At 39.4% G+C, this 144,179-nt stretch overlaps 2 long non-coding RNA genes across 2 annotated transcripts; both read right to left on the bottom strand.

Moving 5' to 3' along the window:
* Window positions 1–18,805: 18,805 nt before the first annotated feature.
* Window positions 18,806–23,197, bottom strand: LOC144583236 (uncharacterized). Its single transcript, XR_013536930.1, has 2 exons — window positions 21,347–23,197; window positions 18,806–19,656 (listed from the first exon to the last, which is right to left on the bottom strand). It is a non-coding gene; the product is annotated as an uncharacterized LOC144583236 (long non-coding RNA).
* A 27,565-nt stretch (window positions 23,198–50,762) lies between these two features.
* LOC144583235 (uncharacterized) lies at window positions 50,763–108,930 on the bottom strand. The gene is made up of 2 exons (XR_013536929.1): window positions 82,689–108,930; window positions 50,763–73,403 (listed from the first exon to the last, which is right to left on the bottom strand). It is a non-coding gene; the product is annotated as an uncharacterized LOC144583235 (long non-coding RNA).
* Window positions 108,931–144,179: the final 35,249 nt, after the last annotated feature.

Genomic DNA, 144,179 nt, shown 5'->3' with positions numbered 1-144,179 from the left:
AATTATGGCTAGAAGAGAGCATCCTTTTTGCGTGGAGCCCTGTCCCTTCTCAGGTTTTTGAGCCTCCCAACGGCATCTGGCCACCGCTGGAGACAGAATTCTGAACCCAATGACTTCTGGTCTGATAAAACAAGGGAATTCTTATATTCTTATCACTTTATTTACTCTATTCTTTGTACTATCATAAGTTGATCCTTTGGGAATTGTTTGTAAGTGTACGTCCCATATCACAGCAGCAATTTAACCATAAGTGCCAGCTCTTTTTTTAAACCTGAAATGTCTTTTTGATGAATAGCACATGTGCATTGTAACCATCATGATCCAGTCCGGAGTTTTTTGGATTAGCTTTTGGATGGCCACCGAATTGAAAAATGTATTTGCTGTCTCCTTGTTTTTGTGTCACCCACTGATGATGGGGATTGGGTCAGATTAGCTGCAAAGCATTTTCTTTTTCATTCTGTTTTTTTTTTCAATCTACACAATAAAACATATGTTCAAAATAATATAAATCCTCAAGGCCATTAAAAATCAGTCCACACAAGGAGGTACCATAAGTGTTCTGCAGGAAGTTCAAGTTTTGATTTGCATGTGTTTCTAAAGGGAGAACCTTTTATACTAACTACTTGAGACTGCTTGTGGACTTTGCACATATACTATCTCTGAACTTGTCTCTCTGTGTTGCTACACTCTGTTTGGTGATTGATGGCCCTTGTAACATGGATGGTGCAATCAAGACATGAATCTTTTTTAAAAGTCCTAAGTGCAACTACTAAGCCTATCTCGAGCTAACTCAACAGCTGATTCAACATTCATGTAAATCTCAAGGACTGGAATTGTTGAAATTACTAACTGGAAATTAGTTGAAATTACTAACGGATTTACATCTTAGTTGCTAGGTTTTTCTCTACTTCAGTGAAAATGTGGGTCTTGGTTGGGTTTGATAAAATTATTTCTTTCCCCAGTCCCATTCCCCCCACCCATCCAAAAACATGGTGAAGAATTTAGATAGGTCATCTGTGTATGGCTAGAATATAAAGATTGGCCATTTGTTTCTAGTGGCTTGTGTTTTGCATACAGAAAGTTCTAGGTTCTATCCTCTAGACTGGAAAATCTCTTGCTTGAAGCCCTGGAGAGGTGCTGCCAGCTCGTACTGGCAACGTTGGGCTAGATGGAAAACATTTTAATCAAGTATAAAGTAGTTTCCTATGTACAAATAGCTCGGTTGATGTGAAACTTCTTTGCTTCTCTACTATTCATTGACATCACTAGACTCAGAAAAGGATTTTTTTTTTGCTAGTAGGGGGAAAACTCTTTAAATATAGAACCTTGTACTATAAAAGCAAATTACATGATACTTAATATTAAATAGCATAATGAATTAAAGGTAGTTTTCAGTCATCAAGAACCTTTGAGGCCAAGGCTTTAAAAATAACTTCTCCAGCCACCATCTGGATTAAACAGTTTCTTTTCCATTCTTTTTCTCTGTAGGTATTAATCATTTATTTTTTTTAAAAAAACAATCTGTTTCAAACATATCTAGTTTATTCTTATGTAAATGGAAAACTCAATTGCCTTCGGCCAACACTGGTTCATATTTTTCTTTCACTGAGTCTTGACTGTTAAAAAAACACTAGTTAATAAATTAGATTTTTTATTAAGCAGTTTAACAGAGTATTAAGATTTCATAATTTTAAAAACTGCTGTGAAGATAGCAAAGCATTATAGAAAAAGGAGTTTGGCCTTGGAGAGGTTACCAGCTCCCTATGTTAGTCAAAATGCGAAATGAAAGAAAAATATGAGCCAGTGTTGGAGAATTAGATGCAGTACATTCATCTTTTCCCCTTCAACCCATTGTGAATATATAATGGTTTATAAAGGCACTGTGTTATTACAATTAATTAGCAAATACATTGTCTGATTCATGCGTTTGTCATTTGCCAGTGGCTACTATGTTAAGAAGGGACATGGTGGCTCTGTGGGTTAAACCACAGAAGCCTCTGTGCTGCAGGGTCAGAAGACCAGCAGTCGTAAGATCGAATCCACATGACGGAGAGAGCTCCTGTCACTTTGTCCCAGCTCCTGCCAACCTAGCAGTTCAAAAGCATGTAAATGTGAGTAGATAAATAGGTACCACCTTGGTGGGAAGGTAACAGTGTTCTGTGTCTAGTTGCACTGGCCACGTGACCGTGGGAACTGTCTTCGGACAAACACTGGCTCTATGGCTTGGAAACAGACACGACTAAACTAACTGTCAGGGGGAACATTTACTTTACTATGTTAAGAGGTAGTCATGGATAGAATGACTGGCCATTTAGCCTAGGCAAAGTTCCAAAACTGAGGCATTTCAAACAGCTTCTGTTTGCTGGATCAAGACCTTGACATTCAAATTATGCTCGACAACTTTGCATGTAAATCAGGCAGTATACTGTACCAGTCTTGTTTGTCTGTAGCTTTGTGACTCAGGAAAGGGAACACGAGCAGTCCTCTGTCCTGAAAAAAAATCTATGAACTTCTGGCAGTGGAAGTCCTAGGAAGGAGGTAGTTCCCCAGCTTGGATCCATGACCAGAATGCTGTCATATCACCCCACTGGTTAAGCAGAGACAGCTGTGAGGGTTACCTGATCTCAATGACTGATTTGTTCCCCATGCTGAAGGACCCACAATGAAGGACCAGAAATGAACTCTGTTTATGGAGGAGGTGGCTGTACACCATTAAAAATCACCAACAAGGCACTGTGGGCAGATATTTCTTTCTCCAAGTGTTTAAGAGGTGTGAGCCTAGCTGGAGTTGGCACACATCTGTCTCCCAGGGCCATTCCCCCTCTCAGCAGTGAAGGGATAAAATATCTAACTTGTACAGCAAGTGTTGGAATGTTGCCTCAAACAAAGCATGATAGACCAGTCTCAGCACGACACAATAGACGAGTACACACAGGACAGCAGATAGCATGCAGTCGTACTGAAGCATGAAATGATTTAGTACAATTTAATCTGTGAATACAGTAAGAAATCTGGGCTTCTTTCCATCTCAGATTTATCTGACTCAAAACCTTGACTGTGAGTGGTTTTATTTTTATTTTAAAAATAAGGATAGTTTCCCCCCCCCCAAGCCATTTTCTTCCAGATTGGTCATTTGTTCCCCTTTAAGCACCAGGTTCTGCACTTATGTTATCAGTTCGGCATCTTTCCTTCCATCCACATGCTTCTCCTCTTATTAGCTTCACAGAATGCTTTTATCTGTGACTTCCCACTTCTTTTCAAATGCTTAAAAGCAAATTTTGTTTGCTGTCCTTCTTTGTTCACTGAAGAAAGAGCTTAGTGCTTTGAAATTTGTAGGGTTAACTAGAATCAAGTATGTCAGAAAGCTGTGACTGTTAGGGGCTTGGGCCCTGTTTTTTTTGGGGGGGCGGCGAACCATGTTCTTCTGATCCTTGTTCACTCTGAACTCTGCTTGTCATGTGAACAAGGTTAGTGCAAAGGATTGAGTAACAGGTAAGCAAACCATGATGCTCTGAGTGGAGACTGCAACTACTGCAACATTCCTCTGAAAGGAGGGCATCGTTACTGTAATTCCTTTCAAGGAGACATCACTATAAATCTGGCGAGGATGTAGGTTTTTGGAAATCCTGTTACCTTCTTGGACCAAACAACAACATATGGGACAGAACAAGGTGGCGTTCATGCTCCATGTAGTAGGCCCCTATGTTGCATATTAATTTACAAGACTTCATTAGGTTTTCAGAATTAAAGCCCAACAGGAGGAGCAACAGCATCTCCAGCAGTAACTTAGTTCTGAGAATGGAAGTTTCTGCCAAACAGCTGCAAAGCAGCAGAGGAAGTGATCTGAAAAAGAGAACCACCATGTGTGTGTCTGTGTAGGTGCTTAACCCTTCTTTTGCCAAATACTTTGCTGTGCTACTTGCAAAAGTGGGTGTTGTGGGGGAAAGTTATATTTTATACGTAAGATGATGTCTCAAGGTTGCAATTCCATGTAAATCTATTCAAGCTAAACCTTAACTCTATGCAGGCAGTCATTTTCCATATCATAAACACCCAGGCAGGCACTAACTCTGCCCTCCTTCTTGCACATTTCTATCACTTTTCTCATGTACAAAGAGTGGCTTTCTGAAGAGGATAACTTCCTTTATGTACTTGGGCCAGAATCCTATTTATGTTTCTGTAAGGATTGCATAACATTTTGTGTCTAGTTGGGGCTAACCGAGAAGGTGCTCTGTGAGTCTCAGGTGTACAGTCTTGGAGATGTGCCCCAGTATCTACTCAGACAAAATGAAGGCTGGAAGAGATTATAAGGTCATCAAGTTCAGCCCCCTAACAAAGGGGGAAATCCCTGTCTAAGGCATTCAGTGGGTGGTCATCTAACTTCTATTTAAGCAACTTCATGTTGGAGAACCCACCACTTTTATGAGGCAGTCCATTCCATTGACAAATAGAGTTCATTTTTAGGAGGTTCTTCCTATGTTAAAATTGAAACAGCTTTAAATACTGTGGTTTAAATCAGTTACTTTGGGTCTTATCCTCTAGAGCTGGAGAGAACAAGCTTCCCTACCTTCCATGTGACAGTCTTTCAAATATTTGAAATATGTGAAAGACAATGTTTATAAAAGATGGCGATGTGAATTTTTTGTGATTCTTTTGTGCTCCCTCTTTTATGTAACCTTTCTTTCACCCTTTGTTGTCCGTCTAACTGCATTTGAATTTTTTCATCCAGTTCCATCATGAGGGTTGCCAGCAGCCAATCAGAACGTCTGGGGTAGGAGAGAGTGAAAATTCCGAATCTGTAAAATTCCTGGAAACCAATGAGAAGTGCTCTTTGCTTCAGTCATTCCCTGTTGGTGAGATTAATCTATGCTGTATGTTTTGGGTCTTTCATTTTAATATGGAAGGACTATCCCTACAGGAAACAGTAACATGATCTGATTAGGATACTGGCCATAATGTGCAGCTAAATATCATATTTCAGTATCCTGTAAAGTAAATATGTATAGCCCTGAATCAACTTGTAGTGGAGATAGTTAAAAACATTTCCCATTAATTTTTTTATCTAAAAATCCCCTCCAGAACGGGAATTTTAAAAATTAACCCACCCTCTATTAGCATCAGCTGAGTTTCTTACTTTCTTAAACATCTGCATAAGGTAGACAATAAAACTGTAGATTAAACTTGGCCTGGTTCTAGTTTTTGACATTTTGAACCCATTCTTAATCAATACTATCTGGACTCTCATTAGAATAAACATTGAAATGATCTTTAGCTACAAGCTGTGTGTTTAACATGTCATGTAGTTTGACTTGGAGTTTTCCCAGGTTGCCAGGTTTTACTGAAGGAACAATTTTTAATGTTGTCAAAGTTAAACAAAATTCTAAATTACATTATTGAGAAAATGCTTAGACTTAAATAAGTCTAGTGTATAAAGGGACACATCTGAACATTAGGATTCATGAATTTCTTTCAGAGTCAAAGTACATGTAACAGGTAACATATTGTTAGAACCTGCAGTCATTCCAGTGTTCCAGAGATCTTAGAGCCTAAGCATCGCTACATGAAACAAAGTCTATGTTTACCTTCTGATGGCCAAAGGGGGGGGGGAAACAAAGCAAGCTAACTTGCAAATTAATGAGATGTGTACTCCTGCTATGACAATCAGATGTTTTCCAGCTCTTAAGGAGTTATCTCTTCTAATTATGTGCTGTATGTAAAGTATAGTTTGACTCTCACGTTAGTTTCCTTAAAAGATCAGTGTGTAGCTCCATTAATTCTTACCATGCAATTCAGTTCTTTTTTTTTTTAGCATGTCAGCAAGTAGACAGGTCTTTTTATAATGGAATGATCTAGGAATTTTGTTTTGTACAATTGTTCCTTCAAAAAATATGTTTTACTTATGCTGTACTGACCATTTTCCATCCTTGCTGCCAAGTGTTATACTATTACCACATGTGGTTTAACATTTAGCGACCCTTCATAGTCTCCCTTTGAAAATGGGCACCTGTGGCCAGCAGTAGATTCTGAGCAAAATTCCACACCCATTGGTTGCATGCTGGAAGCATTCTGTGTGGCTATGGGAAAGCCATATCCCTTTCTTTTGTCTGTTCTTCTTTCAGCATAATTATTTTAAAAAAATACACTGCTTCAGCTCAAGTTTGCACAAGTGGCAGAAACACGTAGATGTGACTTTCCCCTTACTCTGACTTTTCTTTTGTGGAAGGCGCCTCAGTCTTAATAAATCCTGACCTTTAAACACTGGAAAATAGACTAAGCATGTTGTATCAGTTACAACTGTTGGACTTGGTCATTTCCAGTCATAAGTGACACTCTTTAACTCCTTATGTTCATTCAGACTTTGCATTTAGATCCCTAGAGCTGCCTATTCTACTGCTGCATTAGCCCTTGAAAATGGAGGCTTAAACCCAATTGCCAGTGCCAACTAGAGTAGGCACACAATCAAACATTCATGAAGATTGACTTACCAAGTTAATAGGTCTATGCCAGATGGGCCTAAGATTCAGATTCAGTGCCTTGTTTTCCTCATCTAGTTAAAAGAGAAATTGCTTTGTCGATAGCATAGGCTGGCATGAAGATGCCACAGATGTTGTCTCTCATGAAGCTAATCTAAACACAGAAATCATTCCTTTCAGTTTAGAGATTATTGGAACAATACTTAGGGAAAAGCTTAATATTAGGCTAGAACATATGGAATACTCTGACTGGCAAAGTATTTTGAGGATGTCAAGCAAAGGTCTTTCTCTTCAGAACTACTGCATGATCTCAAGGATTGGATCCTTCTTCATGTGAAGTGCGTCTTTCTCCACAGAGCTATAGAAGAAAGTCAAGCAATATTCGTCATCCCATGTTCTTTAGCTGTAATTTACTACCTCATGATCACATCACATTTCTTGCTTCTAGATGGCATGGGCATTACAACTGTAGCCATGCATAGAATATATCTTTCTCCAGTTGTTGTTGAGATTTCAGGCTATTGAATTCGCAGAATGCTACTTTTCAAGCTTTTTCTGTAATTGAGAAGAACTGCTGAATGGAATTATTGGGGCTGACTAGAACCTGAAATCAAATATGTGGTGGTATAAAATGATTTTGTAGAGAAAAAAATGATTTCATTCAGATTTCTTTTGTGGCCCTGGAGATAGCCACAGATCTAAATTGTCTGTTTAAACATGCACTACACAGGACAAGAAAAAGAAGAAGATAATTTTAGGGTAATTAAAAACCATAGATGACTTTCCCATCATTTTGCTCTTTTATGCCAGCTTCTTCTGGAAAGCAATGGGGCAGTTTAGACACTTCTGAAACAATCGTCTTCAAAAGCCACAATTGAAATTATCTCTGTTCTGAAAAAATAAGAGAAAAAGAAAATGTCTTAAGCAACTTTGCTGATTCACATTCTTAATGGAAACAATATTTGTCTGGAACACCACATGTCACCAAAGAACCATACCATGGGTGACAGTTCCTCCCAAAATGTGATGCATCATGAAGTGAGCAAGGGTGACACAATCATTCCTACTAAAAGCAATTTACCACGAAGTAGGTGGACGAGCCAAGAAGAGGACTGAAATTCTTTTTTGAGTGTGAAAACAGTGGGAATGTTTCTGGGCCACAGTAAATGTGGCCACAATAAAGTGAGGGTTCACCAATGTCCCATTGAAGAAATCAGTTTTCTATATATTAAAAAAAAATCTATCTGTGCTCTCTATTTATCCCACCCCATTTTCTCCTTTGTCCCCTTAATTATATTTGTGCTTGTACATTACTTTGGTTTTGTACCTATAGGCCAGTGAAAAGTGCAAAGGAGATCAACCATAATAAGTCATCTCAACATTCTTGTGTTATCATGCTGCTGTCAAAGATGGCCTCTTTGTGTCCTGCTGTGCTTAGTGGCACATCCTGGAGTCTTAGCTGGCAATTTGATAGCAAATAAGAGCGATGCTACAGTGGAAGTGACAGCCAAGATTGTGTCTCCACACCAAAGAATATGTACATTTTGCATCCAAGAATCCCTGCATTACGTTTCCTTTATATGCTAATATGTGTTGCTTCCCTGGCCTAATTTTTTAATTGTGCCAACTGGGGATATGACTCAGAATGTGAAACATTTTTGTTCCCAGGGCGACATCAGAAATGCAAAGTAAGGGCAGGAGCTGATACTAGGCAAGTGTGAAACTTGTATTGTAGTAGAATGCGATTCCCACTTAATTTTAGGGCCCCACGCAGATGATTTATCTGGAAACCTACAATCTGCTTTGAATTTTGACAAGGTCTGTGTTTTGCTTCCATTGCTTTATACATTCATGCATGTCAGTTTAACTGTAGGTCACACTGCATTACAAATTTTGTAGGTTTTTTTAAGTCTTGTAAATCTTCTATCGTTGCCTTGCATACTATTTTCTTATATATGGTTCCTGACTTTACAGGAGTTGGTTAAGTTACAAGAAGAGGTTTTGTACAAAAATGTTAAAGTATGGTGAGAATGTTAAAATATTAAGTAAAAAGTGCAATACCTCATGGTGATGTAAATGCAACTATAAAATCATAGAATGATAGAGTTGGAAGGGGCCTATAAAGACATTGAGTCCAAATCCCTGCTCAATGTAGGAATCCAAATTAAAGTATATCAAATTTCCCCCTAAACATCTCTAGCATCAGAGTGCTCACTACCTTCTGAGGAGTGGGTTCCACTGCTGTACTGCTCTAACAGTTAAGACATTTTTCCTGTTATTCAGCTGATATCTGGCTTCCTGTAACTTGAGCCCATTATTATGTGGTCTGCACCCTGTGATGATCAAGAACAAGATCCTGCCCCTCCTCTGTATGACAATCATTCAAATATTTGAAAAGTGCTATCGTATTTATTTATTTATTTAACTTATATGCCGCCCAAAGGTCTCTGGGCAGCTTACAACAATTAAAATACATCTCCTCTCATTCTTCTTTCCCCAGGGTTAAATATGCCAAGTTCTTTTAATTTTTTTCTCATAGGGCTTAGTTTTCAGGTCCCTGATCATCCTTGTTGCCCTGATCTGAAAGCATTCCAGTTTGTCAGCATCTTTCTTAAAGTGTGGTGTCCAGAAATTGACACGGTATTCAAGATGAGGCCTAAGCAATGCTTGGCCATGGTAACTGGGTTGCAACAGCAGTGGCAAAACCACTCCTTAAATAACTCACATAGTTTGAAAACTCTTTTAGAGTTGTGACTAGAGATGGGGGTATTTGTATTCATATATGAATATCCCCCCACAGGTGCAGATGAGGGTCCGCCCCCCCCTGGGGCCAGATCAACCACGCACAATTTCACTGATAACGCAAGCTCCACTGAGCCGTCCTATCTTCCTGTTGCTTGCGATGGATTATCCACTCTGTGACCTGGCAGAGAGGCTCATCATCCCACCTTCTGCCAGGACTGGCTAATCTATCCTGAGCAATGGAGCAATAGGAAGGCTCTGTGGAGCTCGTGGCAGTGGGAAAATCATGAGAGGTTGGTCTGGCCCCCAGCCTCTCATGAACACAATTTTTTATAAATATTCCCAAGTTGCAATATCAGAATTGTCCAATAGATGGAAACAGAGAGAATTCCTCTGTATTTTCCATCCTTTTGATAAGGCAGTGCAATGCCTTACATGCAACAGAACAAATTACTTGTGTAATCAGAGCCATAATAATGAGAATAGCAACCTAGTTGCTAAGATGTAGTGAATAAGATAAGTAGTTCCTTTTAAAATGTAACATTTGAAACTGTGTGTTTAGGACAAATTTGCTCCCTGCTGCTCTAGCTGTTACTACCACTCCTACTTGTGTCTAGAAGATCCTACCATCTCTATTTTTCTTAGATAGCTTTAACACAATACATGACTATATTTACAAAGCACGGCTGGTTCAACAAAGGCAGGATGCTGATGAAAAGTGCTGACTGTTTCTTGGTAATGATGACTGTTTCCCCTGCCCCCATTTTAGAAACAATTATATTTTGGAACATGGGGCCAGTTTGGCTGGGCTCAATGCAGTAGTAGAAACAAATTCTTTTTTAAAAAATGGAAGCTGTGATTTTGTGGATTAGACAAGCTTCCATTGAATTCATACAAGTGTTTCAGGCCTGCCTTTGGCTCATGGTTTGTATACATTGCCTCCTTCTGCTTGGAAAGGTGATGAAAGATGTATATATTAATAAGAGACACTATATGCACTGTGGCGGAAACACGGATGAGAACTGAGGAAAAGATGTGGAACATCAGGAAGTTCTATTTACATAACTAAATGTGGTGCTCAGTCTCTGTTCCAGGAGATCATTCCCTATTGAACGATAGTAGTACTTTGATAGGATTTGAGCTGTGGTTTCAGTCATCTAACACTCTCTTCCACTCTGCATATAACTAACATCTGAGTCATGGGGGTAGCAACTCCTTTATGATGATATCTCCTGAGACAGTTTCCCACTTTCATGTTTTTTCGATTCATGCTGGATTTTCTTGTGATAAATGTCCATGGAAGCTCTGCAGATGTCATATGTAGCTGTGATTATTATGTGCATGTTTGTTTGTTCTTTTTTTAAAAAACACTTGTCCCTTCAACGAAGAGGTTAAATGGTACATATGAATTGTAATGAAAAAGGAAGTTATTCTAATTAGGTGAGATCCATATGGAAGCTTAATGGAAAGAAACTTTCCTCATGTTCAGCAGCTAATAATCATAACAATTTGACATTGCAACCAGACTGAGCCAAAAATATGGAAGCAATTATTTAGTAAAAAAGAAAACACACACAATTTTTTGCATTTTGGATTTCAAGATAAATTCAGGTTTTCAGAGTTCCTAACATCGGTTCCAATGGATGGAAATATTTTTTTGAAGAGCTCTTAAAACAGTGAAAATTGAAAACAAGCTGGAAAGGCACATGAATATATTTTGAAAGCAAGCGGAAAGTTGTTGGAGCCTTTGCTTATCACTTATTGGATTTCATCTGACATTCGAAATAAACCACTGAAATGGAAGTGGAGGAGAAGAGAGAGGACATTGAGGTGAGAGTGGGATTTATAGATTTCTAATCCAAGTGAAACTGTATGTCAGCAATTGTTAGGAGTTGAAGAAAACAGGTTGGTATGTTGACTGAGCTTTTTTCTTCATTGAGAAGATTTGCTAATGGACTGGTCAAAGCACTTTTTCTCCTTCTTGAGGTGAAGGCAAGATGGTGCTCCACATTTCACTTGCAGAAGACTACCAGATTATTTGAATAGTGAGAATAGGACTGTATCTTCCATCATACGTAAATCTACTAATTCTACACATCTGAAGAGTTTTTGAACAGGATCATTTCAATCAAATGTTCTTTAATTAAGAATAAAACAATGTGGTGCTGCATTAACCAATAATTTAGGCCCTATATTTCTGAGAGGGAATAGTGTGGTACAAGGATGTGTGTATTAGGTGTTATGAAAATATTCTTTAGGTTTTGTTTATACTGATAGTCTAGTAATGTAAAATAATTGATTTTTATGATGGAATGGAGGACTATGAAGAGGAAGATGCGGAGAAGAAGAGAGGGAAAATGCTTTTTCAGAAATGTCTCATAGTAAGTCCTTGCACACATTTTCAGCAGCTTATGTTGATCGACTGACACATTACATCCATATTCATATTCTATTTTTCACTCCAACACATGGGATGGTGGTGTGGAGACTGTGTTGTTACCCTGGCATTACATCATATCACATTCAATAGAGTTTACTTTCAAGCAACCATACTTGGAAGGCAAACCCATTTTTATAATTCTCTGTGTTGGTAATTTTGAAGATGCCATACTTGGCGAAGAAAACTATTAGACAAAAATCAAACACAGGAAGCTTCTGTCTTCAAAGAGAGTTGCCAAAATGTGACTGACAGGATAGATTTGTTTTTTTATTTTTTAAAAACCTTTTCTCCCATGGAGAAAGGATGCTTCCATTTGGACAACTGATTGTTAATATTAATTACATTCCATCAAATCATTTATAACTATAATTTTCTTTTCTGCAAATTGGCAGAAATCCTGTTGCTTAGCATAGTAATTTTTAGAAGAGGTAGCCATTTTAGACTGAGCAAAACCAGAATAAAAATAAAAAATAAAGACCAAAACATTGTAGGCAGCACCTGACAGTTTAACTGCTATATTTAGCCAATATTAGAGATAGGCATGAACCGCCAGTTTGGTGGTTTGTGCCAGTTTGTTTGATGGGTGAACAGGCATTCGGCAGTTTGCAGCCCCACCTCTTCTGGCAGGCACCCACCCAGAAGGGGCAGGGCAGGAAATCCAGGGTACTGCTTTAGAGTGAGTGCTGGAGGAGGTGGGGTTGCAAAGAGCACATCAAACAAACCAGCATGAACTGCCAACTTAAACTAGCTACTGTTTAAGCAGAAAGCTATACTAGAATGTCAAGGTCAAAAGTATGACACTTTAAAAACTTTGGTCAGAGCACAACAAAACTTAATAACACTCCTTGATACTTTGAGTCTGACATTTATCCCTGAAAGGATTAATTCCAGTGTGAACCAGATAACCATGTCAGTATTATCTGTGTTCATCTAGATATCAAGGTATAAGTAGTTTTATTGGTGAATTAATTCCAGGCAACATTGGCTTGTCTATTTCTACAAGATTTATTAATCTACATTGCTTCTATGCACTAAAATCAAAAAGTTATTAAAAAACATGAAACTTTTTGAGAAGTCACAGGTATGTATTTGCGAAGGCTTTCACAGCCGGGATCTAATGGTTGTTGTTCTCTGAAGATGCCGGCCACAGAGACTGGTGAAACATTAGGAAGAACAACCTTCAGAACACGGCCAGAGCCTGAAAAACCCACAACAACCATCAGTCACAGGTATGTTACTTCAAAAACCATTCTCACAGCTATGGAAAAAAAGCTGTAAGTACAAATGAAAAGTATGAAGATTATTGGGAATTGGTTGTAGTAGGTTTTTCGGGCTGTTTGGCTATGTTCTGAGGGTTTTTCTTGCTAACATTTCACCAGTCTCTTCCCTCCAAAAAGCAGGAACTTGTAGCCTTTAAGGGCATACTCAGAGAGTACATCTCTAAAACACATATTAAAAAGTAATTTTTATAGCTTTGAGCAATCTGTAGCCTTTAGCATATATAGACACACCTGAAAAATATTAGGTTTTCTCACCCAAGCTGCTGCCATTTGCCAGTTTGCATTTACGTGGGGAAATCCATGTTCTCTGTGTGTTGCTTCTGTGCTGCTGTATCTCCTGCCTGCTTCTTGGTATCTTATGCCTAGTATCCATGTTGTTGTGTGTATGACGTGTCTCTTGCTTCCCATTTTTACATCGTTCTCATTTTTTAATTTCCCCCTTCAACTATAAACAATTGAATTTTGCCAATATAGCAACCTGCAGTCCTTGATAGTACATTTTGTAAAATTTCTATGAAAATTTACATTGGTTTGGCAAGCTAGTAACCCACTAGAGCAGTGGTTCTTAACCTTTTTGAAAGAAACGCCCCCTTGAGCCATTGAGGAAGTTATCATCGCCCCCCTCCCTGCGGTGATTGATTGATTATTTATTTATTTATTTATTTATTTATTTATTTATTTATGACAGTTAAATCCAATGACCCCTGAAAGCAAAATTAAATTCCAAGAAAATGAAATGTCCCCCCAAAGTAACATTTAATGATTTAGTTGCAAGTGAATTTTAAAGCGCAAAAAGAAATATAAAAAGGGCATAAAAACAAATGCAGGAACTAAAAATTTCAAGACAAAAAGTCTGAAACTAAATTAAATTTGGAGGAAAATATATATTCATGCACACTGTAAAAAGGCTGCAGCCATCTTCACAGGTTTGGCTTGCTCCAAACCCCTACCGTCCCTTCTGCTCCAGTGCCCCCATGCCGCCCCTTTTTGTTCTACCGCCCCCCTGAAAAATGAAATCGCCCACTGGGGGGCATTATCGCCCACGTTAAGAACCACTGCACTAGAGCATATTCTTTATATTTTGACTTATTCCACAGAACAACTGCTGTAGTAGTAGACCGGTTCCATCGAATTTGCTTGAGTACAGTTTTGTTATGTAAACAAAATACCAGGAGATCCAATTGCTGATACAGCAACTCTGTAAGCTACCAACTTACTATACCCACATTTCAGTACTCTAGGGTTTTCCCCCCTTCATTGTTATGTTTTTATTTTCCTTATCTTTTATTATCAGTTTACATTTCCATGCTCTGGTGTTAGCTTACTAGGAAAGAGGTTCTTTGTGAGGCATTTGTTTTTTTTAAAAAAACACTTTACATTTCCCTGTGGCAGCTTGGAGTTAGCTGATTTGTCTCCAGTGATACATTCTTACTCTTAAGGATCTTTTCTAGTTCCTTGGCCATCGAAGTGTCCATCTCCTTTAGATTTCTGGATTGCTGTCTCCATTTTGAATAATTGTTAAAACAAGGTACAGAAAATCTTCAACAGTTTCTGTTTTGTCATTTTCAGTACTACAGTTACATAATGTTGTAGTCATTCTTTTTATCTTCTTTTCTTCATTATTTTCTCTTGTTCCGAGGATGCTATTTAGGTTTATTCCATGTCTTGATATTTTAAAAAATCTATACTTTTTCAGAACCTTGACATCTGAAACACTTCTTAAACTGTTACCTTCAGGGTAAGCCTAAATGCAATGTTAACCTCATTCATGAATGCCATACTTTTGAGTCTCTACTTGTTAATAATTCACAGCAGCTGCCTGATACTCCAGTCATGACTAAGACTTCAGTATGTGGGGAAGGAGTTTAAACACCACAAATCCCCCTACAGCCCTATGATCTGGACAAGGGGACCCCACAGCTAGTGTGATTCTTTTTAAGAAGTACAAAACATCTAATTATGGGATTCAAAGCTGTGGCTAAAATTATATAACCCCACAAAAGCTAATGCATTGGGTCTTTCTGTTTCTGTTGAACTCTTTTTGCATTTAGCTGGACGATCTGTAGACCCATTACACATGATTGCTTGAAGAAGCACAGATAACCACCAGAAAAGAACTTAGCTTTACATCCACTTCTGAACCTGAGAGCAATGCCCACTCACCCTTCCATAATCACACACTCGATTCTAATAATCTATAATATTTCAGGGAAGTTTAGCAAGCTAAGTGGAGAGAGAGAAGAAAAAGCCAAACAAAAAGGGGCTATTTTAGAATGCAAAAAATTATCTAAACAGTGACACCACCTATCAGAGCCCGCCCCCCTGCACCTCAGTGGCTGGTGTGTCCAGAGGAGACCTTGGGACTTTACAGGGGGGATTCAGCTGTCCCTTCCTCTTTGTTGCCAGCTGCTCATTCTGCTTTTACTGTATTACTTTCAATTCTTCCTTTTCTTAGTTCAAATAGCTGACTACCTTTTTAACTCTATGAATGCTCAATGGATTATGATTGATCTGCTGTAGTGTTGCTGCAATGCACGGGGGGAGGGAAACAGCAGTGTTTTGCTGTTGTTGCTCCCCTGATTTGTTCTGCTTATGGACAATTGTCAGACAAAAGTGTACATAACTAGCTTGAAGTGTCCTCTAGCTGAAGGAATATTAAATCTAAAACCATTTTAAAGATACAGAACGATAAGAAAAGAGAAGTGGGCTATTATCAGTTAGTGCCTGAACAGCGGACCTAGCAGACGTATCAGCCACTTGGTCAGTGGTGTAATGTGGCTTGACAGCACCCGGGGCAAGTATTGCACCCCTTAACCCGTGGTCCTGAGTATCACATTCCTAGGGGTTTCAGAAGGCAAAAGTCCAACAAGACAATCCAATATCAGAAGTCCAGAAGATACAAAGAGATGCCAAATTGCCAAAGCCAAAAACACAAACCATAGTCAGAAGCCAGAGTCCAAAGCCAAGGGTCAAGAAAGCAAGATCCAAGATAAGCAGGAGTGTGTATGCAAGCCAGAGTACACTATTGACCTGTTGCTTCCACAAGCTTCCAAGCCTTCTGGGTGAAGATTATATAGCAGCAGCAGTCATCAAACCCCTAGAAGCCTTCCATCCTGTTGAAACTCAGGACTCGTTGACCTGATGTTCCTGTGGGAAGCATTCATGCGAGCCTCACACCTTCATGTCATGAGTCTTTGCCGAAGCTTATCCCTCACTCTGGCTACTGGGGGAGGAGAATCTGGTGGTGATTCAGCTGTCTGCAATTCTGATTGTCCAGCATTTTCCTCAGCTGTAATTAACCCCTCAGATTCCAGATCTTCTTCGGCTGAACTCATGACACTGAGCCCCCTCCATTCCTAATAGGAATGCAGCTGCACTCCCTCCACCAGCCCTGGTCAGACAGAGGTTACTGAAACACTCTCCTCAACAGGGCAGTTTAATCCTCTTTGCTGCTTGGCGTTGTGCTTGTGCTGGGCCGGTGGTGACTGGCTCAGCCTGCTCACCAGAGCCTCGGCAGGCAGGGAGGTGGGGCTGGGAGGGAGGGGGTGGGGGTGGGAGGGAGAGAGGGAGGGAGGGAGCCACCCAGCCAGCCTAATGATGAGATGGAGTACAGTGGGCACAAAATGGGGTGATTGTACCCCTGACAAGATTGTGCCTTGGGGCAATGGCCATATTGCCCCCTCACACTAAGCCACTGCACTTGATCACAGTCCTCTGCAGTATGATGCAGTGATTTATTGCATTTCTAATTAAATTATGGTAATTATGTCTAAATGTATATTGAAACATAATTTAGGAAGTGCAAGTATTACATAAATCTGTGTCATATTTTCCTGACCATACACAAGTGCTGCCCAAGAAATGAGGTCTACTTAGTTTCCTCATTAGCATTTTCCTCATTGAAGTAGCCCGTAAACAACATTCTCCTTATAGCACAAGCTGCATTTGAATAAGCAGAAGAAAAGATTGCAGAAGATTAATTCCAACATTAAATCCAAGTAATGGGTACTTGGTAAGCCAACACTTATATAAGTTCTATTGATTCTATACATTAAGAGAGCCGTGTGGCCCTGTGGTTAAACTACATTACTGCAGCCAAACATCTGCTTACAACCTGCATTTGATCTCGACAGGCTCAAGTAGCTGGCTCAAGGTTGACTCAGCCTTCCATCTTTCTGAGGTTGATAAAATGAGTATCCAGCTTGCTGAGGGGCAAAGTGTTCCTTGTGTAATTTTGTAGTAAGCTGCCCAGAGAGTGCTCTAGCACTGTGGGATGACATATAGGTCAAAACAATAAACAGATAATAAATAAATACTCTAGTTGGAATCAACAATCAGATTTAAAATTCCTTGTAACTAACAAGTTCCTTTCTTTTTAGTGCATCTGCTATAGTTACAACTACGGTTAACTTTAGCTTAGTAGGTAAGTAAGTAGGAAAGTGGAAGATAAAAGAAGCCATAATTTACAGCAGATGACCTAAGTGAAAGGAGATGGTTTATTCACAGGAATGTGAATAACGTGAAGGAAGTAAGGAATCTCGTATGTTTGTATGCTGGGTGATGGGGTCACCAAGTCAGTTTATTTCATGTCTCCTTCTTTTATTTTGCGATAACTCTTGAGTGCTGGCTCTTGGTTGGTCCAAGCCTGTTTCTTATGGCTCTCTGTTTCATCTAATTAACTTTCAGTTGGCAGTGTTACTCTGAACTCTTGCTGGGGTCCAGCTAACTCAACAAATTATGGGCTATGCCTCCAAGGAGAACCTCAAAGAGTGGTGCACACAGCTTGAGTCTTCCAAGAAGAGCCCCGAAAGGCTACACAAGTGGTTACATTTCCAAAGCAGCCAAAGGAAATAACCATCTTTCCAGCTGAACTGAAATGATTACAAGGTACTTGGTGGATAGGTTTCAAAATAGCACTGCCAACTGGCTGTTCTTCCACAGAGGGCAATGTATTTATTTGGGAAAAGCTGCAGAGCAGCATGAAAAGGACAGAAAAGGAATGAGAGCCTGCAGCAATTCTTGTTCCCCCTATTGTTTATAGAAAACAGTCAGCAATCCTTCCCACTGGCTCAATGCTATACTTTTCTTGATACTAAGAATGTGCTGCCATCCCTTAATATAGAATAAAACTGAAAAATCTCTGAGACAACCAATGCTTTGTGTTAACTTATATTTCCATCCTGTACAAGTCACAAGGAGCTGTAATTGTTTCCATGCTGATTTTGCCCTTTTACTCTCTTTCTGACTATCAGTTGGGTGTACAGTGATTTCACCCCTCGTAAAGGTTTTGCAATTGTTATTTTGTCAAAGTTCCACATGGAAACTAATTATGGATACCGTGCTTATTGCTGGTTATCAAGATGTGGAATCCCTTTATTCCAGGAAATGATTTAATACTCGAGGAACAAGTGTAACAAAAGGAAATGGCTTAGCAATTGGCAAAGGTTCTGTTGAGATATTTTAAAACATGCTTGCAATTAGTGACACTTCAGGTTTGTCTGCACTCTGACTCAGTTTGACCATAACTTATGTGCAGTGCTAGTTTACAGCATTCGATTCAGTATTGCAAACAACCATCTGCTTGTTTGATCTCAAAGAATTCTCCTCTTTTCTATTTCTTTCTATCGCTGCACACCTAGGGACTACCTGACCATTAGGAAAAGGATTTCTTTGGGTTTCTTAGACTACACACCCCATAATGATGTGGTCTGACACAACCAACAGCTCACAAGATAATATGTAGATAAATAGATAATATCTGTTCTTATGATTTCTCAGTGCTTCAAATACAGTATGTTGTTCTCTGCTGAAAAACACACAAAAGGTTTTACAAAGTTTATTTTAGGATAAATAGTTTAGAAGTATGTGCATTTATTTATATTTATTTATTTACTTACTTACTTGCTTACTTGCTTACTTGCTTACTTGCTTACTTGCCACCTTTCTCCCTATAGGAGGCCATAGCAGCAGACACAATTTCTTTAGCCTGTGGCAATTAAGAAATTTTTGCCAGAATCTTGTTGGTCATTTACTCTTGCATTAAGTGAAATTACGTGAATCACATCTACACTTATGCAAACAAAATATATGTATACATGCACATCTTGTGAGAAGATGTATTAATGTATGTATTTGAATACACACAGCACTGTCAGCTGTGGCAATGTAATGTAAGGAGGCAGGATGCCAGATCTCCCCAGATCTTTGTTTTATTTTGCCTGCAGGGGTGGGACTTGGAACCAATCTGCTTTAAATATGGGGGTCCTACTGTATTTTACAAAGAACAGAAAACAAGTAGTTTTGGAACAGAGTAAATGGGGGAGAAGCTCTCCAACATTTTGAGAACTATAATTAATCTTGAACTACAGTTATTCACATTTCAGTATACTGTAGTCAGATTAGACATTGTTTAGAAATTAAACACCAAAAATAAACACGCTATGCCGCATAATTTTATGCTCCTTCAAAGAAAAAATCAAATGGTGCCTGTGTAGGTCTTAATTTTGTGTCATGAATACACTTTGAAAATGAGAAAATATTCTTTACAGATTTCCAACTTCTGATATGATTTTCATTTGTTGTTACTTTTTGCCCAGAGAAGAAATTCAGATTGGCAGTGGTACCATAGGATTTCCTGTACTCAAAGGGTTCCTCTCCATGCTTGTCAAAAATATTCTTTCATACATTTCCCCATGTTTCTTTTTCTCCTTTATGTTGTGATCTGAAAGCAAAGTGATTAAAATAGCATAGAATGAAGAAATAACTAATTATTTCTAATTTTCATTTGTAACTACTAGAGATGGGAACAAATTTAAAAAATGTTGATTCATTTTGAACCGTTATTTGTCAGGGTTAACAGATCAACAAATACAAATATACAAATATTCTTCAACAAATTAATGGATCAATCTATTGTTTCATCTGCATTTTAAACTACGTACTATAAAACTGGCACCTAAGCACCTAGAGACACCAAATTTGCAGAGAAACGTCCTCACATGCTGTTCTATAAGTCCTGAAAGTTAGGAAAGATCCAGAATCACAATGGAGTTTCCTATGTCTTTCCCCAGCATGCCTGCCAACTTTAGTGAAGATTGGATATCGGACATCCAAGTTATTTACAACACAAATTGGGTCCCCCCAGGTGAGTTTACTGCACAGCACAGAAGCCCATTCTGCCTACCGGCTGCCGATCAGCTAATCAGAAGCCGATAGGCAGCCACCCCCACACCCCTTCCTTTCCCTATCTTAGCCCTCACCCCACTCCCACTAACACCCCCTTACCTTAATAGCTGCTGCCGAGGTTGCCATCAGGCCTTCGCAGCCACAGTGTGTAAAAAGGGAGACTGGCTGCCCTTTGCAAAGATAGCTGCTGTGGCTTCAGTTAGGGTAGGGAAGCTGCAGCTGCCATCTTTGCAAACGGCAGCCTAAGGGAATCCAGGCTGACCTTTGCAAATATGGCAGCTGCAGCTTCCCTACCCTAAATGAAGCTGCAACTGCCATCTTTGCAAAGGGCAGCCAGTCTCCATTTTTACATGCATGGCTCTGAGGCCAGAAGACCTCGGCAGCAGCGATTATGGTAAGAGGGTGTCGGTGGGGATGAGGTGGTGTGGGGCCTAAGGTAGGGAAAGGAAGGGGGTGGGGTTAGGCTGTGGTATTGGGTGGCTGTGTAGGGTGATGGCTGCCTTTCTGTCACCAATTACCTGATCGGTGGCTAGTAGGCAGACTGGTGTGTGTTTGTTTTTTTTTTTAAATATGAAAGACGAATAAAAATGGGTAAATATTCATCCCTTCATATTCATGGGGGTCTCTGGAACCCACAAATATGGAACGATGAATATTTAACAAATACACTATATTCGTCGGAAAAAGCGATCCATTTTATATTCGTCCCCATCTCTAGTAACTACCCTCAAATGTTTTCGAATCAACCCCAAAGGCAGCAAAATAACTTGGGTAGTTCTTTTATACTATAGCAATGAGTTTAATAGTGAAAGGTGTAATGGAAATGACATTAGAATAAGCTATAAAACTGAATTTCTGATTCAAAGCAACTCTTGGAAGATGGAAACTCTACATTTTACTGTGCTGTTCCACAGCAACACAAGCACTTGAATAGAAAAACTGCATCACATCAAATTCACTCTCCTTTCTTGTTCATATTGACAAGTCCAGTCAGTGCAAAGAAAGCTTTGAGCAAGTTTTCAAGGAAAAGTTTCTACACAGATACAGAATTCCTTCACGTTAGATGTGATTTTGTTTTTGAAGACTCGGTGCCTTTTCTTTTCAGTCCTATAGGAATCTAGTGCACTTAGAAAAAAAGATGTCAGCTTAACAAGAAAGAGAGCCTGTTTGACCTAGGAAAATGCTACTTTCAGATTTTATTGGCCCACCATCAGTCTAGCTCTTACCTCAGCAAGAGAACTTTGGGAAGGGAGAGTCTGATGACTTCTCACGTTGTGCTGGTTAAAGGCATCATTCAAAATGATTCATTCTTTTCTTATTGATGTAGGGCCTGACCACAGCTTTGAAATTAGTGCCATATGCTTTTGAAATCTGAACCTGAAGGCCGTCAGACAGCCCATGCAGGCTGTATACTGCATTGTTCACCTTTGGCACACAGGGCCAAGAGCTGTGGTAAAATGTGTTGAAATCTTACTCTGCATTGAGAGGAGCCATTGTTGCAATATTCTAAGTTACGAGACTTGACAAAAAGTACGTCTCTGTTTGAAGGGATGTAGGTGGTTTTTGCATTTACATCAGCACTGCCTATAAAAGAATTTAGAATCTTATGGGATAAACAAGGTGTGGGAAACTGTGGTGAGCACAGGATACACAATAGTTGTATTCCACCAAAATTAGATGTAAATTTACTGTTGTTTAAACAGGGGGCTGCCGGGACATTTTAAAAAAAAAAGCTGCTGTATGTGAATAATAGAAATTCCAAGGCATGCAAATGTCAGTCTTTTGAATTGTCTGGTTTTCCTAAACATGTTTTCATCCTGTCTTTATATGAGCATGCTGGCTGGATAAATCTGTGAGTTAGGTATCCAGCTTTGGAACCAGAGGTTGGGAGTTCAGTTTCTCACTGTGCATCCACGCAGAGCTAGCCTGTGTGGCCTTGGGCAAGCTGTGCAGTGCCAGAGTACCCACAGAAGAAGAGAATGCTAAACCACTTCTGTGTATTTGTTACCTAGAAAACCCTGGAAAAGGTTGTCACAGGTTAGAATTGACTTGTCGAGGCCCTGCGTATCTACTCAAAAGTAAACTGTATTCATCTGAATCCCATATTAATACTAGCAAAGTGGAAATCCTTGCTAATAAAGTTGCACTGGATGACACTGCCGTGTGAGTGGTTGCCAAAAAGGTTGTGCAAATAGCTACACAACAACTTGGACAATTAAACTGATATTGGTTACGTCTCCTGATTCTGAAAGTGTTCAACCCAAACCACATATGGGCCTTGGACTAGTGCAATGAAAATGCTGGGTACAGGCTAATGAATTCAGTGGGGCTTAGTTCTAGATAAGTGAGCATAGTGGTGCATACTAAGGTGGTAATTATTAAGTCAAATTGATGTCAATGGGACTTCCATCTAAATGTACATATATGGGGCAGTATTGTAAAAATATCCTTTCTGCCCCTATAGAACATCAAACTGATATTTAAACTAAGTTAAAAGCAACACATTTACAGGGTTTGGCATGAGTGCTGTTTACGAGGAACCCTGTGGTGATAATAAGATGCCTTCACTGGTAGCAGTTTACTTTTCAGCAGTTCTTACAACACTCCACTAAACTATTTCCAGTGTAACTGGGTTTGGACAAGAGTCAAGAATGAAAGCTCATTTAGAAGAAAAATTAGTAACTCTTAATCATACTTTGCCATCTTTATTCTACATTTGTATCATAAAGGCCCTTGGGGTCTCTTACAACATAATATTAGATCCACAGTAGATGAAAATAACCCTTAAACAAAATAAAAAGAAAATAAAAAGTATATTTAGCATATATATATATTTTTAAAAAACAAATAAACACAGTTCACTGGAAGATGGTTGAACCTTGGTCTATTACATCCCCCAGGCTGAATAATTCTGAGATCAATTTGCTGAAGTGTGAAATATGTGCCTAATTATATGAAAATTATCTTCAACTGTAGGACTCCAAGTTGCTTTCCAAAATAAATAAGATTCCAAAGAAACTATACAGCTCTTTTACAGTATAAAATTGCTTTATAATAGCATCACTTTACCCCTCCCACCCCCCACCTTTTCTTTGGATGAAGAACTCTGTTTTCTATTTGTTTTCATGAGATGTTATGGTTATGAGTACTTGTCATGGACCTGTTACTGATGAAGCCAGCTGATAAATAGCCACAATGTTCTCTTCCTACTTTACCTGTTGTAGACATTGCATAGACTTCTACCATTTTTAAAGGAATCATGTTTGGAAGACATGTTGCTAAATAAGAGCTGCCAGTTCTGTGGATTTCTTATGGAACTGGAATATATTTTTCTGTAACAGCTGTGGTACATTTTCAAGAGCCAGGGATGGCAATTTAGAGAAAATAAGTTCTTGGGCCATATATAATTTTTTTTGGCTCTCTGAAGAGGCAGTAACTTCTTTTCCACAGAGACATAGAAATGAAGAGGTGAGATACAAGTTCTTGGATTAAGCAAGAGCTGCTGCTTTTATAAATTATGAAAATATCTACCATAAAGAAGGATTTTATTTTAATCCACACTAGTTTCTTGTCATTTTTACTTGTGTCCAGTCATTATAGAATGAGGCAAAAGTGAATTTCTATGTTCCATCATTTGGCTAAATCCATCCTTACATGATCCTGTCTACTATTATCCTACACATTTTCAAGAAGCCTGTGGGAGGCCTGGCTGCCTGTCCAAATGCATAAGACTTGAGGCAAGATGGTTAACCCACCTATGTTTTGGTTCCAGTTCCATCAAGCTGATTATTTTTGATAGGCTGGTTCAGAAGTAGCCATTTATTGCTTCGGAGTAGGCAAGAATGGCACCAACAGTGCTTTGAAAAATAAGAAAATAATGTGTGAAGCAGAGCAGTTCTGTCCCATTGTCAATTCCATCACTGAGCAGTTGACATATCCTGTGCCTTGCCATTTCACTGCAGCCAGCATGGAGGTGGTGGGCCCCCTTCCCTCACATTGACTGCAGTTTCTTTGCCAGCTCCTAGACCAAGAGTGTGCCAGGCTCTTTTTAAGGCATTAACAAAAAAGGCTTTGGCACTGATAGACTAATGGCTCTCTTGAGATTCCAAGATTCCCTCTACCCTTTTGGGCACAATTCCATCAGCACAGCGTCTAGTAGAGACTACGAGTAGCATGTTGCCTTGCCACCAGAACTGGAGGAACAGCAGATTTGCGCCATCCAAGGGCCTTTCACCTGGCCTCTGACAGCAAAAGGATTGAACTTTATGTTGCTTTATGGAAATATAAGACATAAGTATATATTTGATAACAAAGTAAGAGTAATTTTGTTGTAACTGATTCTGCTAGATCATGCAGAAGTTAATTTCCTTCACTGAAGCAGTGAATGGATTGTCTGAGCATATTTTGCCTGGTTAAGAAGTTGTAATCCTTGTTCAGAATGGTTACCTAAAATGGTGGTATCTTACAGAAAATTAAAATTATTAATAGATTACTACATCAAATTTAAATTACGTTACTGTTTAAAATTAAGCTACTGTTTAAATTAAATAAAAGTAAAATCAAAATGTAATTCTACCAGACGGTGTGAACAATTCTCCTCTTGTTTAGCAGTGAGAGGTTCAAAATCATGTTTGCAAGAAAAATGTTGCTAGTTGTAAGGAATGAGAGCAAAACAATCCAATTATAGATAAATTGCTTTAGAAGAGGGAGGAGGGGTGATTTAGGGATAGCCTGCAGGGTGAACTGAAACAAAGAAGGACTTTCAATAGGTTTTGGTGAAAAGATCAGTGATGGGGAGCATACCAATGATGATGGTGATGGAAGAAAATTATAGACCAGTAATTGATGGTGTCTTGGGGTGAAGCATTACTTAATCCTGAGTTGAAGGGTGGATTCCTAGACCCAGTGTGACCCAACTCTTATACAGGGCTATAAAAAGTATACGAACCACTTATATATTGTAGGTAGAACTACTTTCACCTAATGTAATATTTTATTTCATCAGAAAAGGAGAGTAAATGCTAACAGTACAAAATGACCACCTGACAAAATGGAAGGAAATGTGTATCATTGTGCTGGGAGAGGAACCCACTTGAGATAATTTAGGCAATTTTCAGTTATTTTCAGGTATTGTTAGTTATTAATTTTAATTTCCTTTGGCAATCATGCGTGGTTCCTTCACTGAGAGCTCCCGAAAAAAGACCAGTGTTTTGATGTTTTAGCGAGGATTCAGCCATTCCTTTGCCTCTTTTTTAAAAAAATGTTTCACAATGATCCTTCCGAGACTTCTAATGATGTTATACATATTCTAGAGTCACAGAGCCTATGTATTCATCTGAAAGAGCTGAATATAGTCCTGACATTTTTAAAAATAGTGTTAGTTTTTAAAACTAATACATGTGTGTGATCTTTTCCTTGCAATGCCATCCTTGGCCTGGAGTTCAGGAGAAATCATTACATGAACAGAGCTGGCCCAAGTAATCTTGCTGCATGAGGTAAGGATAGCAAATGATGCTTCCTCAAATCAAAACGTAAAAAATGCAAAGCTGGTCAAGGTATTGAATCAACTAAGTAAGGTCATCAGACCACACTCTGTCTCACTTCCTGACAGTAAAAATGCAATACAATAATAGGAATATATTAAATAATAACAATTTTGCTGCTTTTTCCATGACACCCACAACTGGTTATCTGAGGTTGTTGCCAGATGTTATAAGGCTGGTGCAACATCATTTACTTCTACCTCATCCATTTTCTTTAGGTTAGGATTAGAGATAGGGATATTTATATTTGTATATGAATATCCCTGCACAGGTGGAAATAATGACTGTCCACTCATGATTTTGCCACTGCCGCCAGTTCCACAGAGTCTTCCTGTTGTGCCATTCTCCACAATGGATTAGCCACTCTCTGACCTAGGATTGGGTAATTGATTATGGACAATGGCATGATAGGAAGGCTCTGTGTTTTTTCCACCTGTGCAGGGATATTCATATTTGTATATGAATACAAATACCCTCATCTCTAGTTAGGATTCCATTTATACTCAAATGCAATAGAAACTGAACCTTGCTTCCCAGTTTCTTCCCTTTTGATCCTCAGGTGGAATTCTTCGCCTGCTCTAACCCTCAGCTGATTTCCTGAAACAACACAGTGTATTGTTTTAAAATTACCAATCCCCAGAGCACTTACTCCTTTCAGTAGTCTCAAATTGGGCATCAAACCACCACACTCTGCTAATATGAATGTCAACATTCCAACAATTAAAAGAACTCTACCTGGTAAAGTCACAGAAAACTGGCAAGAAAAGTGTATGCTGACCCTCTCTCTTTGTATTCCATGCCCATAGTGCTATCAGAAGTAAATATTATTTTTGGAAGTTGTTAGATGATGTCATCGATTAGACTAAAAAGTCATTAAAGTCACTGAAAGAGAGCAGAAGGTGACTCTTTTTAAAATTAATTTTCAAGGCTATCCTGTGTAGCTAAAGGTGTGCCTATAGTTGGAGGTTTAGTTCACTGGCTCCCAAACTTGAGTACCCAGGTGTTCTTGGACTAAAACTCCCAGAAGCCTTCACCACTAGCTGTGCTGGCCATGATTTCTGGGAATAATAGTCCAAGAACATCTTGGGACCCAAGTTTGGGAACCACTGGTTTAGAGGATGCATACCTATTCTTTTTGTCTGGAACTCAATATTTACAGTGGTAGTTAATATAGCAAAAATACAGTATGCTCCCAAGAGATAGTGAAGGTGTTTGATTTGAGCAGATGATTCCTGTATAGCAGCTTTACCTAATGATATCCCCAGGTGTATAAACCTCCTGCCATCTGTAGCCAGCATGGGCACTGAGCATTATGACAGTTGTAGCCCATATTGGCTGGGGCACAATGGGAGCTGCAATCAAACAAATGTGGAGGACACCAGCTTGGTGAAGTTTTTTTTTTTTTTTTGGTGGGTTCTTGGCCAGTCACATGCTGCATATAACAAAGCGGGATGAGTAATAGAGATGGGGACGAATTGCCATTTTGGTAATTCATCCTGCTTTGTGATCCATAGAAGCTGATGAATCATGAAGCATGAAGCTCCCCCATGAACTGACAAAGCACAAATTTATTTGTCCGTTTGTGGGAGGGGGGTTAGACAGCCAGAGGCTGTCTAAAAAAAACCCTTGACCTCCCATCCCCACTCCTGCCCTGCCAATGGATGATGGTGCTGCCGGATGGTGGCAGTGTCTAAGGTAGGGACAGGAAGGGGGTGGGGACAGGCTGTGGAGGTGGATAGCTGTGGGGCTGGCTGGCTGCTGATTGGCGGGCCCTTAGGCAGAATGGGAAGGCCATAGGAAGAGAGGAAAGGCTAGTCTATGGGGACGAATAAAAATGGGGCAGTATTAATCCCTTCATATTTGTTGGGGTCTCTGGAATGGATGAATATGAAGGGATGAATATTTAACGAATAAGCAATTTTTGTGAATATCGCGATGCATTTTTTAATTAATCCCCATGTCTAATGAGTAATAAATGCTGACAGATACAATAATGTGCTGGGAAGACCATTAGAGACAGACATGGGGACAGATATAAAAATGAATTGCAATATGCATTGAATATTGCTGATTCGTCTGATATTTATTTCTTCAGATCTTTCAGTTCCAGTGACCCCGACAAATACGAGGGGATGAATATAACTGTTTTATATTGGTCCATTCACAGGGGATTCCCTCTCTGCCTATGCCCCCACAGATCAGCTATTCATTGGTGGCATAGGCAGAGAGGGAAGGCTAGGTTGCCAGAAAGCGATGCTAACAGAAGGGCGGTTCGCCCCCATCTCTAATTAGAGGTAACGATTATCCCATCAAAACTGGGAAGGTATTTCCAGATGAATGAATAAAAGGAAGCTGGGTGGACCTAACATCAGGCAAAGTTACCTGTGTTTAGAAACATGACTGTGTACAGAAAAATGATGCTCAGGACCATCCAGAAACATCAACATTGAAGAAAACTAGTGGGTTAAAAGAAAATGGTATTACACAATATGTGGAATTACCTTCTTTGGTCTAAGTACCAATGCAAATCTAGAATAATACTAATGTTTAGGATCCATTTTGACACAACTGTTGTGTGTAAAAGACTAGCTCTTTGGATATTAGAAGAACATGTTCACACTACATTTACTTGAACTAAGTATTTTACCACTACTTTTTCCACAATATTAAAAAGGTACATGAGAATTAAGCCAAAGTAATTGCACTTCAGCTGTATAAATTATTTTGTCTTTGCTGGAGGGAAGATGGAGTACCACAGGACATGAAGGATGCAAACATCGTCCCATTGTATAAAAACAAAGGCGACAGGGGCGACTGCAATAACTACCGTGGCATCTCTCTTCTCAGCGTTGTAGGGAACCTGCTTGCCCATGTCGTGCTGAAGAAGCTCCTGGTGCTTGCAGACAGAGTCTATCCCGAATCACAGTGTGGATTTCGAGCTAATAGATCCACCATCGACATGGTATTTTCCGTCAGACCGTTGCAGGAGAAATGTAGGGAACAACGACAGCTACTCTTTGTGGCCCTCATAGATTTTACAAAGGCCTTTGATTTGATTAGCAGGGACATGCTTTTTAAAATACTTCCCAAGATTGGATGTCTGCCTTGGCTCCTTACCATCATCAGGTCCTTTCATGGGAAAAGAAGGGGAATGTAGTTTTTGATGTCTCAACATCAGAACCCTTTGACATTTGAAGTGGAGTGAAACGGCTGTGTCCTTGCACTGACTCTGTTTGGGATCTTTTTTGCTGTCATGCTGAAGCACGCTTTTGGAACTGCAACAGAAGGCATCTATCTCCAGATTAGATCAGATGGAAAGCTCTTTAATCTCCCTAGACTGAGAGAGAAGACTCCACCTGAAATGCATGCGGGACTTCCTCTTCGCCAATGATGCAGCTGTTGTTGCCGATTCTGCTGAAGACCTCCAACAATTTATGAATTGTTTTAGTAAGACCTGCCAAGATTTTGGATTAGCAATCAGTCTGAAGAAAACACAAGTCATGGGCCAGGGTGTGGACTCACCTCCCTCTATTACCATCTCCACACAAGAATTGGAAGTTGTTCATTACTTTGGGTACCTTGGCTCAACGATCTCTGACACTCTCTCCCTATATGTCGAGCTGGATAACCACATTGGCAAAGCAGCTACCATGTTCTTGAGACTTAGAAAGGGAGTATGGCTTAACAAAAAGCTAGATCCAGGTCTATAGAGCCTGTGTCCTGACCACACTCCTGTGCTGCAGTGAGTACTGGACCCTTTGTGCACAGCAGTAGAGGAAGTTGAACACGTTCCGTATGCATTCTCCAATACATTTTTGGCATTACCTGGCAGGACAAAGTTCCAAATAGTGTAGTCTTAGAACGAGCTGGAATTGTTAGCATGTATACATTACTAAAACAGCGATGTCTACATTGGCTTGGGCATGTCGTGAGAATGGCTGACGGTTGGATTCCAAAAGATCTCCTGTATGGAGAATTAGTACAGGGAAATCACCCCAGGGGGAGACCACAGCTGCGATACAAGGATATCTGCAAGCAGGATCTGAAGACCTTGGGAATGGACCTCAACAAATGAAGGTTTAACCTTCTACAAAGGTTAGTCCTCCATATTCTATAGTTTGAGTGTGGTTCATTGGGATTTTAATTTTTTTTTTAATTAGGAGTAAACCATACAGATTAATACTAAATTTTAGCCCCTTCTCTTTTGCATTAATTAATATGAATTTACATCAAGGTGGCTATTGGTAGATGTAAGTACCACAGAAATTAATGAGACACATCTCCAGCAACAAACTTTTGGGGGCGTATTTTCATTCTTGCAGGTAAAGGAAAAATTTCAATATTTTTCTCCCTGCTGTGTAACAGTTTTTCTTTTTAGTTTTTCCATTTTGAATTTTTTTGGGGGATAAGAATTAGTGAAAGTTCTCCTTACAAAAACAGTTTTGAATAAAACCTGTATTTTGCACAAACTCTTCTGTTTTGTACAATATAATATGGGGTGCAAAATATATGTTTTTGTGTGCAAAACACAATTCCACTCCACCCTTGTTGCTTCTGGCAGAAAACTTGTCTTTTCATTCTCACGCAGAATGAAAATTCTTGCAGTGGTTGAGAATGTTTCAGCAGGATGTCCTAACATTCTCAGATGTCATTTTTCATTGAGGATAAACACATTAGTGAATATTTGTTCCAATGCTACTCAGACTAACATGTCTAAGCTGATGCTACATATAATTGTCAAAAATTGGGACAAGAATACTTAAGAAGGCAGCTAATTAGTTTTACAGATTCAATGTCTTAGTGATGTCTACAGGATGTGGATTTAAACTTTTCCAGCACTTTTTAAAACAAATGGGCCATGGGGTGAGGCTAAGCCAAAGCTCAGAAAAATAAATATTTGATCTATCACCCCCAGAATGCCTCAGTAAGTGACTTGTAGTCCTGGAAAGCAACTTTCCAAAGTTCTGGACTAATCATAGGAGAGAATTACTGTAGCCCTTTGATGTTATGGCGGCATTTCAAGGGCAGATTAGCAAAGCATTTAGTAATGTGAGCAACCAGGGAAGAATAAAAGCAAAGGGAACTTGGTTGGGGTTGCTATTGCAGGCCATGATGAAGCAGTCTCCAGGTCTATGTCAATTCTCTCGGAAAGAGCCTGTACATGTACAATGTATATGTAGTAGAGCTGATGACCATACGGAGATTGGTGACCGGGGAGCCTCTCTCCCTGTATTAACTCTGTGCAGTAGAGCTGTCAAACACATGGACATTGGTGGCTGGGGATCTGTCTCTGTGCATTCCCTCTACTGTTTGATGGTCACATGATCAGGGCTGATACTTTTCCTGTGGACGCACCCATCCAAGTGAAGTAACAGATATTATTTTTCTTCTGAATCTAGTAACTGCCAAATCCCATTCCCACTTAACTTTCTGTCCCCCATGGCTGTATTTTGAGTCTATCTGTTAGCAATTAGGAACTGGCCATTTAGTACCCAAAGAGGGCTGAGTTGGTTATAGTCCATATTAAATATATAAATTCATTTAAGACAGACAGTATGTTCTGAGAATGAATCGAAGTGAGTCATCCTCTAAAGAAATGGAAGACAGATTGCAGGAATCTTTTTACATAATTGTTTAAACATATGTGCACTTGGGAGGGAAAATAACAATAATAATGCTACGCTTAGATGCTATGCAAGATATTTCCATTTAACCAGTAAAACATTTGTAAAACTGAGTACATTATCTATGTATTCAAGAGTCTACCTTGAAATTGTCATTAATTGTGTGACAGGGTGTTAAAAAGATTAGTGAGCACCTTTGAGTGGAACTGTCCCCCCCCCCAAACAAAATGCTTTTTGGGTGTTTGATTTAGTTTGTTTCTGCCATATAAGGTTGTGCTTGTGTACTCACTTACCTGAGAGCAGGTCCCATTGATCTCAGGGGAACTTTCTTCTAAATGGACTTGCATAGAATGCACAGTTACTACCTGATCTCTGTACACCTGATGGAAGGAAATCAATGGGAAAAACACAATGCATTGCCTTAGGAACCACTGATTTAATTACATGGAAGTAGGGTTACTGCCTTTCTATGTGAAGGCTGGTCATCTTGCTAGAACCTGAGAGCCTGGCAAATTTGTATCAGTGGAATAATTTCCCCTTTCTTTTAATTGGATTCTTGCTAAATCTTGCTTCTTTTAATCCGGTGAATCTCAATATTTTCTACATGTGCATTCTAAAATTAAATGTACAGCTAGAAAAAGTTATTATTTTGGATATCAGCTGTTAGATACTAGCACTGTAACTTTTTAAATCTCTGTTTTATTTTCAAAGAAGGGGGAAAGTGTAAGATGTGAACTGCTGGATAATACAGTGGATTGGGAGATTGAATCCACACTGTGCCTTTTTTATAGAGGGGTTGGACTTGATGATCCATAAGGTGCCTTCCAGCTTTGCAGTTCTAAAATGATGATGAAGAATATGAAGTCACTGTTAACATATCCTGACGTTTTGTTCTTCTCCAGGCAAGAGAAGAACAGACCACTTTATACCTCCTATTTTCCCATCTCTTCCACGTTGAACAAAACCAAAGATGTACATTTGGAACTTTTGCATGTGCCTTTTTCTTTATTGCAGTAAAAAGTGACATTCTGTGCATGCATAAGAAGATGTAGGAAAGCAGCTTCATTCCAGGAAAATGGAGAAAACTTTTAAGCTGAAGAGTTTCATACACACTTTGGGAGCATAATAACCTGCCTTTGGAAAAGTCTGACAGCTAGCTCTGTAATGTCTACACTAGGAGCAAAGGCAGAGTCTCTGGAGGCCAATTTTGATCCTTCTGGGACCCACTACAGGCCACACTTGCATAGAAATGTGTTTTTTTAATGCTTAACTCTAAAACCACATGTGACTGAAAATTCAGTTCTAGGATCTTGTGAGTCACAAAGATAAGGCAGGGAAACCTTGGGAGCAGGGCTGAGAGTGCTTCTAGGCCAGCTGATTCTGGAATTGGGCACATTTCGTGAGCTGCAATAGCACAATGGGCTCAAGTATATTCATATCCCGTCTCTCTTTCTCTCCCCCAGTCCCCTCCTCTTGCTCTTAGTTTTCCAGTGTGGTTACATTGTGCAAGCACAATACACTAGTAAACATTTTCCTGCTAAACCAGTGAGCTGTGGGGCCAGATGGGAACGGGTGGCTGGCAACCATTCCAGACTGGCACCTGGAAACCTGGCAAATCTGTTCATTACTGATTCTGAAAATTTCCTGGACCTATCATCACTGTTAAAGCAAGAGCACATATCACTCTTTAGAAGGGAAAGACTGCTCTTGGAGCGTTCCAGAAGTGGCAATAGATCACAGACAATATGTTGCTCACCTTAGGATTATAAGGCAGTTTGTTTTTTTTGTTTTTTTACTAACCCTATCTGGAGATGGCAATGGTTGGATCTGAAACCAGGTATAGTGCATATAATACATTCCAACTTTGAGCTATAAAGGCAGTCTCTACCCTCAGGTAGGTATATAATCAGTTATTGCAAATTTCCTTACCTATGACATAAGACTGGAAGTACAAGAGTGTGGATGATCTTGATTTCGAATGAAACATCTTTATATTGTACTTGAGTGATAGCTGAAATGTCCTGTCCTCAACAGCCTTGCTCAGCTCTTGCAATCGCAAACCTGTGGCTTCATTTAGGTTGTCAATCCACTGCATTTGGTTTTCCTGTTTTCCTGCTGCCTTCAACCTTTCCCAGAATTACTGACTTTTCCAGAGAATCCTGCCTTCTTATGATGTGCCTAGAGTAGGACAGCCTCACATTCAACATTTTTTTTTCTACCCGTGATAGTTCAGGCTTTATTTGCTCTAGAACCCATTTGTTTGTCTTTCTGGGTATATACAGCATGACGGCACATAACAAGAAGAATTGACATAAGAGGATGACCTATTCTGTAAAAAAGCAGTCATATGCTTTTTTTCCAGCCTTAATGCCATCAGGAAAAAAAGTGAAAAGAAAAGTAAAGGCAAAGGCTTAGAAGAATATAACAGTTAGCATTTAAATGTATTTTCATCAAAATTATTATGCAAAACATTTAGTTTTGTTTTTACAAAAATACTTCAAAAATTATCACACACAAAAAGTGAAATGTAAAAAATACAGAAAACAATAGAGACAACTTTTTAAATTTTTCATTCTCACATGTAAAAATGAAATTGTCAAAGGTATATACTACCTTTCATATGTCTGATCTTAAATTCTCTTTTTTTGAAATGGCATTTCATATTAAAAAGCCCAGCGCATTTATTTGCCTTCCTCTTTACTTGCTCCTCAATTGTGTTGCTTCACTTTGTAATGCAAATGAATTGGGAAATTAAATTTCTGCAAATATGTGCAATATTCACAGCTTTAATAAAAATATGGTGATGGTGGCAATAGTTTGCCTGTCTCATTATTTTGTATTGCATAAATGTGGGTGCCTCACTGTAATTCACAATTTTTACCTCAGCAGGTTCTGAGGGAGAATTTGTAGCTCGCTCAGTGTGAGTTCTTGAAGCAATATATCTGGACTGTGCACTCTGTGAGGTGGTTCAGATATGCCTGAAACACTTATTGTAACTGATGAATAATTTTCCTCAGTGCCAGGACTGTTCCAGGGAAGGTGATGAGGCCGAACAAAGGAGGTGTGAGAATGAGAAATCTTGCTTGGGCTGCAAATTCTGCAGAAGGCTAATGGCACAGGGAGTGTCTCACTCCATTCACACCTGACAGCAGCTATTTGACTTTATATTTGCCACTTAACTACACCACAGCTAACTCTTTTTAAAGAAGAGGACCACCCATAGATTCGGTAAAGAAAGAAAAGCTCTTACGATCAACAGAGCTTTGTCAGCATTAGTTTCCCCATATATTTCCACTCAATCCTCACTTTTTGGCTTCATTTCACAGATATTTCATAAGGTTTCTCTGCTCTTGTTGGCTCTTAGGGGAATACCAAATATTATGAATGAAAAACAAATGAATATGTTTTGAATTGTCTGAGGAGAATGTGAAAGTTAGAACATGCATAACCAGATGGTTCAAATATATTTGCATTATTATTTCTAGACTCAAATGTTTGGGTTTTGAGCTGGTGTACATGTGATTCTTGCCATAGGCTACGGTTAATTTTCCTCCTCCCTCCTATGAAATTAATAAGCTCTTACCACATGGATAGTAAACAATATGGAATTAATATCACTATCCTAAATCCATATCTCTGGCTCCTAGTTAGGACATTCACCATGCCCTAAATCCAGTATCATTTAGAGGGATAAAAATCCCTGCTATGTAGATGTGCTGGATTACATTGTCATACAGTGATATTATTGTACAACAGAGCAAATCAACATCTTACAAGGCAGCTCTAAAAATGGGGGCAGCAAAAACAAAAGTTATAACTTGGAAAGTGGATTTTGGATCAACAACAAATTTGGCATCAATGTAGCAGAAAGTCTGCTCTTGCTCTGTGCCAAATTTGGGTAAGTTTGGGCAAAGCAGTTTCAAGTTACGATTTTTAAAAAAGTAAAACAGTTCCCCTGTGCAGAAACAATCACCTTTAAATGGCCCCATATTTTAAATAGATCAAATAAATTTAAAAGACCAGTCTTGCTTATCCTGAAAGAAAATGGTTGGCCAGACCCGCTTTTTTACGTTTAGAAAGAATCCAGGCTGAGGGGATGAAATATTGATCCTCAAAAAGGCCTTTCAAAAGGGTAAAACAGTGACTTTATTATAACATGTGTGGAACAGACATACCAGTAAGAGTGTTCCAGAGTATATACAGTGTAGCAACTTCATGGTCCAGGAAGAGTGATATTTGAAGGGCCATGAAAGGTCACAGAAACAATCAAAAGACAGGTGTTCTTTGAAGAGTCACAACACAAACAAACAAAAAACTCAATAGTAACAACCAGGCTGCTTTAAAAAAAATGGAATGACAGTGCTCCAGAAGGAGACATTTTGTCATGTCTCCAGGCAATTAGCTGTACAGTTCTGCAAGGCATATTCACATTATTTCTGCATTACAAAAGCACACAGCTGTTGTGTTTACCCCAGCCCTGAGTGTTTTCAGTAAACATTCTCTCAGGCTTCTGATTGTAGTCTTCATAGGGGAAATCCTCTCCAAGTCTGGAACAATCTGAACATTTGACATTGTCAGTTAGGACCCAATTAGCTGACTCTCTCAGGCAGAGAATTTTTTAAATCCTTCCTGGCCAAAGAGGCATCGGTGCTGGGAAAGGGATTCTGTGCCTGGTTGTAAAAACATTAAAAAGTTATTAACAAAACAACCGAGCAAAAATATTCAGAAGCATACTCATTTAAACTGAAATTACTGATTAAAAAATGAGTCAACTTCAGAGGTTTTCCCTTGTTTGGTGCCACTTTGTGTGGTAGCACTTTTGCTTTGTGGGTGGGGATGGTTTAATGTTACATCACTATGTAAGACTTGGTATTCTTTCCCTTCCCGGCAACATGGGCATGATATTGTGCAGCAATATGTATCAGGCCATTTCATGGCATTTTGAATCATGGACACAGAAGCACAATATCCCACATTCATAAACTGGAGATTTTTTTGAAGACTTGAATAAGTGCTAATATGAGAGTACCTGCAAGCAGGTGACATATTTTCTGCATTGGGTGTCACTCTTGCTCTAAGTCTTCGAATGCATATTTACTATCACAACCAATCTGTTGACTGAATGATTCTTTAGTATAGGCCTTGGTACTATTTTTTCTTACTTTGGTAAGATAGGAGTTTGTTCAGTGCACCATATTGGACATGGATGTTAAGATCTGGAATAAGATAATTTGCTACAGGGGTGCCATGCATGGGCATTCCTTATGGCAAGTACAATAGGTACACTAGTTATATCTGCATGAGGCTAAGCTATATATTGTACAATGCAAAATGCAGTCCAGTTTCAATTTAATTTGTTTGCAAATTCTTCTTGACTTTCATACATTTTCAATATATTTTGAAGTGCAATTAGAGCCAAATAATTCATTTCATTTCATTCATATTGCAAACGGGCACTTCTGAGTCATTCAGGTAGAATGCACATGTGGTACTTGGGGGTTGGAATAGAACACATAAGCCCTCAAAGTACACCAAGGTATCTTGACATCTGTTATTCAGTGTAAATGAGATACACCAGATTGAAATTTTACAGAGGTTTTACAGAGATTTCATGGTGAAGTCTAGCAGCTGTTTGAAATAAATGAGGTGTAGATGATATATTGAAACCTTTTCCTCCATAGTGATGAAGGAGAGGAAACCATGTATGTCATGTTATGCAAGATCATCTAAGTGAATGATCTTAACACTGCAATAAACAAACAAACAAACAGACAGACAGACAGACAGACAAATAAATAGTCAATACTTGCAGTAATTGTGCCAGGTGTATCTGGAACCAACAGAAAACACAATCAGGCAGTGATGTAGGCAAGTCTTTGAGTTTGAATACCAAGTTCCAACCCCCAAGTCTAAGACCCTACTAAAAGCAAGGTTTTTTTTCTGAAGAAAAAAGGGAGGGGTGGGCAGGTTCCGAGTTGCGAGCTGAGTTTGCATCATTGAAAAAAATCCCAAGTCGAGTCAAATCACTGATGTGACCTAAGTCTGACATGACAGAAAGTCCTGTGGCTTGAGAGCCCATCCTTGCAATCAGGAGGTATGAGTTCAAGGATTCATAACATGTATTAACTGCAGCTACTTTCTCAAGTACTAGACTGAACTCAGGCATATTAATTTTGTTATGTAAAATCATGTTTGGTGACATATTATAGAAAATGCTACTACTATCATGAACTTTCAGAGGAAGAAAGCCTCATTGTATCTTGGATGAACCAATTGCTCCTTTTAATTTTGTTATTTACTGAGTAATAGTGGGCCCCAACCTCTGCCTCAAACATAGAAATTATGTGTATCTAATACTTTGCACCAGGAGAACTGGGATAACGACCAGTGTATCAGTGGTATGTAACGTAAGATGGGACTAACGTTTGTATTACTAATAAGATTCAGTCTCAGCTCCTTTATATTTTACTTTGTTTTTACTCTACAACTTAAAAGTCTGCAAAGCTTCAAAGACTAAAAGGTTCTCTTTGAAGAACAAAATTGAATTATAAAATGTAAAGAAAATATAATTGGTCAGATTTCTTTAAAAATGTAACACTAAAGGCATCTATCTACACAAGGGCAGAATGGGGTGGGCTTTGCAGGAAATGCTTTATGTAGGTAATCATGTTACAATTCAGATACTATTCTTTGAATATAATACCTCTGACTAATTTATACTATAAGTATAAGTAACAGATAAATATCTGATGAATACTCAATGCAACAGAGTGGTCATCCGATTAAAATGTGCAAGGATACGAGATCATCACTCTGTCATTCGAACAGTTTTTTCTGTACAGTGCTATAGGTAAACCACGATTCAATGCACGATAGAATATGGAGACTACAAGTTTTAGGTGCTGTTGATGTTCACCATTTGCTAAGATTCCTAGATCTCATCACATCACATGAATCAGTTGGCACTATCATTCATATCGAAGCAGAGCTTATATTGTCTTCAGCTCAGTATATTGTGGTCCTTCAGAAAACCATGTTACTACTAGTAAAAAAACCCTGAAGTTTATACAAAGCTTTAATTCTAAGTTTCATATTCTGGTTTTGAACTTCCATTTGCAACCTCTGTACGTGCTTCACTTTCCACAGATTTCTGTGGAACATTGTTATACCATGTTTGTGGCATACCTTTTGTGGTACAAATAAAAGCGATGGGTTTCTAGAAACAAACATAGTTCTGCTGTTGTGGTTGACTTTTGACCTATAGCTTAACAAATGGAACAAGTGAGGTACTATGTTTTTTCACTGGAGACCAACATGATAACCTTAAATAGACTTGGTTTTTCTCCTCTTTGCTTCCCTGCTTTTAGTTAATTGGCTCGTTCATTAACATGATTCGTTTGCTCTTGTGGTTTGTGCATAGATGAGGTTTAGTATAACAGTTATTCAAAGACTGGTTTTAGAAAAGAAATGTACCTCAAATTACCACTTATGCAAAAGTGCTCCAATTAAAACCAGGCAGCAGTAGCAATGAGAACAACAGGAATTTTTTTTTTAAAAATTAAAAATTTGGAAAAGTATCCCAAAAATATCATTCCTTTGGTACAACTCAGACTCTTTTTCAAGACAACTGATATGGATAAATCCATTGTAACTGTTTAGCCAAAAGGTCCAAGCAACAGCTTGTCTGTAATATATTTCTAATAATGAATGTAATGGACAGAAAGCTATAATATGTCAATAATATGTGACTCCAGTTATTTAATATGTGAATCATATTATTTATTTTTTATCAGCATTTGATCTCCATATGGCTGTTTTACTAGTTCAAGATTTGTTTAAGGATGTTAATGGCAAATGAATAGTATAACTAGGGAATTAGTTCTTTTCCCAGTAATGAAGATATAATACCCTTATTTCATCATGACTGTAACTTAACAAGCGATACTTTCACTTTCTCTGCCACATAACAGTAAATCTTAGTTTGTATTGATGTATTGCTTTTTACATTTATTTATAATATTTTCCCCTGGCTTTCTCCTTAATAAGGATCCAAGACGGCTTATATCATTAAAAGATAGTTTTTATGCTAACAGTTGTGAGTATGCAAATACAAAGGGATCAAGTAAACACATAACAAAAAAAAATACTAAAACCAAAACACATGCAAAGTAGTAAGGTACAACAATCTGTTTAGAATCCCAGCCAGTCACTGAGGGAAAGCTTGTCTGAAGAGAAAGGTCTTTGTTTGTGGAAGGACAGTAAATATGTGGCTAGCTTAGTCTCTTGTGGGAGGGAGTTCCAAAGTCTGAGAGCACCAACAGAGAAGGCTGCTTGTTATAGCCTCACTCAGTGGTGAAGGAATGTCACTTGATGCTTGTGCTATGCCTTATGGACTGTTATGACTATTGATTACAAGGCAGACAGATGAAGGATTCTTTTGTATCATAGGCTAGCAGCTTGTAATAGGCAATATGTAAAGAAAATAACTAGAAGCAAGTATTTTAATTACTGTACTTTTGAGAAAGAAGAAACGAAAGAGTGCTACTCCTGTCCTCTGAAGATGCCGGCCACAGAGACTGGCGAATTATTAGGAAGAACAACCTCCAGAACATGGCCAAAGAGCCCAAAAACCCCACAACAACCAAAGTAAAGAGTTGCTTTTAAAAGTTGTACCAATCATGGCAACTATTTTTATTCAAAACTTGGGACTGTTTCAGTAAGTGAACACAATGCTTTCACAAGTTCTGGTAATATTTCATCTCTCTCTCTTTTTAAATAGCTGTATGTTGGTAGAATATATGAGTCTTCATACTTTTACCTCTTTTTATTCTATTACTCTTGTCTTTTTCTAGATCACATGTAATAGTGGGTATAGCTAAGCTTTCTTGTCATCTAGACATCTTACACCTATTCTGGTAATAGTGAAGATTATAAGCTTTAAAACAAAGCAAGCACATGGAAGACACTTGACCTCTAAAGGGGAGTCATAGGGCATGACATTCGCAAACACAGCAAGAGTGCAGTTTGGAGCCAGTGGTGTCCTTGAACAAATGTGCATTGTTGTTACAATTGAAACCACATGCTGAGTAACATAACAAAGGTGAGACTTTCTTAAGGGTGTGTGGACATTTGGACCCATTAAATTATTTTTAAAAAGTTTTGTTATGTCTCTGTGTCCCAAGGTTCCTTTGTCTTCTCATGATGCTATGCTACATCAGCCATGCTCAGTTGATGGGCTTGGACATGAACTGATCCGTTATGCTCTAGCTGCACACATTCTGGAAGAACTGAATCTGAACCATGCTATGTTTTCTCCAAATGTTCACATGTCGTGATGAGTCACCAAGGAGTGCTATACTGTAACGCAGTCAAATGTCTGTATACCTTAAGGAAGGGGTGGGAGCTTAACAATTATCTGTTGAGCCAAAATGTGTTTGAATACAACCCCATTTTAGAAGTTGTTTATGGCTTTATGGAAAATTCAGTAACATACAATGGCCTTGAGAGGTTCCCCACCAAATGAAACTTTTCATTTTAACTTGATATAACACATGTTGCTTCTAGCAAGTTCCAACTGTTCAAAAACTGGTCATTGAATTCCTGTTTATTGGCAAATGGAATGAGTACAGGATAAATATAAAACAGAATTTTCTTCTCAGGAGAAAGCAGGTTGGAAAGGAGGACTGGATGATTTATTTGATTACCCTCTGTAAACACAAAGGAGCCAGGAGCACTCCCACAGATATTTTTTTACAAAATATACACAGATCCTTACATTACTACAGAGAGAGTCTGTGGTTTATTTTTTATACCTGTTATAGATTATAAACTCTGCAGGACACAGAGTGATTCTTTTCAAATGACTCTGAACTGCTCTACACATTGTGGTGCTGAGTAAATAAACAGAATCAATAATCCTTAAACAGAGGTGAGCATGATTGCAGAAATGCTGCATCTCCTAAGGTGACATTTGGTATTTTGCAGAATCTGTTCGCATATGGTGAGGACACTGGGACATTATGAGAAGTATGCCAAGGCAGGAAGAGAACAGAGAGAAAGATGTGCTATTCTTGTCGACTGTTAATTATACCATTTGGAAGTCTTTCCCCTCCCCCTCCCCAGGCAGACAAAAGCCAAATTAATAGTCCTGTTAGATCTTGTCCCTAGTGGAGACCACCAATGCTCTTGGGTTTCCATCAACTTTGCAAATGCAGTTTGGCATCAGAAAGTGTTTTCTTTGTGAAACGGCTGCAAACAAGGTTATACAATCCAACGACTCAACACTGGCCATTCATGCACAGAGGAAGCATGTAATTTTCCTTTATATTAAATAAAGCTCCTTAAAAACCCAAAGCTTAAGTTAACACCACCTTTTATGCCACTGGCCTTCCATTCCCTTTAACAACTCTGTTATCCCCCGAATAAATCTGCTAGCTGTTTCCTTCCTTGACTTTTTCCTTCATCACATTTGGATGATTCTAGACTGCTTTTTATCATCAGTGGATTTGGGCAAAACAAAGTTGAAAGTACAAGGCCTGAATCTCAAAGTTGCAGAAGAGTTTGCTGTGAGCAAAGATTGTCGTGTTATTCCACCAGAAGCCTTAATGTCTCATTGTTTAAGGGTGTACAGAATAGTAAAAAAAAAAAACACTATACTCTTGAGAATAGTAAAAGATCTAAGAAAAAAATAAGAGTGCTGAAAATTAGTTACGGTTAATTTAACATGAGGAAGGGATGCCATGTTGACTTCTGAAATGGGTGAGAGAGTTCTCAAACTGAATTTGAAAGGAATATGTTTATAATAGAGATTTCACCTCCTACTCTTGAATTTTGGGTATCACGGTTTCCTGTAACTGAGACTATAATGCTAAAACATTGGCATTGGCAAAGTATATTTTGCTTTTCTGGGCCCAAATCAAAATCTGACATCACTCACAGATTTATTTTACATTTTGGGAGGGAATGTTATAATGATATTATTGAGACGACCGTTTGCAAGTCTGCCATAAAACATGAATGGTTATATAAACAGAAGGTGTTACTCACATTTGAGTCTTTGCTTCTGTGATGTTTTATAAAAATGAATTATATTACAAAAATATGATAAATGCATCAGATTTAACACATAAAAATGACATCAACAGCACCAGCATTATTCATTTACTCCTTTGCTTACTTAAAGAATGTAACAAACCTTTTAGATTTCTTTGGAAAGATGAACAGGCTTGTGGATGCTGGCAAGCCAGTGGATATTTTGTATCTGGATTTTCAGAAGGCATTTAATGTGGTCTCTCACCAAAGGCTGCTGAGAAGACTCCACATTCAGGGGATAAGAGGATAGGTCCTCTTATGGACTGAGAATTGGTTGACTACTAGGAAACAGAGAGTAGGTGTCAATGGCAATTTTCCTAATGGAGAGAGGTGAAGAGCGATGTGCCCCAGGGATCTGTCCTGGGACTGGTGCTTTTCAAGCTGTTCGTAAATGACCTGGAGACAGGGATAAGCAGTGAGGTGGCCAAGTTTGCAGATGACATGAAACTTTTCCGGGTAGTGAAGACCAGTAGGGATAGTGAAGAGCTCCAGAAGGATCTCTCCAAACTGGGAGAATGGGTGGCAAAATGGCAAATGCGTTTCAGTATAAGAAAATGCAAAGTAATGCACACTGGGGCAAAAAATAAAAACTTTATCTATCAGCTGAAGGGCTCTGAGCTGTCCATGACAGATCAGGAAAGAGATCTTGGTGTGCTGGTGGACAACTTGATGAAAGTGTCAACCCAGTTTGCCGTGGGAGTGAAGAAAGCCAATTCCATGCTAGGTACCATTAAAAAGGGGATGGAAAATAAAACAGGCAACATTATGATGCCATTCTACAAAACATCGATATGGCTGCACCTGGAGAATTGTGTACAGTTCTGGTCGCTGCACCTCAAAAAAGACATAGTGGAACTGGAAAAGGTTCAGAAGAGAGTGACTAAAATGATGACTGGGCTGGGACACCTCCCTTATGAGGAAAGGCTACAGCGTTTAGGGCTCTTTAGAGAAAAGGCATCTAAGGGGGGACATGATTGAGACATATAAAATTATGCAGGCGATGGATAAAGTGGATAGAGGGAAGCTTTTTTCCCTGTCACGCAATAACAGAACCAGGGGACATCTGCTCAAATTGAGTGTTGGGAGAGTGAGATCAGACAAAAGAAAATCTTTCTTTACCCAGCGTGTTATTAGTCTGTGGAACTCCTTGCCGCAGGATGTGGTGTTGGCATCTGGCCTAGATGACTTTAAAAGGAGATTGGACAGATTTCTGGAGGAAATGCCCATTCCAGGTTACAAGCCATGATGGTAATATATAATCTCCAGGCTTAAAAGGAAGGGTATGCCAGATGCAGGGCAGGTGTATCAGGAGACAGGTATCTAGTTGTTTCGTGTGCTCCCAGAAGCCACTGTGAGATGCAGGAAGATGGACTAGATGTGCCCTTGGCCTGATCCAGCAGGCCTATTCTTATGTTCTAATGCATTTCATCCAAAGCAGGATTTCAGAGTAGCAGACATTTGATACACCTTTCTTCGAACCATTCTTTAGGCATATCATTGCCTCTGACTGCAATAGACAAGTTCATGTATCCTGATAGCATTATCTGCCGCTGAATTCTCACTGACAATGAAGTGACCTTACAAATCTCTAAAGCCAGCAATGCCTTTCAAAGGCATACATTCTTTGTGTTGAATTAATCTTTCTGTTAAGCTGAAGATATATAAAGCTGTTGTTTTATCCTCTCTACTTTATGGAATGGAGACATGGACAATCTGTTAAAGCCATACAAAAAAATTCAGTGATTTTCATCTTACCTGTCTTTGGACACTTCTCATTTTCAAATGGCAGATGGAGTCAACCCATCTCATTTTTGGTTTCCTTCTTTTCCTGCTGCCTTCAACTTTTCTAGCAAATCTTGCCTTCTCATGATGCCAAAAGTATGGCAACTTAAGTTTTGTCATTTTTCCCCTCCAGAGGAAGTTCTGGCTTGATTTGATATAGGATGCACTTGTTTGTCTTTCTGGCAGTCTTACTTTAGTCAGAAGTCATTTCAATTTGTTGCTACTTTCTTCCAGTAAGATGGTGTCATTTGCATATCTTAAATCAGTAATCCCCAACCTTGGGCCTCCAGATGTTCTAAGACTACAACTCCCAGAAGCCTTCATCACCAGCTCTGCTGGCCAGGATTCCAGGGAGGTGAAGTCCAAAAACATCTGGAGGCCCAGTGTTGGGGACCACTGTCATATTATTGATGTTTCTTCCACCAGTTTTTACTCTTCCTTCTTCTGAAACCAGTCCAGCTGTCCATATATATTCTGCAGATATATTGAACAGATAGGGAGATAAACTGCATCTTTGTCTGACACCTTTGCCTGTAGTAAACCATTCTCTCTCTCCACATTCTGTCCTGACAGTAGCTTCTTGTCCACAATACAGGTTATGCCTCAGGACAATCAAGTGCTGAGTCACACCCATGCTTTTCAGAAGAGCCCTTAGTTTCTTGTGATCCACACAGTAGAAGGCTTTGTTAAAGCATAGACTGAACTTCTGAAATTCTTTGCAGCACTCTGATAGTCAGCAGATTTTGGAGCTTCACTTTGCCTGCATGCAAAATTAAAGCAGAGCATAAAGTACAAAAAACAAAAACAAAAAACAAAAAACAAAAAAAACCCCTGTTGCAGCACAGGATAAATGTTAAGAGTAGCTAAAAATCCAAGCTTCCATCCAGCCGCTTTGTTCTGATAATGTCAGCCATACTTTTGTTTTCCATAACTGTTGGCATATTTAAGTAAGGATTCTGACAGATTCACTCTTTGTGGCTTGAAATAGTTTTGTTGTAAACCCATCTACCCCAAGTGATTTATTTCTTCCCAGTGCTTTCAGAGCAGCTTTCATTTCACTTTCTAGAACTTCATGTTCTTAATCATAAAATTCCTCTTCAAAAGAGTCTGTCACCCCTTTATCTCTTCTATATAGGTCTTCATTATACTGTCTCCACCTTCTCTTTATTTTCTCCTGGTCAGATTTTGTGCTTCCCTGTTGGTCTTTCTGAATTCATAATTGAGGCCGTTTTTCATGTGGACTTTAAATTAATCAGAAATGTTGTTCAAATTATGTATAAGTTTGCGCTAGGATGCTTTTAGTGTTCTTCTTCAGCTTTAATGCTTGATATTAACAGTTTATGATTACTACCACAATCTGTTTCTTGTCTTATTTTGGCAGAGAACATATAGCTTCTCTGTATCTTGCTTCCAATTATGTAGTCTGTTTGATTTCTATATTGGCCATGTTGTGATGTCCACCTGTTCAGTTGTCTGTTTGGTTGCTTGAAGTGCACATTTGAAATGAACAGATAGTTGGCTTTACAAAACTCTGCAGGTTGTTGTTGCCTTCCTTCATTTCTGACCCCTAGGCCTAATTCTCCACCACCATTTAGTTTTGCTTCGTTTCTTACTGTTGAATTCTAGGCAGGTATGAATATAAGCATGTCTTCTTTTGGGGTGTGATCAACCTCCTCCTGGATATTTGTGTATAAGCTTTCAATTTCAAATTCAGCATATGTGGTTGAAGTATAGACATGAATGGATATTATGCTGATAGTTTCCCCCAGAGATCTGATGGATGTCATTTGATCAGATCTTATATTACAGCCCCTAATTACCTGTGCTACATTATTAGAGCCACTACATTTCTCCTGAGTTTGTCATTTACTGATAACACACTTTGTAGCTGTCTGACTGAAAATGTCCCAGTCCAGTCCACATTAGTTCACTGGCACCAAGCACTGTAATGTTTCACAGTTCCATTGCTTGCTTTATGGTTTCCAGTTTACTTCGATACATATGTCTCACATTCCATGTTCCAATCGTGTGCATTGTGTAGCATTGGTCTTTCCTTTCATTTCAGTGCATATTAGCCACTAGACATCTATTTTGCTTTTAATCTAGTTGCCTCCCTAGCAAGAGGCTATTTGTCCTTGTCCTTTGACCTTCCCCAGCAACTGCTTGAGTGATTTCTGACCTGGTAGCCTCAGTTTCCAGTACTTTCTTTTGTTTCATTTTGAACTGTTTCATCATATGGTTTTTAAGGTAAGAAAAGTTCAACAGTGTTTACCATTGCCTTTTTTTGTGCAGCATTAACAAAAGTTGGTCAGTGACTCTGCCATTGTCTGTGAAAGATCCTTTGCCAGCATCACCTACTCCTACCACTGCTGCCCAGTAGCAGCCCTCCAGAAGTTTCTCTACTCCATCAGCATTGGAGCTTGCCATTCTTCTCTGCTGATGTGGCTGTTACTCCTGAAGTGGCTGAATGCATCTTTGTCTGTTGCTTTGGGTGGCCCTGGTAGGAATCTAGGCTTGGAATGAAGCTTATCATCCTGACAGCATTGCTCTCAGCTTCTCTGACACTCATACTCCCTCGCCATGTTAAGGTGTGCATCAAAGAAGGAGCTGCTATATGCTACCTTTAGTTAAGGGTAGGTAGAAGAATGGCTGAAGGTCGGATTCCAAAGGATCTCCTGTATGGAGAATTAGTGCAGGGAAATCGCCCCAGAGGGAGACCACAGCTGCGATACAAGGATATCTGCAAGCGGGATCTGAAAGCCTTGGAAATGGACCTCAACATTTAGGAAATCTTGACACCTGAGCGTTCAGCCTGGAGGCAGGCAGTGCATCATGGCCTCTCCCATTTTGAAGAGACCCTTGTCCAGCAGGCTGAGGCAAAGAGGCAGTCCTGAAACCAGCAAATCAGGGAGCTGGACAGGGGACAGACTATATTCATCTTCAGTGTGGAAGGGATTGTCACTCTCGAATTGGCCTTCTCAGCCAAGACCTCTATATTCAGAGCACGTTACCATAGTGTCTCGAGACTAAAGGATGCCTAATCTAAGGTAGAAGATATATCAGATATCTACTGTCCTGCTTGTAACTAGCTTGTAAACAACACTGCTGTTATTTTGGCAGTGTGATTTTTAGCTGCAAGATAAAGATTCAATTTCCCTTTAAAACTAGGCATATGTTAATTATGTAGCGTGTTTAACAGCTGATCAGTGCTTCCCTGAGGCTTTTCAAACTGCTAATTCCCCAATAAAAAGGTGCATCTTCCCAGTGCGACTTGTTTTAATGCATACTATGCCTTCCACTAGTTGTCAGCTGCCAAAATTCAATTCCACAGCAGCTATTCTTTTATCATCCTCCAGTGTAAGCATTATTTGACTGTCCTATAGTGTGAATATAATAGTAATGGAAATAAAAATAACATATCTGAAAACTCTTTCCAGAGTCCCTATGAATACACTCGGACACCATCTGAGTGAACATGTATAGGATTGGTCTATATGAAAGGGATTTTTCATTCTGGTATAGAGCACAATAATAATAATAATAATAATAATAATAATAATAATAATAATAATAATAATAATTCTGACATTATTATTATTATTATTATTATTATTATCATTATCATTATCATTATCATTATTATTATTATTATTATTATTATTATTATTATTATTATTATTATTATTATTATTATTATTATTATTATTATTATTATTACTGCTATTACGTTATTACAGCCAGAGCCACCAATAATTTTAAGCTCAGCAACACATGTATTCAGTGGGGACTGAATCATCTGGATTCTCCCTCCTCCCAATAATTTGGTAAGATAAAGGAACAATTATATTACAATAAGTCTGGTGTACATAGCTATATAGTCAGTCCCCATGATCTTACATACAAAGTACAAAATTAGAACAAGAATAAAACAGATATATCTTTCTCTTCATATCAAGGCTAGGAACTCCTAACTATTCCTTAATACAGTGAGAAATGAATGTTAGTTTTAGCGAGGGGCAGAAAGGCTGCTATAAATGACGTGAAGAGAACTGTGCTGTAGGTACAGCATGCCGTTAATTGCTTTCTGAAGAACTCTGAGATATAGTGAAGAAGAAAAGGGTTTTGTGAGTGCCAGTAGCATAACAATAAATCTCTGAATTCTTGCTCTACCATACCAAGGTAGCTCAGTTACAGATCCCACCACCCTGAATGCTAAGTATGAGACATTGTGGACATTTGGATTTAGAGCTGAGCCACAAGCTTAGTTCTTACATATAAACTCCTGAGTTAGGGTGAAAAGATAAAACAAAAAAACCCTGATCTTGTTTATGAGTTACAGGATGTGACTGTCTCTCACCTTTTTAGGGTTTGGGGAAGTGAATAGATGGAAGTAGGGCACAGGAGGCTGTAGCTGTGAGATGAAAAGAAGCAGAAACAGAAGTTAGGTTGGCTTGGGAGTGGGAGTAACCACCTCTTTGTCCACCACAGTTCCTAATGGGTCTGTTTTTGGAAGAGCCTCCCCCTTTTTGGAAGAAAATTTAGCTAATACTCAATCGAAATGTGAGTGCCTACTGCAAAAATATGAGCAATGAATTCCACTTTACATATTACTGGACGGGAGAAATGAAAAATCTGTACAGCTTGCCTCCAGTGATGGAACTCCTGCAAATTCACAAGTCTGATTGATTCAACATCCATGAACTGAAACAGGGTTGATTTCTTTGGAGGTTGTGTCAGAAAACAAGTTATCTGGTGGGTTTTGTAAACTAGAATGGATAAAATCTTTTAAAATATTCTGCTTTATGTGAATACAGGGATCTAGCTCCCTAAATTTATGTCTGTGTCAACCTCCAAAACAGCTTCCTGACTCCCATTCTCCATAGTCTTCCCTGAATGTTGAACAGGAGGTTTAGTTTCCCAGACGGTCCTTTACCTGATTTGATCTGTGCTGCCTTCCTTCAACATTTCATGTTGATGTCCCTTCCTTCCTATGCCTTTCTCTTCTCTCACCAAGACATCTTGCCTTTGTTCCCTATAAATGAAATGGGTCAGCTATGGCTCTTGGCAGCTCCAACTTAGGGTGCAATCAGATGGCAATAAAGGCTTGTGTCTGATTGCACTGGAAAGAATTGCTTTTCTGCGAGTGTTCTCCCTTAAAGCCACCCCTCTGTCTGTTGGGGAATCTCTGCAGCCTGGAGCCAAAACAACAACAACAACAACAACAACAACAACAACAACAACAACAACAACAACAACAACAACAACAACAACAACAACAACAACAACCAACCAACCAACCAACCAACCAACCAACCAACCAACCAACCAACCAACCAACCAACCAACCAACCAACAAAAACCAACAACTCTGTGCTGGATCAAAAATGCCCAGCTTGAGCATGTATTAAGTTGGGCAGGAGTGCTTGTCTAAGTCTGAGTCACATGTTCCCCTGGCAACATGCCTATACAGTGTATGATCATTAGGAAATAGCTCACACCGGACCACGCTAGAAGTGATCCAAAATGTGAGCTGTTTCCAGTTAGGTATGTTTCTTATCATAAATGTACTTTGCCATTAAATATAAGCTTTCTTACTGAACACTCCTATAAGCTGGTCTAAGTCTGAGCTACATGTTTTCCTGGTAAGATGGCTTACCAGGAAATCATTGAGCATCATTTCTGTCCAACTGAACCTCCCAGTGAATGCAAGTACCTTTGTGTTCCCTTCCCCATTTGGATCTATCAGATTACCTGGGATGTCTTCAGTCATTGGCTCCTAGGAGGGATGGGGCTGGCATGGGTACTTCCCATGTAACCCAGAAAACCTATATGCACAGGGGTTTCAATGTCCCTCAGTTATGCGGATCTCTCCAAACCAAAAAAGGGAAAATATTTGCTAAACATGTATGTCTGTAATATAGTCCGTGTGTGATGTTCTGTTCTGGGCTGCTAACAAACAATAGCAAACTATAGCAGTGGAAAGATGCTAAGGTCAATGGCTCAGGGCATTAGAACAAATAAAAGTGTTCATCTTCTGATAATATCTTGCTGTTCTTGTCTCACCTGGCCAAAGATGTCCCTGTGAACAAAAACATCCTGATCTAGAGATACAGGAAACAGTCTGTTGCACAGAAGCCACATTGTCAGGAGAACATTTGAGTCAGGACTTAGACAAGCTTATGGGAGCTGCACCATAGAAGTCTGAGTCTCAGAACTGCGAGTAAGAACAGTGAAAAACAGAGTGGGTGAGATGGACTCTGACAGGTTTATTATGCTTGAAATTTGAAAGTGTTTGTAAAATGGTCTGAAGGATCAGGAAAGGTGTAATTCTTCTTTTTTTGATGTTGAAGTTTAAAGTTGCTGGCAAGCAGTTCCCCCACTACAAAGAATAAAAGAAAGAGGACTTGTCAGAGTAGAAGTTCAGGTTCAGATGGCATGATGCAAGACCTGTACAATAACTGCAACTGTTTGCAATTTATAGCTCTGTGGTTTAAGCATCTGGCTGTGTAGAGAGAGGTTGGGTGTTGGATTCTCCACTGTGCTTCTTTGACAGAGGCTGGACTTGGTGATCCATGCAGTCCCTTCCAGTTCTGCAGTTTTAAATTTATTTATTTATTTATTTATTTATTTATTTATTTATTTATTTATTTATTTATTTATTTATTTATTTATTTATGGCTCCATCTTAAACAGTGATGATGAGATGAAGACATTATGAATTAGCTTAAAAAAACTTGTTACTGTAGCTGTGAGATGAAGCCCGCACTGTAGCCTGCAGCTCTGAAACAGATGCTGTTTGTGATTGTGAGAGAACTGCTCATCTGCAATGGACATTAATTTATCTTCCCCTTGAACTTCTATAGAGCTCTCGGATGAATCAATGGGAGTCTCCTAATTTACACACAAAGACAATTTCTCCAGAGTCTAAGCATTAGTGATGTCCTGGCTGGATGCAGACCTGGGCTTGGGAAACTCATCTGTTTCAACCCCAATGGAAAATAGATGTCCCACCTTCAGAAACAATTCCAAAATTAGGATCTTGTCACACTGCCAATGACATCACTGGAAGTTCAACAGAGTCTCAAATGATTCCTTGATCGACGGTGAGCTCTCTAACTCAATTTTGCTTGCAGGCTCTCTGTGAAGCACGTAAGTATGTGTGAATGCCATCTGATCTGGTTTTTATCCAGATATCAAAATCAGAGACTGTTCTGCCATGAGCCAATCTAGAGATAGCCTGAATCATATTCTAGAAAAGGACAGGATAGTCACTGATAGGAGATACTATACAAAGTTAAAAAGACACTGCAGTTGGAAAGTGAAATCAAGAACTTTTGTATTTCTCTTTGGCAAGACTAGAGAAGCATTAGAAAACTCCTGCCTTCAATCGAATATTTCTGTTTCCAATATTAATGCAATGTGACCTGTTCGCTAAAAAATATTTTTGTACTTTTCATTGTAAATACTATAAATCACTTCCAGTTGAAAGCCAGTGAGAAAAAGTACATTTTCAAAGCCTTGGAAGAACTAACTATAGATTAAGCCAGCTGTAAATTTCTTGCGGGGAGATTCTGTAGGTAGAGGCCACCACTGAGAAGACAAATTTTCTATTGCCTGTCAACTTTACAGGTATTGAAGTTGGGTATCTAAAGAAGGGCCTCTGAAGATGAGAGCTTAACAATACTCTCTCAATAACAGACACATGGACTCTCTTCTCCAGTTTGGATTACAGGAGAGGAACAATTTTCAGTGGTTGTAGATTAAGGACCGGCAACTATAGGGATACTTTTAAGTGCAGCAGTGTGTCAGAGCTGGGCAGAAGGGAAGGGAAGCGATGGGATAGGTCCCTTATGCAACACTGCTAAATTTTGGTAGTATGTTTATCTTGGTGGCAACAGTGCTTGGAAGTGTCAGGAAAGAGAGAAATGCCTGGGCATACAGCTTGTGTTTTCTCCATGGCTACCAAAGATCCACCACCATTTTGTGGGAAACAAAGGGCAACATGTACAGGGAAAAAAAACCTGATCTGATTATTTTTGTTTCAACTTTCCAGCTGAGTTCGTCAGAATTCTTGGAAGAAATAGGAAAATATCTCCACTAGCTAGTCTAAACTACATGGTAATCTTTCAGTAGTTCTGTTCCTGTTTTCCATATCAAAGCCATGCATGAGTAAATTAAAGAACAAGTTAAAGGGAGTAATTTCTTATGAATAAGGTTTCTTTATGTTACAGATGGAAACACTAAGGAAAGTGTTCAAGTGGAATTAAAATTATCTTGGCTTGTAATGCATGGGCTGAATAAAAAAAAGAGAAGGAGGTAGTTTTGGCTTTAATGCTCAAGTATTTTCAGCAGAATATTTGAAAATGCATGTATTTTAAATAGTCCTTATTCCTTATATTTATTTAATTTTTTTACAGAAGGAAACAGTCTCATGGCTCTGTAATTTAGTTAGACACATCTGGAGAATTGGATTTCTAAGAGAAGAAAATTAAAACAAAGTATTGATGCCAAGCTTTGCCTTGGGTAGCTTCTTTAGCCATTTTGCTTCTTTAAATGGCAAACAAGAATAAGGAATCCAGTATTTTGGGCTTGTTTACAAAGTTGTAAACAAAGCCACAGAAAGATGATGTGCTGCTTTTTTTTTGTTTCAAAACAGATGCCTCACCCTAATCACACGGAACTTGACATCCATTCTGCTTTGATACATTACATGAAAGCAGAGTATACTGCTTGCTGACTCAGAACTTGATAATATTTTTGGTGGGTTATCCCTATTGCCTTTCAGAACTAATGCAAGAATGGGTACATTTCCTGGCTGTATTTTATCAGTGATCATGAAGGACATAATCTGTGTAGCCATAATCTTTGTTTTGCTGAAATGTTGGACCTAACATAGGTCACTAAATTTCAGTAGACCTCCATGCTCAGTTGTGTATTTACTTTTAAAGTAATCTTTGGTTTGTTGATGGAAAAGGTCATGGGTCAGCTCTGCATTAGAACTGTATTTGAAGGGAAAAGATAGTGAGGTGTACATGGCTGAAACCCCCAACTCTGTTAATTTGCAGCAGGAGACTACAATATATATATATATATTTGAAAAGCAGTTGATCTTCTTAAAAAGCTCAATTTTAGGAGCAAATGTCTTTAGGGTAAAATATTTAGTGCCCCTAAATGCAGAACATGAATAATGGCAACAAATTAATCTGTGCCCCTTTGCCAAGAAAGCTATTTGATTCAATGAGCTGACAACAAAATTAATCCTTTTCATGGCATACTGCATAAATGTGTTAGATAGGTTTACTGTGGTGCTAATGGGCAAATTGTGCCTCTTATTACAGGAAATGATGGCTTTTGGCATCAGACTTTCAAATGATTATTCCATTTGTTTCTGAGCTAGGAAAAAGATTGTGATAAACATTGTGTAGCACTTGAAGGAACAGCTACAAGCAAGAAGCCAAGCTTGCAACAGCTGAGACATAAAATGAAAGCCCAATTACTTAAATAAACAGTTATGCAACTCATATGGTAAATCAATTATAAAGAAATAAAAACCAACACAAAAACCAACACCAACTTAGCCTCTGTTGCCTAATGTACTAAAATGTTCCTGGATTTTTTAAAACTTTTGCTAAAATGACCAAGAGTTTGGTTTTGTTACTTTCGCATTGGTTACATTTTGAACTATCAAACCAACTGTTAGATTTGTTCACTGAGAGCATTTAAATATATTATCCCATGTGTGGGACATTTGCACACACAGCCTTCATTTTACGCACATGAATGGCCCTATTGACTTTCAGGTAACTACTGTCAATGTTCCAGAACATATAGCAGGCCAGATTTCAATCCCACTCATTATAGTCTTGAAGCGCCATCAATTTAAGCAGTGTGCTCTCTGATTTACAGTATGGTACAAATATAATGAGATATTTTAATGCATGACCTTTACAGGTTTTCCTGACAAAGTGATTTAACTTCATTGCTTTACCATACAAAGGCACCCATTCTAGCTAGAAGACTAGAAGAGAAGAGTTGTAAGCAGCCTGCTTAAAAAACAAAAAACTGAACTAATAATGTATTTATTTCGTTCACATCCCATCCTTCTTTCCAGGCACTCAGGGTGGCATCTAGGGTTCCTTTCCACTGTTATCTTCACAACAACCCTACCAGGCAAAGGTCTGCGTGAATCAAGGTAACTCAATGGTTGAAGCTCATGAGCATTTAACTAAACATCTAACCCATGCGTGGGTGACTGTGGACCTCCAGATTTTTTTGGCCTGCAACTCCCATCAGGTAGCCAACATAGGTAATAGTGAGGGATTGTGGGAGCTGTAGTCCAACAACATCTGAAAGGTCATATTTGTCACCATGACTTAACTGCTATATCTATCTATCTATCTATCTATCTATCTATCTATCTATCTATCTATCTATCTATCTATCTATCTATCTATCTATCTATCTATCTATCTATCTATCTATCTATCTATCTATCTATCTATCTATCTATCTATCAAATAAATAAACAAACAAACAAATAAATAAACAAATAAATAAATAGCTATATTACATTGTTTTACTTCCCTTAACTACTTACATAGGGGAAATAATAATAATCTTAGAACTGCAGAGATGGAATGGACCCTATGAATCATCAAGTCCCGCTCCTGTCAACGAGGTGCAGTGGAGAATCAAATGCCCAACTTCTGGCTCCACAGCCAATTTCTTAAACCACTGAGCTATCCAGCAGGTCTATGAGATATTTCCAAAGTTCTTGTCTCCCAAACTTCTCCCCATCTTCATGTTGCTGTTGTTGTTTTTGCTGCTGCTGCTGTGTGATTGCCTTGTGCACAAAGCAATACCAATCTACTCTGTTCTTCCTTTTTTGATTTCCCAAGTATTTATAGATTGTGGTACATGCTCATTTTGAGATTGTTTCTCTCCCTCTCTCCCTCTCTCTCTCTTTCTGTGTGTGTGTGTGTGTGTTTACTCACACACTGATTAAAACACAGCACAAAACTAACTCTTGATGTAGTTGCTTGACTGGATCAAGTTTCCTGCTCACTGAGAATTTCTTCTCTATCCATTCATAAGTGAGCAAAACAGTACCATTGGGTCTACTCCTGTGTTTCTCCACATTCTGTCATTGTCACACTGGCTTAGTCACTGAAATTTTGACACATTTCCAAAAGTCTGAAAAAAATTGTTAATGACTGCACTGCTTTGCAATTGTATCAAGTTCCCAGTCGTGCAGAGCACCAGCGACATCCAGTCGTATGTGAGTATGAATCCTTTACAGACTTTTGTCTGCATATATGGCAGGGACCACCCTGGGTCTGAGCAAGAGAGGTACCTCCATCAAAAATGGCAGTGTGAACTGTCCTGCCACTCAGACCAGAAGGTACCCAGTGACCTGCATAAGCTGTGGTGGCATCAGTGGCGAGGGCACTTCACAGGAGAATGCTGGTGGTGGGATGAGGCTTCAAACAATAATAAATGTGCATATCCATTTGTTGTCTTTTGTGATCTCTGCTCATCTGTTTTTGTTAAACAAAGTGCATTGATTCTGTGTCTCTGCCACTGAAATGACTAGTCCATATCTCAAGCCAAGCCAATCCTAGCTTTCTGTTGTTGTAATGTTTCTTTGCAAGCTTTGTCTTTTCCATTACCATGATAAATCAACTGTATGTTGTCTGTTTCCTAAAACAACTTCTTACAGCATCAAAAATATAGGTGCTTTCTTTAGGAGAGAGAAATAAGTTAATTTAATACAGTGCCATTCAGGTTTATTTGTACAGCCCAAACTATCACTGTACTAAAAATGGAGAAAGAAATCCATCAAAGCTGCATCAAAGCAATTCATTAAGACTGCATCCAAATGATTCCAATCTATAAAATATTTTCTAATTCAGCCATTTCAAAAGCAAATTCTGCCACCAAAAATTAGCATGTTGTCTATCTTTTCATTCATTCATTTATTTTAAATCAACATTTGATGAAATGGCCGTATCCCTTTAAAAGAAGAGCTGAGGGTTTTTTTTTTAAAAAATATGGAAACACAGAACATAATGTAGTAGGTTTTCAACTATGATTGTATCTCACGGATAAGCAGGTAAGATCAGTGGCTGGTCCAGACCTGGTAGGGTAGACTGGCTGATTACCATGGCTGATGATTAGCAATTTTATAAGGTCATAAAACAATCGTAGCCCTAAAATGTATTTTCTGTCCCTGCTCTCATGTTTTAGGTGTAATATCTTTCAACTGAAGCTAGTAAGTTGAACACCAAAAGTAAAGAGAGGTGTTGGTTACAAGATTCTTTAATCTGAATCTTTCTATGTATTGCCTAAAAGGTTGGAAAGAAATGATGTTGAATGGGAGCCTCTTACCTCTGATTCCTGTTGCTCCCTTGAGATTGCACAAACAAAATTACTGGGGAAAGCACAGAACATCCCCATGGTTTCCTACAGAACTCCTTATGAAGTAAGATAGAAGAAATTGTGTAACTCAATACCTGAAATAAAGGGTGTAGCCAGAGTTTGCTGGTTTACCATGGTAGAAGTGAAAGCAAGGCTGAGCCATAACTATTAAAACCACTGTGAAGTATTCTTTCTTTACAGTGTCTAGTCATATGTCTGCTGCTGTGGTGGGGAGGAGCCGTAAGTGGTATCTGGCAAATGGGACATTAGTTCCACCCATCAACAATGGTTGAGCAAAGCACTTTCTCAGCCAGCTTTAAAATTTAATAAAGATGGAGGCGGGTGTTTTATGGATATTAGGTTACACAAGCAATTACAAGAGAAAACTGCTTCAATTTGCTGGGGTTGAGGGGAACTGTGAAAGACAAGACTGAACTTCTTTCAAAATTAAATACGTAATCCTTAATATTTCTTTCATTCATCCTTTAGACCTTTCTCTCCCCTAGCCCCAAACTCTGTCCCCTTGTGATACATACATATTGAATGGGTAAATTGTGATGCATTTGATGAAGAAAATGAATGATTCTGTTCTGTGTTCATGGAATACATCTGGGGCTAGGAAGTCAACTGTTATGAGGCAAAGAGTGGAATTGGGAGCAAAACTAGCCTTTGACAAATGAAGCCCTTGTGGGTGGAATCTTATGCAATGTGAAGTTGATAAATATTTTTCATTTTCCAATAATACATTAGACTGTGGCTTGGAAAGCTTTGTGGTGGTGTTGGCCCATCTACAGTAGTCTATGGACTTTCAAACTGGAGTCACGAACTTGGTTCATTTTTTAAATGGCTAAATAGGAGAATGATCCCTTTGGATTTTAATATTATGTACACAGAGCAGGATGAGAAACACCAGTTCAATTCATCTTTTTAAATTAAACTAGGACTACACACATATATTCATTCATACTTGTAATGATGCATACTTCTTACGGAGACCTGCTTTTCTTAACTGAGTCCCTAGAAGGCAAAAGAGTTGGAAGAAAGTCTCCTTATATAACATTGCTGCCCCCACCTGAGCCTGACAATGACTTAGCCTTTAAAGAGAAACATTAAAGCATTTATTGTCTCCCATCTCCAATCACTGATCAGAAATAACAGTAGAAATTTGTGACCCAAATAGGAAACCTCTGTGGGTAACATCTTGCCCTCGGTGTGAAGATTTCCTCTCTCAAGTCTTCTTGGTGATATATAAGCAGAGCAGATTTGTTTCTCATTTGCCTACTCCACACTATGATTTGAGATACAGTTAAGCGGACAGTTCATATGGTCATCATTATTATCTGCCAGAAGTCGATTTCAAATAATAGTGACCCTCCCAAGGTTTTCTAGGCATCATCATCATCATCATCATCATCATCATCATCTTCTTCTTCTTCTTCTTCTTCTTCTTCTTCTTCTTCTTCTTCTTCTTCTTCTTCTTCTTGTAGTTCTCTGGAACTGTGCAGCATGTCCCAGGCCACACAGGTGGCAGGGAATGTAATCTCATCAACCACAAATGCTCCAGGCAATCTCAGATGACTTACCTCCTCTGGGGCACAGTGGGGCTGGCAGTCCAATTCACTGTACAGTACCTGCTCTAATATGTTACCACAATAGCTTAAACTGGGCTGGGAGGGTAATACATGTCCGGTGAGGGTTTGGGGACCACTAGGGGAAATTTGTAATTTGAAGGAAGACTGCTGAGCCACCAAATTTCATGCCTGAACTTCTGGGGATGAAATATGGGTTCTCTTTGAGACGAATACTGGATATTCTCATCTGTAGCTGTGGGACATGGAGAGAGCAAGACTAAGGTGGGAAGTCTTCCCTGAACACTTGATAAAGATGTGGTATCTGGGCAAGGTGTAGGGAACATTCATATCTAACCCATAGGCCTGGTGGCTTGTGTCACCTACAAGTAAGATGAATTGTTCAGTAGGCCCACAATTAGCACAATATCTCTGAAAAGTCAGTGTTGCAGATTTTGCTTTGAGTTGTTCAAGAAACTGTGGCCCCAATTTATCTGTTACCCATCTTTTCTCATTTCTGGTGTGTGCATAGAATTAACTGATCACATTAGGTACTGCCTTCCCTTCTCTAGTATGGAAAGTATCCAGTATACATGGAAAGAATGTTAATGAGTCCCACACAAAGTGTATTTTCAGAATCTTCCCTTGCTAAGTTAGCTTGATTTAGATCTAAGCTGTCCAAAGTGCATCCTTAAGACTTTGTGTAACAAATACAAGGAATTTAGAAAGCACCCAGCAGGCTGGAGGACATGACTAATTTGCCATACCTGGCCCTTGACTGTGTATTTGATTGGGATGAATTCCTATTGTAGTCTTTGTAGCATGACAGAACAAAATTATGTGAAAATCTCTTGCTCATTCTCCTCAGAGAAGTATCTTTGGGTTGCTTGAGGGAAACTGAGAAATCAAATGTCAAAACTTTTGTGACCACATATGCAGAGCCTTTTGTTTCTTTTGCCTCACTCTTTCTCTATAGAAACCTGTAATTTTGTTTGTGGTAACTGTGGCTTCCTAAACATGCGGCATATACTATATCCACATATCCTGGAGAAGTGGTTAAAAAAACTTACTGTACCACAAGTGTCAGTTTAATGGTCTCCATCCTACATTTATATGAATCTGTTGAGTGCACTTGAGTTTCGGTGCACTTTTCTTCCCTCAAAAAGTTTTATATTGACTTAAATAAAGTGCACCTTTTGGCATGGAAAAATACATTATTCATTATGTAGCCATCTGGCCTTGATGTGTGGTTTTTCATACTTTAAAAGGGTGGGGTTTTTGTACTCAAAAAGGTGTGGCAATGTATCCCTTTATATCAGAGAAGCAAATTGTAAACATATGCTTGTTAAGCTGGGACTGTCCAGGGAGACACAGAACATTGGTTGATAGAGGTACAAACAGAAACAACAAAAAGAATGTCAGAAAGAAATCTAGAAAGACAATATTTTAGCCCTTTCTTCTTATCTAATAAAGATTTTACCTTCACAAGAGATTTTTGAATTTGTCTTACAGCCAATGCAACTAATCTTGCATTTAAGAAAAAGAAAGTCATGAATGAAAACACAAGAGGAATCCTTCTGGATCAGACTGAACGTCACAGTATTGAAAATTATCCTTTGGATTACAAGTCCTATAATTTTCAGTAGCCATGCTAACTGGGGGATTCTATGAAATATAGTCCAAAAAAGGGAACTTTTTTTTAAAGCTCTGTAGAACACCTATCTATTTTAACAACCTGTGGTCAAACAGATGCCTCGTGGGAAGCCCACAACTAGGAGCTGTCACCACATCTGGTGGCACCAAATTCCACATTTTTCTGGCAGCACATTCCATATCAATAAATAAACCCTTTGTTTGATTATACAAAATTATTGCTAAATGTATAATCATTTAGGGGCCTGCCGTAGACTGTATAGCAGTTGGGGAACAAAGAAGCAGGACTATCCTGCCACTGTATTTAATTCTCCACCAACAGTTACTTAACAGTAGCCATTCTGGGCAGTTACCTAAATTGCCTTCATCTCATATACAGAGTTGCATATTTTTGGTTAAAGCAAAACAACTCCTTATGGGATAAAGTCTGATGTTAAGGGGAAAACATTATACCCTAAAATTAACTCATTTGCATTCCCAGAGTTAGATTTTTAGAGTTACTTGTCTCAGCCATCACATTTGCATTTTAAGGCTGTGTTTACCTTCTTATTGCCAATTATGAAACAAATCACACATAGCGCAAGATATATAGGCAAGGAAAATAATGAGCCATAGCAACTATCTTCTACTACTTTGGGTTTCACTTCTGATAAACAACCCCCCCCCCCAAAAGCCCAAAGTAGAATAAAATATATGATTTTGTTTGACTCTAGGTGTATGTCTTGGAACCAGATGAAAGAAATGTAGTAATAGCATGGGAATTCAATGGGACCTACCTCCAGGTAAGTGTGTACAGGATTATATGTTTAATAACACAGTAAAGATATGTTCAATAAAGTCTTTGGATCCTTAGTTTGTTCTTTGTACTGGATATAGATGAAGCAAGTTTGAGACCTTATTCTATAAAGTTTCATTGTAGCCTACCATCACTGAGAATGAAAAAAAATCTATTAGCTTTTTCATGTATATGGTTTTTTAAAAAACTGTATATATGAAGAAATTTGCAGTTTTGGTAAATTATACAGAAAGGAACCAAAATTAAATCTAGCCTACCCACATCAGCTAAATTGAAGAGGTCTACTGTACATTCTCCTAGGATGAAGAAAATAATGTACTGTCTGTCATGATAGGGAACTTTTTAGGGGAAAAAAGAGTCAACTCTAATTCAGCTGTAGGTAAAGGTAAAGGTTCCCCTTGACATTTAGTCAGTCGTGTTCAACTCTGGGGGGCGGTGCTCGTCCCTGTTTCCAAGCTGTAGAGCCAGCGTTTATCCGAAGACAGTTTCCGTTGTCACATGGCCAGCGCGACTTAGACCTGGAATGCTGTTTATCTTCCCACCGAGATGGTACCTATTTATCTACTCGCATTTACATGTTTTTGAACTGCTAGGCTGGCGAGGAGCTGGGACAAAGCGACGGGAGCTCACTCCGTTGCGTGGATTCAATCTTACGACTGCTGGTCTTCTGACCCTGCAGCATACAAAGGCTTCTGTGGTTTAGCCCGCAGCACCACCACATCCCTAATTCAGCAGTAACTTGGTTAAATAATATACAGGGGTTAGAATCTGTTTGGCTTACAATACATGATTATGTAAAAGGAATCACACAAGCAATGTGAACTGTCTTCCCCTTTTCTCCCTCATGCACTGAGTCTTCCTCTGGTGGCACAACTGGTCATGTATTACTAATCACAGAATGATTATCCTGGAAAATTTGAAAAGGGCATCCACAGATGCCCTTGTGTATGTTTTCAAGAGATACAGAGACAGGAGTGTTAGGAAACTATTGAAATACAAAATAACCTTGTTTGTTGATTAAAGATTAGGCTTGAGAAAAAAATTATCAGGTCAAATTTATATCTGGTCTCTAATCCTAATTTTCTATAGTCATAATTCATTTAAAATGACCCCATGGATGCAAGAGGTTCTCCCATAGAGATTGTTACCATCTGTGCTTAAGAGGACAACACAATTTGAGATGGAGAAGAACTGAACTAGTTCATTCCCTCCTCATATGTTTGCTGTACTAATTTTGATCATGCTTGAATAGGAGTCCTGTAGATTTTATTTTCAAAATTACTTTTAAATAAAAATGGGACAGCTGAAGTCTTAAAAATAATACCCTTCCATCAGCAATGGCTTCTTATGCAGTGTATGATATTGTGCTGCTAATACAAACTGGTTGGTATTTACTGAGTACTAAATTCTTCAGTCTTTAGCTTCATAATCATATTGTAGGATCCCAAAACCAAGAAAATCTGAAATCCAGGGACGTAGAGAAAATAAGTTGTTTATTAACCACACCTTGAGGTCTCAAATGGTCAAGGTGCATCTTTCACATCCTATGGCTAATTTGTTTAATAAAACATAGAGTAGCAAAACTCCTTTGTGATTGGCTCAGCTGCTGTGATATCATGGTGTTCTGACTACAAGGAGGAAAATCTCATTATGGGATATTGATAAGCAGTGGCCAAAATCCTATTGGGATTTTATTTTGGAGTAAGTCATAGTGGCAAATGGTTGCTAATTAATGACATTCCAGTTTCATGTTTATCCTTCTCTGCAATTACTTGTAGGTACTGATGCAAAAACACGATCCATCTTTTTGATGAAATGTAGGTGATATCCCTGCTTTAACAGTGAGCAAATGAGAATTGTGGGAGAAACAATTCTACCCTACACACACTCTACAGCCTACAAAGTCATAAATATGAGGTTGTTTTCAGAACATTTGCATTGATTCAGGCTTTAAGCTGTTTAACAGACTGTTTTGCTCAGAAGACGCCAAATTTGTTTTTGCTGAGATGCAGAATTTTATGATGTGATTGATCACATCTGCCAGCTGTCAAAGTCCAAGGGATGTTCCAAGTTGGCAGTCCCTGAAGATCATGACTAGATCAGCCTAAGCATATGGAGGGATCAGGCAATGGGAAGAATCAGATTTAGCTCAATTAGTGGGCTTAAAAACAAGTAAATCTTGAATACAAAGTTGTTTTTTTTTCTCCTGTGAAAACAGAATCATGCATGGCTTTGTGGGCTGACCGTACTTCCTTGCTTTCAGAATGTTGGCTTTTATTTAATTGACTAAGTTATATCTATGATTGTGGTAAATTAATAGAATGCAAGTGTTGGGAGTCATCTCTCCCATTACTCTCAAGGAGCTTAAGCACTACGAGATCTCATATAATGGTATCCATCATGCTATGAAACAGTCGTGCCTAGAGATATAACTCCTGATCAGGTTTATTATGCATTCAATGAAGAAGTGCAAACAGAAAATAAACATTTCCCTTTGTTCGCAGAAGCAATTTATCCATGTGCAAAACTGACTTTTGTGAATTTCTGTAAAGAGAACAAATTTAAAAGCTCTGACAGTTGCTTTCTTGTTGCAAAGACTATTAAATGGAGAAGCATTGGATAACTTGTTTGTATCTTTTGGAGCACTCAGCCTGTCTTTTTGTATGTATAACCTTAGCCTCACAGAGACAAAAGATACTAGAGACATTTTCCTGCCATCTTCTCTATGACCTGCAGTTTTGCCACCATCTTTTATTTTAGTGTAGAATTTTTTATCTAGTTACACTTTGGAAAGTTTTCTGTTGAATGTTATAATTTATACTGTTATTGGCTTTTACTCAATGTATATGTTGATTTCCTAATTGTAAGCCATCTGGAGTGGTGGCCAGGCCCATTAGATGGGTGGGGTAAAATTTAAATAAATAAATAGATCCCCCAATAGCTCAACAGACCCCTGTTTTCTCTTTCCATTTTGGAAAATGCTCAGTACCACACACCATGACATTATGGTCTATTTGTGTGTAATAGCTGCAAGCACAAGGTTTGAGCAGAAGAAATCCACATGTACACCAGAAATGTCTGCTACAAAATTAAAGCTCTCAATCCAACACAATACACCCCCCCGAACAGTTCCTTTTTGACACCTTTGCTTGACAACTGTTATCAGCTAAAACTATGATCAAAGCCTTTGAGATACATTTAGATTTCTGTGTGTGGAATCAAGGGCTTCAGATCAAAGCCAGTTTATTTGCAAGTTCTGCTAAAACGCTATAAGTCTCTTCTATGCTCATTGCAGTGCGGCTTTTACCTCTTGCCAACAATTTCATGAAACGAAGTGTGACTCATCTCTCGAAGACTGTTTGGATACTTCCTCTGCATCTGCCAGCACTGAGGAGGTATGGTATAGTACTTGTTCTATACACTTTGCTGTGCTGCTGCTCTTTACGGTTATAAAAAACATTAATATAGCTCAAAGCTGGAGAACATTTCTTAACCATAATTCACAAATGCAGGGCAGAAAGCCATTCAGAAATTGGTTCAAAACCCTTACGTTAAAATGTCCAAATGAATGTAACTGGAGAATGCAAAATGTAGGCATTTTGTGTGATGGGAATGTGGGGCCAAAGAGAAGCACAGTCAGAATCCAAGTGATGCTCAAAGCAACAGGCATCCAAGAGCTTAAGACACATGTTGTACTTTGGGCTTGGAAGCAGGAAAGGCATTCAAAGGGGTGGAACAACCACCTAAATAATAAACGCATAACTCAGTCAAAGGCACGTAATTCCCATGTACTTTCTCAATGAAAAATGTTTCTTGCTGTGTGATCACATTCAAGAGAGAAGCACAAAGGGAGGCTTTCCCTCCAACAAGAATCAGTTATGAAGTGAACAGATGTTGGATGTGCCATATAGTCTGTAAATTCATGTTGTCGTTCTCCACCATAGCAGCTGACATAGGTAGCTTAGGGTTTAGCAGTGCTATTGTAAGTAATGGATAGCCACCTTAATTCAACAACTGCTTAAAGCCATCTTATTAGGGAAAAGGGAGGTGAGATTTTGCTGAAGAGACAGACCCCACCCCCAAAAAGTAAAAATCAGAGGCAGCGCTTGAAATCAGGGATTGGGTTGGAGCCATCCCCATATACAGTATAAGCTCTGTTCAAGTCATAAAGAAATTTACTTGAATGCTAGTTGGATCACCCACAAATGTTACTGAAGAGGATCTAAGCAATTGTTCAGTACCATGTTGGTAGAAATAGGATGTCAGACTGAGCAGAGCCAGTCGTTGTGGGGAAAAGCTTTTATCCATACTCAAATTATAGACAATGCTATTTAGGTTCATACAGAGTGGAACATGGAGATTTAAAATGTAACATCAAGTTAATGAGAAAGATTGTGATTTCTGCTGGGCTTATCTAAGAAAAAAAAAGCCATAGGAAAAAAAAAGCAACCCAGCTTTAGAGCTCTTTTACGCAATAATGTTCTAAGAAAATCATTCTTTTGATGCCTTGATTTGGAACTCATGTTTCTCATTATCGCAAGCCGCAGGGCGCCTGAAGATCTGTCACTGAAAAGGATCTGCTGTAACTGGAAGAACAGTGTGAATCCACCGCATGACTATTTATGCAGGCCAAGTAAACCAGCAAGTGAGGCAAACGGCTGATATTATGTGTCTGCTTATGATTGCAGAGCTGCATGGCTTAAAAACAGGGCTGCAGTGTGCTCAGCTCCAGGAAGCTGGTCATCCTAAAAAGATTTCCCATAGTAGAAGGATTTTGCGTTTTCTATTTAAATTCATTGGTTATTTACTTCTCTTCCAGTCATATTTCTAGTTTAATTAATAAATATGTAATATAAAAATTACCGATAAACAGAAATCAGCAGTTTTACAATGGTTCCAATCTTTTCTGGGTGGCCGAACTCAGAAGGTAGTGTTGGGGGAATCCTGTTCAACACCCTGGTCTGTTGTGTCCTTCAGGGCTCAGTCCTGTCCCCCATGTTATTCAACATCTACATGAAACCAGTGGGAGAAGTTCTCTGAAGTGTTGGGGTTTGGTGCCAACAGAATGCTGATGACAACTCTGTTTTTCCTTCCCATCTGATTCCAAGGAAGCTGTTCTGTGCTTGAACCAGTGTTTTTTGTTGGTGATGGACTGGATGAAGGTTAACAAACTGAAAATTAATCCAGACAAGACAGTGGTGCTCCTGGTCAGTCACAAGGCAAATCAGGATAGAGATCCACCCTGAACTGGATGGGGTTATACTCCCCCTGAAAAGTCAGGTCCATAGCTTGGGAGTGCTCTGGACTCAACCCTGAGCTTGAATGCACAGGTTTCAGCAGTGGCCAAGAGTGTATTTGCACAGTTAAAGTTGGTACACCAACTGCACTTGGTCCTTGAAATATCCAATCTGGCCTGAGTGACATATGCCTTAGTTAACATCCTGGCTGGATGACTGTAATGTGCTCTACATGGGGCTGCCTTTGAAGAGTGTTTAAAAACTTCAATTGGTTCAAAATGATGCAGTCCGGCTCCTGGCTGGTGCTGATTATAGGGCATATATCCAAAGATTGGATACTCTGCACTACTCTGAGCTATATTCCAGGGAGAATGTAGTAACCAAAGAGGCACTAAATAACACAGAGTGCTTGCCTATCTTGGAAGAGCTGGACAGTGAACCAACTTTAGCAGAAATAAAAGTGGCCTTGGATTCCCTCGCCTCCGGGAAGGCACTTGGGAAGGATAACATCCCCACTGAAGTGCTGAAGTGCTCTAAAGAGATCATCACCACCAAGCTGTATGAAATATTTTGTCTTTGCTGGAGGGAAGGTGGAGTACCACAGGACAAGAAGGATGCAAACATCATCACATTGTATAAGAACAAAGGAGATGGGACAACTGCAATAACTACCGTAGCATCTCTCTTCTCAATGTTGTAGGGAAGCTGCTTGCCTGTGTTGTGCTGAAGAGACTCCAGGTGCTTGCAGACAGACTCTATCCAGAATCACAGTGTGGATTTTGAGCTAATAGATCCACCACTGAGATGGTATTCTCCCTTAGACAGTTGCAGGAGAAATGGAGGGAACAAAAACAGCCACTCTTTGTGGCCTTCCTATATCTCACAAAGTCCTTTGATTTGGTTAGCAGGGATAGCCTTTTAAAAATACTTCCCAAGACTGGATGTCCACCTTGACTCCTTAACATCATCAGGTCCTTTCATGAAGAAATGAAGGGCATTGTAGTTTTTGATGGCTCAAAATCAGATCCCTTTGACATCTGAAGTAGAGTGAAACAGGACTGTGTCCTCGCGCTGACCCTGTTTGGGATCTTTTTTTGCTTTCATGCTGAAGCACGCCTTTGGAACTGCAACAGAAGGTCTCCAGACTAGATCAGACGGAAAGCTCTTTAATCTCTCTAGATTGAGAGTGAAGACCAAAGTCCAGCTGAAATGCATGCGGGACTTCCTGTTCGCCGATGATGCAGCTGTTGTTGCTCACTCTGCTGAAGACCTCCAACAACTCATGAATCATTTTAGCAAGGCCTGCCAAGACTTTGGATTAACAATCAGCCTGAAGAAAACACAAGTCATGAGCTAGAGTGTGGACTCATTTCCCTCTATTACCATCTCTGCACAAGAATTTGAGGTTGTTCATGACTTTGTGTACTTTGGCTCAACAATCTGACACTCTCTCCCTAGATGTCAAGCTGGATAAATGAATTGGCAAAGCAGCTACCATGTTCTCTAGATTCACAAAGATGTTGTGAGCATGACTGATGGTCAGATTCCAAAAGATCTCCTGTATGGAGAATTAGTGCAGGGAAATTGCCCCAAAGGGAGACCACAGCTGCAATACAAGGATATCTGCAAGCTGGATCTGAAGCCTTAGGAATGGACCTCAACGGATGGGAAACCTTGACATCTGAAGGTTTAGCCTGGAGGCAGGCAGTGCATCATGGCCTCTCCCATTTTGAAGAGACCCTTGTCCAGCAAAATCAGGTAGCTGGACAGGGGACAGACTGTATTTGTCTTCAGTGTGGAAGGGATTGTTACTCTCAAATTGATATTTAACAGATACTTAGGTTTTTTGTTAAAACTTGTATCTGTTATATAGTACCAGTCAATGTTTTTAGAATTTTGATTGATTGTGTCTGGTGCTTTTGAACAACAATAACAACAAGATTATGATGATGATGATGATTAGGTTTGCAGTAACTATATCCATTTGTAGAGGGAGGGTCTACTCAGAAGCTAATAGATTTCAGGGTAGTTTAGAGAGTTCTGGCACTTTTTCTGTCCAGTTTGGTGGACATTCTTGTCAAAGTACCAATCACTCTTTGTCATATGGAGGTTTCTCAGACTGTGGATATGATAGTCTAAGTACTATTGACTGCACTGCAGATTCTGGTCTTTGCATAGTATTAGCTGGGGTAGTAAAGCCAGTTGAGAGATGACTGTAATGTAGGCTGAGGAAATCTCATACTTTGGGGGCAGAGAATTCAAATCAGAATTCATTACTGAGCCTATTCTGTGCTATTGATGCTTCTTCTCTACTATTTCATTATCTCAATGTCCTCCAGCAGAGGGTTACTAATAGAGATGGGGACTTTGTATTTGTAGATGAATATGAAGCTCGCCAGCACAGGTGGCCAGCCAGATTATCTCCCAACCCCAGAACCCACCAGTACACTCATAGGACGGTGCACAGTGTTCCTGGCCACTGTCATCATCAGTGTGCCAATTGTGTCAACAGTCCAGCTGCCACAGCCCCATCTCCCTGATTCCCTGGCCACTCCATGTCTGAGCAGGGAGGCTCATCCTCCCGCCCTCTTGCTGGAGTGGCCAGGTGGGCAAGGAGAAGAGGCTGCAACAACTGGGCTACTGCCAAAGTTGGTGCACAGACGATGATGCTGGCCATGTACGTCATGCAATGCATTGTAAGTGGACCAGGGGGTTCTGGGAAAGGGCGATAATCAGGCCAGCCACCTGTGCCAGCGGGCTTCATATTCACCTATGAATACAAAGTCACCATCTCTAGTTGCTACTACTACAAACTTAAATGTTTAATTTGCCATTTGTTTAATTCTTTGTGATTCTTTTTTTACACTTGTACTCTAAAGTTGATGTTTCCTATGCTCCTTTGATTTTTATTTTCTCCTTTCAGTATGTTGTATTTCCTACTGGTTTGAATTTTTTGCTTTTAAGTGAGGTTTATTTTTTTTCTGTCTCAAATTTTCATGTATGTCACCCTAATGTCATCTGCAGAGTCAGTGAATGAATGAATGACTCTTAGTTTCCATTCAAATTAGATGGTATAGCTGTGAAGCTAAGCAAAGTTATCATAAAAACAACTATTTTGAATATATCTGCTGTTGTGCTCTAGGTGATCATTTATGGCAATACTGTAGCGTCTTTCAAAAAAATGGAGAGCTCACTATAAGCCAGCAGAACGGATGTTGACTGAAATCCTTTTAGTTATTCTTGCAAATATAACACCTCCACTGTAACTTTGAGTGGAACATTGCTAATAGTTAAGAAATTATTGTAGCAATTTTATTGCACACTAGTTGTGTGACTGAGTGTGTAGTCAGAAATGTCTATACAGTACTGACTTGTGCCACCTGACTGCTAAAAGTTATGGTGATGGGGCTATGTTGGAAATATTCAATAGGATACCAGAGGCTTTAACTTAAGTGTCACTGACACTGAAAGTTTCAGTAACAAAAACATTCCTGTATATCATGTCTCTAAGAGGGATTGTAGCATAATGGGCTATACATACCATACCAAACTCTTATGCATAGCTTGCAATGGTTCCATTATTCAGTTTTAAGGTTTTTCTTTTTCCCAGCATGGCACTGACATCCTAGTCTAACCTTCAGGCACAACAGTAGACCTGTGGATCTATGTTACTCACAGAGCACAGGCAATAAATAAGTGGTGTGACAATTTAAGGCAGACTCTGATGTCTCTGATATCTGACAGCATCATGTTTACAAGACTCTTCAAAGAACAGCCTTTGGAACAAATGGATGATAAATCTTGGAGCTCACACTCTTTCTTTGCCAAAATCTGTTTCAGGCATTGCATTGCCATCTCATTCTGGATGTAAGTCAATTAATTTAGCCTGGCATGCCTGCTAGCTGGGGCCACTGAAGCAAAAGTATGTTACTCTGCTAATGAGGATTTTATTTTATGAGTTTCTGCAGCTTGTTCTCTTCGTTACCACCTCTAATTGCCTTAGATTTTTCTTTAGTTCTAATCATTGGCATAATTATTACACTGTATGCTAATCTACTCTTCTTTGATCTTTTGTTAGATCAGACTGCAACCCTGGGGGGATTTTACTGCTTCATTTAAAATGCCTGAAACTGAGAGTACCGTAGCTTAAAGGAATATTATTGGGATGATGACAAATCACCATGCAGTAATATATATGCTTGCCTTTGTTGTGTTAGTACCCACATTATTCCAAATGATATTTTAAACATTTGTTTGAACAGTATTGGTAAGTAATGAAAAGAACAGGGGTTGTTTTCTTACAAATATTAGATTTATTTTTGAATTATTTAAGTATAAGCATGCATTTGCTTTCATCATTATCCAATACAAATTAGGGTCCTGAGATCACCCTGAACAAAGGGATAGTTTACCAGGATTGGATGGAGGAGGAAGAAAAGTTGTATTGAAATAAAAGTAAAACAGGACAGGTGCTTTGCTGTGGTCAGGACCTCAACCTTCAACAGCTTGGTTTTACAGTTTTGCTTCTCCCTGTCTTCTTGTGGTGGTGGTCCACTGGAAAAGCCAATAGAGTAGATGAAGCAAGAGGTTTGATGGTAGCCCAAATTAGACATATGCTTGCAAATCCAGTACTTCTATCCTCTGGACTGAGATAGTTTTGTGCTTACGCTGATAGCACTTGCATGGTTATAAAAGAAGCTAGGAGGTGCAAGTAATAAAAGGACAAAAACAATTCCATAACACTTACAGGCCTAAATCCTATTGCTAGTGCCAAGCAGAGTAAATCCACTGAATCAACTGCTGAATGTATGCAAATCCCACTGATTCAATGGGTCTGTTCTAGCTGGCAATGCCAGTTAGATTCAGGGCTAATGTGTTTTCCATTATGACTACACTGCAGGTTGGCAAGTAACTGCTTGGCTCTCTTGAGCACTGAATGGGAACTGAAGTTGGGAGGTGAAATTAAACATCACATCACTTCTGAACCTTTTATTGAGTACCTTTCTATAGCCTTCTTGCTATACATAATACAGCAGAGCTGATGACTATATGATCATAGCTGATATCCATATAATCCTAAGTAGTTATGTCCTAGTCTGTTCCAGAATTTTTATGGTTTAGACATACATGGGACAGCTAGGGGAAAATGGCTATAATGTGGTTACCAGTGTGGTGATGGGTAATATTAAGCTCTGTAAAGGGGTGAGCATTGTAAGTCATAAAGTCAGAGCAAACCTAAGATGCTTAGTAAATTACATTCACAGAAAACTCCATATCTGTCATCATGAAATGGGTAGCACAGGGGGCACAGGAGGAAAGTGAAGGACATTCATGGAGGGAATAAGTAAAGAGAAAGGAAGGATCCAGGCAGAGGCAGAGTAAGTAAATGGAATCCATAAGACTTAAGTCCTATTCAGTGGCCAATGAAGTTTGTTGAATCAACAGGCAATGGTACAGTACACTGATCCTACCCAGTCAGTTATAATTTCCTTTGCCCTACTCCCGTGTTGGGTGATACAGAGATGGTCTAGTTTCTGTGGAGGCTTTCCATATACATTAAAATCTAATTTTCTAATGCACCTGAATAATGGAGATTCTCCTCTTTAAATGCTCCAGTGTTTTTCCTTAGCAGGCACCATAATTGGGTACGAGGTGGTGGAGCTACCTTGTTTCTCCTCCTCAGGTATTGATCCACCATGCTTACCTAGAGACTAAATAGAGTAATAGAGAAATCATCCCAAGACACAATACATAAGCTGCTGTTGACTAAACTGTAACTAGCCTTTTCCCGTGGCCTTCAAAGTAGCCCACTTCTCATCAAAAAATAATTTTCTTAAGATTTTAAATTGTTTTTAATTTTACCTATATTTCCTATGCATTCATAACTTTAAATTGTGCAGTGCTCTAATGTGGGAAAGAACAGAGTAAACATTGTAGTTTGGGCTTCTGTTCTAAGAACGTTTGTTGAAAATTACCATTGATATTTATCAATAGAATTTATCTCTAAAGAAAAAAATCATTTATTTGGAAGAAACACAGTTAACAGTAAGACAAACATAGGTGAACAAAACAATGACCATTTAATCTACTTTCTGTATTGTATTTCCTCAAATTCCCTTTTGTGTTGCCAAGCCAATGGGAAGGTAGGAGTGCCCTAAAAGCTGGCAAATACGGGGGTCATTTTGTGAAATAAAAATCAATTAACATTGTCCAACATACCCATATATTAATTACAAGTCTCTGGAGACTGTTTCAATGATCCATATATGTGAACATGCCAGCACTGTTACTTTGCCCCAGCCTCATTCATAGAAAAGTTCTTTGTTTTGTGACAGAACAGTTTTTGATTTTTGGCTAACTGCCTTACAGAACAAAAGAGGAAATTACTGCACCAAATGAGAGAAATATCTTGGCTAGTCTGCTATTCTCTTTGGGCTACTAACCAACACATAGCATGTTCCAAAGATAAGGTAGAGTAATTATCCAGCCGTGTGGTATAGCAGGTTAAATGAGGCAAATAATCCCATGTTGCTTCTGAAACTGCCAAGATTAAAAGTGAAAATATAGAGCAAAACCACTTAGGTCATTCTGTCAGAAAAGATATGTAGTAGTAGAAAGGCAAATATTTTTCATGCTGTTCAACAAAGAAGAGAAATAGAGGGCTAACTGTCAGGCTTGTTATATGTATCAGATGATTCTCTTGTTCCATAGCTTGTTTGTCCAAGATTGCTGGGTTAATATGCACAGCAATTTCTTGTGCTAAGTGGAAGTACTCACCTCTTTTCTTGCTAAGGAAAAGTATTGGCTGAAATCCTGTTGCTTAGCATAGTAAGTCACAACTAGACTAGGCCCATTTGAATTAATGGTAATTACATAGGAATCCACTCACCAAATCCCCGTTGAATCAATGGGCCTGCTCTAATGTAATTTTCTATGCTGAGCAGCGGGACTTCAGACACTAATTTACAGTTATTTTGTTTTTCTCGTTAGTAGGTAATCAAATCTGAATTGTGCATATCCAGCTGAGCAGACTTAACAAAATTAAGAGCAGATAACAGACAAAAACTGGTTCAGAGAAAAACAAATAGAAGTTAAAATGCTAAAATATGATTTGAACAAATTATGATATGATTATTGTACAACATTACACACTATTATATTGAAAGCAGTTAAAAAACTCATCAACTGCAACCTCATCTATTTAAAAAATACAGCATCATTTTGTTAAGACCCTTCTTCCCAGCAGTCAAACATCTGTAAAGCATGCTTAAACAGAAGTGTTTTAGCTTACCATTGAAAAGAGAAGACCTGCCTAGCTATCTTTGGTAGGGGACTCTGACACATGGAAGTATCCAGTGAGAATTCTATGATGTTGCCCCTAACTGACAATAATAATGAAATATTGTGATGGTCCAGTTGAATGAGTCCTCCAAGGAGGATGAACCAACCTTATGCAGAACCAAATCACAGAAGATGTTTCAGTGCCTGAGTTAGAGGCGGCGGCTGTGTTTCAGCCTGCTGAGACCTTGCTTTTGGGACCAGCTTCCTTAGCATCAGGACAGATAGAGCAACCTGGAGGTAGAGGCAGATACACAGAAACACATTTGTATGTATTTCAAGAGTAAAACAGCAATAAGTATATGTATCATCATAAGATTCTTAAGTCCTAGCTTGGTAATGCCAAGTAACTTGCTGACAGAAGCAACTTTCACTGTTTCTGGGATTCATACACACCACCAACAATATCACAGTTACTGAGAAAAATAATTTGATTTAAACGTTTACTTCACTGTCAATAAAGAATGTGGCCATTGCAAAGCTTTTCTTTTACAAGCTTAAGGAAAAGTATTGAAACAGTTGCATGTGTGAATCACAAAACACAATCTATCAAATAAATAAGGATTACTGCATATTGGTTCTTGTGCTTAAAAGCTAAAATGATATAAGAAACAACTTAGATGTGTGTAGCTTTTCACAGAAATCCTGTTGCTTTGTGTAGTAAGTCACACTAGAATAGACTTTGAATCAGTGGCGATTTAATGATTCAAATAGGCTTATTGCTTTAGCGTAGTAAGTTGCAGCTAGAGTAGGCCTATCTGAATAAATGGAATTTTAGTAGAGTTGTCTCACCACATCTCCACCAATTCAGTGGGCCTACTCTACTGTGACATTTCACCCTAAACAACAGGATTTTAGCCATTATGTTAATTCTGTCAGAGTATATATTGTTTACAGCTATAGTTAATATAGTGGAATAGTTGCAGTCCTGCCAGATATTATCTATGGTGGAGAAATTTCCTTTCCTAAGGACTATATCTTCTCAGGGAAAAACAGTTGGAGGCTGCTTATTAGTGGTGAGCCACTAGTGGATGGTGAGCTAAAATGATGGGTAGACTAGAGCCCAAAATGAGCAGGATGAAATCTAAAACTACACACTTAATCAAACTCCATCACAAACATATAGTTCACTGTCTTCCGTATGTTCTCTCTATTGCTGGCTTACACATATTAAATCTTCCATGCTGCTCATTTATTTTCAGTTAAGGAGTGTCAGAGATGACTCAGCATGCGAAAGAGCTCCATGATGGCCATGTGTGGTTCAGCTCATTGTTGACATGCAGTTTAACAGTGAAGAAAATGGGTAGTGCTCACTTGATCTTTCAGAACTCTTTTTTCTACTGTACGAACCAACTGAACAGAAGAGGGGAAGATCACGAATAATTGAGGTGCAAGACTCCCCTCAGAAGAAGTTGAATTCTGACAAGAGAGACTGATCACTTGAATAGGGACATTATATGAGTGTAATTTAACCCTGGGCTGCAGCTTCCCAGCCATGTTCTAGAATCTATGGCATAACAATAATAGAAACATTTCCCCAGTAGGGTTATATTATTCTGTAGATCAGTGGAGACCAATGTATGCATGCCGTAAATCATTTGAGACAAGGTAGCCCAGATGATAAACTGTTATTACAGCTTGGTTGCTTGGGTTTATGATGGTCTTAGCATAGTTCCATGTTCATGAATTATTCTTTGTTATCATGTTCTTATCCCTAGACAGCAGGATCAAAATAAGTCATGATTAAATCTATCACAAGCATGTTATGAAAATTAGTTTGTCTATTCTTTGAAATTGTCATTATGACACATAACTCTCCAAGGTTAAGAGCACAGTAAAAGCACTATTAATGCTCATGTGAATTAAAAAGTCTTGAATTAATTTCAAAATCCAAAGTAAATCACATCTGCACACATGTCGAAAGGAAGCTTTTCTTAAAAGCAAATAAACTGCAGACTTTGTATGTTATTTTTGTATAATTTTGACCTCCGTGGTGATATTAGCATTATACATGACATATACATACTTTTCTTATTAGGACAGTGAACAGCCTAGGAAAAAAGCATTCTATATCTTTGCATTATCTATATAGTAATCTTTTCATGTTTTCATGCTGTAAAGCTTTAAGATTCTCTTCCAATATTGTTACGTAATATGTTGTAATAACAAGAGACATTCAAAATTTTGAATGTTGCCTCTGTTGTTTTTATGTGCCACTTTGAATTAATGGTAACTGTAAGACATGTTGTGTTTATATGCATTGTTTATATGGTTTGTTAAGTATATGATGGGAGGAGTGAGTGAGGAGCATGATCTATTGATTGGCTAGTAGAAATGAGGGAAGTGGAGTGTTGGTCATGTTTTGGAGCAGTCTAGGGTAGAGAAATCAGGTGGAGGATTTTTTTTTAAAAAAAATAAAAGAGCTGAGAGTGTGAGGGGGTTGATAGAGAGAATGAAGAATTGTGTTGAATGAATTTAAACCTGAGTGAAGTAGATCAATACTTGGGGGCTGGCTATGTGGATGGTGTTATAAGGGCCTGAATGAAGGGTGGTAGCAAAGGAGGAAGAGAGGACATAAGTTAAGATCATTGAAGAAAATATGTTTATTCCTGCGGTTATTTAAAGAGACCACTACCTAAATAGCCAAGTGACAAGACAAAGAGAATATTGACAATAAGGGTGGTAGCCGATCAGCTGCAGACTCTTCTGGATGAAACCAATGCCCTGGATCCACTCCAGTTGGTTTTCAGGCTGTACCATGGCACGGAAACAGCGTTGGTCACCCTGCTTGATAACCTACTGAGGGAGGCCAACAGGGGCAAAATATCTCAGCCACCTTTGATACCGTCGACCATGGTATTCTCCTGGGAAGGCTCTCCGATTTGGGAATTGGTGGCTTGGTTCTTGGAGGACCATCCTCAGAGATTGCAGATTGGAGAGAGTTTCTAGGCCGCATGGAGTCTCAATTGTGGGGTTCTGCAGGGCTTGATTATCTCTCCAATGCTGTTTAACATCTATATGAGGCCGCTGGGAAGGGTCATCAGGGGTTGTGGGGCTTCATGTCATCAGTACGCTGATGATACTCAGCTCTACATCTCTTTTTTTCTAACAAAAGTGGATGCTGCTTCGTTCTTTGAGCACTGCCTGGGGGCTGTTCAGCAATGGATGCAGGTGAATGGATTGAGGCTGAGTCTGGGCAAGACGGAGGTCCTTCGTATGGGTGTCCCAGATATCAGTGGTCTGGGAAACTCCCTTTCCTTTGTGTGTGAGGGGGTGACTCTTACCATCAAGAGTGAGGTTCGCAGTTTGGGTGTACATCTGGACCCGGCGCTCAACATGGAGACCCAGGTGTCATCAGTGGCCCATTCTGCACATTTCCACCTTCGGCGGATTGCCCAGCTGCTTCCTTATCTTGATGTGGGGGCACTCACCACTTTGGTCCAAGCACTCATAGCCTCAAGATTAGACTACTGTAATACACTTTACATGGGGCTGCCTTTGAGACTGACGCGGAAACTTCAGATGGTACAAAATGCAGCGACCAGACTTCTTACAGAGGTGAAAATGTACCAACATATTTCCCTCACGCTGGCCACCTTGCATTGGCTGCCCATTAATTTCCACATTGATTTCAAAGTTCTTATGATTACATATAAAGCCCTAAACAGTTTAGAACTTCAATATCTGGCAGACTGCCTTCTCCCACCCAGTTCTGCCAGAATCACTTGTTCCAGCCAGGCTGGGCGGCTGAGGGGCCTAACACTGAGGGAGGTCCAGAAGGAAAAAACGGGGAACAGGGCCTACTCAGCAGTGGCCCCTCGCCTTTGGAACAACTTGCCAGTGGAGATCTGCCTGGCTCTCTGGGTGTTTTCAGGAATAAACTTAAAACCTGGCTATTTTATTTTTTTAATTTTTATTTATTTATTTATTTAATTTATATGCCGCCCACACTACCCAAAGGTCTCTCTATTTGGGCAGGCTTTCCCTTCTGCCATACCTTAATTTCTTATACAGTGGTGTCTCGACTTACGAACATCCCGACATACGACCATTTCGAGTTATGACCAGCTCCGGCCACAAAATTTTCTTTCGATTTGCTGCCGGAGCTTCCAATTATGAACACAAAAAGGTAGGGGAAAAAGGCGGGAAATTCAAATTGCTAACCATTGGTAGGCAAAGAGGCTGCTTCTTTGTAGCTCTTTTGCCCCAATGGTTGGAGTGAGTGCATCAGAGGAGGCTTGGGACTGCCTGGTAAGGTAAGGTGCTGCTTTTTAAAAATTGTTCTGGGTGGGTTTTGCAGGGTGGGTTTGAGCTGTGTTGTTGCTTTGTTTTTTGGTGATCATTTTTGCAGCCCCAGCACCTTCTGATGGGGCTTGCTACATTGTTTACTTTTGGTTTTGTTTTTAAAGTCCCAGCGCCTTCAGGGCTTGCTCTGTTGTTTATTTTTGGGTTTTGGTTTTTTAAAGCCCCAGCGCCTTCTGATGGGGCTTGCTCTGTTGTTTATTTTTGGTTTTTTTAAAGCCCTAGCGGTTTCGGGGCTTGCTCTGTTGTTTGTTTGTTTGTTTGTTTGTTTGTTTGTTTATTTATTTATTTATTTATTTTAAAGCCCCAGTACCTTCGGGGCTTGCTCTGTTGTTTATTTTATTTTTTTTTAGCCCCAGCATGTTCTTATGGGGCTGGCAGTGTTTTACTTTTTATTTTATTTTTTTGGGGTATTTTTTTACTTCTGGAACGGATTAATCGCATTCCAATGCATTTCAATGGGAAATGATGTTTGGACTTATGATCATTTCAAGTTACACCCATCTTCTGGAACAGATTATGGTCGTCAGTCGAGGCACCACTGTACTTCACCATCCTGGACCTATAATATATGTTTTTGGTTTTATTGTTTTTAAATTTGTAAACTGCCCAGACTAGACCTTTAGTCTAGATGGGTGGGATAGAAATCCAATAAATAAATAAATAAATAAATAAATAAATAAATAAACAAACAAACAAACAAACAAACAAACAAACAAACAAACAAACAAACAAACAAACAAACAAACAAACAAACAAACAAACAAACAAACAAACAAACAAACAGTGTTTGAGAAAGGAGTAGGAAAATTATCCTAAAAGGGTTTATGAGGTACATTTCCTAAAAGTGGTTGTGAAGCATTCAGGGAATTATTTAGCATTGTCACTCATCAGTGAGTATCTATGGCTGAGGAGGTATTTGAACCTCCGTCTTGTGAGTCCTAGTCCAACACTGTATTCACTACATCATACTGGCTTTCATTGCCTCTGTAGTTCACCTTTACTGTAGTTTTACCTTTACAAAATAGCACCTGCTTTAGGACTGCAGAATCCAAAATGCAGAATAGCTAAGAAACATATTTGTGGAACTGTAGCAATGTTAAAGTAACATAAACAGGAGTATGTGACACAATGTGACTGTGAGTAAAAATGTATGTGTGGATCTAAATTTGAATTAAAAAGTGCTTTCTGGCTGATGGCTCTTGGCAAAGTCCATCAAAGAAATACTGTGAGACTCTTCTGTCTTTTTGATCTTAATGGGCATTCTGTTGCCAAAAGGAAGGAAGGACGGAAGAACAAAGATGGTAGATGTGCTGGAGAAATATGGAAGATCAGACATGGAGGACAATATTATCCAGACCTCTGTAAAATTCTGTGAATAAATCAAAACAATGGTACAATAAAAGACTTGTCCAGAAGAAACTGTACTTGAGGACACAGTGATCAAAAAGACATGCTGAGAGCTATTAAATCTTCACAATAATTAACCCACCATTGGCAGATAGAATACAATCTGGAAATTCTGCTTATGATGTTAAAATTTCCAGTGTTGCTGATCCATTAAGAAGTAATAGGCTTGTTTGGTCTGATATGTAGAAGTCAGGGTCAGACCTGGCTATAAGCCAGTCAAGAGAACTGCTTCTGGCACTAGGCATGAAGGGTGCCAGACATGGATTGTATAAACCATGGACTATCTGTGTAATTGTCTATTTGGAAACTGGAATAAATAGTATCAAGAGTTCACATGGAATGAATAAACCAAACTGAAATGTTTCAGATCGTTCCTACTATGCAGACTTGTCTTTTCTTTGCAAATTGAGCATCAAAGTTACGAAAACAGCTGTAACTGTGATGGAAGAAAGATGTTTCGAAACAGCTGGAGGAAAGGGGATGTGTGGAAGACATTGCTTGCCTATAGCACCTTTTGTTTAATGGCCCGTCTTTGTTTCAGTGGTAGCATGTCATGAAATGGAGTTTTCCTTCCTGCAGATGTGTGAACAACATGTTTGTTAGTTAGGCACAATTCCTGAGTGAGTTATGTGTCAAAGGGTGACAATGGCCAGGGTCTCCAGATCCATGAAATTACTGTAGCTCCATTAGTTCAAGGGGGCTTCCAATTTCTTTTTTTTAAGTGGAATTCTCTATGCTGTATGGCAAACTACTTTTGAAACTGGTAGGTGGTGCTGAAGAGTAGGTTTGAAAGAACTTTGGCATATAGCATAAGGTCTGCTATTCAGTGGAAACAGGCGGCTATTTCACTGGGTTATCATGAATGTCATTCACAAGAACCTAACAGTTCTTCACATTACAGCATATGAGACACAAGTCTGAGAATTATTTTGGACTCTACATTAAAGCTCGGCCATCTCAGAACCCTTCCTATATAAAGAGGTGGAAGTACAACTCAGGAACAGGTGCTGTAGCAAATGGGCAATTAAAAGGGCACCTCATAAGGAGGTGACTGTGGCAGAAACCTTACATAGTGCTTCCACTGCCTGTTCCAAGGCCTGACAAAGGACACAGACAAAATTTTATGGGGAAGTGGAGCCTCATAATGGCTTGTGCAAAAATCAGCTTTAGTTATTCATTTGTACTAATGTGGACCCCTTTGCCAAGGTTTGCCTGTCCACCCAGAGAGTGGGAAAGACTGCCAAATATTCTTAGATAAATCTGTAGTGAAAGGATTGGTCATTATTATTTAATGAATGAAGACGTCTATTTATAAACTGGATTGCTTTGTGTTGTCCACAACATCATGCTTGATCATGAATCCTATCTTTTAGATTATCAACAAGAATAGCTTTCTTCCAGGTGCTAAAAACTTATTTCTACAGTATTTTGATTTCATGACTTTACTAAACTGCAGTTTTTAAAGGACTGACAATTAATTTATGGACGTATACCTTATGTGTAATCCCATGTCATGCCAATGTGTATTTTAGGTTTATGAGGCCTGGTAGAAGTGAATCCTTAGAAGAAGAAGCAAAACACTTGCGCCCTTGCTAATAAATACAAATAAGGATTCTGTTTTGATCACCAAAAAACATAATGTTGAACCATTTACAGATAAGAAGAAAGTTTGGATTTAAGGTTTCTCAGGGACATTCCCATGTTTCAAATTTATGAGGGTTTTTTTCATTCTTTAAAACAGTCTAAGCATTTTTTTATTTTATTTACAAAATATATATAACAGATTGACAAAGCTGTACTAGTTGGCTAGTACTTTCAAGTCTTTAAACGTGTCCTCATACAGCAGAGGAAACCCATATTCGTGGATATTACAGTACTAGTGACCAAAGAGTGTCCCTTTGTTTCTTTACTCAGACTGTTAGCAGACTGAAGCATGCAGAAACAAATAAGGCCATAAATCCAATTGTTAGTTCTAACTGTGGATAGAACCATTGAATCAATGACATGTTAAGTGTTGATTTATCACATTTCCATTAATTCAGTGGGTAGTTGGGATTAAAAATGTAGGCTTTTGACACCTTCAGCAAGGTCAGATGGCCAGATAATTAATTCTGAAGTGTTCGAAGGGATTCTGCTTTGAATAATATGTGGTAACCTCCAGCACTTGCTTGGCTTCTGAAATGAACTTATTCTCCATATATCTATGCTCTTTGAAATATAAACTGCCCAGAAAGTGTCCAGAGTGCTGTCCTCTGAAGATGCCAGCCACAGAGACTGGTGAAACGTTAGGAAGAACAACCTTCAGAACACGACCAAAGAGCCTGAAAAACTCACAACAACCATTAGATCCCAGCCACGAAAGCCTTCGTGAATACAAAAATTTATTTCCTTTGATTCACCCAAACCTGCATCATTGCCATCCTATTCATGGCCAGCAGAGGTACACCAAGGTGACACACCTCCTGACTATAACAGCACAATGCTGGTGTCCTGAAAGGGGGCTAATGGCTAGTTGTGAGCCCTCTTTTGGTGTCTTTCAGCACAAAGCAGGAGTAACCAACCAAAGCTGGGTCCTACATTTCTGGAAGACGGTCACTTTAGTTTTCCTACTGATCATCCAAATACTGTCACCCATCTCAGGAAGAAGGAGCACATGGATTACATTTATCTGAGTCTTAAATAGGGTCACCTCATTGGCTTTTAGGTTGTAGTGTATATAGTTTTAATGGCGTTATTTATATATGACTGATTTTTCTGTTTTCCCCTCTTCTCTTTTCTTTTTACTCCTTTCCCCCAAACAGTTATTTTACTTCAGTTGCATTTCTGAGAATATTTATGTGACTGTACAATGAGCCACTCAAGAAAAAATATTCTGCAACTGCAAATCATTTATGGATCATGCGGGTATGGTTTTATGGAAAAGTGAGTGTAAGTTCAACAAACAAATGAAAACTTGGTGAGTGTAAAAATGATGTTAGCGCTACTGCAATCAGAGGGCCGTCCAACCACAGGATCCATTAGGATTTTGCTTCTTTTTCTGTTTTGCACAGAAACTCTATAATGGCCTGTGGATGCTTGGAAGTTTGTCAAATCTTTAAACTTGTTTTTCTCTAAAAGCAGAAATAATTCTACCCAGAGCAGACTCATTAAAACCAGTGGGATTTAAGCTGGTTGTGAGCGAAGTCCTTTCTCTTCAGGCAGGCTTTTCCTTAGTGACTGACTGTCTAGGAGAGATTTTCAAATGGGATGGTTTGCATTTTGTTGCTTCTAAATCTCTTTTTAGTAATGCTTTTACCTAACCTTTTAAATATAATGTTATTAAATTTTTTAAAAAATATTTGAATAATTTACTGTTTTTAGCTTTTAATATTGCGTTTTTAATGATGTAATCTGCCTTGGGTCCTTTTTGTAGGAGAAAGACAGAATAAAAAACTATTTTAAATAAATAAAATAAATAAATACTTTAAGTAGGATTTATCTTATTTTCTGAAATTTATGTAGGTCACATTCTTATCTAAGAAAATGCTAGGTATATACTCTATCATATCAGTATATATTCTCTACTGAAATATGTTTAAAATTGTTTTAGCTAATTCCCCCATATCTGTGTCTTCACAGTTACACAAGGTCCCCATTTAGTGAAATTTCTCCAGTACAGCTAGTTTGAACACAGACATCCCCAGTAATTACAACCAGTTCATATACAGTGTGATCTAGAGCAAAGGATCCCAACTAGCAAATAGCTCCTCTTTGTGGAATAAGATCTTGCCAGTCCATTAAAACCACATAGACTAAAAAAAAACTTACCTCCTGTTTTTAATCCACTGAGCCTTTGATTTCTTGTTTAATGCTTAATGATCAGAGTAATTCATCTTTTCCAGACAAAGCCAGTTTGTTGAAGAAACTGTGGTGATGTAGTTGAATGGCTGTTCCAGTGAACCACAGAGCACTGCTTAAAGCAGAGCACAGCAGAGCATGCCTGATCCTCTCTTTCTTTGTAGAATCCCTTAGTTGCTGTCTTTCCCCCCCCCCTACAAGGCAATGTAGATATACTTAGGGAGATTATTTGGTTAAAACTGGAAGAGCGAGTCAAGGAATGAAGTTTGGGGGTTTCAGTAAGTCCCTTCCCCACACAACGCACACACTGAGGCATGTTCATTTCAAACCAACAAACAAAAAAAATCAGATCATCATATGTGCCTTGACCCTTACTATCATGTCCCTGAGTGGACTCAATGGGCCTATCATCATTTTTGTCATTCATTCCTTCAGCTCTGAAGGATTATAACATCAGCCAGCACACCTGATGAATAAACATGAATGAACGATGTTAATATTAATGTTAAAATTAAGTAAGCTTAAAGTAGATTCAGTGGAATCCAACACATTTAACTCAAATCACTATACTATGTGCTTTAAACGTCACTACATGCTTTCTTAATGATATAAAGGCTTTAAAGGGAAAGGGAAAGAAAGGTCATCATATTAAAATGCTGTCATCCTGAAATCTGTGCATTTTCCAGGATGGCTCCATATTTGAAAGTCATCAACTGCCTATGGATTAAGCATTTTAAAAGTCCATTTTAACTATTCTAGTTTGGAAATTGCAGTAGTCTGTTCAGTTATTATAGTCCTGAAATGTAGCAATCTATTCTGCTGACAATGAAATATTGTTCTTGTCTAAAAGCACGAATATATCATAGATAATCAAATTAAATTAATAAGATTTAGTTGCAGCCAAGTGGTGGCCTTTTTAAAGTCATGAGATTGTTAGCCTGCTCCCCAGGAATTCCTCAAACTGTGCTCCTGTTTTGTTGATGAGATTTTCCTCTTTGGCAGGATATTGCCTTGGCAACCTGATAGTCTATGATGAACAGTAGCTTTCTGCATAGCTCCCTACTGTGTATTATTCCTTATGAAAGAAATTGTAGGGCTGCTGTGTCTGCTATGCCTATTCTGTTTATTTATTCTACCTGTAGTAGGGGAGCTGAGGCCTCCTGCAAGGGTGGTCATTCACTGCTGGAATAACCTGGTTTTGAAAATAATAGGTTAACTGATACAGATGTAGATACAGATGTGTGGGTATCATAAACCATGAATTCTGACTTTGCTTTATTGTTACACATAACATCTGAAATGGCAAATTTCATCTGGAAATCAGACCTTTCCAACTTTCTGTCTATTCGTATTCATGATAGACAGTTACACCACCAGTCAATCTTCTCATAATCTTTGCACATATTTAGATCTTTTCTGCTATTTACTGATGCCTACTCCCAGATACAAGAATAGTTTCTTTTGTTGTAAGAGCTGATCTAATGAAGATATTATCTTTTTGGTTGACTCTGAAAAGTAGTACTGTATCCCATGAGTGCTAGGTAGGCACTCCACAACTGCATTTTGGGATGCCACAGAGTGCACTTTAATGTCTATCGGAAGCTGTTGGGGGCAGTCACTAGGAGATATGGATTTGGTGTATCAGCATACTGATTATATAATGTTTCTTTTTTAACAGCCGAATTGGGTGTAGTCATATAAGAACCATGTCAATATTTATATGCCAATAAATTGAAACAGAAACCTGATCAGATGGAAGACCTTTGGATGAGTGGTTCCTATGCTGGGAAATGAATGAATGACCTGTTCTCTATTGTAAAACACTCTGAAGAAACAGGTAATATAATTTGGGGTTATTCTTCAATCCATCATTGTTGAGCTGCAGTGACTCATTTATTGGTAACCTTAAGGCTAGATTACTGCATAGTGTTTTTGAGGGGCTGCCCTTGATTTGGAAACTGTAGCTATGGCTAGACTAGTTACTGGAGCAGTGTCCTGTGAACAGGATACCTGGCTGCCAATATACTACCAAACCAAGGATAAGGTGTTGTCTTTGGTTTATGAGTCTTAAAACAACTTGAGATCTGTGTACCTAGGAGAGGATCTTCTCTCATATTCTCTTGAACTAGTTAATTAAAAGAGAGATACAGTGAAATCTCATTTATTGAAATTATTGGGAAACTGAATGAAATACATGTGTCAAAGGTCATATTCCCACAATATTATGTTCATAGGAACCCACAGTAAATCCAGATAACCAGCCCACATACTAAGGTATGAATATATAAGAAATTTGTTATAGTTCTACTGAAGCAAATATATTTGCTTCAGTAGAACTATAACAAATTTTTTAACCTCCTAAGAAAAGTTTGGAAACTGAGCCCTAGAAGCTCAAAACCCAGAAAGTGGACACCTTGTTCTAGCCTAAATGAAGATTTTCTTTTTTCTGAGAGAAACAAAAGAGTGAAAGGAAAGCCAGAACACATTTCAGTCCAACTGATGTGATATCAAAGTTACATTTTGGTAACAAGTATTAAAATTCTGCAATTAAAGTGAGGTGAACCAAAAATATTTCAATAAATATCAAACCAGACTCAAATAGGCATTTGAGTGTATAATATGTTGTATATGCCTAAGTGAATATTTCTGTAGCCAGCATAAAATTAAATAACTGAATTATTTAATTTTTAAAAGGGTATTTGCAGATATGTTAAAACACTTTAATTAAATGTGTAGAATAGGGAATATATTCCCTTGCATATGTTATTTTTGTAATGCCAGCATACCTTATCACTAGTTAAGTTGACTAGGGCTAATGGGAATTGCTTACCCACAATATATGGAGGGACACTTTTTGCACACCTCTGTCTTAATGGAAAATTTTCTTATAAAGGCAGAGTTTGGAGTCTTAACCTGGTTTGCTTCAATAATGGAGTATTTCTTGGACCCTCACAAGTGGCTAGGAAGTGGTTTCCACCTTGAGCATATATCAATGAACTTGACAGTGTTGTCTTCTTGTTTCATGTTTTTTAAACCTCCATTCTTATATTTCTTTAGGGATGATATTACAACTATATTAAAATAAATGCTGTCTTATGACAGACATAAACAAAGCCATTTATGTTTTCTTGAAGAGATCTTTAGCTGCCTCAGTGGCTTTCTTTCCTTGCAGCTTTCAAGCATGGTCATTGTATGGAGCCGCTTTAATTGGAGAATTATATAATCCAAAATGGTGGTTTCATTGTGTAGAGTCCAATTATGCTGGTAAAAAGCCCATGAAAACATATCCAGATACTGAAAGAGCTATTCTATTTCTGAGATGCAAGGATGTTGGAAATAAATCATGATGTGTTAACTAGACTATTTTATTGTCAACATCACCATTAGACCCTCATGTCTCCAGTAGGATTGGCAAATTAGTGACTGTGTAAACTGGAAAAAAGGATGCAATCTAAGGCCAATTTGGCATTTCCAGCACATAACACCTCACACAACATCAATTATAGCACTCCTGGCTCTGATTTTTTTTTTAAAAGGCATTCAGTCAGAGCTGTCAGTGTTCAGCCATTCCAGCTTGATATGCATTATTTTATAAAGAATAATGCTGGAACACGAAGTGAACATGATGGACAATCAAATACCTCATTACTTTTCTTTCTTTTAGTCTGGTGCAAAAACTTCTAGCTCTGTAATTATTTACATATTACAAGCTGAAGTCTGCTAACTCTTGGTTTGCATGTTAGGGAGTCCCCTCTCTCTTACAGTTGCTGGATCAGGACACAGATAGGGTTTTTCATGCCAAAATCCTTTGTTATCCTTTTGGGCCTTAAGCAGCAGTCCTGCACTTACTTATATAGGAGTAAATACCATCAAACTCAATGGTATTAACTTTTAAGTAGGTATGTGTAAGACTGTACTGTACAAAGGTAGCTTAGTAACCTATGTATAATTAAACCCCATACTCACAATCCAAGAAGCATGAGGATTTAAAAATGGAATCAACCAAAGGAAGTTGGCTGTTACAACTATGTATATTATCTTCACATAGAGTGGATTAACATACATTCAAATTGTACAGAATTTCTATATATGTATGATATGTGACTGTGACAGAGAAAACAGAACATGGAAGACTATGTCATGGCAGCAACTAGAGGGCAGGTGACAATGTAATGTTATGTGTGATGTTAGGTCACCTATTGGAGAAGTAAATCACATTGGTGTCCATGAACTTACTCCCAGATAAGTGGCTTTCAAGTTGTAGCCTGAATCTTGAGTGGTTCTTAGCAAGATATAAATGTTCAGCCTTTTAGGAATAGAGGCTGTGCTGCTATTAAATTCAACATACTTTGGAGAAGAAAGTTACCTAGGAAATCTAGCATAATCACATTTAGGGGGTAGCCACATTGGCCACATAAGACAAATCCAAAAATCCATGTTGTGGTCACAGGCCAACTAAAATACTCTAATATGATATCTTCTCAGGAGGGGATGGGCTTGTTGTTAAGGCCATGCAATCTGCATGCTGTTTTACAGTGGAATGGGAAAAAACTTGCAGATATTCAAATAGGGCTTATTGCTTCACCCTAAATGGCCGCTATGTTTTCTGAGAAGAGGACAGGCCACAGACTTTGACTGTTTTTTAAAATACAGTCCTCTTCCTGAAACCAACAACATTTTGGGTCCAATGTGAAGTTTGCATTTACGTATCTTTGTTAGAAAAGAGCAGAGAGTCTTTGCCCCCTTATCCAGAAATAAAGATGCGAGACAGAATTATGGATTAAACACGGGCCACACTTTATTTAAAACAATCAGTGTTGCCAATCCTTTGGCAAAGGGGGTCCTGCTGTAGTGCGGACTCATGTTTGAACACATGGGTCTAACAAACAAACAACTGGGCCAGTCCCTGGCCCAAATTTTCACAGCCATGAAGACCACGATAAACTCACCTGGCCAAAACTGGACCACCCCCTGGACCTTAATCCACCCTCTGCCTGTTTACTGTTGGTCTGGGTGTGTCCCCAGTGCATCTTTCCCCCCGAAGCACTGTAATTGCACGATCTACAGTGCTGGGATTTCAGATGAGCTATAATTACTTGATATTGCTATGGGACTCACCAAAATACCCGTTTAGTCTGCACTACTTGCCACTGCATAGGGACTAGCTAAGTTAAGTCCCATGCCCACCATCAAGCTCTCCAAGCTCCAGCAGCAGACCCCCCTTGATGTTTTCCAGGAAGACATCCAAACCTTGTTCGGATGGATGTACACTATCGTTCCAGAAAAAACAGGCCTGTTCATGTGGATCCTCTGGTGACCAATCACTGATCCAAGGCTGCTGCAATCAGCTCAGCAGACTACTCTGCTAACACTACTTCACACAGCATTAGTGAGCCAAAAATGCCTCACATCCCTCCATACCAGCTGAGAGATGGTTGTTGGTCATACAGTGTTCATAGCATGATACGGTGCCTTCATCGATTGGAAAACTCAGGCCTATCCATGGATCCTCTGGTGACCAATCACCGATCCGGGCCACTGCAGATAGCTCTGCAGACTTCCCAGCTAACACTCCTTCATGCAGTGTTAGCGGGCCCAAAAATGGCTCACATCCCATCATGCCAGCTGAGGGATGATCATCGGCCATATACTGCTCATTGCAGGTTACCGTGCCATCACTGATTGGAAAACTCAGGCCTATCCGTGGATCCTCTGGTGACGAAGCACCAATCCAGGCCACTGCAGACAGCTCTGCAGACCACCCTACTAACACTCTTTCATGCAGTGCTCACAAGCCAAAAATTGCCTCACATCCCTCCATGCCGGCTGAGGGATGATCATTGACCATATAATGTCCATGGCAGGGTACTTAACCCTCAACCATGTGATGTCATGAATCGCATCAAGGATCAGGCCTTTCCGCAGCTTCTGGTCTGGTTGTTACCGCCCAAGTGTATTATCCAACACATCTGGGGGATGTTGAGCAAATGCAGCCGTACGGCAAGCTTGGCCTTGCAGCATCCTGCGTGTCCTTTCCATTCGATAAGGGCTCTAGCACCAAGTCCGAGACTGCTCCCCATGGGGATGTGGCAGCATAGTGAGCTGCCCAGAAAACATAGCTGCAGCAAATGATCATGGTGTGTTTCCTTCTCATCATCATTATGGTTTCTGCAAGATAAAACAAACTGAGCCCCCATCTAGACATCAGGGGAGCCTTGGATCGGCAGATGGAAATCTGCACCATCCCATTGACTACCCTAACATCCTGCCATTACATAACTACTCTGATTTTATCTTCCTTTCCAGTGGCAGCACTTCGCTAATCCCAAGGGCGTCAAAAGTTAATAATGACACTACCCTGAATAAAGCGACTGTATAGTCATTCCAACAGAGAGCCTATCACTGCTTACCAATTCTTTCTAATGGTCCCGGTGCCAATAACCTACCCTGTATAGATCCTGGCACCATACCCTTCCTGTTTAGATACCCCATGGCTGTTGAAGATGCTCCACTGGGGCAGGCCACACTGGTTCTAAATCAACTACATTCCTAAACTCCAGAAATTTATACTCACTGCCGAGTACCCTGTTCGAGTTCCTGGTGCCAGGCCAGGCCTATTGTCCTTTCGCATCATCACGCCAATTTTTCAAATCTCTGGGAGAAGAATCTCCATGTTGACTCCTGGATCTAACTTCCTTGACCACTCGATCTGATGACGTGGTAATGCATCAGCTAAGCTATTATCTACACCTGGTAAGTGTGCAGCCTGCACCAGTGTCATAACCCACTTTGCATTCATGTGTAGTTATTAATTACACAAACCACCGCCAGATTGTCCCCCAAAATGTACAACAGAGTTTGCCCATTCCTCTGCCCAAAGACATAATGCACCAACTATTGGGAAGAATTCGGAATTGTCAAGTCTCTGGTGATTCCTGTGTGGTGCCAATTCCACTGGCCATTTGCCTGCGCACTGTAAATGCCGAACCTCAAGGAGCCTGCAGCGTCCGACTGGACCTGAGATTCGGCCTTAATTGTCTTGTCTCCTCTCCAAAAGGAAATGTCAGTGCACTCAGCTAAGAACTAACCCCAAACCTTCAAATCTTCTCTCATACCATATGCAACTCTAGTTATGTAAAATGGGCGATGGAGCCCTTTCACCTTGCAAAGCCACGCAGAAAGGCACACCCCGGTGCCCCAACCTTACAATCAAAATGTAAATGTCCTACCATCTCCTGAAGCTCCCTCAGGGATACTTTCCTCCATTGCAACATCGAGGCTACTCTGAACTTAAGGTCGGTCAACATGACGTCTAGCAGCCTAGACACTTGCTGTACCATGTCCACTTCCATGCCCAAGAGCATCAGGGACGTGGTTGGTGCCTCTGATTGTCCTTAACCAGAGGTACACCTAACTCTTCTGCTGTTGAACAAAATGTATCTAGTATAACTTTACACCTTCCCGTATTCCTTTCACCATAAAGGATAAACATCCCAATAATGGGCCGCAGCTACATCCCACTCTGCATCTAAGTCTCCCCTCAGGAAGTTCCTCAGGGACAGTGTCATTAACAGACTCACCCACGGGATAGGACAGGTGATGTATTGATCTAAAATTACCTTGTACCTCCTTTGTTAGCACTTCCAATGGTGAGACCCACACTCTCCTTCCTGTGCTACTTTGGCTGTCTTTTCTCGACTGCAACCTTCATGCTGTGTGCAGATATAAGGTTTTGGGCAAAACATGCCTTACGCTCCCCAAACGCCGGCATCCTAGAGCCTTTCTTAAAAACTCTTTAGTGATTAGCTTGCCCCACTCCTACTCAGGGATTCTGATACAGGGCAGTCGTTCTAGCAAGGTGTCCGCTATCAGTCCTGTCACTTATATAGAGCCTGGCTGGGTCACTGTGACAAGGTTCAATCATAACTTTTGGCAGTGCCTCTTCTTACAGATGAAACGACAAATTAAGAGTTTCATTAAAAACATTTTTATTAACATAACTATTGAGTCCTTCTTTATTTAACATAACAGTTTCTTTCAAAGATAACTGAGGGAGAGAACAGTCCCACAACAACATTAAAAGCTTTTCAACTTTATCTTCTTTTAACAATATGTTTTATGTTTTCTCGTGTTTCTCGTGTTCCGTCGGTTCCCTCTGCTGCATACGGCACAAATAGTCCCACAGCATAGGTGCCGGGACCATTTCCCTCTGGAGATTTCTTATCCAGAGCTGGAATTCTCGGATGATAGACGAATTTCACTGGCCCCAAACTCTTGGGATAAATTAATACTGTCCCTTCTTCTGGCTGCAGGTTCTATATACTGTAATGGGTTTTGCTCTTATTCCGTATGACTTCTCAACACCAACATCTCTATCCTCTCCTTGTATTTTCCCCTATATCTTTCTCTTTCCCATCTTCCTCATAAACTGTAACTCTCTCCATTTCTGTGGATTTGCTATCAACTTCTGTGGTAAAAAAAAATAAATGTCTACCTTCAGCCTTTTGGGTTTCCCTTCCTCCTTGTCCATTATCACTAACCCCTCTAATGTCCTCTTGTCTTGTGCCTCTCCCCGGCTATTATTAACAACTGTGTATTACTTATTTACACAGTGATTTTAACTAAACTAATTCTCTGTAATATCTTGTAATTAAATTTATTTATTCAATTAAATTATTAATGTATTCATTCCCTCAATTAATTTTAATTAATCAGTTCCTTGTTCAATTACAAACTTATGTAATTAAACCTAACTGAAGATCAAATTACAGCCTAGTAATTATTAATTGCAGTATTAAAGTAAAACTATTTAATCCCTCCATTTGCTATATACGTAATTAATTGTTGTTTATTATTTACTTATTATTGATTATTATTAGTTTGTTTTAAAATATGTCCAACCAATTTGGAAAGGCTTCACGAAACAAGGCTAATTTAAAATGTTTTTTTAAAACAATGTGGGCCTACTATATCTGCAAGGCCAAGTACTGTACTGGTCTCACTGCCAAACTAGTCCTGCAAGGGCTAGCACACAAAACCAGCCATTAAAGAACCGAACAGGGTGGTGGTGGAGATTTAAAATGACTGTGTCAACAAGTGTTTTGCCAGGAATATTGGGTTCTGAGCTTCATGAATTCTGAGCTTCCACACAGAGCCTGTGCAACTCCAGTGGCAGGTCTGTGCGGCAAGGTCTGCCCCTGTTCATAGGTAAAGAGGAAACAGCTATGATATCTCTTTCTAGCAAGCATGTTAAGGCAATTTCTTTCACATAAGAGAAATCTGGGTAGCAAAATGAGGCTCTACAGCATTTTTGCCTGCTTCAGCTCTTGCAGGCTCCTGGAATTTGAACTGAATGCCTTTGTAGTTGTGCATGGCTACCTTGTGTTCTTATTGAATCACTAAAGTCCAACTCTTACCTTGGCATAGACCATTTAGTGCACAGGGGTAAATTACCCCAAATGGGGTAAAAGTGAAAATCCTGGGGGGTAAGGAGCAGAATGCTACCCCCCTCCCTCCCACCCCCACCAGGATGGCTATTTGTTCTTCTTGGAGTGGAAGGAATATATGAAAGGATTTTCTGTTCCTATACGTTAGCAGTGAAAAAGAGCACCCCTCAAATTAACTTTGTAATTCATGACATTAAAATAATACAAGAATAAGTTAGAGTATTGAACACCTTGCCAACATTTCTCCACTTCCACAGGGAATCAGCAGTTCTACCAACACTTTAAAAACAAATCAAAAAGTGCCCCCCTCTCTCTTTCAGGTCTGTCGTTTAGCTTAGCACATATATTAAGGAACTGACTTTCTCCTCCAAATTGGATAGATTTGCCCTTCAGTGATTCAATGAAGCTTGGTACACCAGCCACCTTCTCTCTGTTCTCCCTCAGAGGCCTGAGCTATTTGCCACATTGCACTCCTGAAAGTTGGTTTGCCCTGGAGGCTTGGTCTACTGCCATTTTTTCCCTATGGTGGTAGACAACAATGTAGGGCCAGTCTTGGAAATCTGAGGAAGAGGTACACTCTTTGAATTTGGCACTGTGAGATAAAGGCCCAGTTGCCCTGCCCTGGTTATAGCCCTGGCTCTAACTTGCTCTTACTGTAGTTCTGTTTCTGAGTTGCTTCTCAGTCTTGTCTCTTAGTTTTTCCTTTATTTATTTCAGTTCTGTTGCCCTACTCTGCCTTATACAAGGTGTACCCTATAGCTCCTGTTGCTTGCATAAATCTGCATATGGATAATTCATAAAATTTTGTCTCTCAATTTACTGTGTCATTTGTCCCTAAGTTACTTTAGAAGTGTAGAAAACAAAGTAAAAAAGGTTACATATACAAACTGGAAAAAAATAGGGTCTCCCAATTTTTCATACAGAAATAACCTAAACTGTGTACATTCTTGTATTGGGACTTTGGTTCAAAAAGGAATATTCTCTCACACACATTTAGTTATTGTGTGTGAAGATATCCTTGCCCTTATTGGATCCTTCTGGTTGTTCTGCCAAATGTGGAGAGATAGAGAATGTGGAGAGATAGAGAATGGCTTGTGTCACTAATGTGCAAGGCTACTGTTGGTGCTCTGGCCTGTGAGCTATTAGACAAAGGCACATGTGTGCTAGATTAGATATGGGAACTCTCCAAGCCTCCTGTAGCCAATTAGAGTGCAGAGTGGTCCAAAGGCATCTAATCCCCACCTCAGGCACCAGGAAATGATATCTGCTTAGAAAGCCTCAGTTCAGGAAGTGTCTGCATGTGTATTATACTGTATTCCAGTCTGAGTAGAGTCAGTCTGTTAGAGTCACTCAGCTGGTACTACCAAGTAGAATGAAGGTCAGTTGTTAGATGATGAAACTCTGCAATCAGTAGGACTAAACTGGATTGCATCTGGGCCAAAATTCTCAGCTCTATGTCATGTTGAGAAGCTTTGGGGTAAGCTGATTAGCTCAAAAATAGCATGGGATGTAGATAACACTTCCTCATATTTAGTGATCTTGTATTTGGTCTGCTACTCCTTTGAGTAGCAGACCCTAGTCAGAGAAAACACACATAAAGTATAGCTGCAAATACACAGCAAATGAAATGCAAATTAACTCATATTCTTGCACTGTGAAGTCACACTTGGGCATTCAGTTCTCTCCAATATAACTGGCCACAGAAGCAGAGGAGGAAAAAAGCCTTTTAGTTGCAGTTCCATTTGAAGTGGTTGTAAGTGGCACAGTTCAAAGGAACTGCCTTAAGAAGACTTTCCTTCCTCTTAGTCATTCATTTCCATATCTTAATTTGCTGGTGGGAGCATCCCTGAAGTTGTTAAAAATAACAGGACAGACCACCAGAGGGAAGCTGTTTTAAAATAGAGAAGTGAATGGGGAAGGAGAAACTTTGCAGAGAGAGGTGAATGCTGGCACTGCTTATGTGTGCATAATGTTTGTACATTCACACTCAAGCTCTTTGTCCTCCCTTGAGAGGTGAGAAGTGAGGGGAAAGGTGCTTTGTCAAAGCACTGCTTTGTGTGTGTATGAAGATGTTTGCTCTTTCTGTAGAAAAATGTTTCAGAAATGTAGTAGTTGGACAGCAAACCCTAAGGGAAAGAGAAAGAGAGAGAGAGAGAGAGAGAGAGAGAGAGAGAGAGACATTTTACAAGAACGTACAGTGGGGTCTTGACTTGAGAACTTAATCTGTACTGGAAGGCGGTTCTCAAGTCAAAAAGTCTGTAAGTCAAGTCTCCATTGACCTACAGTGCATTGAAAACCGATTAATCCCATAACAGGCCGTTTTTGTTCCATTTTGGTTTTTTTCTGGTTTGTCAAATCTCAGTCTGCAAGTCAAACCTAAATTTTGCAGCCAGAGAAGTCTGTAACTCAAAAAGTCTGTAAGTCAAGCCGTCTGTAAGTCAAGGGTCCACTGTATCGGCTAGCTATATGGGGAAAACTATTTGAATCATTTTGGCTATAAAAATGTAGAAGTGCTCCAACAGCAGAGAGAAAAAAGCCACTTTTGGAGCAAAAAGGACTTCAATTCACTCTTTATGTCATGCTGTCAACAAAAAATACTTCAAAGTCACCTGTTTTCTATGTGGAGAAAATCCCACAATACAATCCCACCATGTAATCACATTCTGTGCCACTAATGGCACCACTGCCCTGCTAGTCAGTCTGGCATCTCTGTGCTTCAGCTAAGACAGGACTAAAATTTCCAACATATAGTTGAAATGAACCATGATATTTCTGGTACCAAATACACAGCATAATTGCAGTAAAGAGGAAAAAGCAAAGAAGAAAAAGTCATTACTGTTATCTATTTTTATTGGAGACACTGAAGCCCCACTGCACAAAAATGTAATCACCACTTTTTTTGGTCCACAGTGTGCTCAGGTATAAGACCCTAGGTGGTCTTCGTATGAATTCTTGGCTAAACAACAATCTGGTATACAGCTTTATTGGAAAGGTTAAGCCACAAATTACCAGTTATTAAAATATTTAAAAACGTAACCTCACCCATTGTTAGAAGTTTCACATTCCTGTGTTCATGAGCATAGACCTTGTATCTATTGGTTTCCCAACATGCCATGCATATCTTCAGAAGATAGTCCCTTAGTATGATTAAGTGAAAAGAAATGTATCTATACAAAGATCAGTTTTATTTTTGTTTTTTGGTCATTTATCCCAGTGGTTCTTAACTTTGGGTTAATCCAGTGTTTTTGAACTGCAACTCCCAGAAACCCCAGCCAGCACAGCTGGTGGTGAAGGCTTCTGGGAGTTGCAGTCCAAAAACGCCTGAGTAACCCAAGTAAACCACTGATTTATCCCATCAGTTTTTACAGTCTTTGCATATGAACACTAAGGCTGCTGGTTACTGTCTGAGTATTAATCCTGTCATGTATTACCTATTTTCTTTTTTTTCTTTAGAGATAAATAAAGATTCTTCTTAAAATTTAATCAGTGGGTGTAAAATGACTTGTAATAGGGATGTAAGATACAACACAGAACATTGGGTTTGAAGTTGGGGCAAGTATGGTTTGGAAAAAAAGTATTCGATAGTGTACTATAATTTAAAAAAAAAAGAAAACATGGAAAAATAATTATGCCTGTTTCTTAGTAAACAATTTAATGCACCATTAAAAATGAACATAATTCCCTCAAAGTTACATATGTTTTGACTTGGTTTTGGTTTCAATGTTTCAAATTTTGAATAAAATTATGGAGTAAGGTTTGAAAGGGGGCATAAGATGTTTATGTTTATCAAAAGGGAGTATGGGTCAAGAAGTTGAGAACTACTGATATACAATATATACTACTGAACAGAATTGAGAAGACACCCAAAATTCACAAGGTTGCAGACAGGGTGGTCATAATAAAAAGAGAACAGGAGATCTGTATTTTTAACTATTGTGTACAAGAAGGGATTTCAGCAGGTGCAACTTTTCAGATCTCTCATGACTGACCACTCTATCAACAGTTGATGGTAAACTGAATTAATAATAATAATTGTGTGCCATTAAGGAAATTCTAATTTACAGTGAATCTTTTCAGGTTTTTCTAGGTAAAGATTACTCAGAGGTGATTTACCATTCCCTTTTTCTGGGGGCATCCTGGGATTATACAGCTCTTCTGGGATGCAGAGTGAACTTCCAACCTCTCGCTCTGTAGCCAGATATCTAACTTACTGAGCTATCCACTGAGATTAAACTGAGCCTCATGAAGACTGAAATCTATATCAGGGCTACGTTTCTGCTCCCAGAAAATCTCAGGATGCTGATTCTATTTGTTCTTGATAGACAATTTCTGGTTTTTGTATGTGTGTGTGTGCAACTTTGTGTTTACCAAAGGAGGTTTAAAAGAAAAAAAAAGTATAAAGGCTAATTATATCCTAAGGTAGGAATTCAGAGAATCTTCATATCTGTCCTTTCAGCAAGGGAAAACTGAAACTCTCCAGGTTATAAGAGAAGAATGAACTTCGAGAAAAACAAATCTATATACATATTTTTTCCAAAAGAATGATAATTAGCATAGTTGCTTGAAACTTTACCGAAGCTTCTCACATGTCTGTTTATTTGAGATTCTCCAAACTTATGTGGTTATAGTGGAACAAAGACAATCCCATTTTAAAAAAAAGTTTAATCTGGCTATGAATTATGTTGGTCATCCGGAAGGAATGGTGGGAAAACTCTTTGAAAAGAAAAACATTAAGGAGGCTTGAGGGGTTAGCCAAAGTTTCGGAGTTAGGGCTTTTACTTCCAAATCATTTCCATGCAAAAAAACCAAACATTACTGACCTTTATTTGCCCAGAATAAATGTGTATTTCAGAACAAGAGAGGACACAATTCTGCCTTTTCCTATATTCTAGATGGGTACAATGGGTTATATCCAGATTTAGCTTTATGCATCTGGGCTGGTGGAAGGGGATTCTTCACCCTTTCCCCCTGTGTAAGTCCCTCAGGTTCCTGTGGTTTGGGAGACTATATTAGTAGGTAAGAACCATGGAAAGGTGGCTGAAGCACCTTCCATGAGATCAACTTGGCTCGCTGAAAGTATATCCATCCGGTTTAGGTGGATCCTGCCCTCCTCCTGTAATTTGGCTTCCCATTTAATGACATTTCACAATGTTCTGGCATTTGGAGGAGGGTGTGCTGAAAATAAAGTGATCATGAAAATGTGTTTCCACAGGTCCAGTTACATGCACCTAAATCTGGCAGGACTGGATGAATCCCAAGCCGGAATTAAGATTGCCAGAAGAAATATCAACAACCTCAGATATGCAGATGATACGACTCTGATAGCAGAAAGTGAGGAGGAATTAAAAAAACATCATAATGAGGGTGAAAGAGGAGAGTGGAAAAAATAGTCTGAAGCTCAACATCAAAAAAACTAAGATCACGGCCACTGGTCCCATCACCTCCTGACAAATAGAAGGGGAAGATATGGAGGCAGTGACAAATTTTACCTTCTTGGGCTTCATGATCACTGCAGATGGTGACAGCAGCCACGAAATTAAAAGACACCTGCTTCTTGGGAGGAAAGTGATGACAAACCTAGACAGCATCTTAAAAAGCACAGACATCACCTTGCCAACAAAGGTCCTCATAGTTTTTCCATTAGCGATGTATGGAAGTGAGAGCTGGACCATAAAGAAAGCTGACCACTGAAGAATTGATGCTTTTGAATTGTGGTGCTGGAGGAGACTCTTGAGAGTCCCCTGGACTGCAAGGAGAACAAACCTATCCATTCTGAAGGAAATCAACCCTGATTGCTCACTGGAAGGACAGATCCTGAAGCTGAGGCTCCAATACTTTGGCTATCACATGAGAAGAGAAGACTCCCTGGGAAAGACCCTGATGTTGGGAAAGTGTGAAGGCAAGAGGAGAAGGGGATGACAGAGGATGAGCGACCAACATGAATTTGAGCAAACTCTGGGAGGCAGTGGAAGATAGGAGAGCCTGGTGTGCTCTGGTCCATGTGGTCATGAAGAGTCGGACACGACAACGACTAAACAACAAAATCTGGTTTCAAACAGATAAGCACATACAGCAACATGCCATCATATGTAGGAGTGTATCTTGCAAAAGTTCCTTGTTTTGGATGAGAATTCAATATTTCTTAGTGTGGCCACTAGCTATATTGCCCGAGGGAGTCAGGAAATTATAGTGCCAAAAAGCAAATCTTCCAAGCTTTGTGTATGAGTAGGGTTCTCACTGTTTTAGGAACATGCATAGGCTGGCACAGATACTGTTGTTGCCTCTTCCCTACACAGCTATTATACTTAATTACAATGTCTGCAAAGTTCTGAGGTTACCAGAATTTCTCAAGGAACTAAACATCAAGTATTCTGGTACTTGAGGAATAAAATATTTATGTTATCTTAAAATTAAAAGTTATACAGAATGAACACGGGCTTTGTTGTTGTTGTCCTATAGTATTTGAAACAGAACAGTTCTACTAATAAAACAAATGCCATTCCATCAATGCTGTACAAATATCTGAATTTTGTGCTACTCTCAGGTATCAACCCCAGGGATGGTGTGTAACTTTAAAAAACTTTCTTCTAGACAATTCTCTCAAAAATGTAGATTTTTAAGGTGGGAATATATATAGCAGAATATATACGCAGAAACATACATACATACATACATACATACATACATACATACATACATACATACATACATACATACATATTTTTAGGGTGGGAATATATAGGGTCATATAGTACAAACCCATGACTCATGCAAGAAACTATATCTATTAGATCCCTGTCAGATGGCCAGATCTCTGCTTAAATATTTCCAGCTGTTACCTGTTTCATCAAGATCTTCCTAATGTTTAGTGAAAACCTCCTTTTTCTGTAATCTGAATCTACTGAAGCTGCAGAACATATACCGTATTTTTCCATGTATAAGATGACCCGCTGTATAAGACAATCCCCACTTTTCTAACCACAAATTAGAAAATTTGATCACTGCTTTCCCCTTCCATTACCTAAGCCCTGTGAAAGCAGGATCAAAGGGCTGCAGAAGTGGAGGGGGAAGGCAGTGATAAAAGGGATGCTGAATCTGGGCAAGACGGAGGTCCTTCAGGTGGGTGACCCAGACATCAGTGGTCTGGGAAACTCCCTTTCATTTTGGGGGCGATTATTTACCACCAAGAGTGAGGTTTGCAGTTTGGGTGTACATCTGGACCCGGCACTCACCATGGAGACCCAGGTGTTGTCAGTGGTCCATTCCACACATTTCCACCTTTTGGCTGTGTCCCTATCTTGATGTGGGGGTACTCACCACTTTGGTCCATGTTCTCGTAGTTTCAAGATTAATGTACTCTATGTGGGGCTGCCTTTGAGACTGACGTGAAAGCTACAGATGGTACAAAATGCAGTGGTCAGACTTCTTACAAGGGTGAAAAGGTATCAACATATTTCCCCCACGCTGGCCACCTTGCATTGGCTGCCCATTCATTTCCTTGTTGATTTCAAAGTTCTTACGATTACGTATAAAGTCCTAAATGGTTTAGGACCTCGATATCTGGCAGAGCACCTTCTCCCACCCAGTTCTGCCAGAGTCACTTGTTCCAGCCAGGCCGGGCGGCTGACGGGCCTAACGCCGAGGGAGGTCCGGAAGGAAAGAACGAGGAGCCGGGCCTTCTCAGCAGTAGTCTTCAGAAGCAAACTCAAGATCTGGCTATTTGGGCAGGCTTTCCTTCCTACTGTATCTTAAATTCACACCTTACGATCTTGGACTTATAGTGCATGTTTATTGGTTTAACTGTTTTTAAATTTGTAATGCTGCCCAGAGTAGGCCTTTGGTCTAGATGGGAGGGGTAGAAATCCAATAAAATAAAATAAAATAAATAGATGCAGGATTGCAGCCCTTCCATCTTGCAGCCCTTTCATTGCTGCTTTCCCTGCGGGGCTTAGGAAGTGGATGGCGAAACCAGTGATGAAAGGACTGCAGGATCAAACGGCTGCAATCCTGCAACACTTTGATCCCTTTCCCCCTTACTTCTGTGTATAAGACAACCCCAAATTTTTAGTCTAAAGATTTTAGATAAAAGTATCACCTTATACACAGAAAAATACAGTACTTGCATCATCTTTCATATAACAGCCCTTGAGAAATATGGAAACATGTAAATCTCTCATTGTTCTCTCCTTTAGTCCAAACATACCCAGCTCCCTCAGTTGTTCCTCAGAAGACATATGTGGCGTGACCCTCACAGGTCCCCAAATTATTTCACTAGCCTGAGGTCCACGACACGTTCTCCTTTTATGCTGCCTCCAGTTGATCTCCATCAACAATGTTTAATTAGAAAGATTGAGGTCCATGCTGAGTGTAAGGTTGAACAAAACAGGTTTATTGGTTACAGTTCACATAAACAGGTTCTTCAAAGACTTTAAAGTATTCAGTAGTTTTGTAATTACTTGTTTCACTCTTAACTCTCTATACGTTCCACACTCTTAACTGCTTCCCTTAACTCCTCACTCTACCACTCTCTCTAACTCCCATAGACTAACTTTTTACTTCAGACTCTCATCTCTGACTGTCCCTGACAAACTGACTAAACTCTCCTTCTCTGCCTCATCCCTCCCTTCTAGTTCCTCTGGCTCCGCCTCCCAAAAGCTCCCATTGGTGCATGCATATAACCTCCTACATGAGCCAAAGCTCATGTGATCAACACAATGTAGTCTTGGTCACCCTCTTCTGGAGACTTTCTCACCTGTCAGGGTCCTTCAAGTGGGCACAGTACTCCAGATGAAATCTGAATGATGCTATTACAACTCTGTTCATGTAGCCTAGTCTTTTGAGACTTGCATTTCTGGTGTTGATTTTGTTTATCATTTTTATTTTCATATTTGTTTGATTCTTTTTAACATTTGTATACTTACTGTTTTTCGCTTTTAAATATTATCTTGTAATGATGTAAGCTGCCTCAGTTCCATTTTAAGGAGAAAAGAGGGGTAATTTCGCCCCAATCAATCGATCGATCAGTCAGTCAATCAATCAATCAACTCTTTTTTGCCACTACATTTACACTGCTGCCTGCAATTATCACATTGTTGTTTTAATTCTATTTAGTAAGTTCACAAGTACATGATGATAGACAGATATAATGGTTTCCCCTCATGAAGGGAAGCATTCAGTTTAAGGAATGAGATTTCTCCTCTCCCCTTTCTCTCTGCAGACCACACATTGCCTGAAGTTCTGCTCTTGTGGACTGGGAGACTTTGGGGCTATGCTGCAAAGGGTTGTAGACTGAGGAGAGAATGGTGGAAGTCAAGTCTCATGGTTTGGAAGGGTGAATGGCACATAGTTGGAATCTATGCAGTTATGTCTGGTTCCTGATCTGTCTCTCCTACTCCTGTAGCCCATTAGGCAGGGAAAAGGGAACAAAAATGGGTTTAGGATTAGATGCTTTCTGCTTATATGTTTAAGTGATTTTTTAATTCTGTAAATGAAGCAATGGAAATACGTTGGTTTCTATAATTCATAATGAAGGTGCATTGGGTTTGTACTGACCATGTTACTGAGCAGGAGCAGGAAATTGTCAGGGAAAATATTTTACTGTGGACTGGGTTAGTTTTTCAGTGTTTATTTTCTCCCTGCTTTCCCCTCCAGTTTATGGTCAGGACTGCTTTCTTGAGTGATTAGGAGCACTGTGCCCTGCTGGCATTAACCCACAGTACATCTGTTTGATTATTTTCAAACTATGATTTGGATCTTGCAGACTGACTGTGTGTGATTGTTAGATCTTTTGATTTCTTTATATTGTATGATATTTTCAGAAGCGTTGATTTGGGATTAGGCTTCCTTCACCTTATCATAAATACCAATATTTTTGTTTCAGAGAAAAAGAACAGAATGCATAATATTCTCTTTTGTTTATTTGTAATGGCCCAGATAATTCTCTAGAGGTGCCAAAGACTAAACATTGTAACAGATGAAGCAGGGATGCAGGGATATATTTTAAAGCTGCATTTCAGTGATAGTACATTTCCTGTCAAAACTATTTTGTACAGTTGATTAGTTCCATTTGTTGACATAAATTAGCAACTGTCTGCAATCATTTTCAGTGGTTAGGGAAAGACCACTTGATGCCTGTATGTAAACATAAAGACTTCTTTATATTTGGTACAGTCTACCAAGTCAGATCATTCATTCAGACAATCCAGTAGTGTCTATCCCAAATTTTAGTGGACTTTCATTATGATTTCAGGTGAAGACTTCCTTTTTTTTGTTTGTTTGTTTTATGCCCGTATGTATTCCCTTGTGGCCAACATCAACAAAAATAAACCTCAAGATTTGAGTAGGAAATTGTCATAAGGGTTAAGACCCCTCCCTCCCAACCTGATGTTGGTACTGTGCATGGCTATATATCTGTATGGCTATGTATTGCAAAAAGAAATGTTTAAAAAGTTGAAGACCAGCTACACATATCTGAGTGCTAAATCAGAAAGAAGACTCTTTAGATACATACACATATGAGAGGGAAAGCTGAGAGACACAGATAGAAAGAATGACTGGCCCAATTCCTCGTGGAAAGGCTCAACTCCTATGGAAATGCTCATGCATTCATTGCATGCTGAAAGAAATGTGCGCCTCCACCCTGGGGAGAGAATGATGTGGTATGGATCATGTACCTTCCCAGCTGTTTCCTGGCCCCAAAAGGGACAAATCACCTAGAAACATTTTTGAAGGGCACAATTATTCTCTAAAACAAGTTAATGCAATATATTTCCCAAAGGTTATTCGAAAAAGATTCAATACATTAGTTTGCTTATTGAACACATAAGGAACAACTGTGTGCTTGTTGAGCAACAATTTTAATGTTAATGTATTAAATCAAATGTGCTATTTCCAGGCTCTGAGCACCATTGGTATAGCTAGGAATTTTAGATCCTCTTAAGGTTGAAGGAGAGAACATTGTGGATCACCATGATCTCTTCTTCAGCTGTAAACTACACAGCTAACACTTCTCTCCTCCACCATTCCATACTTCACAGTGGCTTCTGTGTTCCTGGCATATTTAGGCATGACAAATAACAATTTATCACCCCGATTAAAAAAAAAATACTGTGAAACCAAATGAATAAATGTAGCTGGTCTTCTGCCCTCTTGTTAAATTTATTTTGCTTCAGAAAGAATAGTGCATTTTAAATGTTCCAGGACAGTGGTTCCCAACATTTTTTCCTCTTGCATACTGCTCGGCAGCCCCTTCCCATAAATTGTACCCTTCATATTAGCAAAAGGTTTGCAATTAATATGGTTGCTGTTATTTAAAATTTGTAATATTGGGATTAAAAAGCAATGGAATAATAAGGTGAACAGACAGTGCATATATATTTATGTTTAAAACTCAAAAGATACAATGAATTCAAGTAATTGCAAGAGGCACCTCCTTACATATATACTGCTACTGCTACAATAGCACTTGAATATTTGTGAAGCAGAGGAGAGTGAAAACTGAGCCTCGGAGGGTCACGCTGATGAGTGTACACTGCAATAGCGTGTTTACAACACATTTTAAAGGGATTTGCCAAAATACCAAAGCAAGGAACAGGGCTTTTCTCGAGGTTTAAAAATAAAGAAAACCCATTCCACCATGCATCATAATTTCACATGTTTTGATTTGTATCTTATGCTGTCTTATGCTGTTTATGTATGTGCCTTATCCCACCATTGTTCACTTTTTTTTTGCACACTCCTAAATATCCTGGTTCATACCACTGTGGGTGCACGTACCCCAGGTTGGGAACCACTGCTCTAGGGCCAGGTACATGCCCATCCGGCCACCCACCTCCTCATTCTTTTGTTGTTGATCTCTCTCTTTTTAAAATAACAAGGTAGGGTGTTGCTTTGAAGAGCATCAACCACAGCCAGCTTTAGCTCAAATGCAGATCTGGGGCTTGTTTACCACTGTCCTAGCACTTGCCACATTCTAGGCTATGGGATTTGGGTCCCAAATCTGCTCTCTTCTGAATTGCTTCAGCTGCTTAAGGATTTAAATAACAATTAGAATGCCTTTGAAAACTTTTGATTGACATGGGTTGAATGGCTACTGCTGTCCTCTGTCCTAACTGCAATTTTGTAAAGTATTTTTTAAAAAAAAGAATCAAATTTTTTATTGTTCTTTTCTGTGTTGTTGTTTTGGATATGTTTTTGTTTCTGCGCAGTGTGTTGTTTCTCAGAAACTGCAGTAGCAAAACATTTTGAAAGAGAATAAACTGAAGAGTAGCATGGATTCTTTGTGTGTGCTTCCAGGTAGTGTCATCAGCTACCAGCAACTCGTGGTGCCTAATTCAGGTTGTGGTATCTCCTTTCTTTGACCACGGACTTTCCCTACCACTAGCCTGATTTTACTGTTAATCTGGAGGAGAGAGAATTTGACTTAAAAATGTAACATGTACAGTTTCCACATGAAAATCTTTGCCTTTTGAATGTCACCACACTTCTCTGTCACACAACCAGGAGGATAAATGTCTGAGCGAGTGTGTGACCCAGCCCTGTGATTGCTTTTGATATGCCCCCTACCTGTTTTTTTATTCCCAGATGGGTTTTAGATTTTGCAAAACACTATAGAACTATACATATTAGCCCATCAATAGAAATGGGAGTTCCTTAAATTTTGAAAATGTCTGATTGTCACAATAGCTTTTCAGTTATCCCATAGTTTGTGGATGAATTTCCTTTCTTCTGTCACTGGTGTTCTAAATGTGCACATGGTTTCATTTGCTAGTATGCTTGATCAGTCATAGAAGTCTGCCTGTATTGCATCTCTGGAATACTAATGAATGTCAGCTTCTAATGATGGATGATATGCAAAGTTTAGCTTGGTCTTTATTTCTGACTGGCTCCAATTATGTATCTCACCACAACCATATGCCACAGACTCCTGTTTAAATTCTACAGATGTGACTTTTCAGGTGCTGTTAAACTCTCCAGTTCAGCAGCATTTCCTTTTGAACATTTTAAATCACTATTTCTCTGCCTGGCCTGTATAATAAAGGGGTAGATTGGCCCACGGGTTTAACATTTTCAGTAACAACCTGGAAACACTAGATGGCACTAGATGGGTAAAAATGGAAGAGGGATGCTTGATTAAGACTTCTGTGTATATGTCTTTAAGCTATTCCAGAGTACAAATAAGCAAATTTAGAAGATTGTTATCTGTCCTTTGGAGCGACTCTTTCTGATTAACTTGACCTTTTCTTTTGAAAACCCAAATCTTTCTAGGGCCAGATGTAATACCTTTACATATTTGCAAAACAGAAAATGAAATAATTTCTCCCTCATATTCTGTTTCTATTATCTGTGTATGACTTTGATGATATAAATAAAATTGGCAAATATATATATGAATATGATGAAATTAACTGTTGTTTCAGTGTTCCATCTGCTGCCAAGATGATCCTGTCCTGAATCAATTCAGACACCTTGGACATTGTGTGAGTAAATCATGGGAATGTTCAATTTTATACACTACGTTTAAATTTATAGTTCTAAAGATAATGATCAAAAACAATTGTTGCCTCATGCTATGTGCTCCAAAAATGTTTCATTTAGAAGCCAAATAAATATGCCATTTTATTATTGTTCCATGAACTGTGGACAGAAAAAACTCCAAAAAGCTAACTTGACAACTCCATTCTCTGTTTTCGAATATACTATTGTTCATACTGACATTTTATGAGATATATAAATTGTCTGTAGAAGACAGGTGTTTGGAAAGTGAAGGGTTATATACTGTATAAGCCTCAACATAGGGAGCATTTAGTGATGGACAATAAGCTAGGAACTAGATTTCTATGGTGATGTAAGAAAACCTCATGTGTAACATTAGTTAAACATTCATGAGGCACATTAAGGGCTAAAAAGTCAGCATTAGCAAAGAAGCTTATTCTTTTCTTGGTGCTTTATGCAGACTAATCTGTAAAGATGGTCTGCTTTCCATTAATTGGTCTTGTTTTGCAATTGTTTGCCTCCCACTAGGATTTCCACTTAGCATGATGCTTTGGGCTAAACAAAAGTTCTATGAGAAACCAAGTAAACAGGGTGGAGTTGTGTTAGCTAGAAAAATGTAAACAGAATAGAAAGCAATGTCCTAAAGTTTAAAAATAAATAATAAAAATCCGGGGGAGCATTTGGTAGAACCAAGAAATAGGTTGTGACTTTGTGCAGTAATTCATGTGCTGTGGAACTTAAACATGAGGAGGCGAACTGTACTATGAGCCTAAAGAAGGCAGCAAGCAAAGAGATTCTTTTCAACGGCTCCCTCAGACAAAATTGAAGGGCAAGACCAGCTGTTAAATAATGTGATCTTACACCAGCATTTGGCAACTTGCATCCTTCCAAATGTTGCTGGATTGCAATGCTCATCAGCTGAGTGGGGCTGATGAAATTGTACTGCAACAACATCTGGAGGACCACAAGGTACCTGACTGCTTTACATGGCTACCTATAAGGTAGAGCTAAAACAAAATGTGGAGTGCCATCATAGTTTGCATTTTAGGTTTCCTGGTGCTAGAAAATGCACAGTCATGTAACCAGCATTCATATGAAGAGAAAAACTTGGCCAATTACACTTGCAAAGTAAGGAATGAAATGACGTTAGCTGGCATTGTTGTGTGAGGAGTTGGGAACTGTTCCCCAAGATTCAACAACTTGTCTTCTACATTTTTCTTCATGAGGTGGATGGATCTCCACTCTGTTTGGCTGAATTCATGATGATGATTAATAGACAAGAAACTGGTTGGGGGAAGAAAATCTGTTACATTTGGCCAAAATGCTCCATGCTGCTTGGTGCTCAAAACATGATTCAGAGAAACTGGTGCTCAGATGAGAACTAACCCTGCTATGAAAATAGAAAGAGTACAACTGGAAGACATCTGGAGCTGAAAATACACTACCTGCAGAAATATCCCATTGGCTGAAATTGTGTTGCTTAATTTAGTAAATCAGAACGAAAGTACGTCCATTGAATCAGTGGGGACTTGGGGAGCCAACTCCTCTTACATGCCTTTGATTCTGTGGGCCTGCTCTAGTTGTGGCTCACCACACTAAGCAGCCCTTGCTTGCTAAGACAGAGAAGTGTTCTGTTGAGGAAGTCTAAAATAAGCAATCAGTTGCTTTGTAGTCCATGTAGAGAAAAGTCGGCAATAAGGATTCCTTGGGAGAAAGCCTTCACTGGAGATATAAATCCTGGCAATGTGTTTGTATGGATTTCCAAATTATTTGGAAGTACATATCTGGTTTTGCCTGGGAAGAGTGAAGTTTTGTACTCATGTCATATGAGGCAGGGTTGGAATGAGAAGAGCAGACAGCACCTTGCGACATAATTCAGAAAAAAAAACAAGGCCAAAGAAAGGTTCAAACAAAGAATCAGAGCTCGAAGCCTTTGAATTGATCTTCACAGGAAGCATTCTTTACCTTTTATTTTGTGAAACAAATATACAGGCACAGTATGAGTCCAGGCCATGTAACAAAAGGAACGTTACCAAAGTCAAATGGTGGAAGGCCTTTGACATCAGGGAACTAAAAGCATATGTTGGCTTATTGCTCCTAGTGGGGGTGTATCATGGACAGCATGAAGCCTTGGAAGACCTGTGGTATCCAGTCTCAGAGCACTACCACCTCAGAGCAATAATGAGCCTGATTTGGCTTTGTACAAGGGACTTTCTGTTCAACAAGGAAACAAAAGTGTTATGCCGTCATTGACAACCTGACTATCACTGATGGATCTAACCACTGCTTGAATTCAGAGATGAATGGCCATGAAACATGTACCCTTTTTTTTGGTGGGGGGTGGAGGGAGATTCTTACTTCCAGAATTTTCCAAGAATTCTTTGTGCAGAATTCTGACAGGCCCAGCCCACAGATATAGATGCCTAGACATCCTCATCTAGACCTGGGCTTAACTCGGAGGCTGTGTGGCCTAGATCTGCCCTTGCTTCCTGTTGTTAATGTGCAAAAAAGGAAGCTGCCACAGTGCTTCCTGGGTAGCACAGTCTTCCTACCTTTTAAGTTCTATAGAGGGTGTTCCCCCAAAGAACTATGACTTTATAGCTAGGTGCTCGCCCAAGTAGGGATGTGGTGGCACTGCAGGTTAAACCACAGAAGCCTCTGTGCTGTAAGGTCTGTAGATCTTCAGCTGTAAGATCGAATCCACATGACGGAGTGAGCTCCCGTTGCTTGTCCCAGCTCCCGCCAACCTAACAGTTCAAAAGCATGCAAATGCGAGTAGATAAATAGGGACCACCTTGGTGGGAAGGTAACAGCGTTCCGTGTCTAAGTCCCACTGGCCATGTGACCACGGAAGATTGTCTTTGGACAAACACTGGCTCTATGGCTTGGAAACGGGGATGAGCACTGCGCCCTAGAGTTGGACACGACTGGACAAAAATTGTCAAGGGGAACCTTTACCTTTACCTGCTCACTCAAGTTAGTGTAATACAGGTGTCTGTAGATGTCTAGGTCTGTGGATTGTAACTCCCAAAATTCTGCCTAGGGAATGCTTGGAAAAATCTGGGAACTGGAGTTCAATAACTGAGTGGCACATGCCTAATGTCCATACCTGCGTATATGCCAAGTAAACCTTCAAAATATGGCATTAAAGTACAGCAGTGCGGTGATAGTAAGACATCATACCCTTCAAACAGAGATATTTACCTGGACAAGCAGCCTGTTACACCACAGGAAGCAATGGCTACAATTAGACATGGGGGTATTCGTTATTCATATTATGTCCATCCCCACAGATGGACATAATGAGGGTCTGGCCCCCTGGGGCTGGACTGTCCACTCCCTGTATGCTGCTGCTGTGGGCCCTGCACTTCCTTCCTGTCGCTCCAGATTGCCCAATCTGTGAGCCACTCCTCAACGTGGCAGAGAGGCTTGTCATCCTGCCTCCTGCCAGGAGTGGCTAATCGACCATGAGCTCGAGTGATGGGAAAGGAGTGTGGAGCCCGCGGCAGCAACAGTGTGAGTGGGCAGTCCAGCCCCAGGAGGCCAGACCCTCATTATGTCCATCTGTGGGGGAAATATCCCCATCTTTAGCTACAATATTTGGCTACAGTTTAATAACTATACTACTTGTTCATTCAATGGGAGGAAATATGGTAGGAGACCATTTTCCACTAGCTTAGAACCGATTTTACAAAAGCCTTGATACAACTTTATTTAGATTTTACATGAAGGCATGTGGTTAGTCTCTAACCTAGATGAGCCACCTCTCATAAAGTGATGTGGCGTGTAGTATACAGATAGAATTGTAGATGTGTTGGTTCCCTATTGCAGGCATAGTGAATATAGATAGGTGAGAATAGGGCTGGTAATATCTAGGATGGAGAATGTGTGGACCCAAAGCCCTCTTCCAAACATTAATATGACTGAAAGAAAAGACTAAAGTGAGTCAAAGCATTCTCCTGCCCTCACTTGCATTTTCAGGTCCAAGGAAAGGTATGCCACTTCTTTTGTCATGCATGAAGTTCATGAAAATATTTACAAATGAGTCTATTGAGTTCAGTGGGATGTGCTGACTGCAGAATTGGCTCACTGGGATTTTTCTCATTGTACCATTGTTACTGGCCCCTACCCAGATTTGTCACTTTTAAAAATAACCTTTTCTTGACTGCATCCATTAACTATATTAGACCAAGCAGTTAAAGAATGAAAAATAAATGATATTCTCTTTATTGCAAAGTAACAACTTCTATGGAAACAGATTTGAACATCAGCTTTTTTTCAGTTATAACCAGCAGCCCAAACACATCCTCCTCCTTTGACAGCACTCTTTCTTCTCTCTTACATTCCAGTTCTCCAGGTCCCTCCTTCTTCAGGCTCGCTCGGGTAGGTTGGCCACTTGCACTCCCCAGCCAATCACGTTGTTTCTCTGTTACCATGCAGATTGGCCTGGGTTCCATCACAACTGTACTCTAAGTCTGTATTAATTCCTCCATTTAAAAAAATTATCAATCTCATTTCTTGCACCAGACTTCTCCCATTAGAACTGAATATACTGTAAAAATTGTTTAAAAACAGATTAAAAGCAATTTTGACTAAAAGTCAAAGGTGAGATGGAACAATACAATTTTGACACCCTGCTAGATGCTCAAACAAGATGGAGCCTTTGAGGAAGTGCCATAGTTCAGTAATTCCCAGAAATCCTGCTCAGTGCAGCAAGTGGTGAAAGCTTCTGGGAGTCTTAGTCCAAGAAGATCTGGGATATTTCAAATTTCACTGATGCGTATGTGATGTACTTCCTACAATTTGTGTTCTGTAGTAGCATATTCCCTATTAGGGTTCTATTCAGAGCACACATTTTCTGAGCTTGTTGATTTACACAAGGAGAGCGCTTTTCAATCACACATTAGAGCTTCAGGCCTATTATGGCTCCTCACAAAGAAGTTCAAGCAGGTCTAGGTACAAAACAACAACATCAGAAGAAGAAATGTGACCTTCCTGACAACAGCACAGATATATTTTGCATATCTTTGTCCACAAGAACTGTTGCCTCTGACTTTTGTTTGGGCAGTTGCAATTTACATAGCTGGCCACCTTTAAAAACCTTTAAAAAGCTCACATCTTGAATCATTTGGCGCTGATTGAGGAGATAAGACATATGTAGACATGCCAGATTTTATGCTTGTGGTTTATGGGAAATGGAATTTGGAGAGCAACTTTCTCCTCCATCACTGCCTCTTATGGTCTGAGACGTGAAGGCGACTATGTGTGAAATAGTTCTGTTTTCCATGGCTGGCTTGGAGGCTATTTTTAGAAATGGCTAGACTTATTTAGTTACTTATTTTCACTTAGTCAATGTGCCTATCCCCTGCTCTTGGGCTTTTTTACAAAAATAACAAATTGATGGCTTCTTCCCATAATGCCAGGCATACTCTATTTTCGTCTGAACTTATTTTCAAATTTGGAAAGTACATATAATCAAGTCAACATGGGTCCTTATCCTCAACACTTGACTTGAAGGAAATCCCAATGTTTTTCTTCTTTCCACAAGCACTATCTCAGCCCTTTAGCATTAAGAAAACATATGTTTTTTCCTCATTTAACTGTGCTTTATTGGAAAGTGACTTTTCCCATTTCATTGATTGCAGAGCTCCAGCAAAGATATACTGCATCAGTTTTCATTACAGGAGATGATGTGGGACATGTTATCCCAAGCCTGGGAATGAAATATAGGCTGCAATCCTAAGGATACTGGTAGTGAAAGAGCTTTTTGGGGAATTTAGAGTTTAGATCATTAGCTATATAATAAATGACTAGTTGTGACATACCTATAATCTATGATATTATAATTCTGTGTATAAGACTTTTCATGTACAGTGCTTTGTGGGAAATTTCTGTTTAAAGATTGTAGCTGCATTCTGTTCCAGTGATGTGCATACACTCCTGGCAGGAAGCGGCAGCTGCCAGCAGGCGAGGTAACCCCTTATTCTGCCCTTTTGCTTAGAGGTAGAGCATAAGATCAAAGGGTTATTTTAGCCAATCCTAGTTATGATTAGGTAACTAGTATCCTATCTGAATTCTAACAACATACTATGTAAATCATGCTAAGTAAATGAAAGAGCTCCCAGGCTCCGCTGTAGGCTCCGCTGGCTCGGACATCTGCTGTCAACTCCTTTGTTCTCTCTCTAAGGCAATTAGCCTTGCTTTGTTCCATGATCACCCACAGTGCTTTATCATCTTTACTTCATTTATTCCCCAAAAACTCAAATAGGTGATTGCTATTTACCTTTTTTGTAAAAAAAGAGAAGGTGAATGTAAGCCAAGTGAGTAAGCTCCTCAAGGTTAGTTTGGGTTTGTACTTATGTCTCCCAGATTGCAGCTAGACATACTGGATGGACCACACTAATTTTTAAAAACCTGCTTCAGTGGTAGCCTAGCTTAGCATATGCTGTCTACTTTTTGTTTAACTGCCCATGGCCATAGCTGCATGAAAGCTTTTCACAGAAAAAGGAAAATTAGAAAAGATTTCTAGATGACTAGTTGCAGGATATAGAAAGGTATTCTAAAAATAATAGTAAAACAGCTCTGTATTTCTTTTCAGACCTGGGAACAGCAGGAATTAGAATGACAGAGGCTTGAACTGAATGTTGTGGAGCTAAGCCAGAACTAAGTCATTTGTAGCCTATGGAGCTTAACACATTTCTGCAGTTTGATGATGTGGACAAAACCCTTGGAGAGGTGAAGGCCACCACATGTCTGCTGGACCTTTGCCCTTGGCTTATGAAAGTTATTGGTAAGGGACTGGTTGAGTGGGTAGGAGGCATAGTGGATGTCTCCTTGCAACAAGGTAACATCACAGGATGCTTAAAGGAGGTAATAGTAAAACCATTGCTGAAAAAGCCCTCCCTACATCCCACAACACTGAATAATTACTAAGCTGTCTTTAATATTCCATTTTTGGGCAAGGTGTTGGAGTACATTGTGGCTTCCCAGCTCCCAGGGTGCCTGGATGAGACAAATTATTTAGATCCACTTCAATCTGCCTATAGGCCAGGTTATGGGATGGCGACTGCTTTGGTCACCTTGGTGGATGGCCTATGCCAGGAACTAGATATGGGGATTGTGTCCCTGTTTGTTCTGCTGGACCTCTTAGTGGCTTTTGGTACCATTGACCATAGTATCCTTCTGGGCCATCACTCTGGGATGGGACTTGGAGGCCCTGTTTTACAGTGGCTCAGGTGCTTTCTGGAGGAGAGAACTCAGAAGATGGTGCTGGGGAGACTCTTGTTCAAAACCTGGCCTGTGAAGTCTCTCAGGGTTCTGTTTTGTCTCCTGTGTTATCTGACATCTACATGAAACTGCCTGAATTGGCTTCCCAGCTGAATTGGAGGATTCATGTGCAGCCCTAATATGTATGCATTTAGAATACCTATCCTGATAGGCAGCTTCTAGACTAAAACACAGGACTGAAATTTGAGTAATGATAATATAAGCATTACAGCCAAAACTAAGCACATAAAATCATGTGGCTCTTATAATAATGAGCAGAGAGGGGCACAAACCCTTGGTTTGGCAATTTGGCACAATTCATTTCCTGGTCCAACAGCTGATCAGCAAGTATCTACTTGGAGACAGTGCCTGGTGGAGGCAGAGTGGGGCACTGCCACTGAGTAGATGCCCACCAGAGGGGTCAGGGCACCGAATAGCAGATCAGCTATTGGGCACAAACCAGTGGTTTGTGCCCATCTCTAATAATGACTCCTCGTCTGCCCATGGCAGCTTTTTATTAATTAATTAATTTTGTAGTATTTTTGCACATACAAACTGCTTTCATGAAGTCATCTTCCCTGTCTAGGAAGAGATGGATCTTGTGAAATATTTTAATATGGAATCCTGCAATAAGATACAAACATGTGAAAGGTGGGAACATTACTATGTAGTGCGGATCCTCAATTATAAACTATATCCGTGGTATGGGATTTGGTCATAGTGAATTGTGTGTGTGTACAGTTTTCTCTTGGTATGGGATTTGGTCATAGTGAAAAAGCATTTCCAGTCTTTTCTTGGCAAGGATAGACAAGAGCGCTACAGCCCCTTGCCCCACCAGACGTTCCAAGCAGATGGTAATACCTTCTTATGCCTGCTTTAGAAGGAATCGCCAAGATTTCTTACTAACTCATTAATTATATTTCTCAAGCTATGTTTTGGCATCTTAAGTAAGGCTAATTATGTGCAGATTCTAATCTTCTTCTATTTTCCCTCTTGTAATTAATTATTTCTCCATTATCTGCAAGCAGCTTTCTTCACTTCCCCAACAGATGTCTTTTCAGAAAACAGATGTTGCTGCTTTCCTGAAAGGTGTCACATCTGTCTCCCTGAATGGAGACGGCCTTGCAGTTGGACTTGAGATATTTTTGAAAAAATAAAGAACAAATGTATAAAATGCTCCTTGCCTTTAAGCAAATGCCCAGTGATGATGAATGAAACCCATCTTACTATCTTTGCCATTAAAACAGTAAGAAGTGAAAATTCAACTATGTACGCAGAAAACAAATGAGTTCAGATTTACACAACTTGTTGCTTTTTGGGTGTGTTGATAAGGCCATGATGGATGGCATTTGTGGTCCCAGATATCAGGAGGGCTTCAGGTGGAGGGAAGCTGAACTATTGAAGGTATGCTGATAAGCGTCTCATAAATGAGTTTCTTGTCATCTTCCTTCAAAGAAGTTTCTGAGAACTAAGACTGCATATGAAACAAGTCAGGGGATATAGGATGGCTTTACATCAGAGCTGTGACATGTGGCCTCCCCTTGTTGGATTCTCATGACCTCTAATCATGGATGCTGGGTCAGCACTCTCATTATCGGGGGTGGGCCTTTGTGATGTCTCAGGCAGCTGGCCTTTTTATAAGAATTGCAAAGTAATATGCTTGCATACATGTACATGAGAGAGATAACATGGATTTCCTGCACTACTTCCTAAACCAATACTGCATGGTTGATACACATAGAAAACTTTGCCCTATCCCAGTGGGCTCTGTTGCCATTAGGGAGAACATTGGAATCCGGGCATTCCAGCTGTCACATGCAATATCACCCTTTCCCTCCCTCTCCCAGCACCGATTGCAGTGAGATTTATCCCTATGCTTGAAGACATCAGGAAGCAAAACAATTCCTCCAGGTTTCAGATGGTGCCCTGGGGCCTGGCAACCTATACTACCCATGTTGGCTGGCTCTGATGGGAATTGGAGCCCAACAATGTCTAGGCTCCTGGGCACAGTGGAAAGGAGGGATTGTGCATTGACCCTACTGTTCCTGTAGAACTGCCCAAATTTCATGGTATAAAATATGCTTATACTGTATATTCAAAGTGGGAGGTTGAATCCCTGGAATTCGTCACTGAATTATCTTAGGTGATAGGGCTGGAAATAGTCTCTACTTAAGCCCTAGGAGAGCTAGAGCTAATGGACTACATGTATTCTATAAGGCAGGGTTGTACATTTACATGCATCCCCTAATGTTTTGTTGCCTGTTTCAGCTACATACTGCCAACACATTCTGTGAAGCAATGAATGGAAGGAGATAGTTTCTAGAATATAGAATGGAAGGATTAATTTCTTAAAGCCAGAACTTGAAAACCTCTTGCCTTGAAAGAAGTTTGGATCTCATTATTTAAAGACTGCTTATATGATGGGCTTACTTTCCGAAGCCAAATGAAAACAGAGATTAGACTTCAGCAGATAATTCCCATTTAATCTGACTCAATTAGGATTTATTAATTCTTCATTTAGATCCTGTTTTTATACTTATTAGTGATAGACATAATTACATTAGAGTTAATCATTGTGTAAGCCATTTGAACTGATTAGCAGGACTATAACGAGACAATGGCAGCTTAAGCTGATTAGGGCAAAGGGCTGTCTCTTTTTGAACATGAACATAACCATATCATCTGTTTTGTCTGCAAAACATCCTTGGGTGCATCCCACGTAAGACCAGGGACAGAAATTTCTTGTTCTTGTCTATCTTTGCTATCCTGACATGGTGAGATGCCTGGGCAACAAACATACAAGTCCCATGAGATTCCTCACTTCCAGTACAAGAGCAGGAGAAGTGGTGCTTTGTTCCCCATCAATGTTTTTGTAATTTAAAAAATGTGCGTCTTGGGCAGCCTATGGAAAATGAGTGTCCTTTAAGAAGCAAAGTGCATACAGATGGGTAGCAAGTTCAGGAGGATGAGCTAATCACTGAAAGAGATGCAAGGGATGTATCTCAGGCTTCAGACATCTGCAATTCCCCATCTATGTCTGGAAGGACAAAACAAGCAAGGATTTACATCTTCATGTAGGACTGGGAAACACTCCATTCTGCAATCCTGAAGATATGCTCTTGGGTTCACCTGACATATGAGTTGACACTGAGATTTTGGTACTCCAGATGTGTTGGACTTCACAAAATCCCTGATTACGGGCCATACTGGCTGAAGTGTAAAACACCTGAAAGGCCGAATGGCATAGAGACAGAGTTTGATGTTAAAAATGTTATTTAAAGTAGAGCAGTTTATGTTAAAACTGTTCTTTAAGGTAAAACAGGAGGACAAGCCAAATGATGCTTCTAAAGAATAATATTTTAAGAGTGATATTTTCAACATTCTAAAGTTACATTTAAGGATTAGGTGGATTCCTCCTGTTTTCACACAAAAGTAAAATTCATAATAGTAACTTATTAAATTGAATGCATCATTTCCAAGCTTTGCCTAGAGGGTGGCTTTAGACATCCTCCTGTTTATTAAGGCTTGCCAAGAAAAAAAGATGCCAGAAGTCGCTGCTATGAGGCCCTGCTTTGAGCTCTTCCTTTGTCCTTCAGGCCAGTGGTCCTCAACCTCGGGCCTCCAAATGTTCCTGGACTTCAACTCCCAGAAATCCTGGCCAGCAGAGGTGGTGGTGAAAGCTTCTGGGAATTTTAATCTAAGAACATCTGGAGGCCCAAGGTTGGGGACCACTGCTTTAGGCTACAGAATTATCCTATAGATTTTTTTCTCCTTTTTATGAGGTGATGAAAATTCTATGGCATCATCCACTGATTTTTAACTGTCTGTTAAAAATACACAGCTTTGTTTTAAATGGGCAATTAATATTAAAATAAACATTCCTTGCTTGCTCGAATTCTTGCCCACATTGATAACATTCATGTGTTGTACAAAACAGTGTGACAGAAACTCAAGTACTGTATCTGCGATGGCTGGTGCTCATTGTGACTGGTGGAGCAGAAGGCTTTGTAGACAGTGTTGGAAGAACCAAGTGTAATAGGCACAGCCACAATCAAATGTTATATTCATACCCACCCAAAGAATCATTCCAGGGGTGATACACAGACTGGGAGGGGGGTGTTTCATTTCAACATTCAGGGGTGCTTTCCTGCTTTCATCATGAGCTTCTATAAGAGTGAGAATGATGATTAAGATGTGTACAGGGGGAAGCAAGTATGCATTCCTACAGAAACCTACACAGAGAAAGGCGGGCATTCAACTCAAAACGCTCTCATTCCTTATCATGTATCCACTCACTCAGCTAAGGAGCATGAAAACAGACACAAATTAAAAGTTCTCATCTAGTCCTGTTTCCCTCTATGCCTGGATCATTTCATTTACTCTGGATAAAATGGTTTATTCACCCACATTCATGATTTCATTTTTTCCTCACTCTCCCAGTTTCACACATACTCTCAAAGAATATGAAGCTGGGAGTTCAGCAGAAGGGGAAAGAGGAGGGCATTAATGGGTTGCCCAGAATAAAACTAGTGATGCATCAGTGATTTGAAATTTTAGTGGTAAGAAATTTTAAAGAATGCTTTACCATAGCACAGTACAGCACAGAGTAGCATGCCTATATTGTAGCCACAAAAATTAGTAGAGCAGGGTGAAAGAGAAATTGGGAGGAGGACACCATTGGTAAATTGATTTGGAAAACAGTGACATAGCTACTGAGTTAAAATAAATAGGAAGATTCAAAATACTCCAGAACAGAAAGACAATATCCGGGCTGGGGGTGGGGGTGGGGTGGGGTGGAATGGGACCCATGATGCATCATGTAGTCATGCTTTTAACATTGATTCAAATGAAACTTAAAATGATTCAAATATTGGTACTTTTGCTCATGTAATCGTGAGGTGGAACAGTATTTATTTGCCCTAATGGACTTACCTCTTCTATTGAATACATTGGATTTCTACATTATAGTGTAAGCATGTACAACAGGGAGAAGAGCAGAAGGTGCTGGAGGTCCATGGGTGCTAATGTCTGTTCAGGATTGAGTATATCCTTTTTTTTCTGCCTCAGACAATTATTATTTGGTAGTAGGAAACCATTGTGGGAATTTTAAAATGGCACTTTTTAGTCTGACTGAGGAAAGGGCACATAGATATCAAAGAACCTCAGATGTTATTTTGTTGATGGGAGGGGGGTTAATCTTGGAGCTGGAGTTGTGCCTGGCACCATGATTACTCTGTTTTAAATTACAGTGTAATCCTATGAATGTTTACTCATAACTACATCTCACAGCCTAGCTATCAATAAGCTGATGCTTGGTAGGAATACTGGGCAGGCTTACCTTAAGGTCTCGGCTTCATATGGAATACAGAAAGAGAACAGCACAAGACTGGAAAGCTAGTGACGTGCCACTTTGTTCTGCGAAATGCTTATGTCTGTGAAATATTTATGACTATGGGCAAAGTTGAAAGAGAATCCCACTGTAGTGGCTGGAACTGTTCCTATACTGAGTAGTCTGTTGGATGAGTTTACAGCTGGAAGGTACCAGCAAAAATCTGGAGCTACATATCTCAGTGTTCATGGTGAAGTATTGTTATGGAACAGGACAAAAGCCAGGTTACACCATATGGTCTCTAAAAAAGCATGAGAATTAACAGTGCAATTGAAAAGAGAGGGTTCCTCCAAAGGAATGTACAAATACAGATGTTTGGCTCTACTAAAACTTCATTTGTCCTTGTATTATAATATGGTGTTAATCAAAAGTGTCTTATAAATTGAGATGAGTGCTGCAGCTGCCTCTTGGGTCTGCCAAATGGTGGCCAGACTTTAAAGGGGTCTTAACCAATTAGCAGAGTCCCCTGTCTGGTGGGTGTGGCTGGACTTTGGCCCTGTACATCCTCAGCCAAGATTTGAGAGGAAACCCTTGTGGTTCAAAGGCATAACTTCTGTCAAGGGAGCCAGGAAAGATTCTGCCTCTGGCTGAACCTGTAGGAAATGTGCTAAGCTTGTCTCAGCTGCAAACTGTTTCCTGCATATCAATGGTATTTGTTAGTGTTCTCTATAAGGAACGGGGGAGAAATTTGCACGTAAATGCATGTAGTGTGTGGAAATATATTTATTGGATCAGCATTCTAGGGATGTATGTTTGTTTCCATTAAATATCTCTTGCCAAAGGGTCTAATGAATATTTGGTCAATATTCTCAGTTATATCAATGTGTTATGCAAGAACAATAATCTTAGAACTGGAAGGGACCCTATAGATCATCAAGTCCAGCCTCTGTCAAGGCGGCACAGTGGGGAATTGAACTCCCAGCCAAATGGCTAAATCCCTGAGCTATCCAGCAGTTCAGTTTATCAAACAACAAAGTCCCACCCACCGTCTGAATGCTGTGTTGTCTATTGATGAGAAAGAAACAAAAATTCCTGGTTATTTGACAGAGATGAGGAGTTGTCACACATGCAAGAAAGAATCTCTATTGTTTTCAATGCAGTGACATTTTTGCACGTGAAGCTGCCTCCAGCTCTGGCCAGCTGGCTCAGGAATTTGTGTGTAAATGCAACTGCAGAGGGAACTTTGAATCTGAGCCCCTGCAGGTCATATTTCGCCCTTACATGATTCTTCCTTATTATCCATCATCAGACCTTTATTTTATGTTATTTCATTTCATTTCATTTTTAGAAAAAAATAACAGGTTCAGGTCCCCACTGATGGGCGAAGGAGATAAGGTGCTCAGATTTAGGCACTGGTAGCACCTTCTTCCTTCAGCGATAGGCCCTCCTCATACCTAAGCAATCAGATTTTCAAATGAAGTCCATGTTTCCCTCTGGGTGACTAATTAGGAAATGAAGCTGGCTAATTTGCAAGACACAAGGGGAGAAAAGGAAGGGGAAAAAAAAGCTTCTGTAAGGATGGATATCTTTTAACCCTTAGCACTGCTCCACTTTTAAATGTTCTTGATCCAGACTCATCAAGCCTATTGGGTGACCTTGGGCCTGTCACCCTTTCTCAGACTGACCTACTTCACAGGGATGTTGTGAGAGTAAAGTGGACAGAAGGAGAACAATGTTACCTTGAGCTCACTGGAGGAAAGGCAGGATTTAATGTACTGCATAAATTAATGAGGGCTTGGAGGCTTTGAGCTGGGATTTGAGATCTGGATCTAAATCCAGTTAACTAGTGCTCAGTGGAGTTGAGCCATTGACTCAATTGCTGAATAATAAATGGCCACTGGCCAGGCTGGTTTAGGGGTTCTAGGGGTTATTACCCAAAAAAGTAACTTCTTCAGGTGCTGGTGTCTGTCCATATTTCTCTAGATATTCCCAGAATGTTTTTAACCCGACCATTAAATACCTATTGTTTGTCCACTGTCCATACACGAAGAATTTAGGTGCAGGATCACTGGCTGTGCAATATGGTGTTCAAGAAATCCTGGATACCGCACAACTGCTCCGTCCCATGCATTTATTTACCAAAGGTGAAAATCTATGGAGTTCTGTTTCCATGGGGCTGCTGACATTTGTTTGTAGCAAAACAGTTTGAATTAATATATTGACCCCAAACCATATGTCTTTAGTGAGACAGCAACTTGGTTTGGGTTTTTTTGGGAGGGGTTGCTGATGTTTGAAACCAATATTAGCTTAGCTAAGTATTTTCCAATAAAACATGATTTTCAATTGAATGAACAGTAAAAAGAAATATTGACTGTAGCTATTATATTTAACATTAAAGTAAAGAAAGGACTATTAAGAAAGACATACTTTGGGAGATATTTGGGGAGAATTCATTGACTATGTGTTAATAAAGGGGAATGGAAGCGTACTGTTGCAAGAGTTGTTACAGTTTTGGAAGGGGAATGGGAATCTGTGAAGGGAAGAGAATTGGCTACGTTTCCAATGGTCCCGGTAAGGGAGTAGCACATTGTCATAGTTGTTTTGAAGTCTTGTGTATAAAATTTGTGTTCTGTTTGTTTTTACCTTTTAAAGTTTTGGAATGTGTAATAAATGCTTATTTTAAAAAAAATTAAAAACAAAGAAAAAGAAACCACTCTTGGTGGTAGTGGTGATGGTGATAGTTTTAAATACTGTGAAGATTTATTATGACTATACATTCACACAAGAGTATAGTAAAAAAATAAATAAACTATCCTCTTATTTCTTTCCCTCCCTGTTTATCTTTTTCTTGTCACATTTAAGAACAATGAATGCGACACATATTTTACTGAAGGTTTTCTCAGAAACGTATGCTTTACTAATTATACTAATTTGGTTTGGAAAGGTAGTATGATTTTATTAGCCAGACGTTCTGGTCAACTAGGTTGTTTTTGAAACAGCAACTTGAACAGAATACTCAGTTACAGACAAACCTTCTTGTGGAATATACTGAAAAACGTTCCTATTATGTGTACCTGCTCCTCTTTCTACCCATCCTGAGATAAATGGTGTCTATTAAGTCAGAATCATTCCTGCTAAAGAGGGCTAATGGGGAAAGACGAGCTTTTTCTGGGTAAGCATGTAGTATTGTTATGAGCATTTTGGGTATGACACTGGTGGCCAATCAGCACTTTACACAATAACCTTTTTGGCCCACATGGTTAGTGCTCATTTATTTATTTCAATATTTGTGTCACACTCTTTATCACAAGGTCTCAAGATAGAGTATAACCAGAACAAAACTTTTTCTTTCTTTTGTACTAACAACAGTATAGCATATATTTAATTCCCTTTTGAAAAATGCTGTGTGGTCTATATCCACTGGCTCTGACAGCATAGAATAATCATGACTATTCTAGGGAATAAAATTGGCGCTGTATATGATTGCACCACCCCAACAGCCCCATGTACATCACTCTAAGTTGAACAAAGAGGTCTTCATTTTCTGTCTGTCCTGTGTTGAACAAAGAAGACTGAGTGAACTCTATCAGCTGCAGACACTCTAAATATAATGGGATACATTGTGGCTGGACTTTTATTTTTAAACAAGCAGATGCTAAGGAAATACGTACACTTCCATGGGTGATTGTGACTTAAAGGTTTGGTATGGGGGAAAAAAGCTGCTCCACTTCAAAAGCTGTATCGCTTCACATATGCACAATGCACTCCAATAAAGGCTTGTCATGTTTTCTACTCCACCTTAACATTAAGCAGAGATATCATATCATTCGTATGGTAATAAAAATTAAAGATGGAGAAAACCTATTAGATCATCTAGTTCTGCAGCCTGCCAATATAATGCAAAGAAATTCCTTCCCGAATATTCATAATGTCCCTGTCCAGTGGCCATTTCAATCACTGAGTCATATGGACTGTGTGTAACATCTGCAAGGAGCTCAACCTCTGGATTTATAGCCTGGATTTATTTGTATAACTTATCTTCACAAAGATTGCAGAAGAAAGATAAAAATCTCAGTTCCATCTTCTCCTGGCAGCATTTTCTTTTTTGCTTCTCTTTACAGCCTCAGGAGTAGAACTTGGAATATCCAAATTTTGGAGAGCCAGCTATATGGACTCTCATATTAGCCATAACCTTCTGTCTTCCCATTTCCCATCATGATCCTTTTCTCTTCTTATTCCATACAATCAGCATATTCACAGGTCCCTACACACATGTCACATCTGCAAACGGGAGAGGGTATCATACACCAGTCTGATAACAATATGATTATTCTTGGGTGCCATGCCTTGGGAGAAAAGTGTGCATCCGATATGGGAAATAAACAAATATGTAAATAAGTAAATACAGCTTACCTTTATAGCACATAACTGCTGTAGATGGCTCTTCAAAGTGCTTCTGTATCTCTATTGAAACCTGAATCCAAACTTTGCTACCCATATATGAAATAACTCTTTCCATCTTCAGAAGGCTGCTGATCAGTTAAGAGAATCTTCCTGCTGAAATTGAAAAAGAATACAATTTTCGGTTATTTCCCCAGTTCCCTATCTCTCAATGTCTTCTGGAGTTTGGAGAACTGAAAACTTTAGTTCCAAAAATCCAACTTTCTCCTAATGGTTGTGTCTGGTGGTGGGCACCTAGCATGGAGCAATAAGCAACACTGGCTTCCTCCACATGCAGAAATGATGGGTACAGAAAGAGAGAAGCCACCTGCTACATAGGGATGGCATATGATTTGTGGCTATTAATATTCTAGCACTTGTCATAAAATTGGAAATAAATTCCTTTGAGCAATAATCAAGTTCTATCTTATAAAAAATTGACAACAAAGCAATTTTAGAATTGAATTCAATATCTTTTCCAAATATATCACATATTTCCTTGTAAATTAGTTTCCAAAATTTCTGATTCCATTTACACTCCCACCACATATGATAATACATGCCAATTTATTCATCACATTTCCAATAGGCCTTCGAATAATCTGAATTTACTGTATTCAATTTCACTGGAGTCACGTACCACCTTAAACTAATTTAACTTTTTTCTTTTATTCTTACTGACATTAATCTTAAAACTCTCATCTTCCAATTTTTTGTCCAATCCTCTGTTTTAATTTCTGTCTTTAAATCATGTTCCCAAATTGATTTCAATTTATTCTATTTATGTCTCCTTTTCCAAAATTAGGTTATAAATTCTACTTACTACTCCCTTCCTCAAAGCATCTTTCTGCATATCTTCATGTAATGATAGGAATTGTTTGTACTTACTACATTCTCTACATTTGCCATTAGTTTTCAACCATTCATTTGTCCAACTATTTAATTGGATATAATTGTACCATGATAGTTTAACTTTATTCCACAATCTTTCAATCTGCTCTTCTATATTAGCACAATGCAAAGTTGGTGCCACATGTATTTAACTTCCTTGCCATCATGACACAACAGCACCATGAGACCATATAGAAATAATGCTAAAAATCGCATAATGTAAGAATAAACCAAATTTATTAAGGGGCTGAACTCAAACTTAGAAACGTATATGCCTAGAAATACAGCTTGCATCTTCTAAGGAACATACATGTGATTTATGATTCAATGTATGAGTGACTCACTCACACTACATATAGGCCTGAAACAATCTCTTTGAACCTGTGAGGTTTTAAACATGTTATTCAGATCTGACAACAGGGCCCCATCTCAACCATGAGCCAGACTTTATTAGAAACTCTTTTTCTGAACTATTTTGATAAAATATTCAGGTCATACCCTTTCTACTGAATCTAAAGTAACAGAGGCTGTTCCTTGGAAAGGGAGGCATTTTAAAAAGTTTCCCTCAGGTGTCCTTACAAAATACATCTTTCTTCGGTGTCGAAGGTTTCCAGACTCTGCTTTGATTACTCTCCAGCATGTGTTACATCACACCTTTATCCCATCATGCAGTGTTCTTAATTCTGAATTGCTTTCTGGGCTTCTTCCTATTCCAGTAAAGAAAATTGTTGAACACAAGTGAGCAGAAACAAGCTTATTTGAATCTTAATTCAAAGAGAATTAAACTGAATATGCATATTAATGGCAGTACAGTGGTGCCTCACATTGTGATGTTAATTCGTTCCACAAAAATCGCTGTTGAACGAAAACGTCGCAATGTGAAATAAAAAAACCCATAGAAACATATTAAAACCTGATTAATGCATTCCTATGGGCTTAAAAGTCACCGTTCAGCGAAGATCCTCCACAGCGTAGCCATTTTCGGTGGCTGTAGAGTGAGGAATCCATCCCAGAAAACAGCGGACGGCCATTTTGTTTACCCGGCGGCCATTTTGAAACTGCCGATCAGCTGTTTCAAAATCATCGCTTTGTGATGCTCGGTTCCCGAAGCAGGGAACCGATCATCGCAAAGTGAAATTCCCCCCATAGGGAACATTGCAAAGCGATTGCTTTTGCAATCGCAAAAAATGTGTCGCAAAGCGATTTCATCGCTAAACGGAGCGCTCGCTAAGTGAGGCACCACTGTATTTACATGTTGTAGCCTGAAAGATCATTGCTATAAAAATAATGGAAATTGTTAGATGTTTTCCCACTTCCTTCAACTGTAAAAGGTTTCAGAGGACAGCATTTCACTGGATTTGGTTTCCTTTGGAGGGGAGATCCTCACAAGCATATGATTTGTAGGTGAAATAAATATTTGGGTTTATTTGCAAATTCACAAAATGAGCATAAGTGAAGACAAAAAGCTTGACACTTCTCCAAGACAGAAACTCTATTGTATCACACCAGTTTCCCAGTAAGAGGCTCAGTAATATTACTTAAGAACCTCAGAGACAGGCTCTTGTCCTCACCCTGTTCCTGGCACTGTTATATTTTTTTCATTCTCCTATTTATATACCAACATCTTTCTTGCTGAATGAGAAACTCATTGTTTGTGTTAGGACAAACAACTGAATTTAGGCCAAAGATCAAATTTCTCCAAAGTCACAGAAAATTTGTCTTGTATCCAAGTAGCCCCATTTTACTTGATTACATAAAAGGAACCTCTCTGAAAAGTGAAAAATCATTGTGAGTACACTCGGGCATTCCCTGGGCAATTGCATGCAGGTGGCCAATCCTTTACTTCCCAAAGTTTTGTGCTGATATAGTAAGCTTTCAAAACTAGAGATGGCCTTATTTATTTATTGTGTAAGATTTAAAACATTTTAAAACCTTTTCCTAAATGAAATGGAATGAACTTGAGATTTTGAAAAATTCACGTCGGAGAAAGCAAAACTTATGGATCTTTATCTAAGCAGAGTACAGTACTATTAGTGTTTTGTTCTTCAAAATCTGAGCTTGAATCCTGTGTATTCAACCCTGAAGGTGGGTTATCAATGCCATCTTTGTCTGACAGGCTCCTGATTTTTAACACCTAGATAACAAGCAGGTATGCTGGGAGTAGCTATAACATTTGGGCAATGTAAACTGATAACTTTGTTTAGTTAGCTTTTTAAACTAAAATGTGCCAACATTTTGTGTATTTCTTCACAAGTTACTGTAATTAGTTATAGGAGCAAATAATTAACTCTTTAATGAAGAGGATCAAATATATATGTGCCATTCCTCACAAGTGCAAGGTTTCTAGCAGTGCTGTACCAGTCATCAGGTTGGCTCTTAAAATATTGATTTTTTTTTTGTAGCAGCTATGCCTTTGTTTGATATGGCTACATTCATGTATTTAATCAACTCTTTTCACGCATAGCATTACAGAGTCACTTTTTCCTTATCTAATTCCATCCTTAGGATAGCAACGATGGAAGTATGTATCATCTGACTCATTACGTTTTTCTTAAGGATTCCTCACTGGTCATCTAGCTGCTTCAGGTTCTCTTATTGTGGAAATAAGTCTATGAAGTTCTGTACTGCCATTTATATGACAATCAGTGCCCCACCTCACCCCTCTATGCAGTCTAGTAATTCAAACATCACTCCAGTTCCCATTCTCTTCAAGAGGCTATTTTTATGTGCAAAAAAGGTTATCCAATTCTCTTTGACTTCTGAGACAGCTGACATGCAGCTGTGAAAAGAGGGTGCAATCATTCCTAATGGAGGCAAGATGGATTTTTGCCTTTGTATGTGTTCCAGGTTTTTGTGTTTCGAACAGAGAAAGTTTGTGTTTATTGAGTGTTTCCAGTAGTGGTGTGTATTGTAATCTACCTATCTTTCTTTCATACACTATTGAAATGCTTTCTCACTGATGTTATGAATGTACTGGACAATCTCATGGCAAACCCATCAGGTTTGCTTTTAATATCTAAAGCCAATAAATGACTGGTTTCTTTCTGAATAGATTTTCCATCTCATTGACAGCATTAAAAAACCTCTTAACTTTTTTATCAAAAATAAAATGAAATACCATCAATCCATGGAAAGGATTGATGGTATTTCTGATGACTGGTGCATGGAGATGATTGATAGTATTTCAGATGTACTCAGAGAGGTGGGTACTACAGAGACTTCACATTTTTTCATAAGTTCACTAACCTGAAATACCAGGCTGTGATTGGGTGCAGAGCCAGGACCTTCTGCTTCTTTGGTGAACCAACTGTTTTGTTCCTAAACATGATCAAGAGCCATAAGAAACAAACTATAGCAGGAAAGCCATGTTTGTTATGTAGTAAACTCTTGCTGAAAGGTTGTTGCTGCACTAGGGTGAATGATTTTCAAGGTTATCAGGTTCTGGTGGCTACTGTGCTTCAGGTTGCTTACGGTATATTTTTAAAGTTGCACATCATAAGGCACATATATGCAGATAGAATCTGTGTACAAAATAATGCCATTTTCAGCATAAGGTGCTATCAACTTTCCTAATGTAATGACAACTTATCTTTATAATTCCTCTAGTATGACAACACAGTCAGCATCAGTAAATTTAAGAACCCCTTGATGAGAAGTAGGGCTTTGATTAGCTGTTTATTTCTTTTTTTCTGTCTTAGAGAAACAACATGGCAATTAGATGGCAGTAGGGTTATTGCCTGTTCCTGCCTTTCTGTAGCAGAGCCTGCTGATCTGCTTAGCTTTATTGATTGCCATATATGTATTTATTTGGTTGGTGTTCAGCCTGACAAGCTGATGACTGGTGTTTCTTAAGGTCCATATTCAAAAGACTTGCTTCTGGCAAATGAAGCCCCATTGTAGATGGGAAGAGATGGCAGTCATAGAGTCTCCTGTGTATAGAATAACTTAATATAATCCATATCCACATGGAATCTATTACGATGCACCAATTATCACATAAAGGGGGAGGGAAATGGTCATCTGGATATATTTGTAGAAAGTCTGTGAAAGCTCTTCTAGAATTTATGGTAAAATGTTCAACTGAGTGTCTCCTGGCTCTAGTGTTTGTGGATAGTTTGGATATTATATAAATCCACATGCATTCTTATTGAGCAGCACAGTATTTGACTCTTTCACCTTGTGAACTCAGTGTCCCACTCTAAAGAATCACTATCTCTTTTTCTTTCTGTCCTAAGCATTGTTCCTTTATGGCCACATGCACTCTCCTCTTCTCTGTGTCTTGTGACAAAGTACAATAAACTTAATAATTGTATTCCTTTTGCCACATTGTCACAAACAAAGAAGGCAAAGTATATTGGTCCTATTTCTATGGCAAATTCTATGTGTGATTGTTCCATTAAAGTACAGGTAACTTAGAATACTATATTAAAAATTAACAAAAAGCAATGTTTAATATATACCATTTTAATATAATTTAATAATATTTCTGAATTTAAACTTTTACCTTGATTGCTGTTGTATGTTCTGTTTTTTTTATATCTCTCTTTTACCCTCATATTTCAATGAGAGGTAAAAGGAGCTCAGAAATGTATCTTAGTACATTGAAAACCTATCTGATATTGCCCAAGTTATTTGGATTTCTTATTTTAAGGCAACATCTGGTTTTCACATGCAACAATCATTGTGGTTTGTTAGTGAATACTTCTCTTTCACAGACAGACAGACAGACAGACAGACAGACAGACAGACAGACAGACGATAGATAGATAGATAGATAGATAGATAGATAGATAGATAGATAGATAGATAGATAGATAGATAGATAGATAGATAGATAGATAGATAGATAGATAGATAGATAGATAGATATTCTGAAGTCTTATGCAGTAGCTTTTTCTCTCAGCAATGGACACTGTTAGCTTTCTAGTCCATTGGCTTCCACAGGAGTCTTAACAGGATGCTACAAGGCTGTGCCTATTGCAGTTTAACCACAATATAGTCTGTGTTCTTTAAGAGGCAAAGACTACATCGCTGGCCAAAATTTTAACATTCTAATTATCTTCTAACATTCTTATAAAATAGTAATTAACTCACTCCACTAGTAATTTCTTCTCAAAAAGTACAGTTGACATTTTGTGTCTATTGTTTTGGTTGTTAGCAAACATTTTGTTTGTCCGAATGAAGATAAAAATGGTCTTATTGGTTAGTATTTCAACTTACTGTTTTCCCAAATCTGCCACAATATGACCACAATATGTGTATGCACTCATATCCTGTATCATGAAAATGAGACACTATACCTTGTGTGAAGACAATGGCCTTAATGAAGCCCTCAGTCCCAGGAGTAAGTCTAACTGAACTCAAATTGACTTCTAAATAGGCATGTATAGGAACATGCTGTAGAAATGCTATTCTAGAGCCTTGTGTTATTTTCCAAAAAAGATTAAAATCAAATAAACTCCAAACAGCAATGCTATTACACTTCATGTGTATAGTTCTGCTGTATTTCTTGTCCTAGTTAAGAGAGGGAAAACATTTGTTTTTTGGACTACAGTTCCCAGAATTCCATAGCCAGTATGGCCATATACTCTACGGCTGCGGCGTTTTGAGAACTGTAGTCCAAAAAACAAATATCTCCCTTTCCTGGTTCTAGTGTCTGTAGAAAGGATAATAATATTTGCATAACCTGCTTGAAAATCCTCAGACTCATTATGATGGAATTCTAGGTGCATTGCCATGCTGGGGACATGCTGTTTCAAATTTTTAATGAACTGGGAGAGAACAGGATGTAAATGGTTATTGGGGATGTGCATAGCAAAACCTCTTTTTTTGGTTTTATTTCAATTTCTTTCAGGGAGTGCCTCTTTCAATTCCTGTGTTTCATGCACTGGTCCTTTTGTTCAACATGAAAGTGACAGATTCTTTCAGGTTCTTTTGTTTAATTTTTCCTCACTTGTTTTTCTGGCACTAGTTTAAAAAAGCCCTAAAGAACTCATAAAAGCTATCCCCCCAAAAAGCAGAGGCAAGGCAAAAGAAAGTCAATCTACCAGAAAATTAGGCAACAGTACCAATTACAACAAAAAGACATAAAAGCTATTCCCCAACACAGAAGTGTTTTTCATTTCCTCCGCCATTGATTGCAATTTTTGCAACCTTAAAACTGGTCAGAGCCAAACCCCAGTGCATCTGAGGGAAGGGAGAGTAAAAAAAATCCACCAAATTGTTCATAATGGCTCTCTGATTCAGCTAGGGCATACCACAGACATTCTTACAAAGGAAGGTACCTGAATGAGTAGCACCATCACCACCATTACTGCGCCCACCACTACTTCCCCTCAGGCAGGTAATTCTTCTTCCTGTAGGTTTGGTTCCACTGGGATGTGCTCCTGTTCATTTTTTGTGCAGTTCACCACTACTGAGAATGTTTTTCACCTTTTATCTACACAGTGGGTAGGGCAGAGATTGTTACAGGTGTATGTATGTAGCAAAGAAGATCATGGCAGGGAGGCAAGGAGAGGAAGGGGAAAGACAGGGCTTTTTCCAATTGGTAGAGTGAAACCCCAAGTTATACAGTAAAGGGTGGAAAAGTCACTAGTGGCAGCAGAAGCTCTTTCTTCCTGTGAAAGGAGGTGTGAGTGAAATAGAGAATGCACTCCTACTGGGTTTCAAGCAGGCCCTTTTACAGCTTCAAAATCTCTGCTCACCCTCTCTGGCATGTTCCAATTGGCTGATGACAGCAGCCATTGCTACACTGTTGATGTAAAATTTCCTGGGTGATTTGATAACCTCTTTCATTTAAAAAAAATCATGTTAACATGAAAGTCCTATCCCTAATGAGTATGTATGACATGGAAGACAGTGAATGTAATATAATTGTAGTGGGGAAAAATACATACAGCAGGGAATAAAAAACAATGAATCATGCTTGCTTATTTGGCTAAAAGAGGAAATAAACGAAAGATAAATCCATTCCATGGATGTAAAGCTACATTTTCTTTGCTGTAATCTTTGCTAATGAAAACTGTCTCCTTCCTACTATTGACGCCTCCAAGTGAAATTATCTACATCTGGTTTGATATTTCACAGTTTGAATCAACAAAAGATGTTCTGTGAAATACTATGTCAGGAACAGTTCCAAGAGGAATTCCAGAAACCACATGATACTAACTAGATGATTTATTTATTTTAATTATTGTACATTATGTTGGACATTTCGACATTAAGGTGAAATCCTTTCCTCTATGTATGGAGAACAGGGTATACAAGCTCCAGCCATACTGAATAAGTAGAATCACCATTCAACATTACAACCCAAACAAAAAATGCCTTCCTTTGGGGCATATAGTATTAGCATACACCGTTTACATGTGTGTGTTCCACTTTCTACATCCCCCAAGAGCAAGGAAAATGTGTTCTAAGTGGAACCTGCAGCATTTGCTTCCTGAGGAGAGAAAGCAGCAGCCAAGAACCTGCTTTCTGACAAGCTAGAGTGAATGCTAGAGTGAATGGAGACAAGGGCAGGGTTCCTCTTTTCTTATGAATCTTTTTATTACCGCACAATCAGTAGCAAAGACTGCATGATAAGGATATGGGTATTGTGCGCCTGCTGAGGTGAGGAGGTGGATAGAATTTTAGTCTGTCCTACTGTCTCTTCCCATTTTGCACACCCAGGGCCCAACTAACCTTAGAGGGAATGCGTAATTCCTCCAATTAAACTCTTTTCCCTCCTACAAGATTTCCTTACAGATGCCCACCTTATAAATCAGACTTGCAAAAATAGCCCACGTTTACCTTCTAGTAGCAAATCACAAAACAAGTCATTCAAAATACAAGATACATTCTATTGAGGAAAGTTACCTGCTGTATCAAACAGATGTCTTGGACACTTGCTCTGAATACAGGCTAAATGTATCATCTGGTAGGGTCCTCATCTGTCTCTGCCTGGTGCTTCCCCTTTCTTCTTCTGTACAGCACATCATAGAATCATAGAGAAGTAGAAGGGGCCTACAAGGCCATCATGTCCAACCCCCTGCCCAATGCAGAAATACAGTCAAAGCATATCTGCCAGGTGATTATCTAAGTTTTTCTTGAATGCCTCCAGTGTTGGAGCACTCACCAACTCCTGAGGTAACTGGTTCCACTGTCATACTGCTCTAAAAGTTAAGATGTTTTTCCTTGAATTCAACTGAAATCTGCCTTCCTTTAACTTGAGCCCATTGTTGCGTGTCCTGCACTCTGGGATGATTGAGAACAATAAAAAAAATAAATCTTGCTCCTCCTCTATATGACAGCCTTTCAAATATTTAAAAAGTTCTATCATATCACCCCTCAGTCTTCTTTTCTCAGGGCTAAACATGCTCAGTTATTTTAGCCTTTTCTCATAAAGCTTGGGGACGTGGTGGTGCTGCGGGTTAAACTGCAGAAGCCTCTGGGCTGCAAGTTCAAAAGACCAGCAGTTCGAATCCACGCTTTGGAGTTAGCTCGCATTGCTTGCCCCAGCTCCTGCCAACCTAGTAGTTAGAAAGCATGTAAAAATGTGAGTAGATAAATAGCTACCACCACGATGGAAAGGTAATGGTGTTCTGTATCTAGTCACGCTGGCCACGTGACCACGGATGATTGTCTATGGACAAAACGCTGGCTCTATGGCCCAGAAACGGGGATGAGCACTGCCCTCTAGAGTCAGACACAACTGGACTAAATGTCAAGGGGAACCTTTACCTTTACCATAAAGCTTGGTTTCCAGCCCCCTGATCATCCTTCTCGCCTTCCTCTGAACTTGTTCCAATTTGTTAGTATCCTTCTTGAAGTGTGGTGTCCAGAACTGAACACAATACTCAAGGTGAGGCCTAACCAGTGCTGAATAGAGGGAGACTAGCACCTTGCAGGATTTGGAAACTATACTTCTATTAATGCAGCCTAAATTAGCATTTGCTTTTTTTGTAGCCACATCACATTGTTGGCTCATATTTAGCTTGTGATCTATGACAATTTCAAGAGCCTTCTTGCTTGTAGTTTTGCTGAGCCAGGTATCCCCCATCTTGTAACTGTGCAATTGGTTTCTTTTTCTGAGATGCAGTACTTTGCAATTCTCCCTGCTGAATTTCATTCCGTTGATTTCAGCCCAGTGTTCCATCCTATCAAGGTCATTTTGAATTTTGTTTCTGTCTTCTAGGGTATTAGCTATTCTGTCCAATTTTGTATCACCTGCAAATTTGACAAGCATTCCCTGCACTCCCTCATCCAAGTCATTAATAAATATATTGAAGAGCACTGGGCCCAGGACTGAGCCTTGGGGACCACTTAATGTGCTCTCTTTAGAATTTGGTTGTTTTCCATTAATCGATTTTCAGAATTCTCTACACTTGGAATTCTACCGGGGCCATTCTGTGTGTGTATCAAGCATACAATGTGGTAACTGTGACTAGTTCAGTCATTATGACTGGAAAGGTATATAGTTTACAGGATGGCATGTTAGCTATGTTGGAGATCAATGGAAATTCAAAATAAGATTGACCATGATAACCAATCTTCCAACTGCCTAGAAAAGTACAATGGAGCATCATGCAACTCACTGCTCCCTTTAGAAGGGCTAAACTGGTCCAAAGAAAGGATGTATTGTACTAGCAGATTTCACACCATGCATGTTCATGAACTCATACAGTAAACACATTGCCATTTGAGAAACTGATAGATGGTCTTGATCTGTTCCAGATTTTGCTTACATTCACCAGCTTTGTATCTTTCAGAGATAACACTTGGTACAATTTTTTTTTAAAAAGGGCAAATCTGGGTCTTATTTCCAGTGTGAAAGTAACATACGTTTCCAACCAAGATTGGATGGGCCAGAGAGTTTACGATGAAAGTTTTCTAGTTTCTTTGGCAAAGAACTTGTATTTTTCCTGGCTGGATACAAATAGAATTGGTACCAGCCAATCTCTGCACAGTTGATATTTGACACGACAAATGTTATATATTTGAAACCAGAAACTGAAATAAATTTATATTAGTGGTGTTTTGCTGGAGGCACTTCCAAATGCTTGTAAGTCTGATTGCCCTATAGGTCAAATCTTGTGGGAACAATCAGTGATGCACAGTATACAAGCACATATCTGTCGTCTTTCTGGAGCTTTTCTAACAGCCTCCAACAGATTTTGCACATGTAAACAAGGATATTGTTCTCTCTCTGAAAGGAATAACCTCAATGTGCTTGTGCTGATCATTGTCAGATGTTTGACTGCAGTCTTAGCGTCAGCTGTTTTTTCAGTAGATAGTTGATTTGGAATACAGTTCTCATGACTAAAAGTATAACTAATAACTTCTAAAAGGATACTTACAGGCTCTGGAAAAATGCAAACAGTGTGATCCTGTACAGACATTCCTACTGAGATATTCTACAGAATATAGGATTGTAAACCCAGTTTCCCCAAATTAAAAAAAACACACCAACAGTGTCTATTCAATTTAATTAAGTTAAGCTATTAAGAAACAGATTTAAAATGTCTTAGTCTAAGTAAACAAAAACTGACTGGAAAGAATTCAATAATCTCAGCCATGAATTCCTCTATAACCTACTTTTGAACATATTACACGGCAAGTGCATAGTTAGGATGCTTGCCTAAATGAGACCCCATGGTCATTCATACTCTGGTTGCTTTGCAGTCGTGTGCAAATCAATCTAGTGTTTTTTTACCTGAACAACTCTGCTTCCTTGTTTATTCAAAGTAGCCATGTTTCTCTATATGAAAAAGGGCTTCTTAGCATCTGTTTCTAATAAAATATTCTTTAATTTTCATGTATACCCTCTTGTTCCATCATTTTTGTTAAACTGCAAATAGCTCTTGAGCAGACATTATGCACATCATATAGGGTTTTATGCACTTTTTATAAACTCCATCTGGACTTGATCCTCCTGCCGAGCCGGCTTGTCTGGGGTGCATCCATTCTTTGACACAACATCTTACTGCACAGATGCAGTACAGAGAGAGTTAAATGCCTTTCTCCTTTTATTTAGTCCTGGAGCAGTCCCCTTACTTCTCGCCCTTCAGCTTGCCCTTCAACCATCGATATTTCTACAGTATTTGCTAGATAGTATTATGAAATATCCTTACAGTAAAACACACTATTTTAACTTTATCACTGGTGAGATTTTTTTTTTCAAGCTGTGATGATGCATTTAAAAAATCAGCCCAAGGAACCTTTCCAGAACAACAAATTAATATCACTTTGATTGTCCAAAATGTTAATTAGGCTTGTGTTAAACTTCCAAACAAGCTTGAACATATTCTTTTCCCTCTTGTCTAAACATATTTTTTGACCATGATGTAAGTGTTCTGGTCTGATAATGTCATTTTAACAAGCTGTGCAAAAGTTGGATGGTGTTGGCTTCCTTGGCTGTATGACAAAATGACTTTTGTTTCAGTTGGTGTGCTCTCTGTTGCTGGATTTTGAGCTGGGCATACAGGACCAGTTACAATAGAAATTTGAAAGTGCTTTGTATCTGTCTCATAAAAATGAACTTAATTCTGTCTTTAAATGCATGGATCCCTCCTTCACATTATAATTAAGACCATAAGCCGCTGGCAATGGTGCGGCTAAAAATATTATAAATAATAATAATAATATCACAATTCTTTGTTGAAAATGTTGCTGCCTTAAGCTGCATTATTGATGTGTGTGTGTGTGTGTGTGTGTGTGTGTGTGTGTGTGTGTGTGTGTGTGTGTGTGTGTGTGTGTGTGTGTGTGTGTGTGTGTGTGTAGGCTCACGTCCTTTATTGTGAAAGCTTAGGTTGGTATATCTGTTAAACTGCTTGTGCATATTGAAAAGAATCGTACTGAATTTGGCTAAGTGGAAAATGAACTGTGGCAACACAGTGTTCCATGTTCCCTAGCCTCAGGGTCACTGCTGTAGACCAGTGGTTTCCAACCTTGGGTCCCCATATGTTCTTGGACTACAGCCTGGACAGCACAGCTATTGGTGAAGGCTTCTGGAAGTTTTAGTCCAAGAACATCTGGAGACCCAAGGCTGGGGACCACTGCTGTAGACTGTTGCTGTAGCCATGTATTCCATGGATATTTACTAGTAGGAAGAGAGAAGTGTGCATCTGTTTACAACCCAATAGTTAGGCCATTCAGTCAGGATCATGTTATTCCTAGGAATACTATTACAAATACCCACAGAATTCCTCATTCTCATTGATTTGGGGCTTCTCATCATGGCAAGGGGGTAAGAAAGGACAACTCAACTAAAATGAATTTGCCAGTGTTTTCATATTTTGGACTCCCTGCCTGCTGAAAACTTTCCCTTAATGAAAGAATCACTAGGACCTAATGACTCCAATAAGGTCAGACAGTTATCTCATTAGTAGGTGTCCATTTGAGTTCTGTTCTTCCCTTGAACAGTGATGTCTCTGTCGAAGATGGAGTATGTTGTATAGGGTGTCTATTTAAATGGCATTTTTTGGCAGTGATTAGGGGAAGAAGCTGCTTTATTTAGAATCAATTTTCCTGATGCTTTTCCCACCTGATGCCTGAAATCCCATCTCCATGTTGGTGTAAATGCTATTTTAAAAGGTGACTAAATTAGTGTATACTTGTAGCATTCATCCATCGTTATTTGTGCAAAAAATCATCTAGTGATTTCTACATGATTATGGGATGGGTAACTGCCTCTAGTGAAGGCTGACTCTATTGTCCCATATGTGTAACACTGTGATTTGGGCTGGGCAGTGAGTAGGCACACTTGGGCAAGCTGGGCTACTGACATCAAATGCACCAATTCTGTATCTCTGACACACATTTCTCCTGAGTATGGCTAGATGGAGGAGAAGAAGGAAGGAAACTGGTGAAAGATTTGTCTGCACATTCAAGGTCTTCCATATTTTCTAAGTTGATGGCACTTCCTGGCTGTTCCATAACACTTTATTTCTCTTTATTGCACTGTTACTCAACTTACCGAGAAAGCAAGAAACAGGAGCTTGATTTCTGCATGAAGATGGGCCTTATTTTACATTTTATTAGGAATTCAGGGAACCTGTGTGTTATCCAGTTGCCATCTGATGCTAGTACTAAAATGTTGCATCATCTGTTCCAGGCAATTTAACTGGAATTCAGTTACTTTACCATGGTGCACACTTTATTTCTAATGCTCTCCCATCTCTGTCTTGATTTAAAAATAGCTGACAGTACTGTTAGCTGCTAATCCCCTCCCCCTTCTTACAGCTTATTTGCTTTTAGGAACAATATAATACATCAATAATAGATATTTTTGACCCACAGTATTTAATAAGAAGAACATTGATGATTAGCACATGTAGAGACTGAAAACGATAGGAATGAGAAGTTTTAAATAACTGTTCAAACAGAAAAAAAGGAATTCCTAAACAGCAATCATCATTCAAGTTCTCTTAGTAACTAAATGGCTATTGTTGATACTTTTTTTCCACAGAGTTTTGACAGTGACATTTCTTGGCTCCTGCTGCTTTGATGGACAAATAGTAAGTTATGCTGTTTCCTTTGATGGACACAATAAATGCATTTCTTTCTCAATTGTGAGCCACCCCAAATGAAAAGTATTGGGGCAAAACAAGAAGGCACACCTCATTCTTTTGAGCACCAATGGTGTCCAAGTCACCTGCAGAAAATTACAACATTCATTCCCCTAGCATACAAAATTCTCATGAGGTAATTATTCCCAGTATCAAACTTAATAAGGTTCTCGTTAGGCAGAATACATTGGGTGAGGACTGAATAGGCCTTCTGTCAAGAGTTCTTCTGCAAATTAATAGAAGTGCCTTGAGGCACAATTGGAGAGAAGAGTTCCTCCTTCCGTTTACAGGCCACTCTCCTTGGCCTTGGTCTTTCTCGGTGTATGATTACTATATCACTGTTTTCCAAAGCAGACACAGGCACAAGCCTCTTCCTTGTCACTTTTCTCTTGCCAGCTGCTTTGTCTCTGTAGAGTTGGCTGCAATCTTTAACAGCTTTCCCTTTTGTCCTCAGGCTGACCGACTCCCTTTCTGTCGGTGCATACTCTTCATGCCAAGTCTTGGCACGGAAGTCTAGTCTCTTCTGTGTGTTGCTAAGATGAAAGTGAAAAAGCAGCACTGATGATCAGTTAAGCATCCCACTTTGTTTAATTCTTCTTTTATCCTACAGGAGACTTCCTCAGTGGTGACCAAGCTGAAAGTTAAATATCCCCCTCCCCTTTTTACTGACATGTGAGCCTCAAATATCTAGTTTCCTTTTTTACATCCTTTGGCATGTTGTTTATGTCTCCCTGTTACTGAAATAGAGCAAAATGTCCCTTGTGTTGATATTTTATGTTGCCCTTCAGTTCCTGAATGAAGACAAAGGTTCCACAGTAGAAAGTGAGCTTATATTTCCTCTCTTCCAAATTATAACTGTCCAATGCTTTCTTTGTATGATTCTGCAGCTCCTTATTTTTATTATTTATTTATTTATTTAATTTATATGCCGCACACTCTACCCAAAGGTCTCTGGGCGGCTTACAACAATTAAAATTCAATGGAATAAAATAAAATGATTAAAATACAATTAAAATACAATTAAAATACAATTAAAATTGCCATCATTAAGACCCACAGTTAATGTTATTTCAATTAAAAGCCTTCTGGAACAGGAAGGTTTTGACCTGGCGCCGAAATATCATCAGTGTCGGCGCCAGGCGAATTTCAGTTGGGAGGGCGTTCCATAGTCTGGGGGCAGCTGCCGAGAAGGCCCTTTGTCTACAAGCCATCCCTCTTACCTCCTTGAGGGATGGCTCTTTCAAAAGGGCCCCCTGGCTAGATCTTAACAGCCGGGTAGGCTCATATGGAAGGAGGCGGTCCTTCAAGTATCCAGGGCCCAAGCCGTTTAGGGCTTTATATGTCAAAACAAGCACTTTGAATTGGGCCCGGACAGCAACTGGTAACCAGTGTAAATTATACAGAATCGGCTTGATGTGCTCTCTGGCGGCCCCACCACTCACCAGCCGCGCAGCTCGATTCTGAACCAGTTGCAGTCGCCGGACCGTCTTCAAAGGCAGCCCCACGTAGAGCGCATTGCAATAATCAATACGAGATGTTACCAGTGCATGTGTAACTGTCATGAGACTCCACTCGTCCAGGTAGGGCCGTAGCTGGTATAATTTCCGCAGCTGAAGGAAGGCACCCCTGGCCACCAAGTCCACCTGAGCTTCCAAAGTTAGACTGGGGTCCAGGAGCACCCCCAGGCTGCGGACCCTGTCCCTTAGGGGGAGTGTAACCCCATTCAGGACAGGGAAGTGGCCCTCCAACCTGTCCGGCGAAGCACCCACTAACAGCACTTCCGTCTTGTCTGGATTGAGTTTCAATTTATTAACCCTCATCCAGTCCATTATCAGGTCCAGACACGAGTTCAGCACAGAAACCGCCTCACCTGGATTGGTGGAAAACGAGAGGTAGAGCTGAGTGTCGTCAGCATATTGCTGACTCCTCAGCCCAAACCTCCTGATGACCTCTCCCAGCGGTTTCATGTAGATGTTAAACAGCATGGGGGACAGTATCGAGCCCTGAGGAACCCCATGACATAAATGCCATGGGGCAGAGCAACTGTCCCCCAGCACCACCCTCTGGATACGGTCAGCTAGGAAGGAGCGGAACCACCGTAAAACAGTGCCCCCAACTCCTAACCCAGCCAGCCTATCCAGAAGGACACCATGGTCGATGGTGTCGAAAGCCGCTGAGAGGTCCAGGAGTATCAACAGGGTCACACTCCCCCTGTCTCTCTCCCGGCAAAGGTCATCATACAGGGCGACCAAGGCTGTCTCTGTACCAAAACCCGGCCTGAAACCCGACTGAAATGGATCCAGAAAATCCGTTTCATCCAGCAGCGCCTGGAGTTGCCCGGCCACAACCCGCTCCAACACCTTGCCCAAATAAGGGAGGTTCGCCACTGGTCGGTAGTTGACCACCAGCCTTGGGTCCAGGTTAGGCTTTTTAAGGAGTGGTCGAATCACCGCCTCTTTCAAGGCGGTAGGGACCACTCCCTCTCTCAGAGAGGCGTTCACGGCCTCCTGGACCCAAGTGCGAACCCCCCTGGCAGATCTTCCAATTAGCCAAGATGGGCAAGGGTCGAGCGGCATGGTGGTAGAACGGACAGATCCAAGCACCCTGTCCACATCCTCGGGTCTCAACAATTGAAACTCATCCATTAAAGTTTGACCTAAGCACGGCACACTGGACACATCTTCCGATTTTGCAGTAACAGTGGAGTCCAGCCCACTGCGAATCTGAGCGATTCGCAGTGGGCTGCGAATGAAGAGCAAAGGGAGGTTTGGGCAACTTGACATGTTCACCTATGGACTTGGAGAATTCTTGCATGCTTTCTAGATCATGGCAGGTGTGAAATGCTCATGTGACAACAGATTCTAAGCAAAGCTTGAGAGAAAAATCTTTTTTTGGGGGGGAGGACTTTAAGTTCCAGGAATCTCCAGCCAGCAAGTTCTGAGTCTAGTGCTAGATTAACACAAATATCCAAAACATACAAACTATAAAGTTATACCTTTATGCAGGAAAAAACAGATAAACAGATATAAGATGAGTGACAGCTGACTTAGCAGTCTCTGAACACTTTCCAAAGGCAGACCCATTACAAGGCCAATGCTATTCATGGTCTTGTAATATGACATACCCAGGTGGTGGCAGACAGAGATAGCATTTTATGGTTTTGCAGGCATGTTATCTGTGGTTTGCTGGAAACAAGCTTTATAATAAGAAGAGCATTTCAAGTATGTTGTGCTTTTTTGTTTCGAATTTCAGTGACAATTACTAAGCTACAACTGAGAATGCAGTGTCTGAGGGTTTTTTGAGTTCTTTCTGCTAGGTTTAAAGTTAGTTTGTAATAAAGATCGGAACATAAGAAATTTTTAGGATCAGAAAGTATTCCGGTCATCAAACATATATGTGTTTCTTTTAACAAGTTTCATCCTCAAATGGGCCATATTGTAATGCATGCTTTGAGCGCAAATAGTATTTTCTCCAGTTATTCAAAATGAATTTTTATTCAAGGTTATGTTGCTTCTTGCCTTTCATCTTCATTCTGTTTTTAATCTATAAGGTCCCCCCACCCCCATGCAACACTGCATCATCTCCTAGGCACTTGCCGATGAAACTCTTGCACCAAAGCTTTTCAACAGTGGTTCTTAACCTTTGTTACTCGGATGCTTTTGAACTGCAACTCCCAGAAACCCCAGTCAGGACAGCTGGTGGTGAAGGTTTCTGGGAGTTGCAGTCCAAAACTCCTGAGTAACCCAAGGTTAAGAATCAGTGCTTTACAATGCTATGACTTGCTTATCTCTTCTGTTGCTTTCCCAAGAACATGTGTCGGAGGCAACCTGTGTTGTCTTCTTTCAGTGATGCTTAGTCCCAGCAGTCTTGGTATATGGGGTATGAATGACCAGATCTAACCTATCAGCTATGCACATTGAATTATATTTATTTAATTATTTATTTGTGTATATATTCATTCATTCATGCATTTATTAATGCATTAATTCATTCCACATCTTTCTCCTTAAAAAGCACCCAAAGTGGCTTACTACAGTAAAATACAATATTTAAAAGCTAAAAACAGCAAGTATACAAACATTTAAAAAATAAATCAAACGATTGCCAAACTAACACAAAATCAACACCAAAAACACATTCAAAGCGACATGGAAAAACAATGCATTTAAAAACTTCTCCCAGAGATAGTCAGTAAAGGAAAGCCTGCCTGAAGAGAAAGGTCTTTGCTTGTAGAAGGACAGCAAAGTTGGGGCCAGCCTGGCCTCCTGCTGGAGTTCCAAAATCTGGGAGCAGCAATAGAGAAGGTGCTCTCCTCTGTCCCACCACCTTCTGGTGGGATGGAGAGAAATACTTTCCCTGTTGATCTTAACATCCAGGCAGCTTCATAAAGGGAGACACAGTCCATGAGATAGCTCAGACCCAAGCCATTTAGGGTTTTATAGGTTAGAACCAGCACTTTGAATTATGCCTGGAAATGGATTGGCAACCAGTGGAGATACTGTAATTGGGTTTGGGTAGGGTTATATATGATTTCTATAACCAACCCCAGTTAACAATCTGACCGCAGCATTTTGAACCTGCTGAAGTTTCCGAACACTTTCAAAAGGCATCCTCATGCAATACAATAATACAATAATCCAGCTGGGATGTAACTAAGGCATGTGCCAGACCTCTCTGGGATCAGGTGAAGTTGGCACATTAGTTTGAATTGTGCAAATACACTCCTGGTCACTGCTGACATTTGGGTCCAGGTTCAGAGAGGAATTCAAGAGCACCTCCAAGCTGTATGCCTGTGTTTTCAAAGGGAGTGTAACCTCACCCAACATAGGTTGCATTTCTATTCCTTGCTGTGCCTTTTGACTGACCAGGAGAATGTCTATCTTGTGTGGATTGATATTAGTGAAATCATCATCATCACCATCATATTCTCCTCCATGGGCACAGGCCTTGATGAGGCTGAGGGGCTTGCATGCTTCAGTGAAGTTGAGATGTATGCTGGTGGTAATGTTGCTACCTGAAGGAGCTCCCAAGCCAGACAGGTCTCAGCTAAGAAGCCAAACCAACTTTGTCCACCAAACATCAGTTATGATGAGAGGAAATAAACAGAAATCCATACCAGATCAGTCATCACTCGGATCAACAAGGACCACTTCAGATGCCATAGCCCCTAGACGTCTGGTGACAAATGGGCTACAGGGCTCAGCAGACTCTGTTGAGGAACCAGGACAGGCTGCTGCAAAGCAACTGGAACAATGTGAATGTTCCAGTAAATGTAAAATTTGGAATCCCACCAAAAATAAAAAAAATTACAAAATGTTACTATGAGGCAAACCCAACAGTCTGTGGTTTTAAAAAAGAATGATGGAAATTCAGAAAAGGAAACACCAAAATAGTGCTGTGACTAAATAACAGTTAATGGACCAGAGAAGGTTTATCATCTGCAGTAAACTGTTTTCAGAACTGGAATTGCAAAAACTAAAGAAGGTGGCAAAGGAAAAATCAACCCAGAACAATGACCATAGTATGGAAAACAAATGGAGAGTAGAGATAGACATAATAGTAGAAGAAAATGTCTTAATAGAGGAACAACTTATGGAACAACTCAGAAATTATGAGTTGACAGATCGGCAGACATCACCGAGGGAAAAAATAGTAACCCATATTAGCCAAAACAAAGAAAGACAAAGGTTCTCCATTTTGTGCCAATTACAAAGTAAACCAGTAAAAGATCTACTAACACATGCAAATATCATAATCAGAACAATCCCAACTGACATGCAGAAGTAAATAAACCAGCTCATGTATAGCACAGCTACCACAATAACCATGGAGTTTTGTTACAAGCTGGAAAAAAACCAGAAAATCCCTGACACTCCAAAATGGAAAATTTGGCTGGAAAGAAAAATAAACAAATTATGTGCAGGCATTAGCAACTTAAAGCACTTGAAAGATTTAAAACTTAAAAATGAAAAAGTAAAAGCCAGACTATGCAAAATATATGCACTAGAAAAGGAAACAATTCTCGGAATTAAGGAAGAATTAAAACAATGGATAAGAGCTACAGCAAAGAAAATTGAAAGATATGATAGCGGCTTGAAACAATATAGAGAAAACACACAATTTTGAAATAGCCAACAATTATTCTATACATCACTAGGAGAAAATGCAGAGCAAAAAAAATTAGGCCCATGTAAAAATGATGCTATAAAATTTTGGAAAGTCCAACCAGACATAACAAAGATGCCTCATGGATTAAAGACATTTATAAAGAAACTCAAGGAAAACATATGGATGATATTGTAATAATCCAGCAGTTAAGATCTAGCCAGGGGGCCCTTTTGAAAGTGCCATGTAGACAAAGGGCCTTTTCGGCAGCTGCCCCCAGACTATGGAACGCCCTCCCAACTGAGATTCATCTGGCGCCGATGCTTATGACATTTCGGTGCCAGGTCAAAACCTTCCTGTTCCAGAAGGCTTTTAATTGAAATAATATCAAATGTGGTTCCTGATGGCAATTTTTAGAGTATACTGTATATTTTAATTGTATTTTAATTGTCTTACCTTTTTATTATATTTTAACTGTTGTAAACCACCCAGAGACCTTTGGATAGTGTGGGCAGCATATAAGTTAAACAAACAAACAAACAAACAAACAAACAAACAAACAAACAAACAAATAAATAAATAAATAAATAAATGACAACTGAAATGATTAAGAGGCAAGTAAAGGCTGTGAAAAATTGCAGTGCGCTTGGCCCAGATGAGCTGCATGGATTTTGGTTAAAGCATTTAACAAGTCTCCATCAATGTATAGCAGTGTAATTTAATCATTTATTTCAAAATTCCACAAGTAACAACAGGATGCACATTTCTAATAATAAAAGATCATCTAAAGGGCAATGAAACCAGTAATTATTGATCAATTAAATGCCTTCCAACAATGTTCAAGCTGCTCACATTGCCTGCATGATCAATATAACATTATTTAATTGAAAACTCCTTATACCCAACTGAACAGAAAGGGAATTTTAAAAAAGTCAAGAGGCAT

The sequence above is a fragment of the Pogona vitticeps genome, chromosome 5 (genome assembly GCF_051106095.1).
Source record: "Pogona vitticeps strain Pit_001003342236 chromosome 5, PviZW2.1, whole genome shotgun sequence".
NCBI classification, from domain to species: Eukaryota; Metazoa; Chordata; class Lepidosauria; order Squamata; family Agamidae; genus Pogona; species Pogona vitticeps.
The sequence above is the reverse complement of the archived record's forward strand: the minus strand, read 5'-3'. Positions and strand labels throughout refer to the sequence as shown.